The sequence below is a fragment of the Glycine soja genome, chromosome 4 (genome assembly GCF_004193775.1).
Source record: "Glycine soja cultivar W05 chromosome 4, ASM419377v2, whole genome shotgun sequence".
Classification (NCBI taxonomy): Eukaryota; Viridiplantae; Streptophyta; class Magnoliopsida; order Fabales; family Fabaceae; genus Glycine; species Glycine soja.
Genome location: NC_041005.1, coordinates 1347297 through 1488756, shown reverse-complemented (window position 1 = coordinate 1488756; position 141460 = coordinate 1347297). Strand labels below are relative to the sequence as shown.

Here is a 141460-nt window from a genome sequence, read left to right as displayed (position 1 = left end):
CATCCTCTTCTTAAATAAGTTTAATTTCAATTATTCGTGACATGCAGAAATAATTTTATTACAAATTCTAATTAAAAAAAAACAACTTTATCATTAAATTTGCATGTATGTACAGTGGAGAGATGTAAGAATCATAAAACTTTTATGAATAAAAAATCATAAAAATTGTATGCATAAAATAACTTTAGGCAATGAATTTTTACTTCAACCACTAAATAGCCAAATTATAATATAAAAAAATAATCTAAATGTTTCCTTAGTAGTGATGTTTTAAATATGTTTTTTTTATATCTTTTAAGATATATAAAAAAAAGGTATGAACACTTAAAGGGTGAGATGTCAAACGCTTGAATCAACTTAATTTTTTATGAGTACACATGCAAAATCAACTTAATTGACAATTTAACTTTAAGCTTTGTGCATTTGTTGCATTAAATATATAATTAAAGAGGGGAAAAAATTGTTCATGGTAATATTACTCAAACAAGATTAGTATAGTAGAGAGTATGTATGGTCTCTTGCAAAAAGCTTCTTACTTCTTAGCATCAAGTGTAAAATTATAAATTTTATGAAATGTCATTCGTATTAAAAAAAAAAGAAACATATTCTTAATGCCCTCATTTGTGTGACTTCACTTTTAGTTGTCCTAGTGTGTGGCATCAAGTTAGTGTGTTAAATCCAGATTTATGATATCACCCAAAATTTGTAGTTATCAACCAAAAAAAATGTAATTGTAAGAGTACTTAAGCATATTTTTATCTATGTTGATTTCAAAAGTAATAAAATCATTTAACTAATTTTTAATAACCACCATCGTTAAAATCTTTGACTCTTTATCTTCGTATAGATTCAAAACATCTCTGCAAACTTCAATGTCTTAATCTAACTACAAGACTAATTAACCCTAAGTCAGGTTGTAGATTTTTTTTATTCCTAAAAAATCTATTCGTCAAGTCATTATGAATTTACTAGGAGAAAACAAGCATTTTGCGCCTAACTGTTTTTTTTTATATTTTTTAAATAAAAAGAAAGATAATAAAAATTAGTAGGTGATTTATAAATGTAGTTATAGGAATAAAATAATAATTTATGAATGTAATTATAGAAATAAAATAGACATAAAAATGTGTACACCAAAATATCATATTCTCTTTATATATAATTATCCGAGAAGAGAAAATTGAAATAGAAAATTGATAAATTTTTAAAAAATAACGATTTCTTTAAAAGATTTAATAAAATTTAGAAAATTAAAAGCAGACTTTTATTTTAAAAAAATAGTGATTTCTTTATAAAAAAAACTAAGAGAAAACCGGCACTCCGTGCCTAACTGTTTTTTTTCATTTTTTTTAAGATAATAGAAATTAGTAAATAATTTATAAACATAATTACAAAGATAAAATAATAATTTATAGACGTAATTCTAAAAATAAAATGAACATAAAACTATGTACACTAAAATATGATATTTCTTTATATATATATAGAGAGAGAGATAATAACATTTGATGTCTAATCATTGAGAGTCGGAACTCGGAAAACCGTGGTAACTATCCATTGCCGTTGCAACCGGACTTCGTTAAATTTGCGCAACTTTCAACTTGACTATTAATACTAATGATTGTTCACCAAAGGTAAAAGGCAAGAATTCCCTAGCTTTTTGGTCGATCATACGTTATCATTTCACTTGATTAAGTTCAAAGTGAACTATTATGACGCCATAGGGAATTTTTGAGGGGTTGGTATCGAGGCAATATGATGAAGGTGATGAAGGTGGGAGGATGAAAATGGGAGCAAAGCTATTATAATTAGAAAAAAAAAAAAGTTTCCAACGCACGCCCTTTGCCCTTGATGGGAAATTAAATTTGTCTTTACATGAAAAGAAAGTTGTGGGTGGAATTCCAACTCGCGTTGAGTGTGGTAGGCATGTGTATGCTTTCTCTTTAAGTGTTTTTCTAATAGTGCCCTTGTTCTTTTTCTGATGTGGAAACTACTCTACACTTACTCTGGACCGAATATATAGAACAACAATGCTCTTGCTGCTATATCGTGCCAATTGCCATATCCTAATTCTAAGAAAAGTCATAGTCATTTCTAAATAAAAAATATATATATTATAAAATCCGCACACAGACGTACGCAGAATTATGTTATGAATCTAGAGAACCTCGAATACCAATCCCAAACACCTAGTCCGACAGAAACATGGTGAAAGTCTGCTACTAAATGCATTGATATATATGTGACATACGTATGATAAAAGGCAGATAATTCGGAAATTGTAATTTGCTTAGAGGCACATTTTGCTTTTTTGGTGGGTCATTGTCAGTAGATAAAGTCGTTAGAGTTCTATTTTTCATCCTGGTTTGGTGGGGATGAGTCGTTTTTACAGACAATCATAACTTTATACCATGTTGTCCTAATTTACCTTGAAATAAAATATATTTTTAATAGTGTTTCTAATAATCAGCTTAAATTTAATTATTAAAATAAGTATTTGTTTTATAAAAATAATAATTTTTTTTATTTTTTTAGTATATTTATCTAAATTATTTTTGTTTAAAAAAATTACTTTTTTTTAAAAAAAAATTCTATCAACCTATTAAAAAAATACTTATATAAAAAACACTTACTTTAAAAATTTTAAAAAAAAATTTAAACAAACTCACTCCATACTAAAAAAAAACAAGCATTATGTGGAAGGAGCTCACCTATATTCCTCTTGTTATTTTAACGGGTTATCTCTTTTCTACTAGTAATGATATATAAATATTTTTATATATTATATATTTTATTGGTATTTATTATTTTTTTCTTTTTTATTACATTATAGTATTTATTATACTTAGATTCATTTTATTTTTCTCTTTTCTTATATAAATGATAAATAAATTTTAGTATGAACCAAATTTCTCCCCTTTTTTATGCGTGTTCCTTTTGCAAAACTTAAGCAATTTTAAACAAAATGATAATTTTGTCGTATGAGTGTGACGCTGAACTGATGGCATGCATGTCAGTGTCAAAAAAATAATTACATTATGCAGTAAATTGTCCTCACAGTACCAAACAAATTTTAAAGACACGCCAAAAATAGGAAGCAGGAATATCAAAACTCAGTAAATTTGAAATTTAAAATGGAATCCTTGATTATGAGTGTAGTTGGTTTCGTTCATGCTAGGAATTAAGAGAATTGATTTTGAGTTAAATATTGATTTTATAAGAATATAGATGTTTTCTACTTATTATTTTCCTTTTTAATATATTATTGCATGGTTCCAGATGCATCAACGTTTAATTGGATCTCAATAGCAAGTATTCAATGTGTCTAAATCCTATTAGAAATCTTCCACCTAATAATAAGGGATATAAAACTGGAAGATCCATAGGAAAATAAGATTTTTTTTAAAAGGAAAATATATTTTGCTAGGATCTAATTGCCTTTCATAAATATTTCTTCATGTAAGAGAGTTCAATGTAGATCTCGTGAACTAGAACTTCGAAAATAAGACAAGGTTCACTGTGTTACCGTTCAAAGGAAATAATGAATATAGAGAAAAATGACTCGGCAGGGAAAGAAAAATTAGATTTTTAACTTGAAGTTACACGACCTCTTTCTTGGGGTACCATTATTGATTCTTTATGTGGTTTAAATTAAATGACGAAGGTTCATATGAGGGGTCTTACAAATATTTCAAGCTTGTATTAAGCACCACACTTTAAATAGATCTATTTAACTAGATTTATTTAACAACATGACCATTGGTTGGAAATTAAGTTCAGTCTATTTAAGTAATTAAAAACTTGAATTTAAATTTTGTAAATAAAAAATATGATTAAAAAATTTTCGATAAAAATTAATTATCATCCAAATTGGTTGATATTCTATAACATTGTCATGCTAACAATTTTTTCAGTTAAATTTCACATGGACTTTGATGTTTGAAATGAAAATGTAGCGTAATAGATATATCCAATATTTAGGTTTGCAGCAATATATATATATATATATATATATATATATATATATATATATATATATATATATATTTAAGTCTAGCATGTTCTCGTGCCCATTTACACCACTCATATTCTCCAAGTTGAAAAATAATTAGGGTGTGTCATTTTTTAGTTTAAGATAAAATTCCTTTGTCGCAAAGACAATAATAAGAGTAGGTGGAAATTTCAAATGGATATATACTTTGTGGCCGATGCCATTTAATTATAAGCCTTCCACCATATCATATTAGCTAACTATACATAAATGTTGACAATAATTTTAAATCCCGTTCTTAATAATCATCCAAAGTTATATATATATATATATATATATATATATATATATATATATATATATATATATATACTGTTGAGACGACATTAATAGTATTTATTTTTTATTTAATATTTTATTCATAAATTAATATGAAGATAAATAAAAATGTTTATTTATATATATAATTATTCAAACGCCTACTAGTATTAAGTGATGGGAATTTAATTATAAAATTGTAATATTATAAGGATTTAATGAAAATTTTAAATTATAAAGATGTAGTTAAAAATTTAATAATATTGTGATGATTTACTGACTAATTTAACCATAAAATTATGCCTAAAAGAATCATGTAGAACACTTTGAAGGGTAGGATTTGAATTTTGACCCCTCTCTTTTGACCACTTATATTCAAAGCAAAGCATAATTCACGTAGATATTTAAAGTATAACCACAATTTTATTTTTGATGATGAAAGTATAACCACATTTTAGAACAGTTGCAACTAACACAAAAAGATTAAGAGGGACCACACTACCTTGTGATTAGAGAATTGGGCCTGCTAGAAGGAGGCCGGCCTATCCCATACTGTCATGAGCAAAGATGGGCTGTCTGTGCCGGTGGATAATTCATTTTCATTACACAAGTTGAGGACCAAGAGGAAGCAGGACCAATGATTAGAAGAAAAAGAAATGTTAATTTTCTTGAGCAACAGTCCCAATAATGAACGAATGATTTGAAAGTGCACATACATATATAAAAAGAAATGATTGAGAACGCTCCGAAGTACCTATCTTTAAAATAAAAGTTTTTCTTTCTTTTGGATTAATAAAAAAATGAAGGATACTAAGTTAAGGTGGATTAATAATATTTTAAATTACAATATTAAACTTTAAACTTTTAAATGTTTTTTAGTTTTCAATATATCATAATTTTATTTTTAATTCTTTAAAGTGTGCCTCAAGTTTTCATTAGCGAATTCGAAAAATTAATCATAATAATAACTCATCGGTGGTAAAGATAAATAATAATTTATATGAAATCATAAGCCTAAAATAAAATAATCATAATGATTAAGAACAACAACCCAGTAGCCCGATGTTCAGCTGTGCTTAAGAAATCATGTGTGCTCTAATTATTTTCAAATGGTGATGGTAGGCTTAACGTGCTACCTTTTAATCCTTTGCAGATTTAGGCATTGGGGCTAATTAAGTTTGGTTGTCATCACTTCATGTCCTCTTCGTATTTAAGAACCGTCAACATGCCATGTGCGTCTAATGGCTACTCGCAACTTCCATCTTTTCTTTTCTTGTATTAAAGGGAATCTTATTCCTATACTCCTAAATAATGCATGTAAAGTTGAAAATAAATTTAATTTATATTATTATATAAAAAGGGACTTGCCTACGTGAAGATGGTCTTAATTACTCTTTGGGGTTTGGGAGCCAGGGTGTTAAACATGTGGCTAATAAGTTCTTGAGACATGCTCAATTAAATTTATTTGCGTGTCTAAGTGTTTGCTCTAGTGGTCTACAATACAATGGAGAAATGCACGTAATATTCTACATCAAAAGGAGGAAAAAAAAACTGAATTGTCTATCGGGTTTAATTAAAGTATGCGCTCCTCCAAATACCTATGGACAATATTTATTATATAACGAACCTTTCCCGTTTTATAAATATTATGGTACTATAAATCACCAGCACATGAATCAATGACATGGTAGAGTCTAACTGTGGTTACTTACCCAAAACAAAAATTATTGTCCATCCTCAAATGAGTTTATTCAGATTCAAACATTCAATCCTCACAAAAATTCCGGAAAAATAGCTTCGAAAATAAATAAATGAGAAAACTCTGAGAATTAACTTACAATATTAAAAAGATAAAAGGTTAATCACACAGTGATTAAGAAAAGAATAAAAGGAGAAGAAAAAAAAGTAAAAAGAGAGGAATGGGAGATTCTAATCGTTCCAACTAATATTTATAATAAAAGTAACAAATTAACATCTATCTATTAAAAAAAAATTAAAACACATTAATATTCAATACGGTCAACATATCGAAGGTTATCCAAGAAGACAGCCAATATGATACATGATGTTCTTCTTCTGTGTAACGCTATTCAATCAAATATACTGTTTTCTTCATACACGCGTGTGTTTACATGAAGATGAGCATGATGAAATTTTCTAATTTTCGTATGCGTATATATGGCGTTAAAAGATAAGAGGAGGAAGATACATTATAAAAAGAAGAGTGATACACAGCGCACCCAACAGTAACACACATCCTTGTGCCATCCGCTGATACTGTTGAGCGGTTTGTGTAATACTTTTCTTATAAAAAAAGAAAAAGAATGAAGTTTGTTACTAATATCTTTTCTTCAAAAAAATAATTTTTAATTAAAAAAAAATACAAGAAGTATCTACTGTGTAAGGGTAAGAATGTTAAGCAGCGCCACCCGAGAGTTTATCAAAGCTCTGAAAACTTTCTCGGTAACAGTTTCGATGCCACATACACATTCCTCCAAATCCCGCATCTTCTTCAGAACCAACCTCACCTCTTCATCACCCTTCTTCTTCAGATTCTGAAGCCTTTCCATTCCCACCCCATTTCGAAGCTCTTCAATGCCTTCATGCTCCTTATTATTATTCTCCCTCCCACCGTTTCTCGACAACCTCACCATCTGCGTCCACGACAACCTTCGTGACGCAAACGACACTCCAATCCCGTTGAACAGCGCAACGGAAACGGACACAGTCACGCTCATAACATCCGCGATGACGTGTCTCAGTTGAGCGTCCACAACGGAAGATGGAACCTGCAGCGTGGAATGTTGCTGATGTTGTGTGACGTGAACACATCGGAGGACAGACACGAGCTTTTCCATTTCCTTGGAAATTTTCTTCTTAGCCTTTACGTAGGCGACAACCCTGGACTCGTCGCGTTTTCGTATGGCCATCTGAGCGGAAGAGTGTTCTTCCTTGAGAGACATGATGGAAGTTTGGAACATTCCGAAGGCGTCGACGAAGCGGAGGAAGTCTTCTAGAAGCTTCTCGACCCAGAGAGGGTGGCTTCGGAGGGTTTCTAGAGTCTGAGGGAGTTGGAGGATGTGTTGAAGGGTTTCGTGTGTGTCTTTGAGAAGGGTTAAACCGTGGGAAATGGTTGTGTGTGTTTGTGGATTGGACTTTGAGGTGGAGGCCCAGCTGGTGAGGTCGTTGATCTCGTCTTTGATCTCTGAGATCAGAGGGTGAGATCTGCACGGAAGACTGATGGACCTGATGTGGTGTGATATGTGCGGTTTCTGTTGTGATGGACGGTTGGGATTTTTGTTTGGGAAAGAAAGGGAGCGCCGGAAAACGCCTACCATGTTTCTATTTGGTGCCAACTGCCAAAGTGAGAGAGAGAGAGAAGTTTCTTGTGTTTTGGTGAGCGTCAAGGGATTTCCTTCAAGTATTTATATGGCCGATATCATATGTGTGTAATAGAATTATCATCAATTAGAATGATTTATGTACCTTTTACTACAATAATTTATTCAACAAAATTTTTAAATCTTTCTCTGTCACATTATATGCTTAGTTTCTGTAAATACACGTGCACACGAAGACATAGACACAGTCGCCTAGCTAGCTTGTTTTCCCCTCTAAGGAAAAAAAAAACTACTTCCTCCATCCTATTTATAATGATTAGTTTTAAAATTATATTTATACTCTTTTATAAGATTCAATCTATAATATTTTTTTAAAAAAATATTTTTCATTAGAAAAAAAGAAAAAAAAATATTAACAAATCATGTAAATAGATAAAAGTATTAATATTAAGAATAATTTGAAAAAAGTTATAAATTTAAAATAAATTTAATGTTATCCATTAAATTAATATTTTTCTAGTATTAATGAATTAAGTAATTGAGTCTCTGTATAGGAATGCAGAGGAAGTACTATTTTAGTTTCTTGTTTTTATCAAATTTCTTGTTAGTAGTTAATAATAAGGGAGAGTAATGTAAAAGAAACTATTCTAGCTTCTTCTATTCAGTACCTCTCTCAAATATCAAAATTTTGATGCAATGAAAGAAAAATCAAAAAATACTTTGTTAATCATTTTATATTCTTTCTTTTTTTTTTTAGTCTATTGTTATGCATTTTATGGGTCCTATTTGCTAAGGAATTAATATATAATAATTTTTATTGAAGATTATATTTGAATTACATTTATAATCACTCGATTTCCTCACCCCGATAGTTTTTTTTCACTCCTTAACCAGTAATATTTTAAGGGTATTGATTAACATTTTTCTTATTTTATTTCACTTCATTAACGAAAAAAATATCATTAAACTTTTTTTTTTCTCTTTTTGAAGAAAACATATATTTAGCTACTATATATAGCTAATTAACCAGCTGTCACTAATACAACTTGGTGCACAATCATGTAAACAACCGCGTGCGTCGGCGTGGTTTCTCCTGTAATGTCTGATATGGATGAAGTGGAATCTTAAATGATTCATAGGTTTCCTCGCGATTCTCTAATTTTTCTATTGGTTTAACGCGTGTTGGTTGTAATTACACAGATATTGCCATCCCTTGGAACTCGAAATACTTGATCTTCAAAATGTGTAGTCCAAGAAGATTATACGCTTTTCGAACAAGATTATGTGGAAATCAATAATCCTCCAAAATATCCGGAAAATAATCTTGAAGTCAAACAGCCAGCGAGCCTTTTTTGTGCATAAGAAAATTAAAGGGGCTAAGCTAATTGTTGTTCGCAGAAAAGTATTTCTTGTTCAACTTATGAGGTTGAAATTGAAATTCGGGGGTTAATTAATTTTAACCAAATAGAGGCTTAAATATTCCGTCAATAAAACTGAAACTATTATTAATCTTCTTGGCAGACATTGCTGAAAAACTGTTCCATAGTCCTTTTAATTAGGATCGACTTACATTGTAAACTGATCATGTATGATAATTCATGTTAATGTGCTTTGGTTACAGTGTAATACTGCTATATAATGACCCGTTTATTGTTTTAAGTAAAGCCAACTACCACGGATAAGCACTTTTAGGAATCACTGGGTGCCTTCTAACGAATTTTTCACTCAAATAATGATAAAAATAAATATTTATCCAAATAATACAACCCAAAAAATATTTATTCCAATAATACAAGATTCTATTCACTTCAAGGATCGATTTCTAAATTAGGTTTTTTTTTTTAATTCAATTCAGAATGAGAATTGAATTTTTTTGTTTGTTTTTTAAAATTGTTTTTTTTCTTTTTAATTATTTATATGCTAGTATAGGAAAAAAAACTCTCTTAATTTGTTAAATAAAATTTTGTATAATTTTTACACTTTTTTCTTAATACTACATTGTTATTTTATTAGTTGGATAATTAAAATCACTTTTTTTATTTTCACTAAATAACTCTAATTATTTTCACTAAATCATTCTTTTGTTTTATTACATTGTAATTATTCATCATGTATGAAATTTAATTAGTTCTTTATCTTGATCTTTTTATCATTTTTAGGTTCATTTAATTTTAATATCATAAATATATTTAGACACAAAAGATCAATAGAAATAAAAATAAAAGTTAAAGCAACATCATTCACCAAGTTTCTTTATATAAGAAAAAAGTGCAAGATTTATGAATTAAAAATGTTAATTTTATTATTATATTCATTCTATATTAAAATTGAACATGTTTTATTTATTTAATTTGTTTAGGTAAAAGAATTAGATCACTTAAATATATGTATTTTTCTTAAATGCTATCCTAGATAAATTATATTTTTTTCTAAATTAATATATATAAATTGGTAAAATAAAAAAATTAAAACAAAAAATAGTTAATTTAAAAAAACTACAAAAAATAGAAAAAAAAATAAAAAACTAAAGGAAATAAAAAATAACTCAATTCTTATTCTAAACCCAAAATCTTAAGGAAATTTGATGACACACTTTAACTTAAAATCTTAAGACTAATTTTATGGGTTTTCTCCTTACTTGTATGGTAATCAATTTTTTCATTTCTACTCGGTGTAAATTTCATCTCACACTTTTACTCCAACAATTACCTCAATTTTTTTGTAAAACCATTGACCATTCAAGAAGAGTTTGACTCCATTTCAAGGAATGAGCGCTCTAGTTAGAGATAGAGTCCCCATCCTAAAGGTAGCACCTCTTCTATATCGGAAGAAGCTGCAATCTATTCATGTTCACAAACAGTAAAATAATGTTGCCTTGCTGATCCAGCAAGATGCGTCTCATAAAACCTATTGCTAGAAGAGCTATAGCTAGCAAGGAGGAAAAATAAAACAAGTGCACTTTTCATAAGACATGCACTCAATAGCTGATATTCAAGGTCATCATCGTTGTTACATTATAACAAAAGTGACCTTAATTTATGACTTCATCCACAACCGTTTTTGTAACATTTGTGAGATAGAAGTATCAATAACACTTGTGAGATAAATGGAAGTATTATTTTTCCCCTATTCTCTTCCATTCCCTCCCTTCCTTCCTCACCTCAAAGGGTAAAGGTTTTAGTAGCACCTCTAAAGAAATGTTATTTATTTATTTTAATAAGAACAATGACTTTGAGAGCACTTCCCTATTTAAGTTATTATTTTTATTTAAAAAATAGATAAATTTGAATCATTTTTTAGAACACTTTCTTAGGGGAAGTGTTGTTATAAAACTAAAAAAAAAAAATACTATTGATGACACTTCTAGTATGTTTAGGTTGATGGTAAAAATTATAAAGACAAAATCATAGTAAGTTCACTATAAAAATAATTATTTATTATTTCCAAAATTATGATGAATTCAACTCGCTACCATTCCAAACATACAATCTTAATTTGTTAAGGAAGTTTTATTCTAACTTTCAAAATCAGGGTTTCATCTTTATGTTTCTACTTTTGATACAAAGTACTATTTTCCTTTATCGTCCATCTTCAAGATCCATGATTTAGGTTTTTATCTTCAAACTTCAAGTTTCCTTTAAGCTTTCACATTTTTCTCACCGCACCTTTAAGGTTTCACCCGTTGCCGATCACTCTGCTACCATTTACATTTGAGTTTATCAGTGCTACCATTCACTTTTTCTCTTTATTCTCTATATTTCGAGCTTGAACATTTTCTTTCAAGTTTGTGAAAATTAAGTTATTAATTTATCATTTTAATTAGCCCAACATATTTAAGGTATATTTGAAAAAATAAATGCATAATTACATCTAATTAAAATTCTAAAATAACCAAAGTTTTGAAATAATAATTAAATGTTAAAAAAACTAAAATTTAAGAATAGAGATAATACCTAACAAGCGCTGCTAATATATGGCACGAAATACTATTAAAATTATTTTTTTGGGGTAGTATTATCTGAATAGGTGTCCTCATTCCTATGTTTTTCCAATTTAATATGACAAATATAACACGAGGAATATTATACTGCAAATTTTATTGTATTAACGACTCTCAAGCAAATTTATACACGTATTTTATCTTTAAGTAATTTATTATTTAATTTTAATTATGATTAAATTCATTTTATTATTACCTATTTAATTTAAGTTCTTTTACCTCACAGTGATGTGAAGTATTTCGTGTTGATACGATTATTCTTTCCTACATCATATATTATTTTAAATTATTTTTTATTGGAAAATAAGTTGTTTATACTTGTCGGCTCGTGGGACCTGAAAGTATTCTTCATATATTACATTTTACTCATTTATTGGGTTTGCGTAAGTATTTGAGTTAATCATTAAACTTACAACTCTCATGATTCATATTATGTCACTTTCGGAGATTGCATTAGGTACATCATACATGTAAGACTAATGAATGTTAATGATTTAATGCTAAATATACATTTCTCGAGGCGGCAGAATAAATAAATAGATAAAAGTATCTATAATTGAGCGATAAGAATGAAGTAAAATATGAAATGACGTCTATTATAATAACAATAATAATATTATTATTATTAGGACAAAACATTGCTTCCTTTTTTCCTACGGGATACAAAGCTCAAAAGAAAAGAAAACAGGCCCAGACAAACTGTAGTCCCTGTTAATAGTTTCGGCAAATGCTATATCCACTCCCCTATTTTCCTAAGTACATTCCCCGAGCACGGCAACGAGACACTTCCCCTCCATCAAGTTCTTCCTCTTTCACTCCCTTTTTCTTTTTACCTCCATTCAATTTCTTGCTGCCGTATTACTTTCTTTCTCCCTTGCTTGATCAAGTGTTCTAATATTAGGGTTTTTTCATCCTTCGGGTTGTCAAGTGTATTTGGAATCAAGGAACAGTGCAACAAATGTGCTCTGCATATTTAAGTTATTTTATTTATGTGTAGTTGCAGGAATTCTTTTATGCCTTGTGATTGTATTATTAATGTTTACCTTTCGGAAAGGGCAGGTGTTTGGGGTGCTGCTGATGTAATTAAGAAGGTCTCTGCTGTCAAACTAATGTTAATACAGGGTATACATCTGCTGTACAAGATAGTTTGTATGCAAAATGACTTGTGAATGGGGATCCAATAAAACACCACCCATATGCAAGTCCTTAAATCCAAAAAATCATATCCTAAAACACCCCAACGGAGCCATTGCCAAGTAATTATTTTAGTGTGTGTTTGGATTCACGGTAACAAAATTAATTTTTGAACGAAATTAATTCTACTTAATTGATTACTGGAGAATTCATTTTGATAAAAGTAGTAATTATTTCTACTTGCTTCAACTGAATCATAATTTTTATGCAGCATAATTGATTTTATCTTAATTTTAAAAATAATTCAAACATATAAAATTTGATTAAAATTAAGGTTGACTCACTTTCCCATAATCTACCTTGATTGTAGAGGCTCTCTTTAAGACATCTCCTTCATTAAAAATAACTCTATTTCTCATACACCAGACGGACCAGCAGTTAGCATGCCAATATATATATATATATATATATATATATATATATATATATATATATATATATATATATATATATATATATTTCCGATTCTTCCTGCTTTGACTCCTCGTACTTAGTTTTGGCTTCTAATAATAAAATCAATTATATATAAAGAAATTCTAATTGATCTCATGGTGTCATTGATTATGGAATGACTGCTTACAAAGTCAATGAATTTGAGCACTTTTAAATTCTAATATCACTGAATATGCTTTCTTTTGTAACAAAGGAAATTGTTCAAATAAAAATAGTGTCTTATCACTCTTGTAGTTATGTTCTTTGCGATTGCTCTGTGGCACTTGATTTGCACGGTATCCATGTTAAATTTTGTGTATAAAGCATGAAAACTAACACATCCATAGATATTAATTTAATGGTTATTATATCTTGAGACTACGAAATAGCAGTGAAGTTTTCGTCTTTGATTTCTCTTGTGTTCTCATCTTTTAATGTGATTGCTAATGTTAAAACTGAAATTGTTTTCATGCATACAACTTATCATTTTTCATTAACTTTCCAGAACTAACGGTCATACTTAATTGCTTATTAATTTCAACTTTCTTAGATGTGAGATTGTGCGCATCTGGTGATGTTTACATTAAGATTTTTTTTAATTAATACTAACTATAATTCATTATGTCATTATCATTTTGGAGTACTTCTAGAAAGAAAGGGAAAAAAAACTAGCAAACAATGATTGATCCCACTTTGACATTCTTTAAATTCCATGGAAATCTAGCTTTGAGTGCACATGTAACCTTAAAAACACTACGATTATTGTTATTTGTGCTACACAGTAATTTTCTTTCATGTCTTGAAACAAATTTAACGTATCTACAGATGCTTTTGTTGTTAAACTTTTCATTCTAGAAATAAGATCCGGTCTCTAAAAGTAGCTTGTTAAAATATATATTTACGCAGATATGACAAAAACAAGAGGTGGAAGTGTTGCATGGCAAACATTCATTGAAATACGTTTTTAAATTATATTGTTTTAAATTTTGTAGTCTGAAAAGTAATTTCTGGAATGAAAAATCTGAAATTGTATTTTGGAAAGTAATTTCAGAAAATTAATTATTAATATTCCGGAATTCTTGTTTTAAATTTTGCATTCTTAATTATTATATTCTGGAAATTATTTTTTGAAATAATGATATAAGGATATTTTGGATATAAAGAGTATTTGTGACAGTAAAAAGCTTAAACAAAAATGAAAAGGGTGTGTGCTTAGGAAAAAGGAAACTGGATATATCATTTGTCATAGTTTTTCTATCCACAAAATATGGTCACTGTTCAATTTTCGATGGGCCTAAGCCGAAAAAATTCTAGAAAAGAAAACAAGGGTAAGTGCAAGACAGGAATAAAAAGGAAGAATATGGTGTTTACATGAAGTGTTTAAAAGAGAACATCGGTTGCGTGGCATGGATATATGCTGCCACGTAAATAAAAAAGACACTCGTCCAACATACAAGGTGACAATGAAGATGTACATAAGGAGGAGAAGGGAGGACTCACTCAGCCTCAAATCAAATGGAGTGGCAATTGAATAGTGAGGTGATGGTGAAAGTGTCATCAATGGAGAAAGAGGGTGAAAAGCAAAAACTGGGGGAAGGACCCCAAATCTCAAGAATGGAGCCGGTAACACATGGTGCCTATGGTGGTGGAATGTACGGTACCGAGAAAGGGCAACCGGAGAAACAAACAAAGCCACCGGCAAGTGAGAGCCAGAGTGCTGATGGCCCCGTTGATAAGGACGCTATCAAGCCCAAACACAATCCTCCCCCTTCAACTGGGGACAGAGATTTAGATATCACTGGCCAGTCTTATATCCAGTAACAAAATATATGTAAATACAATCACTATAATAATCAGGGTGTAGCTTCCTCTTTTATGTTTTTTTTTTTCCTATTGTTGTTCGTGACTTAATGGGTACATCTTTATGTTGGTTTTCTTTTAGGCAGCCAACTTTTTAATCCTTACTGATGTTACAATTTGCTACATAGTCATTTTGAAAACAAGTGGGAATAATTTGCTAATGCATACCCCTTCCAAAAATAAGTAGTCAAGTAGATATGTATTGGCAAATTCATAAGACTAATTAAGAGTCAGAATCATAGTAGAGTACAAGTATAAATCATTAGTCAAAATGTGATTTCAACCGTATTAAAATAAATACAAATGATACACAAGTGAACGGAATGATTTGTGCTTAATAAAAAAATCTTTAAAAAGAAACTTGAAAATGTATCGAAATAAGTCATTTCGCAAGTCAAATTTTTGTTTTTTAGTGTGCGTAACATGATCATGACGAAGAAAGAAACAACCGCAAGAAACAGCTAAGCAGAGAAGAGAGAACCAATACCACAAGTTCATTACATTTATACGCTACCCGAAGAATAAAATTTTTGTAAATGTCGCCTTTTCAGCTTGATTACTTCTCTTAAAAAAAATTGATTCCTTACTGCAACTCATTAAGCCTTAAGGCCACATTGGTACTTCATTATGTTTTGTATAATTGTTTTGTTTTTGTTCATTATATTTTAAGTTTATTTTTTGTTTATTATATTTTAAGTTAGTTAAATAATTGTAAAATATCATAGATGAAAAGTGTCATTAAGTCTTTTAAAATAATTTATTTTATATAGAATAGATAAAAACGGTCATTATTTTTATTTTATTTTTCCAAAAATAAACAATAAAAAAATCATCTTCTCCAATTTCTTATAGATTGTAAAAAAATATAATATCACACAAATCGAACAATATCTACACAAATCGAACAATATCTACACATAATTTTGTTGGAATCACAAAAATTTTATACTCTTCACCAGGAAATCAAAACATTTCACCAGGAAATCAAAACATTTCATATATTTATGTTGTTTTTTCATATTCTATTCTATTGGAAACAAAATCAGGAGAGATCGGAACAAAAGTTATCTTCGGTAAAATACAAAAATATGACCTTAAATTGCCAATTAAATCATATATGAACAAGCTAGGAAGTCACAATGCGGCTCTTTGAGAGATTTGCGAGTAAGATCTTCACTGTCGCACATGATTTGGTCAAACAAGTAGATGATTTTTCATCCAACATCTCTATCGGGCTAGGTCAAGACGAGTAGCACAAAGAGGGGTTCTGACAAGTCCAATCGATCAAACCTCATCCACATCTAGATGTTGTCAATCTTCTTTATCATCTTCGTCAATGTGCTACTGTTGGCGATGACAATGACATGATTGTTATTGTTAGATGAGGCAACAATTTTTGGCTGCATAGGAAGGTTGCGATAGAGATAGAAGCAAGGTCAGGGTAGCAGTCTCTTTGTGTCGATGGTGGGAGGTGAAGTGGTGGAAGGAGAAGGAACTCTTACCTGTTATGATTGAGAGTAATTTGTGGATGAAATTATTATGGTTATTAAATGATTAAATTGAATGATGATGATGATAATAATATGAGAGTGAAGATTTATGTTGTTCATAGTTTCAAATCCGTCTTTTCTTCATTTACTTAATGGTTTTATTTTTTTTTAAATAAGAAAAAGATAGTGACGATTTTTAGTCCCCACTATGTTATGTTAACTATTTTAAAATTGAATACACTAATGAACATTAATGTTTCTAATGAAAAATTGAAAAAATTACCAAAATGATACATTTCAAAAAACATAAAAGATCATAATTAAACTTTTAAAAGATAATGTGCCAAAACGAAATAACTACAAAACACAAAAGATCAAAAATGACGTTAAACTATTTTTAAATTTTAAAGTTAATAGAACACCAAAATTTCTAATGAAAAATAAAAAAATGACAAAAATGATACATTTAAAAACATAAAGAACTAAAATAAAACTTTTAAACCTGATTAACCAAAGCCAAATAATTATGAAATATAATGGACCAAAAGTCACATTAACTCATTCAATAATGATAACAAGTAGTAAATATGATGTGTATTTTATAGAGTTTTGACTATAATTTAAAATATACATGAGACTAATCCTAATTTCTTAAATTAAAATATTAATTTAAGAATCAAGAATCAATTAAAATATGCTCCCATTTGACTTATCCTTTGCTTTCTTTTCCTCTTGCTCCAAAGATGTTTCAATTCATTGAGTTATCTTTTGTTATACTTGGATTCAATACTAGTTTAAAAGGTTAACTATCCTCATCTCGGGATGTCTTGTCTACCACAGTAGGTTTTTATTTGCGTGAACCTTGTCCTAAATAAAAATTATTTTTTTAAAAAAAAAAATATTACATCCTAAAATATTTTTAACTATTGTAATTTTTCTTTAAAATTATTGTTAATTTATCAGCATCACCATTAAATATTGTAACAAGATAAATATTTTAACACTTCCTAATCATATGACGACCGCAATTGTGGCTATATTTTTCTCACAAAGTAAAGATTGTCTGGCTCATCTAATCTAATATGACGATAACTGCAATTTAAAATCATGGATAGAATCATATAACTGATGGTGCTTATTCTTTTCTTCTAGTTGGCTAATGTATTAATTTCACGTTGGCGGTGGCCGTAGCAAATGAATAGGATTTACTTTGGAGTGCAATGATTTGGGGTTTGAATACACGAGCCTTGCTGCTGGTGTAGTTTTCTGATGGATCGGAGGAAAAGAAGGTATGATATGATTGGGGAATGCAGTGTGTTGTATTAATTCACGTTGATGATGGTGGTGAAATCACGTGAACAAACTTGAGAAGAGGACCAACAGGTTACGGTACGGTGGTTGTGTTGGGTCTGTCTCTTTTTGAACGTGAAAGTTACGGTGACCTCCCTCCAGAACGAGAATGAAGGAAAGGAAGGGAAAGTGGGGTCCTCTACAGTCTACACGTGCCTGTTCCACTGTTAAAGTGTGGCTAGCCTAATTTTGATGAGAATTGGTGTGTGCCGCGCTATGGTGCATGACAGAAAGAAAAACTAGTAAAGTACTCTACTAGTGGTGTTTGGCTACTCTAATATGGTCCATGCTAATACCAAAGTAGAAAATCAACTCTCATATCATATGAGGTTCCACGTCCTCTCTTCTCCTTTTTGTTTGTCGTCTTCATTTTTCATTTTTGTTTTCTTATTCTGTCATTATTTGATGATGATACGAAAAAAATGGAAAAATGATGGAACTCATGGAAGGATTAATAGGTAACTGGATGACTAAAAGAGGACAAATTACGCTATTCAACATTGTTGTTTGTTACGAAAGAAACAACACGATCCAAAAAAAAAAGAAACAACACCAAATACACCAATTGAATACGTGGACCTACATCCTTTTAAAAATCATTTATGATTAAAAATAGGCAAAAAAATTAAGAAGTGTAAAACAAATATTTGGCAGAAAACAAAATGATCGTGCAGTTTTACAAAAAATTGTTTCGTACTGATTATTATTTGAGAGGGACGAGAAATATAAAAATAAAATAAAAAAATAAAAGATATTTGATGCTGGAGAAATCTCGCGTTTGGTGTAGAAATTATATATCTATATATTATCTATTTAAAGGACTTGGCTTACAAAAAAGCTAATTCTTACTAAACTAGTTAGAGATTTTATTAATATTATTCATAATTATATTTTTCAATCATCATGCATGATTAACTCTCAGATAACTCCCAAATTAATCCCAGTTTTAGGAGTTTCTGTCTATCGTTTCTAGTTTTCTCATCCTCTTGTTTTTTCGTTTCTGTTGTATTAAAAAAAACTACCTTTAAAATGTTCGTATGGATTATAAATAGATTATAATTATGTAATATTAATCTTTTATTAAAGATTAAAAGTTTCTTTCTCTCTCTTTTTTCGTTTACACGAAGTACTTACTAGTAGTATTTTAATTATAAGAGTGTCATATTCGCACCCACTAGTATATTTAAATTTCGAAAAAAAAATGATATTTCTCCTATTTCTGCCAACTTTTCATGAAGAAAACACAGTAATCACTTTACTAAATTGTGTGCACTGTACCTGCAAACGATGGAAAGAATAAAAAGGAAAAAGAAAGAAAGAAAAGGTGTTCACGGTGGACTCAAACCCAATGTACAAATCTCATCCACCGGAGGCGCACTCCAATGCGCACTCCGTTTCCTCAACTGAACAAAATCCTTAACGCACTCCCCCATTCTCATAGAGTGAATTCGCTTCCTAGCCGCCGCAAATTTGTTCCCAGAAAACCGGTCAAAAATCTTCTCCCAACCACTCTCCCAGGCATCGTGTGCGTCGCAGAGCTGAAGCGCACCGTTTTCCCAATGGGTCCAACTCCACTCCTTCTCAACGTTATCCATCACAGTCTCCACGCACAAACCCTCACACGCCGGCCTGCACGGCCTGCACTTGGCCCCACTCAATGGGCCCGGGCTCGAAAGCGCCGCCACCGGCACCCCGAACCGCCCCGGCGGAAAATCGTACCTGCGGTCCGAAACGACGCAGAACGGGAGTCGTTTCGCCACGTGGCTCACGTTCAGCGTGGTGAGTTGGGCCTTGAACGCTGCCTCCGAGTTGAGGTTGTTGAAGCCAGCGGAATCGAGGTTTGGAACTAAAGAGAGACGCGACAGTGCCACCGTCGAGGTTCTGAGGTCGCCGATTCCTAAACGGTCGTTGAGTCCTCCGTACGAGGAGCCCGGTGGGACCAGGTATTTTCCCGGAACGAAGTTTTCGGGACCCAACGGCGCGTTCCAGTACCCGTCCACACGTGTTCGGATTATCCAATCGTACGTGAAGTTGTGCTTCTGTTGGTGTGATTTTATCATCGTTAGGCATCCCTCCACTAGGTTAAAGTACTGAAGAAGCCCCTGCTTAATAACGTAAATGATAATTAGCATTTAGTTTGTTGATTAAATTCAGTCATAATTAGCATTTACGTTCGCGTCATATATACTTCAACTCTAAGCAATTTTGGCTTAGCTTTACTGGTTTAGCAATTAAAGTTCATAAATCATTGACAGTAAGAAAGAAAGGACTTGCCCTCATTACCCCTGCCAAACCCTACCAAAACTGAAAACTGCCTCCTAACTCTCCAAAGTTTCAAATTTTATCCAACTCCTAAATATGTTAAGTATTAAACAATTAAATGGATAAAGAATTAACAGATCTACGAGCCTGTAGACATATTTAGTAAAAAGTAAAACAGGCTATGAATTAATTTAGCTATAAATATAGATGGTTGCGGGCTAGAATTGCAGCAACGTACAAAAGTGGTTCACTGGTAGCTAGTGAAAAAAATGAAGAGAAGGAAATGCTTCCATTATTCATTTGAATATTTAAAATTAAAAATTAATATTGTATGTTATAATTAATTATCTTAAAAATATATCATAAGATTAAAAGTATCTTTTATCTTCCCAATTCTGTGTTCAGGAACATTTTCAAAAGAATCTTGCCAACGAATTGAATGTGTCAAACAATCTGATCTGGATATTACATAAAAACGGAAAAATATATTCCAGTAAAAGGCAAACTTTATTTGTTTTTCGCCTAAATGTGGAAAATATATTATTTGGTATCAAGGTTTTATTTCAAGAGATATATCAAGTTGTTTAAATAAAAATACAAACAGATCTTATCAAATTTAATTTAATAATAACTTTATATAAAATAGAAAAGTAACTTTTCAAATAATTTTTAGTTTAAATTTATTTCACGTTTAGTATCATATTTTATATTAATATTATTATTATATAATGATTATAAATTCTTAAAAGAACGTTACTACCCTTTTTTTTAGAAGAATACTAACTTTTTATTGAAAAAAGCCTAAGTTAACTTTTAACATAAATATAAAGTTATACAAATTACAAAGTATCTTTTTAGAGAAAAGTATACTTTTAAGATAAACATACACATAAATACACGACCTAACGTGATCGTGTTACGTGCCTACGATAATAACCTCCTGCTGTATTTAATACAGTTAAAATATTCTGTCCCACTCATAAGTGATTGGGTAACCTTGACAGTTTTTCCTTTAACCAACCTACATGGGTTAGGAAGATGAAATGCAGTGGAAGTAAAGATATTTGATAATATATTTTACTTTTCTTTTAAGAGAGCATCCTAAATAGACTTCTGGTTTCTGGAAGGGCAGGGTTGAAAAAGAAAAGAATTTGATACTGATATGAAAATATCTGCAAAGGTACAAAAATCTGACCGAGCAACTCGCTCAGATTTTTCCATAAAATTAAAACCAATATCCATCAAACAATATGGAGATTCCTAAAAAAAAAAAAAACTAAAAAGTGCACGCAAGACGCAACTACTTAAAAAATTAAAAATTAAAAGAATACAAAAAAAGTGTAAATAATAATAATAATAATAATATAATTTCACTGTAATGTGTAACAATCTTATATATACGTAAACAGCGGGTGGTCCATATTGATTATTGATTATTATTTCAAAAGAAACAGGCAACAAAATAAGCAATACGTTTAACAATATGATTCTGAAGTGGTGTTTTCAGGAATCCAAAAAGGGAAAAAAGTAATAATAAATAAATAAGAGAAAATAGCAGCGAAATTACCTGGATTCCGTTAGGCGAGTTATGCGCGGTGAGGACTCGAACATACGGCTCGTTCTCCGGCAACGGTTGGGGGTGGAAGATTCGAACGGCGGCGACGTTTGGCGCAAACTTCAAGATCGAGAACTTGAACGTGTCTTTATCTAACGGGCTGTGAAGAAAAAGATCCGAATTGGGGTATTCTTTGAGCACCATTTCGATTATGGAAGGTCCCGTGAGTTCGAACCTTCTGGCACCACCTACCAAACACACCGCAATTTTCGACCGCAACAATTCATCCTTGGAAATAACAGGATCGTCCTCGCAGATAAACTTAAAAGGGATGTTGAAGAGAAACTGCTGAACAGGGTAAAAGGCTGAAAAACCGTTTGAAGTGGATGAATAATGCAGAGAGAAGAACGTGATGAATAAAACCAGAGGGATGATCAACCCAGTTAAACCTAAACGCCAATTAAGATCAGAAACCCATTTAGTAAAGGGCGTCACAAACTTTCTGGGACTCTGAAACATCTCTTGCTTTTTTCACATAACCCTGAGGTTTCCGTTTTTAGTAGCTACCTAGCTTCTTCTTCTGATAAATGAAGGGCAATTTTATGATCATGTGATGGTGTGCGATACAACTAACGCAGAGAGAGAGAGCAATATGATTCAAATGATGAAAGGAGCATGGTTTGGTGAGAATTGGTGTTGGGTTATATATGAAGGTGGCGGGTACCATAGCATGCGGCTATTTGGTATGACGAGAAGTTTGGGAGGTACCACCCTACAGAATGAGAATTTTGAAAAGTCCCCACAGGGTTTTCCCATTCACACATACACCTAATTGTATCGCCGTGTTTCGATCAAGAACGTGTATCGTCATCTTCTTCATTTTTTCTCAACAAACATTTACTTTTATGTATTTTCTAATAAAGGGTGTTGAATTGTTGTATATATGGGTGCGACGGGTTGGACACGGTGCCACAAGTTGTTGGGTCGGGTCAATGCGGTCAAATTCTAGATCAATTGGTGTAATGGATTAAGATTTCAAAGGATTTTAAAAGACTTTTTTATGATTAAAAAGTCTTGTGGTATTCAATCAAGACTTTTATAAAATATAAACAAATCTTGTGGTATTCAATTAAGACAATAAAGATTTTTTTTTTCAGGGCAACAAAATTTGTTGGTATTCAATTGAGATTTCTTACCACTTTTAAAATGTCTTTTGGTATTCAAAAGTAAATAGATTTTGATGGATTCTTGTGTGGAATGGATTTTGAGAGACTTTTTAGTTAGAAATACACATAAAATACTCCTTCAACAATCTCACCCAAACCCTTGAGACTTTTCATAATCTTCCAAAGACTTTTTCTTCTCCTGCCGAACAAGACACAAACCACTACCAGGTTCATTCTCTTACAACTTTTCAATCAATTTTACCTATTTTTTTAATGGCAATCGATAGTCAATATTGTTCATACTATATGTATATTACGCAAATCAAAAGAAAATGGTGCTGTATATGCTTCAAGATTTCGTATTCATATTGTTTTCAACGTCCAGGCAATGAATATGCATCAAAAGAATGGCAATTGATATGCATCAAGATTTCATATTGCTTTTTTTTTAGTATTGTATATGCAAATCAAAATAAAAAACTCTTTTTTTTTTTATGTTTCTTCAACTTGTTTTTTTACAACGTCCATTATTATTATTATTATTTTCTTGTGTTATTATTAAAATGTTAATTATTAATGTGTTATTATTATTTTTTTGACAGCGTGTTATTATTATTATTATTGTGTTAATAATTTTTTAATTGTTATTGTGTTATTATTATTGTTATTTTGTTAATAGTTTTTTTTTAAATGATTTTATGATATATGAGTATTATTTTTATGGAAAATGCTAACATGTGCCCTTAAGACACTTGTTAGTGTATTATGTATAGAAATTTTGTATTGAAAGTTGTGCAATTTACTTTTTTAAAAGTCAAAAATTATTGTTTTTAAGACATAGTTACTATTGGAAGTATCCTTAACATGTGCCCTAAGTGCGCATGTTAGCATGACCCTTATTTTATTATTAGGTAGTTTTTTATTGGTTTTTCTATTGAATTGTATATTATTCGGGATATAGTCACTATACTTTTGACAATTAGGAAACAATAACTATTTTTGTCAAATAACTAGTTTCTTATATATATATTAGCGATCAAATGGGGGATTCACAAGAAAATAACAAAGGAAAGAGTAGAGACAAAGATAATTATGTATCTTGGACTATGGAGGATACCAATGAGTTGTTGCACCTCTTGGTGGATGCTATGAATAGGGGATTGCGTGATGCCAATGGGTCACTTAGCAAACAAAATGTAGAACGAATAATACTTCCTCAACTCAATGCAAAAACTAAATTCATGTACGTTCTTAGCGGGTGGGAGGGTTCAGCACATGATTCCAAGGTGTTAAGTGATGCTTTGGCAAGGAAGAATGGACTTAAAGTGCCCCAAGGTAAGTATTATCTGGTGGATTGTGGATTTCCTAATCGACGCAAATTTTTAGCCCCATATCGAGGTGTACGATATCATCTACAAGATTTTGCAGGTCACGGTAATGACCCTGAAAATGAAAAGGAATTATTTAATCTTCGGCATGCATCCTTAAGGAATGTGATTGAGAGGATATTTGGTATTTTTAAATCGCGGTTCACAATTTTTAAGTCAGCACCTCCATTTCTATTTAAAACACAAGCAGAGCTTGTGTTGGCATGTGCAGCACTTCATAATTTTCTTCGCAAAGAATGTCGTTCAATTTCCAGTGGAACCTACTGACGAGTCTTCATCTTCATCTTCAGTGTTACCAAATTACGAAGACAATGATCATGAACCCATTGTTCAAACACAAGAGCAGGAACGAGGAGATGCTAATATATGGAGGACTAATATAGGTTCAGATATGTGGAGAAATGCTAATAATTAGGCGAACATGAAGTGAGAATCACTTTGTTATTATTTTTTTAGGCAATAATGACTTTGTTATTAAAAGGTTTAAAATTTCTATCGTTTTTATTTTCTTTATTCAAACATTATAATTTATTTATCATCTTTTTCATTCACTTTTGTAACTTCCGTTATTTTTTTGTTTAAAATGTATTAATCTTTCAAAATCTTAAAAATCCATAAAGTACTTTGAAATCTTAAAAATCTGTGTTAGAAATCCATTAAAATCTTGGGTTAAGAATCCTGATTGTAAAAAGTCTTTTAAAAAAAATCTTTTAAAATCCCACAAAATCAATACAATCCCACATAATCTTTTAAAATCTTCAAGATTGTTTTTGTCAAAATATTCTCTCAAAATCCTAATCCAATACACCCCCTTAAATCCGTAAAATATAGTCAGGTCAGTTTTGGGAAATTTTAGATGGTTGTCTAACTCAACTCAAATCACGTTAATATCTTGTAAATGAAAAATGTTTCATATATATCTCTTATATTATAAATCACATGCAGAGAAAATTAAAAATATAGATATTATATAATTTATGATGTAATACAAAATAGATAAAATAATAAATAAATTGTGTTTGTGAAATGTTTAAAATAAATAAATATTTATGTATTATTGTTCCTCGTAACTAAGGGGTTGAAGTTGAACTCTTGTATATACATGCAAACGACCTTACGAGTTGAGTGGAATCTAGTGCAAAATCTGGATGTAAATTATTTAAAGAGAAGTGGTGAGAACATATTTTCTAATTGAATAAAATTTATTAAAAATTATGATAAAAAAATAGGAATGACAAGACGAATTAGACTTATCACAACAATCTATTTTGCCCCAATTTTTTTAGGGTCAGGTTGACGTTTTCAATCCACCAATTCTCTTTTGACTCATCATGTTTTAGTCCAAAAAAAAATGGATTAAGGATCCAACCTGAAAACCCAATTTTTATATTAAAAAAAATAATGTTTAATTTTATATTTTATACAAATGTTATTAGTGTTTATTTAATTTTTTTATCTAAATAAATTATTATTCAAAATTTAAGATAATGCATTCAATTTTTAATGATTACTTATTATTTAATGTTTATAAAACATTAAATTAATTAAAATATATTTGTCTATTATTTGTTTTTAATTTTGCTGTGATTGATGGGTCAACTCGAGTATAAACAAGAAGCACTTAAAATTTTAACCCTTGATTTTCACATGGGTCGAGCAGGTCGGTCTATTTTTTCGTCCGTAATGAAAAATTATGAAACATAATGGGAGAATCACAATTTTTTATTATTTTTTATAAATTTCAACAATAAAAAAAAGTGTATTTAAAAAAACTGTGTTACTAGAATTTCTTATTGATTAAAAAAATGGTCCAAACAGATTTTAGATATAACATGTCACTCAAATTATATGTAAGCTAAGGTTGCCGGGATAGGAGAGTCTAATTCAATAATTTGAGCTTTTAAAATGAAATAAAAACAGTTTTTTTCCTCCTTTTTTGTAGAGTTTTTTTTAGCTAAATTTATATTTGGTCACAATTGTGTTTGACTAACAAACCTTGATTTCATTTGGGTTCAAAATTTAAAGTTTAAGCTTTGTAATTTATTATTATGATTTTTTATTGGTAAAAGTCAAAGGCAAATATAAAAAAATTGACAACAACCTACTGCCCTACTCAAGCGAGAGAGTTAGACTTAGTAATTTCTCTTTTCTATTTAGATGACCCAGAAGTGATGTTTATTTTTTTTATAAGTCTCGGATCATATATAAAAACTAATCTATTTAAATATATTTTTTGTGTACTTTAAAATGAATATATAGATATGTTTTTATTACGAGTGTATTAGCAATCGATAATATAAATATTTGGACAAAATAATCAATAAATTCTTTTGTGTTACTAAGATAAATTTAAAGATATTACAATAATTTATTATTCAAATTTAAAATAATCATTTATGTTTCATCTCTGTCAGTATTAAATTTTTTAGATACTCCTTTCTCTCTTATCTCAAACATTCAATTATTAATTCCTTTTTCTCTCATATATATATATATATATATATATATATATATATATATATATTTTGTTGGAGATATGTTTGTCCAAGATTCAATTTATTCATTATGTTATTAATTTTAATAAAAAAATTATTCTTTATTTTATTATCATATTTATTGTTTTATTAAATTGTTAATTTAAAAAGTTCTTGACTAAAATTAGAGACTTATTATCATAATTATTTATGATACTAAGAAACAAATCATTTATAATTTTAACCTAAATTATTTTTAATCGTAATATTACTGTGAATAGGACATCAATAACCCGAAATCCGGATAGATTAATATATATGTAATTATCATTATTTGATAAAGATTAATAAATTTCATTTATTAAATTATATATGTAGATGATGTATATGTAGATGTCATCATTGAACTGACTCAAAGTGAGAATTCCTAATGGTTAATGTTACCTTAATCTGTCAATAGAAATTTTTTAATAAGAAATATAATAATTTCCTTTGACTTAAGATTATCCTAATATTTAATAAGTTATCTGTTATATTTTAATTTTTGACGCCTTGGGTTGAATGAATATTGAATATGATTAAATATTTACAGAATTAATGATTAATAAAAAAGAAATCCATCAACTTTTGTAATGAGTTTGATCTCTGCAATAAAATTAAGACCTTGGACACGACAATAAAAGAAGAAAATAGTTTATTAAGTCATTCATTGATTAAGTATAATATGTTAATTTATTAGAGTTTGATAGTAATAATATAACATTGAATTGTAAATGATGGAAGGAAACATTGCATTATTTTTCTATTGGTTATTGAAGGTAAAATATGTTATTTTATGTTATCTGAATGCTAGGGAGTGTTGCTAGACGTCTACCTAGTAAATTAATTATGATTAGTCTACTATTAGTTTAAACCTATGGGATCACACACAAACAAGTGTTTCAATCTTTACATAAAAAAATGATTTATTTGATAATTTAATTTAATCAAATAAATTTTTTACTGGAATGTTATTATATTATTTACTATCACCAAAAATATAATTAATATAAAAGGTGTATTATTTTATAAATGTGAAAGTTGTCTATAAAATAAGAATAATATTTTATTGCTACATATAAGAAAATTTATTGTATAAGGAAATTTCTTAAAATAAAAGATATGATATAGTTTTATTTTTTATAAAGATTAAGAGATATAGAATTATTTTAAATAAAATCTTTGTTTTTTTTTCTTTTTGAAAAGGAACAAAGCTAGAAAAGTTAAGCTTAGTTTTAAACCTAAAAGGTAGAAAGAGAGTTTGTTCTTTAAAAAAATTTAATTCATCAAAAAATTGATAGCAAGAGATTGAGAGATTGGATTCAGTTTAAATCCACATAGAGTTTTATTTTTGTACGCCATTGAAGAAAAAATTTATTACTTCAACATCGTATAACTTTATTTTTCTTTACTAGACTTTCATGTAACTATCATATATAAATATATACGGAGAGATGATATATTACATGAGAGTGAAAGAATTAAATCTAAGTCATATAACTAAAAATAAATAGTTAAGATTTAATATGTATGTTTTTAAGTAATCATATTTAACCTTCTCATGTCATATATATATATATATATATATATATATATATATATATATAATATTTATTTAAATAATAATAGTAGTTTTCCTATTTAAAAATTTAGAAAAAATAAATATTTTTTATAAAATAATCTATAGTAAAAAATAATAATAAATTACGTTATTTTTATATCTTTTTTCAACAAAAAATGTTTCTCTCTTCGAGTCACACTAAAAAAAAGGATTTTGTAATCTTAAAGAAACAATTATTTTTAAATATTTTAAAAAGTAATAATTTCTTTATATTTTTGTTTCTCATCATTTCTTTACATTCAATTATATGTTTATTGTGTATTATATAAAAATCAACTTTTTTCATATTAATTTCATTTATTCCCACTTAATATGTTCATGAAATTATAAAAAATACTATAAATTAAAATATACATTTATTTTTTATAATACAAAAATTTCATAATACATATTGATGATAGATGAGAGGAGAGAGATTAAAAATTTAATGTTTATAAGAGAAAAGAGATAAAAATATCAAAAAATTTAATGTTAATGAAAGAAGAGAAACAAATGACTGTTTTTAATTTCAATAGTAAAGTACTGTAATATTATTTAGTTAAACTTACTATAACAAAAAGTTTATTGATTTTTATGTCCAAATTTTATGGGTTAGACAATTAATGTACTCATACTATAAAAAGGTGTGGGTGTGGATTAGCAATTTCTTTAAATAATATATTTTATATGTTTTATGAGAATGAATTAATTTACTCTAATAATAATTTTAAAATAGTCACAATTATTTTTGCTAAAATTTGATGATTAATATTAATTATTTGTTATAATTATTAGATTTTAAGGAAATGAATGTGATGATATAAAATAATTATAAAAGAATTACTCTTGGAATAACAGGATCTTTCCTCATATTTTATATAATATAATTTTAAAAATATATTAAAAATACATCAATATATATTTATAAAATTTCTGGTTTATATCATCTAAAAAATCTGTTTTAGTCCGTTAGTTACATATTTTATTTTACTTACGTGCCCAGAAGATAATAGGAAAAATTATATTTTTTATTATTTTACATATGATTAAATCTTTATTAAAGGAAACTAATTATATCATTTTCTTATGTGAAGGAATTAAATTAAAACTAATAAATAAAGAATATTTTTACTTTATATTTTATTTCTTGTCAACTTTTTATTGATTGTATCTAAAAATAAGATGTTAAGTGCGTGTTTACACAAAAGTATATCACCGAATTAATTATGACACAATTATAAATATACACTTTGTTAAATATTCGAAACAGAAATTTGGCATCCATATTCTCACTGTACTCTATCAAGATTATATCTTATTTGAATATTTATATATCTATCTAATATATGATCACGCGGTGTTCGGCCAATTCTTTTAAAATGGTATTATTTCGGGACACATGCTACTGTTAGTTAGTTAGTGAGCATACTTGATTACTTGTTCCCTTATCCTTTATTTATTTGAATGAAGAAAAATGTAAAACTAGATTTTTTTTATATAAAATAATTTGTTTTGCTTTTATTTTATTTTTCAATCAATCATTTTTTTACATAATTTTTTCATTCAAACATAAAAAAAATGTCATTATTATTTTTCATAGTTACGGTTACGATCGAGGTTATCAAACGAGTCCGCACGAACGGAAAAAAGAGAAACACTGCATGAAAAAAAGTAAAACAATTATAAAGATAGGGAAAATATAAAAGAAAACATGTACAGAAGCATTAGATTAATAGGTTATACATAATTTTAATTTGTTAAAAATATTTTTTATGGTATAATTCTTTTCAGATATTTTTTTCTTTTAAGCTCATAAAAAATAATTTTTCAAAATTTTATATAATTATCTTAAGATTTGTATAAATATTTCTAATTGTTTTTTCTTCTAAAAAGTACTGAAACAAACTCGCCCGAATGCCACATGCAATTATGCAAAGTGAGATATTCGGGGACCAGGGCATCGGATATATTAATTATATATTAACTATCTATTTCAACAATCAGAACTTCACAAATCACAATTGACGAATGAATTTTAATCAGGTAATAAAACTTTTAAAAGGCCAATTTTATTTTCTTAGTTTTTTTTCAAACAAACAAAAGACATGCAATGCATCACCATAAAAGGCCGAATTAGGTTCTGCAGTATTCAATAGTACGTCTACATTCAGCAGGTAATGATATTATGACAGGATAACGTTTGAGCGGGTGTAAATTTATCCCATAACCCATTATTTTCGTGCTGGATTAATTTGTCACCATGCAGCGGTTAATAGGATACCACTTGCTCTAAACAGAATTACCAAAAAACATGACTGATCCATAGAACCAATGCCGTATTATTTCTTACAAGTTTTTTAAGGCTGAAGATTGGTGAGAAGGAGAAGGTAATTGATACGTTGTGAATGAAACTGAGAAGGACTATTTACTGATTCCTGAACATGGGATAAGTCTCACGAATCTTTCTTCTACGTACTTTTCCAATCGTTCTTTTATTTTCTTTTTCCTTGTATTGTGCATTTCACAACCGTTAATAGTAAATTAATTTATTTCAAAATATAAAGACCATTAACACATGAGTACTCTTGCGTTGCGTTTCCTAACGTGCTTTTTTTCTTCTTGTAACTTCCTGTGTAGCAAGTAAAAGATGACGACTGAAAATTACCTGATTAGTAAGTTTCTTGTGTAATGTGTCATATAGGAGTACATTTAAATAAAAACATACAAGAGATATTTTTATTATTAATATTCTATCAAATGAAAAATAAAAGATTGATAGTATTTTTAAATTTGGGAAAACAAGTTATTTGAATCAAGATACTACAATTAGACACGCAAAGGAATGACTTGGGTGGGGTTTGGTAACGATAGTTGTTTCAATTAATTTGAAATTAACAAAGCTTGTGAATTTCTTAAGTTTTAGGTTTTACATGTATATCTGATCTCTTTGTCTTCAAACTAAAGGGGTTGTCTTATTGACTCTCAAAGTAAGATGGGTTAAACAATCCCATCACATCTACTTAGAGTAATTAATACCTACAGTTATATTATTTAAACGTACACATATCAGAGAACTACCACATCAGTTAAGTGCAGTGAGTTGTTCAATCTTATTTTTATTTGGAGCAAATTAGATAACCCCCAAACTAAGACCACTTTAAACATCAACATCATTACATTAAATTGTCACAATTATATTCTTATCCTACGCGATTAATTTCAAAGCTTGAAAGGATCATGGCCTCTCATAGACAACGTATGAAATATATATATAAAATAGAAATAATTGACCCACGACTAATATCGTGAAAAAACTAATCAAAACATTAATCCGGTACTTTAATATATACAATAGCTTATGGATCTAAATTTTATGGTTTTTTTCCACTCATCTCCCATTTCTCTAATTGATCGAATATAAGTTTTTATCTAAAAATTAAGTAGCCATTAACTAAAAAACAAGTTTTTTTATATCATTAAACTATCGTTCATTTTGAGGGACGAAACAAGTTAATCGTCTTAGTGGTTTAAGTGGCGAAAAGAAAAATGAAGGTCATAAGTTTAAATCCGTCCTCATTCTTCAATTACTTTTGTTTAATAAAAAAGAAAGTTGGTTAACTTCCATTTCTCTTGACATCACGTATTTCTCATGCTTCTCCCTCCCAGCTAAACCATTATAAAAACTAGAGACGGATAACAATCTACATACCATAAATCAATAGTTATTTTTGCTTACAAGATAAAATTAGAACAAGCAAAAATGTTCAAATAAACAAATTGCGCGAGAAGTGTAAACCTCAAGATAAGCAAGTAGGATACATTTGTTTCTTTCCCAACCTATCGTTTTAGAAGTTTGTAACTACTATGTGCCCACCATATTTGAAGTTTACTCTTTTTTAAAAAAAAAACTTTAATACTTGATAATTAGGCCAAACATTGACTTTACTCTCGATGTACGAGGGCCTAACTGGGCACGTAGTTTGTAATTAGGAATACAAATAGGCACGATGAAGTTAACTTTATAAAGGTTGAACTTGACTTAATTCTTGAATTTAAAGTTAGAATTTGATTTTTTTTACCTATTATAAAAACTTTTTAAGGTTTGGCTTAAAATCGTATTTATAAACTAGTATTACTTCTCATCCTATATATAAAAATAATTATCTAATTCATAAAATAAAAAATTTCAAAACAATTATATAATTCATAAAATAAAAAAATTTCAATAAAGAAGAGATGAACCCAAAAAAAATGAACAAACATTAGCTAATTGGAAAACTCCATTATCCATAAATTATTAGCGTTTTTCATCCAAAACGGGCTTCATGGGTTATTTTAAGGAAGAGGCCCAAAATACTCAATGCGCCATCGTAACTACCACGAGGGTGTTGCTAGGTGCACCTAGCATTATTGTTGGTGCACCCAGCATTTTTTAAAAATATCAAAACTGTCTCTGCACTTTTTTTGCATTTATGATGGGTGTACGTGAGAGTGGTCCATAAATTATACGGATCAACTTGATCTGTAAGTCTTTTATGGATCAAGTTGATTTGTATGTTAATATTAAGCGCATACAGATCAACTTGATCTGTAAAAGGCTTACGAATTAAGTTGATCTGTAAGGTTTCTACGGATCAAGTTAATCCGTAAAAGGCTTATGCATTAAGTTGATCCGTAAATTTTTTATGGATCAACTTAAAAGACTTACGGATAAAAAATATTTCAATCTTTTCTCCTTAAATGCTGGGTGCAACTAGCAACACCAATGAATCCCTGAACAACTGGCCCTTAAACACGGTTTCAGAAAAAAATAAAAAACAGCGAGCAGAAAGCAACGGCGTTGCCATTTTCCGTGTTTAACTCTGCTCTCTCAGGGCAGTGTGTGGATTGAGGTGTCGCACGGTGGGTGTAGCAGTAGATTCCGCCTCCAAGAAAAGAAAGAGCAATGCAAGCTGCATCTTCAGGCATCGGATACGGTCTAAAATATCAGGTCCAACCCACAAAACCCTCACAAATTTTCTGCATCGATCTAATTAACTATTCCATTTCTTATACTCTTTTATATGATAGGCTAGATGCATATCCGATGTGAAGGCAGACACAGATCACACTAGCTTCCTCGCTGGCACTCTCAGCCTCAAAGAAGAAAATGAGGTACATTGCATTCCTTTTTTTTTCTCTCTCGTTTCTCGTGCTTCAGTTCCGCTTGTTACAGTTTGATCCCTGTAGAAAATAATTGAGTGAATCGTTCCGTGATAGGTACATCTGATTCGGCTTTCGTCGAGTGGAACCGAACTCTTCTGCGAGGGATTGTTCTCTCATCCCAACGAGATCTGGGACCTTGTTTCTTGCCCCTTTGATCAACGGATCTTTTCAACCGTCTACTCTAACGGTAATAAACCTCTTCTTTTTATTTTATTTTTGTGTATTTTGACATTGTAAGTGTTTTCCCGTACGTTGAGATAGCCTGTGCTTCTTGTGCATCATTTTAAGGCTCTTGGTTTGGTTAGGAGGACTTCTGATTACCTTTATGTTCTAATTTATAGGTGAAACGTATGGGGCAGCAATATGGCAGATCCCCGAGCTATATGGCGAGTTAAATTCACCTCAGCTAGAGAGAATTACCTCCCTCGACACTGATTCTGGCAAGATTAAATGGTGAGTTTGCAATTCCCGTTTGCTCTTGACTCTGGAATGATGTTTCGGTGTTATCTTTTGCACTTCGTGAGTTTGGCTTCCATTATGTGCTATGTCATTTTTCTATAGATTATTATCTGAAGATGTGGGTGAAATAGTTAAATGATGATATTAAGCAAGGTTTCATTTCTCTAGTTTACACTACTGGACTACCCTTATAACTTTCTCCCGGAAAATTTGATTATATTATTTAGGTTTAATTGCACTTTTAGCTCCTCTATTATAACCTGATTGCCACTGATAGTTGTTGGAAGTAATCAATCTCTCCATTTTTCTAGTTAAAGAAAGTAGATCCTTATATTAGCATGTTGTTCAATTACTAATAGAAATTAGAGGTGTAACCAGTAATTTACATAAATGGCACGGCATTGTACTGAGTTACATATTATTGAATTCCCCAGTGAGTTTGACTTAATTACTCCCCAATTTAAATAAAATATACAATGACTACTAACGGGTCCATTAAGGTGCTTGAGCTTGACCCAATAAAATGTCATGTCATATATGTTAATTGTTGGCTATGTTGCTAACTTCTGTATGTAATTGGACACTAGATTCACATGGAACTTGAAATTCCAATTAGAAAATTTGAGACGTTTGATTGCTGTAAAAATATTAGGGGGGATAAAAAATGTTATTAAGTCTATTCATTAATCTTTAATAATCTTCCTGTTTACTATATACTTATTTAACACTTTGAATTTGATACATTTATTTGTATTCCTTAATAAATATTCACCACCAAACAGTATTCTATGGTGGCCATCTGGAAGGCATGATAAATTGATCAGCATCAATGAGGAAAACCTGTACTTGTGGAATTTAGATGTTTCAAAGAAAACTGCTCAGGTATGAATTTCATAGCATGGTACACCTTTTGTGACACAAATACTTAGCTTTTTTTTTCTCATATGTACATACAGGAAACACATGTTAGTACAAAATAACATGTTATCATTATTCAGGTTAGCATCATTTGTTATAATGAACGGATTAATGAATCCTACATTGGAACAGGAAGAAAATGTGTTGGAGAAAGTAAACAACAAAAGATCATTTCGTCTTGTGCAAAAATGAAGCGGATAGTTTCTCTCTTTTATCTAGGCATTTAAAATTCAAAAGTAATTGGAAAAATATTTTACAATATACTTTCCTTTAATTGTTATATATGAACAATTATCAGTTGATTTTTGTTACTGAATCTTATAAAGCTATTTGAATGAGAGGCATTATAGAAAATGAATGGTTGAAGATGAGTGAAGATATAGGTCAATGGACTTCCTAAAACAAATCTGTGATGATTAAGTTCATGATAAAAGGGACTCAGTAGCGGGTCATACACATTGTCCATAATGGATTTAATTTTGTTCACTTAACTGTATTTGGGTTGGAAAATCTGATATTGATATTATTCCCCAATCTCATTTCAAGTCAAACACCACAATGTTTTCTGGGAAGTTGGTGTTAAATAATATTTTATGTGACTGTAGTTCGGAAATTTAGGACTCGAGATTTAGTTGGGACTTAAATAATCATAGACTTGTGTGATTATGGCCACTACTATTTGTAAATTCCTGAAACTTTTGATGATTTTGACTTAGTTCCTCCTCCATGTTCTGATAAATTCGAACAAAAAAACAGGTACAATCACAAGATTCAGCTGGTATGCTGCACAAGTTATCTGGAGGGGCATGGGATCCACATGATGTGAGTTCTGTTGCTGCAACTTGTGAATCGTATCTCCAATTTTGGGATGTCAGAACAATGAAGTATGTAATGTTCATATAACATCATTCAGTTTTTTTACTGGTTTATTTTAGTTGATGACATGATAATATTCCACCACATTGAGCAAAAATGTGATTTTATTGTTGCATTTGTTCCTTTTTTTCCCACAAGGAATGGAGTTTGTTTAGTTTTTTTGAACTTTGAATTATGCAGTTATATGATCTTAGGCATCCTGAAAAATTATTCAATATTGTTTAATTTTTCGAAGTTAATGCATTTGCAAGTCTGCCTTTTCCTTTTGGTTAAGTGAAATGCTTGTTTCGTTTGAAGTTCAGGATTGGGGTGGGGGGTTGCTGGGAGACAAATATACATTCCCCTGAAACCAATTAGTTTTTTTTGTCTGAATTGGTACCCCAAGGAATTTCATGTCTACTAATAGGATTCTTTGAATCACAGGAAGACTATGTCAATCGAGTGTTCCCATGTATGCAGTGTTGATTACCATCCCCAAAAGCAGCACATACTTGTAAGAGTTGAACTTTGTGATCCTCATTATAATGTACATGTTTATACTGTACCTTAAAACTGGTTTTATAATGTGTTCTTTAACATTTTCTGAAATTCACATTGTCAGCATTTGTCTCTCACATTCAATTACAGATTCAAATCATATCATAGATTACTATTTTTGCTTTTGTTTTCCAAGTATTAAAATACTTTGATTTGCATTACATGCTTTTTCTCACGTCTACTCAATGAGTTTATAGTAGCAACTGCCTTCTGAGATGGTAATATTCTGCCACCATTTGTTCATGTTGTCAAATTGAATTGCTATGTTTTGTACAGGTTACTGCAGAACATGAGTCTGGGATACACATTTGGGATCTAAGAAAACCTAAAGTTCCCATCCAAGAGCTTCCAGGACATACTCATTGGTACCTACCATGTATAGTTGCAAAGCAGATTTTTTTGTTTTAGCTATATTCCCAGTCCAAGAACCCTACTATGTTCCAATTTTACATCATCTCTGTTGTGGAAAAAATGAAAGAAAACTAAAAATGAAAGCTGAGAGGGAAATGACTGCTCTATTTTCAGTGCTTACTGTATGTTGTTACAATCATACTTTTAAAGCACAAATAACTTTTCTTTATTCCATTAAAAATATTGTCTAAAATGAAAATATACTATTTCATATTATTTTTTCAGACATCTGATTGGCAGTCTGTATTACTTGTATTGCCAGGACTTGGACTGTCAAGTGTAACCCAGAGTATGATGGAATGATCTTGGTTCTCTCTCTCTCTCTCTCTCTCTCTCTCTTTCACACACACACAGGGATGTAGATCCTCTTAAGTGAGTTTGTTTCTAAAGCAAAGGGTGTATTGATCCTTGATTTATTTTAAAGTGGATGGTGAGCTTATCCAACTAAAATTTGAGGGTGGATTCACCCTTAATTGCTTACTTTAGATATAAACTTGCTTTAGAGAAGCTTTTTCCCACACCCACATGTGCACACATACAAACATGCATTTTTAATGACTTCTAAATCTCTTGCTGGTGTCCATTTGTTGGTCAAAGGTTGTCTGCATACTAAATTATCATGTAGGGGATATTTAGTTATTTTTCATGGAATGTGGATGTTACAGAGTGCTGGTACGGATTCAACTGTCAACTTGTGGCTTGCCTCAACAAATCATGATGAGTTAACAACTGAAAGGTCATCTTATTATCTTAAGATATTACTATATTACATTTTATTTTAGGACTACTTTTTATTCATCTATGCTTACTTTTTAGCAGACAAGTCGATTCATCTGCCCGATGGGTTGATCCATTGCTTAATACGTACAGTGATTATGAAGACAGCATTTATGGTAAAGAGGTTCAAGTTTTTCAATCCATCTTTAGTTTTGTTTAGCTTTTGCTTCTTTTGCCAACTTTGACATGGTTTTAAGCTCTAACATACATACAAAACATCATTTCAAACACACACACAAACTTTTCTTCACAAATATTTTATTCATGTTACAGGGCTCACATGGAGTTCTCGTGAACCATGGATCTTTGCATCATTATCCTATGATGGCAGGGTAAGACTACAAGTAAATCTTTAGGCTAATTCTCAATGGTAGATGATAAATTCTCTTAATGAAAAAAAAAATATACATAAAACATAAACTTCTTCGGGTGTCAAATTTTCCCAGTTTCTTTATCTTACTGTTACACACTCCGTTTTGGTAATGAACTTTCCTGCTAATGTGGGTGCTAATAGCATGCATGTGGTCATAAGACCATACAACTTAGATAAATACTTATATTTATAAACAGAAGGATAATTGCTTGTTTTATTATTTGCCCCGTGATTAGGCCTTGGGTTGGGTATAATGACAATCTAAATCAGTGACTTTCTCAAAGCATAGATAAGAATTCGATGGTTATTTCGTGCAATTTACTTGTCTACATTTATCAATAATCATCACATTAATTTGACATTTCATTTTCAAAACAGGTTGTTGTAGAATCAGTTAAGCCTTTCATCTCCAAAAAATAAAGTTCAGCACCAATTGCCATGTTGCCATCATTTGTCATGTCATCTTCTTGTGTATGTCAGTAATTTCCTGCCTCTCGGGTCTTGAGATAAATAGATCTGAAAGACCCTAATATTTATTCCATCATGTCACCGTTGCTGGGTTTGACGAGGCTGAACAGGTTTAATGTTACATGTGCATTACATCTTTGACGAGAAAGCATTGATAGCTCAGAAATCAACATTTTTGGTTTTATCTTTTTTATCTTTCAACGTTGAATGGTTTTAGGCTGGATTATGTGCAAGTTTATTCTTTGATTAGACATCCATGCTATGTAATTCGTGGAGTCGTTGTATATCTATGGAACTACAAGTTCATACAAGTTCTTTCTTTGTATCTCGAGTTTGTCCTCTAATATGTCTTCGTGGAAAGGTAATAAATCTACTGTAATTGGGAAACAGAAAGTTGCTATATGAAATTGGCTGAGTGTCGTTATAGCAAATGGAGAGAAGTTTTGGACACACATCTTAATATCTTAATGTATGCTTCAAAATTAAAGGAGATAATATTAATTTATAAATGTATAACTGGTCAGATTCGTGGACAACTTGACGTTGTAGATGTCCAATTTTTATCAATCGAGGTATAATTAGTTTGTTTGATCGATGTACAGCTACTGAATTGTTATCGAGACCTATCCAAGTGCAAAACGCAATCATCGAAATGATTACATTGGAAATCATTTGTTGTCCATGACTCCATGTAGTTGGCGTGCGTCTGTGGTGAATATAAAGATTTGAGCATCATTTGGCTTTTACGCTTTGAAGTCTTGGCAACAAGGGATTGTTGAAAATACTAGTTTAAAAAGAGCATTCAATCATATCCATTAATAGATGTAACTTCGGGCTCAAGGACATCCTAATCTAATCCTTTAAAAATGGATTTCCACCCTCTTTGTTTTGATTAGCCAGTCTATGTTAAGTGGGTGACTAAAATTGTGGCCCTCAAGAAAGAGGAAGAATATAGGAACGTTGAGTTCCATTGCCTTGCTCTGTGATCAATATACGGCTACGCTTTTTGTTCTGGCTCTGAAATGGATCATATGATATAAAACACAAATTTAGCATTGTTTGGTCTCCTAGTCAAGGAGCAATCAGAGTGATTTCACTTGGTAGGCGATTTGTTTTTGGCTGCCACGTGAAGAGGTTAATGACCACGGATTTTCTTTCACCTTTCTGGTACCACGTCAGCTTGCACTCATTTTGAGTCAGCTTCTTATCCACCAATTTTATTCTCATGGTCAACAGGTGCTTTGACGTGTCCTCGTGGCAAATTTGAAAGACACGTGCCGAGACAACGTTAAACAAAGGGTGGAAGCGAAGGTGCGATCAGTTTTCAGTGACTAGAGGCTGAGGTGTGGATAAGGGGAGACGACTTTTGCTTTCCAACGGGGATTGATTCATGACCACTTTATTTACCTTTTCTGTCGTGTCGGTATGTCCCTACGGCCACGTTATCCGCCCAATATCTTATTTCTGGATTCTCGGAAAGTCTATGAGAATGAGAGGATGTCGCTCGCACCAGTCACTTCATTTTTTTATTTTATTATTATGATAGAGAGTATTATTAATTTTCCTTGAAAAAACTGAATGATCATATTTGATAGGATTTTAACATTACTAGTAATATTTTAATAACTTACTAATTTTTATTTTATAATTTTGATTAAAAATAACATCAAAATATATAAAATATCAACTCCTTTGCTCAAGTTCCTAATTTGAGTAAAATTCCCACTCTTTTTTTTTCAATTGGAGTTTTTTTTAAGTACATTTCACACACTTTCTTTAGAACTAAGAAAATAATAGTGTTTGAAATTCACTTCTACATGAGAGGGAATAATATTTAAAATTCTCAATATTGAAAATGAAGATCGGGAGTTTGACTCTTCAAATTAGTATTTTAATATACTCGTATTAATATTTGGAATTTACAATTTGGAGAATGGAAACCATCTATTTTATTTTTTGGATGTAAAACAAAAAAATCATCCTTTATGTTCTGTTCCGTACAACAGAGAGAAATAATATTGAGAAGAGTGAAATGATCTTTGCCAGTTTGCTATTGGAGAGATGGATGAGAGAGTTTAAGTGGATCTTACTACAACAACTTTTGTCTCCTAATACTAAATATATCATTTTGTCCTTATGAATTTTGTTTTGATTTTTTCTTAAGCGTGACATAACTTTTACGGATAATATGGTATTTTAATTAGTTCATTCAATTATCTCTATATAACTTTAATAATCTCAAATTACCTTCCTCATACATCACCTTAGCCTTATTGGTTGCATAAACATGTCAACCCACAACTTTTTTTTTAAAAAATATTCTTCCATCTTTTCCTTTTTTTTTTTAATTCCAAATGCTGAATAGAACACACCACCAGTTCATTTTTTCGTCGCTCCTTTATCCTTCTGCCTATATTATCGTGTTTTAAACAAAATGTCAATAAAAGTTCATTTGATATTTTTCACTTTATATAATAACATAATTTTGTATACATTTTTCTTAATGTAAAATCTCTAACTTTTTATTTAATTATGCACGTTACCTAATTTGTGCAAAGATAATTAATTATAATTATTACATGGTACAATGCCATTAATGTATGATAATAGAGACTGTGCGATAACTTTCCAATTCATAATTTCCAAGACTCACTAAAAACATTTTTATATTACAAAATAAATGTTAAATAATAAATTACCTTTTTAACTCTAGTTTGGACAGGAGAAAAATACCGCTAACGCAAACCCCACACTTACTTGAAGTCTATTTAAGAATATCACTAAAAGGGAGGTAAATAGTGATCCTTGACAGATTTTGTTATATATTTTTGCGCAACACTAAATATCTTTTGAGTTATGTACTTAAGATGTTTCTTGGCGATCAAAAGTTGGTTAGAAGCAAAGAAAACTTTCTCACACTTCAATGATAATTAAATACAAGTAATCAAAGTAGGTTACAGTGTCGAGAAGCAACTTTAGAAAAATCATTTGTTAAAATGAGAGCTTTTATGGTGTCCGAAAATTGTGAGGATGTTAGTAATGTTATTTTTTTAACCAATAAAATTATCATGTGATTTGTATTTTCACTAATTAAAGAATTTTTTTTTCAAATTAGTTCTTGGTTTACTAAAACATTTTTTTAAATCTAAAATTATAACTATTTTAATTAAAAATGTGACTAAATATAAATTAGAGTGACTATTACACTCAAGAAAAATATAATTGTGATTTTATATTAATATTGGTAAAGGAAATTAAGATTCATACTTTTAAAATTAGGTTTAATCAATTTTTTTAAATTTAAAATAGTTGTAATTTAATTTTTTAAAAAACTAATCAAGGAAAAAATTCTTTAATTAACGAGAAGACTTATGACCTGACAATTTTATTAGTTAAAAAAATAATAGTACCAAAATCCACACAATTTTTAGGGACATCATAGAAACTCTCTTTGTTAAAATTTATTTTCTAATAGATATCATCATTTTTTTAATGAAACTAATTTTAAGAACTTTAACAGTATCATCAAAGATTAATTCAATTGGATTTTTTTTATCATAAAAAAAAATGACAACAAACTACATTGAGAGGCTAGAGTGAAGGCATATTACACATGGAGTTTTATATTAATTCACCCCTTAGCTTGGATTGCTTTTAGTCCTACCTCTTGTGAAATGTTTACTATATCACACTAAATACATAAGTATTTTTTGTCCTAAGTCTTCACATGCTTTCACAGTTAGCAGGTTTAAGTGTTCGTAGGCTACACTACCTAGTATTCTCACCTCTGTTAGTTTGGCTGAGTTTTTTTTGAACTATTTATGCTTACGAACAATGCACACATCAGTATCACGTTTTTTAGGTTTTGTTTAGCATCTTTCGACAAACCTTTTGATCATGTGTAGCTTCTGAGTTTATTAAATTACCCCATGGCCAAAACTCACATTCTAATATGCTTCTGATCACATAATTTTTTTTTTATGTTACTGCACTTTGATATTCTAAATGCATTTTCAATCTTGTATGCTTATAATCAATTAGCAACTATCCTCTTGGTAAGACTATTTCTTATGTGCGAATCCTATTTCAAAAGCTGTTATTCTTCATATTAATACTTCTCAAGCTTAGTACATGCATGTTAATCAAGTCTCGTTCTTATAATTAAATCTCAAAGCAAACATAGTATCTTAACCTTATATGACTAATGACTTACTTTTTGGAAGTTTATTATTATCAACACTTTCTTCACAAAGACTTTGTCTCAACAATGCTCTTATATACTACTATTACAGATTGAAAAAATAGGAGACTAGAATTATATTTTTTTTATATAAAATAAATTGAATTAAAGATAAAGTGAAATAAATTAAAGTTTTGAATTTTATTTTTAATATAAATGAATTATTTCTCTTTAAAAGAATATATGCCTTTCATACGATGGGATCCTAATTTAAATTTATCCACAAATTAAATAATAAAAAATACTAATAGGTTGAAGATATGACACGTGGCGAGGCGAAAGTGGAGTAAGGGTTGGTGGGACCCATGTGCTCACGTGTATATGTATATATGCGAGTAAATCTCGGGATTCGAAGCATGATCGAAGTCCAGCCCGGATCTGATCTCATCGCCCTCTCTCTCTCTTTTTTGTAAACCACACTCACTCTCTTCAATTTCCACATTCAGATCAAATGCTTCCAAAGGACAACGATTCACGCTCTTGTTCTTTTTCACTAAACAAATATCCCTCCAATTCCAATTTCGTTCGCATTGCAATCCTCTAAGCACTCATTGCAGTCACACACTGCACTTAATTCGTCAATGTCATTTGGCATTCATTAATGGCGGCGAGTTCTAGAGGCTTCTCCACGACGCAGTTTGATTTCAAGCTCAGAGTAATGCGACTCAATGCCGCTCTTCTTCCTAAGAGTCACGTGCTCGAATTTGGTCCCAGAAAGCGTAGAAAGCTCTGTTTCGACTCTGACCGAGTTCGACTCGGTGATGGCGCAATGCGCTGTTGCTGTTCCGACTCGGTTACTCCGATTCGCAGAACGAGTGGACCTGGCAACGGCAGTGACAAGAACGAGGAGTGGAGGTTCGATACCAAAAAACCCCCTCACATTCACAGAGTGAGGGTTCAGGCCTCCCCTGCCGCAATGCCTTTCGCTTCTCCACCGTACGTCTACAATTAAAATCGCGTGAATATTCATTTCTATATCTAGGTCTCAGAACTTTTTTTCTTCTCTATATTGATGGAAATTGAAAATAAAAATAAAATAAAATGTTGGCATTAATGTGCAGTTTTCATATGATATTGGATCTGTAGTTGGTTGAAGTTAAGTTACTTTCATCAACGAATTCAAATGTACTGACAAGTTTCTTATAGCGAATTGAAATGTTCATGCATTAGTGATTCGCGTTAGCCTGCTCGCTCAATTAGTCAATTAGTAGTTTATGCTGATTCCCCGGGGAGTGGAGTGTATAATGGTAATGCATGTGAAATCGTTAAGATAGTTAATTAATTAAGAAGCCTGCTATGCTTTTTTTGGCATTCTCTTTCATATTTTCTAACTTTTTTGGAACCAACAGGTGAGGTGAGATGTTGGTCATGGCCATTTCTGGTTTGTAATTGTACGAGACTAGAGTGCGATGAGAGTAGTTTTATACACTTTAACCCAGTCCAGTATGTAAGAATTATGATGCATCGACCATATTGGGGACTTGAACGATTAATTAGGTTAAGCAAAGTTGCCAACGAGGTTAAATATTTTTTTGTAATATTGAGTTGAATGCAGAAATTGTGAACGTTTATATAATTATGTACTGTTAAATAGGTCAACTCTATTTGAATTATTATGCGTGTGTTTGAAAGGGAGTTTATCTAGATGTTAATAATGACATGGTGCTGAAATGTTCTGACCTACATTTAAAAGCAAGGAAGGATGAAGCTTGCCTTTCATTTTTACTCTTTGGTGATAGCTGAAATGTTCTAGTTGTCACACGGTTTTCTTGAGAAAATAAACGAATCTTTGTTTTGATGAAGAGGTTATATCATTGAATTTTAATTGGCTGTCGTTTATACTTCATACAACCTATGGTGATAACTGAATTTTTTTTTAAATCTTAATGGCTATGCTGCTTTATGCCATGATGGCAACAGATCATTTCTGAAGCAGGAAAAATTCTTTCCTCGTTGCACCCCGAGAAATTCTGGCCCACAGTCACGTGATACACCCCCCAAAAGAGGTAATTTATGATTTATATCCTTACTGCTTTATACCTGTCTGAAACATTAAGCAAGGCCATTTATAGATGTTTTCCATTGGTCAATCATGGAATGTTAAACTATTATGTCTGTTTGTGTTCACCGGTTCCTACACAGACACTGGTATAGCAAATGAGAAGGACTGGGGTATCAGCTTGTTAAACGAAAATGTTAATGAGTCTGGCACTAATGAAGATGGGAGTGCCTGGTACCGAGAAAGTGGGGAAGAACTGGGTGAAAATGGATATAGATGTAGATGGACAAGAATGGGTGGTCAATCCCATGATGGTTCCTCAGAATGGAAAGAAACGGTATTTTGTAATTTTAATATTTGAATGTCCAAGTACTTTTTTAAAAATAAAATAAATAAAATTTGAGAACAAATCTATGCTAGCATTTTATGTTAACACAATTTTTTGAATGAAAGCTATCTTCCAATTCTTTTATGCAAAGCCATCAGAGATAATCTTGTTTGATAACTTTAAATTATCATTGTTAGCTTAAAGAAATCATTAGACTATGATAGAGGACCAATCTTTTGTACCAAATAAAAAGAATGATCTTAATTTCCAAACCATAGATCATAAAACAATCTGTGCTAACCTTCTGTTGAGAAATGATTTATGGTGAAAACAGTAATAATGAAAATTTATAGCTGAATACTTCATGTTTTTGCTTTTAAAGACAGAGGAATAGAGTAATTTCTCACCTGTTGGGTTAAATAGAACTGTGGCTTAGACAAATGTGTTAGTATGCCAAATATTGTTGAATGTAATAAGATCTTGATGTGTAAGCATTTCACATACCTTGAAAATATTGAGCACTGCATTTGAATATTTCCAGAAACTTAGTTTTAACTATATGAATAGCTCTCGTAATTTGAAAGTTAGTTAAGCTATTCTTAATATACATGTATTTTGGGACAAGTAACCTTGTAAAAATGGTCATCTCTTCCCGACAAGGGAAATTTCTATTTATCCTTGGATTGCCATTGCAGAGAAACTTATTTGGAAAAATCTTAGAATTCTTTAATCTGCAATATTTTATCATTTGTACAATCTGATTATCAACAATCATAATGTGAATTTTTCTTTCATTGTAAATTATTACTTTTTTCTTATTTTTGAACTATTCGTGGAAAATCTGGATATAATTCTTCTGTAGCTGAATCAGGTATGATTTCAAGGTGAATTTATTGGGATTATGGTAGGTTGGTTATGGTATTTTGTCCGTTTTGTTAAAATCAGTCATTAGGATTGATTTTAAGCAATTAATAGTGGAAATTTTTTATTGGGAAACAAAGCATTTATTGCACTTTTGCATTTTTGATGTAATAAATACTTTCTTATTTTATTTACTTAAAATCAGTCCTATGGGCTGATATTAACAAAACTCTTTTTTATAATCTGATCAAATGTTTTCACAGGTGGATTCATTTTTAATATGTTAGATTGACAATATTCATAATCTTATTAGTATCATACCCCAGGTGGATTCAGTTAATTGGTTTTATTGATCTAATTGACAGTGGTGGGAGAAGAGTGACTGGACTGGATATAAGGAGCTAGGTATGTTTCTTCCGTTATGTTTGATATAGCAATAGCAGCCTGAAATTACTATATACTTTTAAGAATTCTTAAGTGTGCATTTGGGGCCAGTGCAGAATTGCTTCTGGGCAGAGGTATATGATTGTCCTGATTAAAATATAGTTTGAGGGGTTCAAACTTACCTTTGGAACCTTGCTCAAATATTTTGTTAGCACGTCTAGCATAATTCTAGATATTTTTTAAGTTGACTGATTGTTAACAACATTTAGTTGGTCTATATGGTTATATGCACATTTAGAATGACATTTGATTTATGAAATGTCTCAAAATGGAAAGCCTGTGAAAAGTGATATAAGCTTAAATTGTCAAATGAAAGGAATTAAAAGTGCACTTTTGATCATATCACTAGACAATGTTGGATCTCCAACATACTCCCCTCATGCCTAGGTTTAGACATCTTGGATGTGAAGTTTGTTAGATTGGATATAATAGTTTGATAATGGGTGGCTTGATAGGCCCAATGGCATTCGTTAGGATAAGTTCTGATACTGTCTTAGAATTTGTATTTACACCTAACTCAATCCTAAAATCCATCTCATTGAGTGAGGGTTACCTTAGCCTCCACTTATATACACTATTTTGGTCATATTATGAGACAATGTGGGATTTCCAACAAATCTAAATGTTGTGACTTAATAGTGCATTTGATTCATTTTATAAGCTCTTGCAGGTGTGGAGAAATCTGGTAGAAATTCTGAGGGGGATACTTGGTGGGAAACATGGCAGGAAAATCTTCATCAAGATGAATGGAGGTCTTTATATTTCTCTACTTGTTGTGAATAGGTAAAACCTATGAATTCTTGACACAATTTCTTGCATGTTTAAATTTGCAGTAACATAGCAAGAATAGAAAGAAGTGCACAAAAACAAGCAAAATCAGGAACTGAAAATGCTGGATGGTATGAAAAATGGTAAGATGATGTATTTTACCTGGGGGGGGGGGATTGGTTTTCTATGCATTATTAATGTGTCTAATGCATGGGAAAAGTTTCTGTCTCTGTTCAATTTCATTAGGTGGGAAAAGTATGATGCTAAAGGCTGGACTGAGAAAGGGGCACATAAGTACGGTAGACTGAATGAACAATCATGGTGGGAAAAGTGGGGAGAGCATTATGATGGAAGAGGATCTGTTCTCAAATGGTACATATTCTGATTTTCCCATCTACTGAATTTGCTTAACTGTCATTTACAATTTCATGTTGCTATGTACTAGATATTTTTTGAAAATAGCTTATTCATTTTTTGTAGCAACAATTTTGTGTGGTTAGGTGAGTGAGGATTGCCACAATTATATTGTCTAACTTTAAATAATTTATTATAGAATATGATTTTATGTATCTAACCATTGAATCATTATATTGATTGTGTGCTCTAAATTTTTAAAAGATTAAATGACTACAAGTATCAAGTATGTGATCAAATGGTGGGCATCTTCAATTTACTTTTAGATGACATGCACAATGTACTTTTAGACTTTTAGCCCAACAGTGGATTTTGTTGAATTTTATCTTATAAAATAAAATGTTATTCAATGGTGTAAGATTGATTTTCATTTATGCTAATGTCAATGGATATTATCAAGTGTAGAATTATGATATACTTTTTCCAGGACCACAACAGTGTTTCAATTTAAATTTCGTTTGCCATAGTTGTTCTTTTTCCTTTTTTTGCTTACCATGTACTCCCTCCGTTCCTATTTATAAGACATTGAATAATTTATGCTTAATAAGAAAATTGGTTAAATTTAGGAATTAACATTAAATTTGTCTGTGCCTTTTAAAAAAAAATTAAATTTGTCTGTAATTATAATATTTTTCCAAATTTGCCCTTAAAATTATTAGGAGCCTATTCATCTTCTCCAATCTCAATAGGAGAGAGAAAGAGACAATTCAGAGTAGCATTCAATTATGGATTCATAATTAAAAGAAATAAGGGCATTTTAGTTAAAAAATAATTAATGCACAAGACAATTGAAATGAAGTCTTATTAAAAGGGACAGAAATTTTCAAAACTGTCTTTAAAATAGGGATAGAGGGAGTAATTGCAATTTGTTGATTTCGTTGGATATGAGGGAACTATTTATAAGTTTATCAAAATTTTAGCCTGCAAGTTTTTTCATTTCCCGTTCTGATTTTTTTTTTTTCTTTTTGCTTCCTCCCTCCTTGCTTACCTTCCTCAGGACAGATAAGTGGGCAGAAACTGAGCTTGGAACAAAATGGGGAGACAAGTGGGAGGAGAGATTCTTTAAAGGCATAGGTTCAAGACATGGAGAAACATGGCACGTATCTCCAAGCAGTGAACGTATGTTATAATTACTATAATTTTAGTGAAAAGTTTTATTTTATTTCCTATTTTGTTCTTCCCATTCAGTAACCAAACACCATGTCTTTTCATTCCATTTGATGATTTTCATAGTGCTCCCAAAGATGTAAACTCGGAGGTTGCATTCCATTTGAATCAAGCATCGATGTCTTTGTATATAAAAAATGAAATATAGAATTGTATTAAGGTTTAATCATGTATACTATGACTCTGAAGAGTTGAACTGCCCTTTCTTTCAAGGTCCGTAAATTGGGGCTTCTCATATTGATTCAGCTTTCCAGATGAGATTTTTTCACTAAGTTCATATTCCAAGGGAAGGCAGCCTCATTGAGCTGCTTGCTGGGTCTCTCTTTTCTCTCCTGCTTTTATGAGCTTGCTAGCATGCTTTTCTGTCTTGAACATATTTGGTTTACTTTTTTTTTTTCAAAAAAAATTGATGCCACAATGTTCTTAAATTTTACCAGGTTGGTCAAGAACTTGGGGAGAAGAACACTTTGGAAATGGGTATGGTATCAAAAGCTTACCTATTAGTTGAATTATTTGTTCATGGTAACAGTTTAAAAGTGACTTCGACTGTTATGTAGATCTGTGTCCAATATCTCAGATTTGTTTATTCAATTCTTCAAAATGCTTTCTTGAAATGTTGCGTTTCTATTCTATATGCTGCATTGCTAAATTGGTTTTGCATTCGTCTGTATCAGGAAAGTCCATAAGTATGGAAATAGCACAACTGGTGAGAGCTGGGATATAGTTGTAGACGAGGAAACTTATTATGAGTAAGAACATTTTCTTCAACTACTAACAATTCTATTGCATATCTATATATACCTATCTATCTAGACCATGAGGAGTCCCCACACTCTAAAGTGTGGAACCAATCTCTACTTGGGTGTCGCCCTAAAAAAGGCAATGTCGGCAAGATGCTTGACAATATAAATATATTGAAAAAGTGAGCATATAAAGAGTATATGTATCCTTTGTTTAATCTAAAAGCCTATGATGCATGTGTACTCCATGACACATTTTTCTTTTTAATTTGCCACAAAATACTCAAGCATTGCAATACAGTGATAAACGTGTAAGAACCGGATGAAACATAACATTGATTCATTCTATGTTTTGTACATTTTAGAAATAGAATAGAACATGACGGTTAATTAAAAGTTGTATATTTTGAATATATCAAATCCTTAAAATTATGAGTATTAGTCTATTTGGTCGCTAAAATCATAAAATGTCATTTTAATCCTTAATAGTCATTTTGGATGATAGGCATATTGCTAATTTGAATTTGATAATGTCTCATATTTAGGGCCGAACCTCATTATGGATGGGCGGATGTTGTGGGTGATTCAACCCAATTACTTTCAATTGAGCCTCGGGAGAGGCCTCCTGGTGTCTTCCCTAATTTAGACTTTGGTTCACCTCCATCGCCTGAAGCTCATGATGACTCACCTGATGAAGATTTTCCCTCTTCACAATGAAGATAAACATCTGAATTACAAGCTTCATTATTTATTTTCTTCAATTTTAGGGAGATCCCTTCATAACGAGCGCAACTCGTTTTGTAACATTGTGGATCGATCATTTTATTCATTCTTTCCATTTTAGTGTTCTTCCTTTTGCTTTTTTTTTTCCCCTTTTGGCTTCCCACTCTAGTTATTTAAAGTTGATGACATTCACGTTATTTTAAGTCATAATATTGGATACTTTTGCTTTGGGACAAAAATTACTTCTTGTGTGCTCTTTAATTAGATCGTGCCGCGTAAATGATGCTAAGCACGGCAATAGAATTGTTTTCCCTCCCTCAGTCAGACAAGGACCAGAGTTCACTAAAATGTCATTTTTCACCCTCACGCACAACACGCACACAATTTGTGAAATAAAATCTACTTTTCATATTGACTACTTATATGAAAGAATTTATCCATGTTTTTAAAACGGCTATAGTATCTGACCATCACTATTGATATGTTCTAAAAGAGAAGTTGACTGCATCAATGTCAATGAAAGACAGGAACAAAGGTGTACAGTCTATCAACTGCAAAAGATATACAGATTTTCCTACTTCCTAGCAAACTCAATTTTGTGTGCAGCTATATTCGAATGGATGTCCTCTAACTCTACTTCCATTGCTCGCTTCTGATAACCTCTTTACAGATTCGTACAAGTCTAAACACTCCAAAAATTCAGCATCAAACTGAGACCATTATGTCCTTAGAAATGCAGAAGATGAACGTATGATTAAATTTTTGAGATGTCTTTTTACTATAGTTCGGCCAGTATCGAGAAAGACGTGCCTTTTCTGTTCCTGTTTTTGAGCTTTATAAGCAGCTGTCAAATGGAGCTGGCAAAGAACCATAATAAGTCAACAGGTACATCAGCACTGAATAAAGCACCTTCACTAATCTGATATAATTTCCTCCAACTCGGGATCCTCGAAGTTCAGAGCATCATAATCCGAAATTGTTTCATTGAATGTACCCTTCTCTGCTAGATCATTCTGATCATCGTCATCATCATCCATGTCTGGCCACTCAGACACATTGTCAACATCCAGTTCATCATTTGCTACATTTTTCTTCGTTGTATTATCCTTCCCATATTTTCTAGATTGTGAATTTTTGTCCACTTTGGCTGCTGCAGAATCTTCACATATGCATGATGATGGATTCTCATGAAACCCGCCTCTACCTGGTCTAACCTCCTTTGGCTCTCCCATGAAGCCTTTCTGGAAAGTTCGGACACTAGAAGCAAAAGCTTCCCAAGTCGAATTACTTCTATTCAAGAACAATCGATAAAGTTTTTTAGCATTTGGACGAATGGTTGGTTTATGGCCAAAGTATCTCCTACAAGAAAGTTCCCAGAAAGCTAATTAGGTATAGATATCAGTGATTCAACAGAAAATAAAATAAAGATGTAAATGGTGCATACCTTCGTCCAGCCAATATTTTTGCCATATTTCCATTATTATTGGTTACAAAAACATCACTTTCATCACAAACAATGAAGTCGAGTGCAGCCATGCGAGAAGAAAATGAAGAAAACGGTTCTAATTCTTCCTTGGTAGCAATGGTCTCTTTTGAATGGAAATTAGGAAATAATGCTTTGAGAGGTGCCAATGTTCTTTCCCCTCCATATACCTCCCCTGATGCAACGTAAATATGAATGTCAGAACCATATCCCAATGCTCTTAGCATGAGACCAACTTCTTCGGGGGTTAATGGGCATCTCCCCTGCCTCCTTGCCCTATCAGGATTGCTTCTCTGCATATTGATATTCCTCATATTTATTATTCACCAATCCGTAAATCAGTTTTCACATATGTACACATAGTTCAGCAAAACATTCTCTACAAAATAATTGTATTTCCTTTGCATCTTGCCACTAACAGGGTGAAAGAATGTCAGATGTTAAAAGCCATTACTGATATTCATTCTATGAAAAGATCCTGTTAGGTTCACATGTCCTGTGTAGTCCTGTTTTGCATGTGCACTCAAGCATATTAAAACACTACCTAAAAGTGAATAAGATGTGATTACATTTTACAGTATCTCCTAATAAATTATGGTTGGTAATAAAATTTAACAGGGGAGACTTACATGTAATGTCTTCCACCTCCTTCTTATTGCACCCAGTTCCTTCTGCTCCTTCTCCCCTCCACCATAATCACATCCAGAAAATGCAAGCATATCAGGTTCAAATCTGTAGCAAAAAAAGGCAATCAATTTTAGAAATTATTCACTTGTCATCCGTTATTCTACCTATTTAACTGCATCTTGAATGCAAAAGGGTAAAAGCCACATTGGTTACTGTCCAAATAGAATCAACACAAGCATCAACAAGTAAAGTGGTCCAAATTAAGCTCATGATATAGACTTGGTCTAAATTATGAGCATGTGCATGTGTGCTTGGGAGTTTCTCAAACAAACTGGCTACCTGTTAGTGTTAGGACAGAGGGGAAGGGAATAAGGCAATTAGCAGCAGTTAGTCAGAGTGGACAAGTTAGTTGATTTGAGGGGATTAGTTAGATGAATAAGGGAGAATAAGGATGGACGGAGCGAGCATTCAGAGAATTCAAAGAATTACAAGAAAGCAAGAATCCTTTATGAAGGGAAAACCCTTGGCAGGGATTAAGTCTCCTAGTTCTGTGCAGTTTCAATCTTTTCTATATTTACATCTCGGGTTCCTAACAAGGACAGAGAGATTATCCAAACTTGAGAGGGAGATGCACTATTATTGGGAGATTACCAGAGAAGTTCTCATGCAAGGGAAATCCTCAATTTCCAACTTGAGAACGAGGTGAATTTTAGGGTGGGTGGTATTGTTTGGACAGAGGGAAAGGGAAAAAGAAGTTAGCAGTACAAGAATTCTGAGAAAGGAGAAATCCTTGGTGAAGGGGAAACACTGGGGGAGAATTTATTCTCTTTGTTCTGTTTCAGCTTGAATCTTTTCTCTATTTCTATCTTGGGTTCCTATTGCTAACACTACTGGTCTTGGAATCAGAGAAATACATAACATAAAATTAGACCAAAGGGCTTGTGTGGTCTTGAACTTGCAACAAATAGTTGATATTGATTTTATAAGACACTGGACTTCCAAAGGAAATTGCTAAGCAGAAAGTTATCCTTATTATAAAAGTTCAATTTTTAGGATTTACAGGAAAACACTGTTATAAGAAACTCCAGTATGAAAGCTTCTCCATCATGATAATCCCAAAATAAAGTAAATTCCAAGAAATATTGTCCTAGATAAAATGGAAGATACTAATGGGAAGGTGATGCAAGGAGGATTAATAACAAGGTTGCGGATAGGGAAAAGTTAAGTAGTTGTCAAAAAAATAGTATAAATATAAAATTTATTTTGATAATAAATTTGTCAGAATTAATGGATGAAATGGCACAGGTTACAAGCTAATGCCTAATACTAGAAAATGATGGTGCATAAATAACATACAAGTTTGTAGTCACATCTGACCAGGGTAATTCTAATTTGACCTCATTTCCAAGAAGCCTTGCTCCATCGTTATATCATACAACAATCTGTATATTTCAATTCTACAATATCTTAGAATACTGAAATTATTGGTAATACTGTATTACAAATAATACCCAGCATGTTGGCACTTTGCCTGATATATACGCTGTCATAAGTCATCACATGCATGTTTACAAAACAATGAAAAATATAAAAGGTAGCAGCAATTTAGACTAACTCAACTATCCTACTATTGAAAAGCCACCTTAATTGTGGTCACCCCTAACCTGCCTAAAGTGGCCTACATATGGTAAAGGATACCAACAGGGATGTAAATATGCTTATGGATGTATTACAGCAGCGTAAGAACTATTTGACATGCATTTGTACGCTAGTGAATGTTTACTGAGAGCATGGATCCACACATTGGTATAACTCTATATATATTCTAGAGTTTTGGTGGTTATCATATTGATGAATCTAATTGATACCAGGTCATGTGAATTGAATAGGATAAATACAATTATGAAGGACCAAGAATCAATCAGACTACCTCAGGTGCAGTGCAATATAATGCTTGCTTCTCATCCTCATCCGATGGACCAATTTTTCACCCATTGCAAGTATTGGGTTGGTAAATCTTAAAGCATGGTAATTAACTCTACATCTCAGCTTCTGATATTCTGTATCCAACCTGTTAGCAAGCCTGTAGTCAAACTTGCTGAGCTGAACAGCCTGCCACAAAATGAAGCAAATAAATAGCTTTCCTGGATAAGCAAACATTCAAATAGTTATCCATTTATATGGTGGTCAGAAATAGCTATCAGAATTTAAAGCATTAATTACTTGTTTATTAATTTTTTTTTAAAAACACAACATTTGTCACTGACTGAATTTCCTGAAAATCTATTGCAGTTTTATGAAACACAAAATGTCCATTGTGAATAGCCAAAACCACAAATTTTTTAAAAATAAAAATAAAAATCGTGCAATTTATATAAAGTTGAATTTTAAGTCCTCTACAAGTTGGGAACTTCAGGGTTTGAAATTTGAATAATAAAGTAGGCTTCCTCGGCCGTAGGATATGGCAAACATGGATCAAATCTATGGCTCTTAAGGTACAGTGAATGGTATCTTAATTGTCTGAATTTTTTTAGGCAAATTATGAGGGGGATATGGATCTAGCAAATAGTGCAATTATAAGATTGCTTAGCTGATAGAAAAGATTTAGATAAGACCTTTAATCAACCTGAATAGACTTACTATAATATCTACCTCATAAAGATTTGGATTCTAGTCCTTAATCTAAAAGCATTAATGAACTTCCTGCATCTCCTACTTAACAGAGAGAATCTAATGAGTTGCACGACACATTAGCACCAGTTGTAATTTCAGGAAATGAAAAAAGCTTACATGCTTTTTAAGGAGTACAGGTAATATGCGATTTATGTAACATCTTTCATTACACTTCCTTGGAACCCGCATATTGTATGCAGATAATGCTTTCCTACCCTTAGTGGGAAGTTGCTTGATAATTTTGACATCTTTTGACAGAAATGATATAAACCAATCAACATCAAAGATCTCTGAGAAGTTACTGCAAAAAGCAAAGTATGTCAACATTTCACAATACTCAGATAACCACATAAAATTGCAATAGCAAAAGTGCAGACACCGCTCAGGCAATCTGTGCCACTGTTGTGACTGACCTAGAATCTTTCCAGAAAGATCGTTGATCCAATTTTGGAACCACAAGAGTAGCATTCAAAATTCGTGCAGCAACAACAGCATCCGTAATCTGCCAAATGCAGAAACAGAAAGATTGGCATTAATAGCCGAGTATGCAGATAGTTTGCAATTCAACGACAGTTATCATATACTGCAGTGTTCTATCTTGATTTGCATTGTAACTAAACAAACGGATTTACTGGGTTTCCATACTCCAGGCTTTGCATCAAACAATTTAAATTGACAATTTTGTTTTCCAAAGCCAAGCACATCTAAAAAGACAAGGGATGTATTTCTTCCATGGATGCAAACAATATGATTGTCAAGAAGATTTGAGGAGAGAGAGAGAGAAGCAAACAATATTCTCCTTACTCATTAAATGCCACATTACTTACTACTGCAAGAACAAGTTGATTCCATTTGACAACAATAACATCAATCTATGGCAGAATCCAATTGAGGCAGCAGAAGCATTTTTTTTTCTTCACTTTTTGAGTTTATTTCACATTTTTATATACCATAGGTTTATAAATAAAAAAATCAGACTCAGAAACACAATTTTTTACTAGTAGAAACGGAAGGCAGCATCAAATCCTTGTTTGACTATAATAATCTCAAGAGTCTAGAGAATTACCCCAGTTCTTTGTTGATTCAAGCCTCCACTTGTTGCAATCATCAAATACCGATTCGGTTGTGTAATCACTTGAGCTTCTGCCACACGAAAAACATAGTTATATTCGTCATTATCATTCATATATCCAAAACCGAATCCAAGTTTCAAACAAAATAAGTTTTACATCGCATCACTCCACACTACTGAACCAACAATAATACGCACTTTGAAACTTGTTGCTGGAATTGCTACATCCAAAGAAGTGTTCCGAATTTAGAGAACTCCAGATATCGCGTCCCAACTTTCCTCCATCACCCTAGTCATTATTATCAAATTAAAACAAAAAAACATAAAACTACGGAATTAAGATCCAATGCGAGAAACGTGAAACCAAGGCCAAATTCAAATAAAAAAACAGAGAATCAGAGCCCTAACCGGAACGCGGAACGCAGGATTGTCAATCGCATCATCCTTTTGAACGTTAACCTGCACAATAGTTTCAGACACACCAAAACAAAACCAAGATTAATTTACGATCAATTATTGGGATTGATTATAAGATACAGCGATTCGCAAGAGAGAGAGAGAGAGAGAGTACCGAAGTGTGTTGGCGTCTCCGGTGGATACGATCGGTTTCGACGGGAGAAGGAGCTAAAAACGAAAGGAGAGCGAAGAGAAAGAATAGCGCGGCGGCGACGGCGGAAAACACTGGAATCATGTGACGGAAGCGTTGGTAATAGTGGTGGCGCCGGCGCTGATGTGCCATTTTCTCTAGCTCTCTGCGCTTATAAGAAGCACCAATTGGATAGAATAACTAGAACAATTTCATGTTGGAAAGAATTAATAATTAAATTAGAAGCATGGCATTGCGTGATAGATCTGTTGGTTTAGGGAAGAGGAATTGATATGATAGCGTCTTGGCTTGGAAATGGTAATAAAAGGAGTGAGAATGAGAGTGGGTAAGCTCTTTCTTTTTCTCTCACTCCACTGCTAAGGTTTTATGCTTCCCTTGCACGTGGATTGTCTTGCTGTCTTTCTGTTTCTTCATTTCTTTAACAAAAACGCGCATCCAAATCTGAGATTTCTTGCAAACTTGACATGCTACTTCACAGCCTTCTTTTTTATCCTCCCACTGGTCTATACTACGTTGTGTATCAGTTTACATGCTGGATTGCTGTTATAGGAAGAAAATAATCTGATATTTGTTGAGGATAAATCTACCTTACGATCAATAACAATTTTGAAAAATAACTTATTTCCGTCTATATTATCGATCTGACTTAGTTCTGTAATTATTCTTATCCTCAAGTTATTTTATACATTTTTTTAAAACATATTTGATTTTGATTTTTTTCGGTATTTAATTTCGAATTTTTAAAAGAAAAATATTTTAGTTTGACGGGGCAGGGAGTTGATGACCCTGTTCCTGTATATCTTCCAATGTAATGGAAAAATTAAAGTTACATAGTTTTTTTAGAAAAAAAAAAAATATGTGTTGATAATTTTTTTTAATAAAAAAAATTTTAATTTGAGAATACTTGAGACACCGTATTTTCATAACATACTATTAGTAAAGCATCATTTTAAATCGATTTCTTTTTGTTCAAAATAGAATAATTTGATGTATTTAAAAAATTGTAAAGAAATTTAGCACGTCATATTCAACCATATCCTTAAATATAGGGTCCAGGGAGTACTATGTTCGACTTAATATCCTTTTTAGTTTTGAATAAAAATGATTTTACATATTAAAAAAAAACATGGAAACACTCGAAAAGTCATCTTCAATCATATTCACAGACATAAGATCCACATAGAATTATACTCAGATCAATTGTTTTTTTAAATGAAATAAATTTATATTAAAAATTGTAAAACAAAATCTCTGAAATGTCATGTCCAACTATGTATACTTCTAAAACATAGTCATCCTCGAATCAATATTTTTTTATTTAAAATAAAGCCATTTAGTGTTTATAACATTTATATGCGATAAACGATATTTGAATTATTTTAATGTTTTTTGAAAATATTTAGTTCTAATTAATTCTTAAATTATTTAAATTTTTTTTTTATTATATCATTAATAATTATTTATATTTAAAACAAGTGATGAATTAGGCTAAATATTTAATAAAACAAAATATAATGGTTAACTAAATAACGCGATCAAAGAAACAAAAATATATGCTTAATTGTAATTTCGTGCAGAAAGAAAAATAAAGCATTAATTAGAAGACTGATATAAGACCAACATAAGTGAATAACAAATGAACAAAGTACAAAATAAATAAAACAAAATAAAAAAGAAAGAAAAATAAGACGTTTAAAAAAGTTGAAACAGACCCATACCCAACTCGTCACACATGTAAAAGATTGAAAATACTTGTTCAAATTTAAACTTAATAATTATACCCGATCGATGAACACTTCACTTGTTATTATTGCTCTTCTTGAGAGTACATGTCAATGATGAATGATGAGTATGCGTCGATGATGGTGAGACATTCCAATATCAAAGTTTTCTTTTATTTTGTTTTTATTCTTCTATTCGTGCCTTCCTCGTAAAAATTTGTATTTTTAAGTCATAAGGATTTGAGTGAGAAGAAAATAATGAATTTGAATCTCTTTCAGACTTTCGCTGGCATAACATACTGATTGTTAATATATGATAATAAAATAATCTATGCCCTATTATTCAAATATATATGTCTTTTAGGGATGTTAAAAAATAAAAATTAAACCAAAACGTTTTAAATGGTCCAACCTAAGAATACTTGGGTAGTTGAATTTTTATTTTATTTTCAAATCTAATTTTTAAAATAAAATACATTTTGACAAAAATGAAACTAAAATAATTTCAAAATACTTTTTCATTTATTCTAAAATCAATATTTTTTTTATGAATTTAGTTTTCAATTTAAAAAAACACTTTTTACATTTAAGAATGATCCTTCTCCCGTTACTTCTAACTATCTTAATCGTCATTATCATAGATATAATTATGATGGTTATTTTTATTCATCATCAATGACATTTACCTCTATTATAGGCATTGTTAGCAAAACCATCACCATCACAATCACTTTATCATTGTCATTGTCTCTACTATCATTGATTTTGCTACTATCATTGTGTTTCACCATAACTACTAATCATCATTTGTGACTATAACTACTACAATTATCATCTTCACCGTTACTACTACCATGAGTATTAATATCACTACTAATATTATTATCACAACTATTGTTACCGTTATCATTATTGTCACACTGACATTGACACTCTTAAGTATATATGTTGTTATTCCCATCAACAATTTATTTTAAAACTAAAAATTAGAAGAAAAAAACAAATATCAATTTTCTAAAATTAAAAATTGATTATTAGTTTTTAATATTTTTGAAACTTATAACCAAAAAGGACCTTAAAACACGGCCTAACCACTTTTGCATAGGATAAAATAAGACAATGGAAGAATAGTAAGAAAAACTCAAATAAATTTTTATTTTTTTTAGATTACATTTAAGTCCCTAATTTTTTCTCATCTTATTCCTTGAACATATGTTATTATTATGACTTAAATTCTTGTACAAGGAATCAAAATCAATAAATGAAAATTTTAATTTTAGAGACTTAAATAAAATCCTAATATTTTTTAGAAATTTAGTTAATTTTTCTTAATTTTAGAGATTATCTAGACATCCAGATTAGGCATGGCAATGGGGCGAGTCGGGGTCGAGGCCAGATTTTGTTTACCCCACCCCGCCCCTGACTCCCCATTTCCCTCCCCTTCCTGCCCGCCCCCGAAATCGACGAGGGTGTATATTTACACCCCATCCCCGTCCCTGACGGGGTCGGGTTTTCCTCGCCCCGCTCCTGACATTTTTATAAAATTTTATTAAAAAATATAATTTTTCATAAAATAAAAAATATAATTTTAAATAAAACATAAAATTTAATTCAACACTAACATAAAATTCAATCTAATAGTTTCATATTTCAATGTGTTATATATATTAATTATTAGCTGGGCGGATTCGGGGACGGGTTCGGGGCGAGTATTGAGAATCTCATTCCCGATCCCGAATCCAAATTTGGTTATCGGGAAAAATCCGACCCAATCTCGATCAATTCAGATTTTTCTCATCAAAATCGGGAGAAATCCGGGACGGGCCCCACGAATTTAAATCCCGTTGCCATGCCTAATCCAGATACATTTTTTACGGGGAACTAAATTAATCTTTTCCTCAATATTTATCACGTGTATTATAAAAGTTAAGATACTAATTAAAGTTGACATTTTTTTTTTATAAAATAATACTAAAAAAAATTGATTATGCATGAATTAACATAGTAAAATATTCTCTTATACTAAAACTAATTTACAATCACAAATTACTGTATGATAAATTAGTTAACAACTCAACTAAACTAGACATAATAATACTTCGAGTTTGTTGGTGAGTTATATTTATGTATGTAATTTCGATCCAAAAGTAGATTTAAAATAGAAATTATTGGTATCGGTACGTGGCAGGTGCAAAATCACGTGTGAACCTCATCCCTGTGAATGCCGCTCCACTTCCAAGGCAAACTCTGAAACCTCTCTGGTTCTCTGTGACAGCGGAACAAATTATATGATCATGTATTCGTTGACACTGAAACCCTTCTTCACTCCTCAATTAGTTTCTTCGTCTTCTTCAACTTCCACTTCGTCCTCTTCGATTTCTCTCGTGTCCTTCCCATCTCGTTCGGTCTCATCAATTAGCTTTCCCAGAAATTTAAAGCACAAAGGAAGATTTGGTCTCAGAGTTGAAGCATACGATTCCTCCAATAATGACACTTCCAACCCTGCCAGTGCTGGCGGCGACTCCAAACCCCCTAATGGCACTTTGGTACTTCTTCATCTTCTTACTCTTTCAAATTCAGTATTACCCCTATCTCATTTTTAATTTTATATATTATTATTTTAATATAAAAAAATTAGTTCATGAAAACCTCTTGGAATAGGTTAGTGTGACCCTTAATAAGTGAATGAATATATCAAATATTTAAACTCTCCTATAGAATTGGCGACCATGTGCATTCATGTCCGTATACCTACTACTTGGTGTGGTTTATCTTTCATATTTTCTTCCAATTTATTGAGTCATTATATGAAATCCTAAGTTTCTTCAGCATTATATGCCCTAGCCCAAGTGATTATTTTGGTACATATAAAATTAAAATGGGATCTGTAGTCAAAATAAATTGTTCTGGAAACAAGTGTCTACCTCTGCCGGAGCTGTTATCTGACTAGTGATTAAATGTTTTGAAATCAACAGTCAAAGAGCAGGAGAGAAATTTTACTGGAATATGTTAAGAATGTGCAGCCAGAATTTATGGAATTGTTTGTGAAAAGAGCGCCACAACAGGTATGTTGTTGTCTTGCTATGAACAATTATCTGACTGTTACTTGATTGTGAGTCAACGTGGCTGTTGATTACCCTCTTAGTGAATGAAACTTTCGTTGGTGATTAGGTTGTGGATGCAATGCGACAAACAGTGACAAATATGATTGGAACACTGCCCCCTCAATTTTTTGCTGTAACAATTACCACTGTAAGATGTTATGAGTTTCTTCTCTTCTTGCTTAACTTCTACTTTCATTTTTAATTAGCAGTTCTGCATGTTATGATGGTTATATTTGGCTGGATGGGCCAGCCAACCTCTTTGGTTATTTTGATGAATTGTTTCGATGGAGTGGGAGACTTTGCTTTGTCTGATGTACTTGTCCCTGAAATTTGTGTTTTCAATCACTATCCCCCTTTATATCATGTCACATGAAGTCATCTTTGATTTTAGAATTTTGAAAAAAATAATTCAAAAGTATGCTCATTACCTTTGCTGCCATTTCCCCCCCTTGTTTATAACTTTGCCTTGTAAGCCCTAATTTCAGAGCCTTTTGCAAATTTTTCCCCCTGGTGTACTTATCTGAATTAATTGAAGACTATTATCGATACTAACAACTGTTCTGGTGTTGGAAGAGTAACATATTTTTAGCACAAGATGGTCCAATAAGCAATGTTGAGCCATGCGGTTTGGTTGAATTGAAGTTCTTCCTTTTCATTTATTTTGCTTCATGCATCTTACGTATTTCGGTGGAATCATTTGGCGTTTTATTAGGTAGCTGAAAACCTTGCACAACTCATGTACAGTATCATGATGACTGGATACATGTTCAAGAATGCACAATATCGTTTGGAATTGCAAGAAGGTTTGGAACAAGTTGTTGCTCTTCCGGATGTGCAAGATAAAAAGGTAACATAATTTCTCTTCTCTTTTTAGCATTCTGTGATTCAAAAGATATCTAAGTGCTCGGATAATTGCAAGGATGTGTTATTCTTGTTTTCGTGGATAGAAGATTTATACAGACTGTTGGTCCAGTAATTTCCTATCCTTACTAGCTTTTCCTATTAAGATTCCCGATCAGGTTATAGAGGAAAGAAAATTGCAAAGGACTTTCTTTAATCTGGTGTGGACTAGTAGAAAAGGAAACACTTGTTGGGTAGGTTAGTTGGTTTCAGCCTAGGGATTAAGTCTTGGGATTTTGGTGCGCAAAAAGTTGCTTTGATTGCTAAATGGCCATAGTGTTTCCTTTAGGGACTGCATCATTATGGCACCAAAAAAATAATACTTTAGTTTGTACGTTTTTTAATTTATGCTCTTAAAATGTTGTGCAGGATGTGCCAGACTATGCACCTGGCACACAAAAGAATGTTTCAGGTGAAGTTATTCGGTGGAACAATGTTTCTGGGCCTGAGAAAATAGATGCTAAAAAGTACATTGAATTACTTGAAGCGGAGATTGAGGAGCTGAATCGTCAAGTTGGGAGACAATCTAGCAATGGACAAAATGAACTGTTGGAATACCTAAAATCTCTCGAACCTCGAAATTTGAAGGTTAATTCTACTTTTCATTGGTCAATATAAAATACTTCCTTTCCTTTATCCTGCTGACTTGTGCTGTCTGCTCAGTGTAAGTTTTCACATGTTGATCTGTACTTTGTTACTACTGTAGCTTTTATTGAGATTAGTTTTACATGATCTACTATTGTTGAATCACTGTTGAACATTCTGGTGTTGCATTTTTTTTTTCAGAACTAGGTATTGGTTTGGTGTTAATGTAATCATCACAACTATAAATCCACAATTCACTGTTGTAGATTTACTTGCATAGGTGTTCCATAGATTGATATTTGCTTCTGTAACTATTAATTTGACATTCCCATGCAGCCTATTCAACTTGATCAATATAAGTCAATCATTTGTCATAATAAACCTTCATTTTATTGTGTAGGAGTTGACCAGTAGTGCTGGCGAGGATGTAGTGTTTGCGATGAATACATTTATAAAGCGCCTGCTGGCTGTTTCGGATCCTAGCCAAATGAAGGTTTGCTTCTTCATTATTTTGATCTTTCTATATCCCATCATTTATGTAGACTTCGTTCCCTTGTCATCTGCCAAATGTGTCTAACTTTTTCAAATTACTGTCACTCTACTCTACTCACCATTGATATCTGGGTTAATACTTAATATTGAATACTTTGACTGGAATTCATTCATTTTTAGGGTGTGTGTCTTAAGTGTTAAAATGAAAGATGGAACTTATTTTGTTTTGGTCCATAAGATTGAAGTCTTATTACTTGGGTCTTGGATGGAAAGTTGGTTAAAAACGTACATTTGACATCTACCCCCTAATCATTGCTGACCTGATGATATGTTTGTCTGTTAACTTAAATAAGGGCATTTTACCTTTTTGCGTCCGGACTTTGATTGACTTGTAACATGCTCTTTAACTGTGTGAACTGAGTTAAAGCATAGAGGCTAGATTTTGCTTGTCCTGACTAATCATATGGTCATGTGATACTAGGTAAATTGGTAATGGTTTTATTTGTATAAACTGAGGCAACCGAAACTAGATTTCTTCAAAATCAAATTGATTTATGGATCTACGTGTGATTATTGTGAGGGAGGAGTGAACAGCCTTCTCTTTGCTTGTTTTTACTGTAAATACATTTGAGACTTTTGAATAAGTTGCTTCAATTCTGATTTTACAGACTAGCGTGACCGAGACTAGTGCAGCTGAACTTGCGAAGCTGCTTTATTGGTTGATGGTGGTTGGGTACAGCATACGCAATATTGAAGTTCGTTATGACATGGAAAGAGTACTTGGCACCCCTCCAAAGCTAGCTGAATTGCCGCCAGGTGAAAATGTTTAAGCAGTCTGGAGTAAAGTAGTTCAACAAAGTACTGGTGTCTCTTAGTTGAAGCCAAGTGCCCTAATTAGATTTTGCACTTTTTTTGTTGATTGGCTGAAAGGCCAGTCATGAGCTCAAAGAGAAGTCTGCATTTTTCAGCGGCCATGAACGATTGATCTCTTAATATTATTAATATATTTGATGAAACTTTTATTCACAATTATACTGACAAAGATATCAAGGTCGATTCCCTGAAGATGTGCTATGCTTTTATATTACTTCTTTGACAGCCTGAACTGTGGTGATTTTTTTTAAAGGCGGCAGTTATTGTTGGTTCATTTTACAGTTTTTTCATATTCATTTTTAAATTGTTATATTTTCTAACTTAATTTTTTAATTTGTTATTGTTTTATTTATTTTTAATTCTATCATTTTTTTTAAGTTGTTATATTTTCCAAGTTTTCCTAATTCTGTTTTTTTAACATGCATTTTAATTTTTATATTTTTATTTCCTGAAGAACTAATAAGTATTAAAATGCTTGTGGGGTGTTTTCAACTGTGGGTCCAAAGGCTGCGTTTTCTACTGTGCAATCTTAATAACTGCTCCATTATGAAACTTGAGCTCTGGGCCATAATCAAATGGTGCAGACATAACCCTTAACATGGGCTTCAGAGACGTTATAGTGAAATTAGATTCTCAAACAGCTGTTTATCTCATTAAAAATGAGTGTAATAACAGGCATCGATGTTTCCTGTTGAAGATGATTGGTCTCCTTCGTCAGAAGAGCAGTGGCGTAACGTTCGGTCACATTTTTAGAGAATATAATGAAATTGTTTATGTTCTCACGAAGAATGGCATGAATAAATTGGTTTTTGGGCTTAGGCTCGGTTACATAAAAATTAACTGCTATTACTAATTCAATTAAGACATTATATAACAAAAATTAACCGCTAATTGATACAATTGATAAAAAAAATTAAAATGAAAGACCAACGATTTTCAATAGAGAGCTTAACACCACATTTTCTCTATTCTCATTTTTAAGACATTTAAATTGATCGCTTTATTTTCATATTTGCCTCAATTTAGAAGATAATTAAAATTAACATTTTTCAATACTAAACCAAATATACTTTCAGGTTAAAAACAAAAAAAAAAATGAAAATTCTTTATTTTCTAAAAGCAAAAATGAAAAATTGGTAAACAAACCCTATGTTTTGTAGAACTAAAGGATTATTTGGTCAATTCACTATTTGAAAGTGCAAATAGAGAATTTCCTTTCCTATGTTTTGTAGCAACACAAATTCGGTATACATTTACTTTCAAACGCTAGCTTGTTGAACAGGTTAGAGGTGGTGATTGTTAAAAGATTCAAACCCAGTAACAGCTGTAAGTGCGTCAGCAACAACCCAACTTCAAAAGAAATGAACCAGGCCCCCGCATGAAACGATAAATTCAGTACTGCACTAAAAAGATTAATAAATTTTACGCAAGCACCCTTTAGCCGACATGTGAATAACTATTACATTCTCAGTATTTTGTATGCAAAAAAAAAAAAATAGAAAACGTCTGATCTCTCTCACAAGTGCACATGGGCAGCGGGTAACTGGCGGTGGAGAAAATGGAAAATAAATTTGTCACAAAACTGCATCTCCTCCATACGAGGAAGTCAATCTGAACCAGAGCTTCATTCCCAATCAATATACACTTCTGAATTCCTTTATTCAGATAGAGGAAAATGATGGGTTGGCCACTTCGGGTATGCACGTTTGAATAAATTCATACATACAGTATCACGCTGTTCAAGAACCCCGTTAAGAAGGCACTTCATTGTACCTAAGCAATAAATAGAATATGATCAAAATATCATATACCCCACACATATTTGAACATTGATAGGCAAAACAAGCAGGAAATTGCAGAAAACAGCTCAAAACAATGGGTCACTATAAGAATCATGGAATGCACATGTAAATCTTTGACCAAGCAACATATAATCTGTTTTCTCCCTAAAATAACTAGCTGTCAGAATGTTAATTAGTAAAATTGATGGCAAAGGTTTCTAACAACCAACATACCATGTGTACCAACAGGTTCTTTTATTCGACCACGAAGACCACGTTTGGTATAAAGCTCGACAGGCTGCAATCACCACCCACATGAAAAATCTCATTAGGTATCAGCGAATAAACTTCACTACCATCCAAGTATAGTTTAAAGAATCCGGACAGGGTAATATATTTTCACCTTAAACCATTTAACATCCTCCGGATTATAAAACATGTGTCTCACAGAAGCTTTACGTTTTGATACTCTCTGGGGATAACTGCAACACAATTTTAAAATCTTAAAATAAGCAAAACATAAATTCAATCATCAATTTTCATAAACAATCATAAAATGCTGAAATTTCTTCCCAGAAACGGTATTGGAAAGATTTCAATAGAAAAGACCATAAATTATCAATAATAAACATACCCTGTCAAAATAACACGCTTAAGGATTATCCTATCTGCATCAACAGTTTTCAGTGAGCCAACAGCAGCCACTGCAGGTGCAGCATCCTCTCCAGCTCTTTTTAGGATTATCGTAGGAAGAGGAGGAAAAGAAATTGGAGCATAGATTGAAGCAACTGAAAAACGCCCAGCATGGAGAAACCTCTCCATCTTGTTCTTGTCTGTATTTATGAACTCGCTAGAGAAAATTGGCCTGCAAAAAAATTGCAATTACCAAAATATTTATCCCTGAATATATCCATTATACGCCAAAAAGTCTTTCAAATTGAATGCCATACCTGCCAACAAATTGCCGAAACCCAACATGGAAAATTAACTCTTCCTTGGATTTGATGGGTGCATCATATGTTTCATGCTTCTTCACACTACACAGCACATGTGACTTCAGTTCATGACACATCTTTTGAATGTTCAGAATGGTTCCACAACTTATAATAAGATGTGCGCTAGGCACAATGAAAATAGTAAAGCACAAAATCACCTGAAATGAAGGACAGATACTTTGGACTCATGTTTCAACAGCCCACATGCTGTAACCGGGATTGTCTTTGCAAGCAAAGATAACTTTGAAGCAACAGCACTGGGCACTCCCATGATATGCAACCTAGCATACGAGCCAACTGGAATACAGTCCTCCCGGTTTTCTTGATCCAGTTCTAAAGCTTTAGCAAGAACGTGTTTTTGTGTTCTTTTAAAATTATCAAATTCAAAAATTCTGGCATAATCTTGGGGTAGAGATTCCTGATATTTAGAAATGTCAGACTTTTGTTTTTTTTTTTTGGGGGGGGGTTAGGGACAACGATATTTACTATAAAGATTCTTCAAAAGATACATACTTTAGGATCCCATGAAGAAGTCCTAAAGGACTTGAGTCCCCTGTATTTTGCAAACCGCTTCCTAGCAGGAACATCCAATGGTGTATCCACTTCATCAGGAAACTCTGCAACAAGAAAACAAACAAATGACAAGCAACAAATTAGAAATAGTATAATTATATCAGCAATACAACTGCAAATACACAGGAAGGAACAAGAGAAATTACACGAAAAATAATTTAGATAAACTTTAGATACATGCAGACCAAATATTCATGCCTTTTTTAAAAGAGACAAATGTGACCAATAAATACTAATAAGAATAGGAAAGGAGAGAAATGCACCCTCATCTGCAGCATGTGCTTCTTTAAGTTCCTTGAGTTCATCTTCTATCTTTTCTCTCGTCAAATTATCTACTTCCTGTAATACAACAGAAGTAATCATGCATTGATGGATATAGATTAGAAACCATTGGCACCATGAAAATCAAAATTAATCTTGCACAAATGAATAACTGTTGGTTGAATGAAATTCTCACAAAATCTACACCGCTGAAAGTCTGTATGATGCACGAGCTTGTAAAATTAAATATTAATTCAACATTGCTACCTACTATAACTGTGTTCAAATTCAGCGGGGGGGGGGGGGGGGGGGGGGGCAGAGACTGTCCGATGGCAAACATTTAACTAATGTGTTTTATAGAAGCGCTCACCATCATCACTGAATCAATGTCAGTTTCTTCATCAGAATCTCCCAATCTAAGAGAAGCCCCATCACCATCAAAGTCTGAATACCTGTTTTCTTGACCAGGAAATCCATCCTCCCCTTCATCCAACACCATACCATCATCGTTTTCATTGTCACAATCCGACTCCTCCTCATCAGAATCGTCCACAATCCAAGCAGCCTGAAAATCAAAGTAAGACCTAGAAATATATTATTTCTATACAGGAACTCGATATTTGGTAAGGCCAAAAAAATATAAATATTAAAAAGTAAAAGATAAAAAAAAGCATTCAGAAATAAATGAATAAAAAAATTCAGACCTGATATTCTGAAGTGCCATGAGGAAGACTCCTCTTTTTTATCTTCTTTTTCTTTTTATCTTCATCAGCCTTAGCAATTTCAGCCTCTGTTGGCCATGTCTGGTAACAAAAAATGATGTCGTACCCCATCATTAAGTGAAGAAATAGGCTAACAAAGGGTATTTAAACACCCAATAATTTGGACAAACTTTTTTAGGGAGGGGGATGATTGATAGAGGACTATCCACGGAGGAGGAAGAGTTTGGCTTGGGTGGGCTCACCAGAGCAAGGAGTAAGAGAGATTCCAAGAAGAGGTCAACAAGAGACTAAATTCTCTCATGGAGGAAAGAGAAGAAGCAAAGCTCAAATTTTAGCCAACTTTTAGAATATGATTTATTTTTGTTTTTAATGGTATTTTGGGCCTATTTTTGGACTTGCGATGGACTGCCACAACTTTTTATTACTATTTTCAAGTCTTTTAATTATTATATTAATCATTGGGGTTATTACTGGGAGATCTAAATAGACTTCTAAAACACTTGATTCTCGTGTGAAACCTTAGGTTCTTATCAAAGAATTCTATTCTTTGTGACAAATCATCCTTAACTTATCAATCTTTCAAGATTGTGGTGTTGTTCTTTCCATCTCCTTATCTAATTCTGCTTCTTTGTTTTTATTCAACCCAATTTCAGAGAGTTGCAAATAGATTCCCCAGATTGTTGATGCTAAAAATTAGATTCGCAAATTAGGGTTCCATCAAGGGTTGGCTAAGAAACGGTGAAAACAACCAGGCAATAAATAATGGGTCATTTTGGCTGATCTTCAGAAATGTATTCCTGGCTAGTCATTTTGCTATAATACTAAAATAGATAAAATTAGAAAACTTTCATTTGATTAAAAGGGTGTTAAGGAAAAACTAAAGAATACAAAAGCTCAAGAAACAAAAGAGTATGAAAATAGATGAGATTTCATTGTCTACCTGCTCTCCAGCAAGAGGATCAGGTATATTCTCAACCACTAAGGCTTCCTGGTTTTGAGGATCAGGAGCTAGAGAACCAATGACCTAAAATATTAAAGAGGATTAACACATAAATAAATGGTTAAAGAAAGCATGAGATTCAAAGGTTAAATAAATTGAAATATCACAATGTCCAAGTGCTTCCTAAACAACAGGTATTAAACTTTCAGCAAATCGACTCAAAAGAAGGGGAGGGGTGTGCTTATCATAAAATCGACCAAAATTGTCTTTTGAATAATGAATATCAATCAAACATAAATAATTTACATAATCCCCCTTTTAGTTATTAGATGTGGGACTGTCATATATTAGAGAAATAGACAGTTAGTAAAATTGTTATAATTCAACATTAATTTAAATGATTTAGCAAGTTTGGTTTGTCTTACATATGGAAAAATAATAGCTTATTTTTTAAGAACTCTAGTAGGAAGCCAACAAAAGTATGCAGTTATTTCTCCAGAATAAGATGAACAAACCCAACATGCACTTTAACTATATACATAGCACATGCACTAGGAGGGTTGACTACATGATGGATCACACAATGCTATAATGTTCTATTGTGAATCATGTCTATAATAAATATAAACAAGCATTGACCTCCAAATCTACATACTTGGCATATACATTTATATTCTTTTTAAGATTTTATGTGTCCAAGTAAAATCCGGTTTAATCACAAAACCTTAAGCTTATTCCTTTATCGATTCTATGGCTGCTCTGGTTTTGAAAACATTGTATAAAACTGTAAAAGTATATACCTCTGCATCATGCATTTCATCAGCATCCATTAGGTCCTGATTTTTCCTTGAATTCAAAGGACAAGGATCTTTAAGAACTTCAATTTTAGACAATTGGAAATCTCCTGCACCTGAAACATGAACCTGACAAAAAATTGTGAGACAACTAATAAATCAATGCAACTACAGTAGCAAATCCATGACCTTGACAATTACCAGTTGATTGACTGAGAGGTTACGAGAACGAAGGTAACCAGTGAGAAACAGGGTGCATTTTTCAGAGTTGCCATCATATTCTGCATCAACCTATAATTTAGGGTGGGTGGTAAGCATGATAATGTCATCAATAACAAAAAAACTGTATGTAAATTGATAGCATCTAACAGCACCCATATCAAATTACAGAAGGCTCTAGGAAAAAAGTATATATGATTGAAAGCTTCTCATTAACTTTTTCTCTTAAATTAAGATATAGTCTTCAGGTTTGCTTAATGACACAAGATTGCAAACACACGATTAAACTAGACTGTTAATCTAGGTAGGTATTTTCTTTGGGCAAATATAACATTTTGGGAATGATATTCCTAGGAACATAGTTATTAAAACTGAATCAGATTGGCTGGTTTGAGAGCCGGTCAGATCAGTCAGATCGGCAATGTGTTCTGGAAAACCATAAAACTGTTCAACTGGTCTTAACCCAATAAAAAACAATAAAACCGGTGGTTCACTGGATCAAACTGGTTCTATAAAGCTTACCTCAAATTTATTCTTAGTCCTATTTATAACAAGAGCAGCTTCTGTACACTAAATAACCTACCTACCCAATGAGGGGTTTTAATTTCACTCTGTGGGCACATGCTGAAGGTAAATCACACACATGCAATGTGGCCATATGCACATATATGTTATATTCCCAAGTTCAAAGTTCGCAAGAAAAATTCAACGAAACCTTGAAACAAACACAGAAGTTCCATCATCATAAATTCAAACCTTTTGAGACAAGAGGTATGATCGTTGAGTTCTCCAATGAGGAACTTTAAGCCTTTGCTCTTTAAAGAGCCACAAGAACTGCATTTGTAAATAGGGGAGAAGTATTAGGCTTAGACCATCAAACTGAGTGCACATTTGATGATAAGTTCAGCAGGTACAATCAGAATTTTTAGCCAACAATTGATGAAACAATTACCTTGTGTAGCTCATCCTTTGTATCAGCTGGATAAAATTTACAATCCTCAGGAAATTCCGAGGCAAGACTAGATGTGCACATCTTCTTTAGTTCATTTCTTTGTTTAAGATCAGTAGATAGATCCTGAATGCATAAAACAAAAATTCCACATAAATATTTAAAACTCAATTTCTTCATGAAATGATAATAAGCTCATGGGAATTATTAGTTTAAGTTCAAAAAAAGTAGGATCCATCATTTACATACACGAATAAACACAGCAGTGCTTGGTAAACCAAGAGATCTAAATACAGAAAGGCATTGATTTCCAAATGAGTCAATGTAGTAGGAATCAGTTTCTTCACATGAAGACCTTGCCGAGGCCACAAAAACCATTAGATCAGCAACCTACAATATAAAGTATCCAATGGTAATCAAGAGCCAAATTCCATCACCTTTCAAACTTAAACTCATGAAACAAAGCAAATATAAACAATAATACCTTGGCCATTTCCATGCATGATAGTAGATCGCCATGGGGTGCTTTTAGTACCTGAAGTGTAGAACATAATATTTATTCAATTAACCAGGTGGAGGTCTATGTTCTAACATACAAAAATGAACAAATTCTGAGTTTCATAATTCCATATCTTTAAGTAAATTATTAAATGTTAAAATTTGTTTTTTTCCTTTTCAACTTGTTGAATGTTGAATATTTCTTTTGCATTTTGGCTTTGTTTGGTAGCTTAATTTGTAAGCCTTATTCAGAAGGCAGCAGTGAGATGTCACTGTCATCTCTCCTCTCTCTTTTTTTTGTATCCTATATATATGTAACATTTTGAATCTAATAAAGCTGTGAGAGAAAGTGAGGTTTTGACTCCTCCTCACCTTCATTTCAAGTTGGCATCAGAGCAGGTGTCATCCGCCGTCGCCCGCCGCCGTCGCCGCAACCGCCGCCGTCTGCCGCCGCCGCCGTCACTTTCCGGCGGCCATTTCTCCGGCGAAGCCAGGGTTAGGCTCGCCTTGGGAAGCGCGAGCCAGCCGGCCAACTCGCGTCAGCAACGGAGCAGCCACGCGCCGCCACCGTCCCGCGCGTCCTCCGGCGCGTGCAGTCCACGCGCCGCCGGAATCGCGCCGCGCCTCCGCCGTTCTCTTGGTCGGCTTCTCCTGAGTCCGTTCCAGCCCTCAGTTTCCAGTTTCGTCACCTGGAACGCTACAGCCACCTTTTTGCTCCCTTAGGGTTTCACCTTGTGGGTCAAAATGGCTTCCCCTGGACCTGTTTTCTCCTTCTCCGGGACTCCAATCATCACAGCTGCTAAACTCAATTGGAAAAATTACCCCTCATGGTCTGCTTCCGTAGAACTTTGGTTTCTTGGTCAAGGACACCATGACCACTTGGAGAAAGCTTCCGATTCTGTTTCAAGTGACAAAAGAGCCGAATGGGAGAAGCTTGATTATCAACTGTGTGCTGTGTTATGGCAATCAGTTGAGCCGGATATTTTGGATATCCTTAGATCATTTAAAACGTGTCGTTCCTTTTGGAAGAAGGCTCAAGAAATTTTTGCCAATGATATTCAGAGCTTATTTGATGCAACCATGAAGGTTACAGCCCTTAAGCAAACCAGCCATGACATGATTGCTCATGTGGGTAAGGCTCGGGCTGCCGTGGAAGAGCTGAGAAAGTTTCTTGTGGCTGATTCATTAGAAGAAGTGAACAGGAAACTGGACAAGTTTTACATGGTTCTTATCCTGAGAAGCTTACACTCAGACTTTGATCATGTTCGTGATCAAGTACTCGCTGGGGATCAGATTCCATCCATGGATTCTCTCATCACTAGGCTTCTCCGTGTGCCTCACTTATCGAAGGATGAAAATCCTACTGATAGTGTGGAGACGTCAGCAATGGTTGCATCACGTGGTAGAGGAGGCGGTCGCAACAGCAGAGGAGGCCGCAATGGAAGGGGTGGACGTCCTCATTGCACCTACTGCAAGAGGATGGGTCACACCCAAGAGAATTGTTATTCGTTGCATGGGTTTCCTGACAAGGTTGCACAGGTTTCTAGATCAGAGAAAGCAGAGTCTAAGTTCTCTGATGAGGAGTATCAGGAGTATTTGAAGCTCAAATCTGAGAGACCCAGCAACCAAGCTCAATCCTCATCTGTACCATGTTTTTCAACAGCTTGTATCTCTCAATCAATTGAAGGTCCTAGTCCTTGGATACTCGACTCAGGTGCCTCTGACCATATTTCTGGTAATAAGTCTTCCTTTTCATCCTTTTCCTTACCAAAAATTCCTCACCTCGTCACTGTAGCTAATGGCTCCAAGGTTGCGTCTCAAGGAAGTGGTCAAGTTTCATTGTCTCCTTCCTTGAAATTAAACTCTGTTTTATTCCTTCCGCAGTGTCCCTATAATTTAATCTCACTAAGTCAATTAACTCGTTCGTTAAATTGTTCAGTAACCTTTACTGCTACTTCTTTTGTTATTCAGGAACATGGGACGGGGCGACTGATTGGAGAAGGACATGAATCACGAGGACTTTACTATTTGGAATCCAGTCCACCTGGGTCTTGTTTTGCAATCTCAAAACCCAAACTTTTGCATGATCGTCTAGGACACCCAAGTTTATCAAAATTGAAGATGATGGTCCCTAGTCTTAAGAATCTTCGAGTCTTAGATTGTGAGTCTTGTCAACTAGGAAAACATGTCAGGTCGTCATTTCCTCAAACTGTACAAAGATGTAACTCGGCTTTCTCTACCATTCATTCTGATATTTGGGGACCAAGTCGTGTTACATCTTTTGGTTTTCGATATTTTGTAACCTTCATTGATGAATTCTCCAGATGTACTTGGGTTTATTTAATGAAAGACAGATCTGAACTTTTGCCTATATTTGTGTCATTCTACAATGAAATTGAGAATCAATTTGGAAAAACAATTAAAATTTTCAGAAGTGATAATGCTAAAGAGTATTTCTCTCATGATCTTTCTTCTTTTCTGTCTTCCAAAGGTATTCTACATCAATCCACATGTCCTCACACACCACAACAAAATGGTATTGCAGAAAGGAAGAATCGTCATCTTCTTGAAACTGCACGCTCCCTAATGCTAAATTCAAATGTTCCGATACATCATTGGGGAGATGCGGTGCTTACTGCTTGTTTCCTAATAAATCGGATGCCTTCTTCTCTTGAAAACCAAATTCCTCACTCACTTGTCTTTCCTCATGATCCTTTATTTCATGTCTCTCCTAAAGTGTTTGGTTGTACCTGTTTTGTTCATGATTTGTCTCCTGGTTTAGATAAACTCTCTGCTAGGTCAGTCAAATGTGTCTTCCTGGGTTATTCTCGTCTTCAAAAGGGTTACAAATGCTACTCTCCAACCATGAGACGATACTACATGTCTGCAGATGTAACCTTCTTTGAAGACACACCTTTCTTTTCACCCTCCGTGGACCATTCTTCATCTCTTCAAGAAGTTCTTCCTATTCCTTCTCCTTATCCCCTAGATAACTCAGGCCAAAATGTCAGTATTGTTCCATCTTCCTCACCAAATTCACCTGAAGTCATCTTACCACCTCTGACTACAGATCAACACAGGACAAGGCAGATTGGATCTCCAGTACCTGAAGCCTCTCCTAGTGATTCTCGTCCTTCTTCAACCAGTCCTCCACTCATGGATCCGCCCTCTCCTTCCACTTCTTCTCCTCATTCTGATTCACATTGGCCCATTGCCATCAGAAAAGGTACTCGTTCTACTCGTAATCCTCATCCTATTTATAATTTCTTAAGCTATCACCGTTTGTCTCCTTCATACAGTTCCTTTGTTTGTTCATTGTCTTCCCTTGCCATTCCTTCCACTGTCCGTGAGGCACTTGATCATCCTGGCTGGAGACAGGCTATGATTGATGAAATGCAGGCCCTTGAAAATAATGGTACTTGGGAGCTTGTTCCTCTTCCCCCTGGTAAGACCCCTATGGGTTGTAGGTGGGTCTACACTGTTAAAGTTGGGCCCACTGGTGAGGTTGATCGGCTTAAGGCTCGTTTGGTAGCTAAAGGCTACACACAGGTATATGGCATTGATTACTGTGATATTTTCTCTCCTGTCGCCAAACTCACCACTGTTCGTCTGTTTCTTGCTATGGCTGCTATTCGTCACTGGCCCCTCCATCAGCTTGATATTAAGAATGCCTTTCTCCACGGTGATCTTGAGGAGGATATTTATATGGAGCAACCACCTGGGTTTGTTGCTCAGGGGGAGTATGGCCTTGTGTGTAAGCTTCATCGATCTCTCTATGGGTTGAAGCAATCTCCTCGTGCTTGGTTTGGTAAATTTAGTCATGTTGTTCACATGTTTGGACTGAAACGAAGTGAAGCTGATCACTCTGTATTTTATTGTCATACATCTCCTGGAAAATGTGTTTATCTAATGGTCTATGTTGATGATATAGTGATTACAGGGAATGATGCTACTAAGATCAGCCAGCTAAAAGAGCATCTATTCAGTCATTTTCAGACCAAAGATTTGGGATCTTTGAAGTATTTCCTTGGTATTGAAGTGGCTCAATCAGGAGATGGTGTTGTGATCTCTCAGAGGAAGTATGCCCTTGATATTTTAGAAGAAACAGGTATGCAAAATTGTAGACCTGTTGAAAGTCCTATGGATCCTAATTTGAAGCTCATGGCAGATCAAAGTGAAGTTTATCCTGACCCCGAGAGATATAGGAGGCTTGTGGGAAAACTCATTTACCTTACCATCACTAGACCTGATATCTCCTTTGCTGTGGGAGTGGTTAGCCAATTTATGCAAAATCCTCATTTGGACCATTGGAATGCTGTCATGCGTATTTTGAGGTATATTAAGAGAGCTCCTGGACAAGGGTTGTTGTATGAAGACAAAGGTAATACGCAATTATCAGGATATTGTGATGCTGATTGGGCTGGCTGTCCCATGGATAGGAGGTCTACATCAGGCTATTGTGTCTTCATTGGAGGAAATCTTGTTTCTTGGAAAAGCAAGAAACAGACGGTTGTAGCTCGGTCTAGTGCAGAAGCTGAATATCGATCGATGGCTATGGTTACTTGTGAACTCATGTGGATTAAACAATTTCTGCAAGAATTGAGGTTTTGTGAAGAGTTGCAAATGAAGTTGTATTGTGATAATCAGGCTGCTCTTCATATTGCCTCAAACCCAGTCTTTCATGAAAGGACTAAGCATATAGAGATTGATTGTCATTTCATTCGAGAGAAGCTTCTGTCCAAGGAGATTGTCACTGAGTTCATTGGTTCTAATGACCAGCCAGCGGATATTTTGACTAAGTCCCTAAGAGGACCCAGAATTCAGACTATATGTTCCAAGCTTGGTGCATATGATTTATATGCTCCAGCTTGAGGGGGAGTGTTGAATGTTGAATATTTCTTTTGTATTTTGGCTTTGTTTGGTAGCTTAATCTGTAAGCCTTATTCAGAAGGCATCAGTGAGATGTCACTGTCATCTCTCCTCTCTCTTTTTTTTTGTATCCTATATATATGTAACATTTTGAATCTAATAAAGCTGTGAGAGAAAGTGAGGTTTTGACTCCTCCTCACCTTCATTTCAAGTCAACTGTTAACTCAATCCTTGATGTATCTATGTAAATTTTCATTTAAATTCATTACTCAGTGCTTACAATGACACACACCAAAAAAGCATTGCACACCCATATATGAACCATTGAAATATATGAAAATAAGGACCAACTATGAAAATAAAAACTGCATTCTACATATATGAAAATAAGGACCATCTTCTTGTATTTCAATTTTTGTAAGATTTGACACAAACTAACAATCATCAACATAACAGATAGTCGTAATTCAACAGTTGAATCAATAAAAACTGCATTCTACATAAAGCTATTGAATGGTGCAAGAATGTTATGTTACACAAGTTTAAACCTATTTTTACTCTGTACTAACATCTCTTAACAAAATTAATAATTCTTGTCCTATAGTCAGAATAATAAGGCAGCAATCTGGTATACCGTTATTCTTGTCCTATATTCAGAAGAAGCAACGGTTCCTGACAGCACCACACAAGTATCTTTAGATAATAACGACAAGAGATCATCAGCAAGTGATTCTAAATCCACAGAAGCACAGAGGGCGAAGAGAACCTGTGAAGAACAAAAGATAAATAAAATGAGTATCCAAAAAACAAATTGCGAAATCCAGTTCAAGAAAAAGCCATGATTCACTCACTATCACTCGGGGAGGACTTCTCGACCCACTGAGTTCTCTTTTTTCTTTCAAAACAGCAGCTCTTTTCTGATCACGTATCTGTCAAAAAAATTCATAATCAGTGACTCTGAAATATAAATGCAACGCGTAAGAGACAATAGGATCAAAGAAACAGAAAAATACCATTTTATTTCTCTGAATTCGAGCTGCACGAGCTCCTTTGCCGACATTGCGCTCTGATTTTGCGATTGCGAGTCTGTCTAAACAACCAAAACCCAAAACCAAACATTAGGAAAAAGGCAAAAAGGAAAAGAAAAACACAAATTAACGGCATGGATATAAAATACTAACCCTTGACAGAGGTTTTATGAAGGTTGCGAGAAGATTTGGATGAAAAACGGGACTTGTGAGGTTTGTTGACTTGAACTCGCGACCCTCCCATTGTGGCCGCACGCAACGGTAGCTTTCCCCGCTTCGTCCTCTTATCGATCTTAGTTGCAAGCAAAACCCTATTTCGTGACCAAATAAGCCGCAGAGCAGAGGGTTTAGCAAACAACACTCGGAGACACAAAATTACACGTATATAAACCTGGTTCGGACCAAGCCCATTAAAGTCATGCAGTTTTTTTTTTTTTTTAGGGATTAACCAACCGAATTAAATACTTAAGGGTCATACAGTTTAAAATAACTATATTCTCTCCTAAATAGCCAATAAAATTATTTATGTAATATCTTGAGTGCCGAATATTTATTAGTCCAATCCCTAAGTTGATGTATTTTAATATGATTCAAGACTAATTTAAAGGAATTTTTAAAATGTAGAAAATTACTTAACATGATTTCTAATACTTCTATGACTATTTAAATAATTTTCTTATTTTAAAGATTATTTTAAAAAAAGAAAATAATACTACAAGGATTCAATAGATTGTTTATTAAAAAATTTATTATATTTTTTAATTTTTATTAATTGATATTATAATTTTGTGTTAATTTTTTTTAAAAAAATTAATTATTGTAGAAGTAAAAAAAAAATATTACATACCAACTTTTGATTGGTTAACTTATAAAAACCATTTATACTAGTAATAAATATAAAATTTAACAGGCAATACCTTTGCTCTTATAAAAAAATAACATAATTTTTCATAAGAAACATAATAATATAAATAATTAATGGATAATATTTTATTATAAGATCTTACCTTTCACAATAGTACTTTGATTAAGGTTGATCATACTTTAGCATGTGAAAAACATAAATGTCACACATCTCTTATATTATTTGAGATACAAAGGAACACTAAATATGAATATTTTGATCAACAGATAGTCTCTTCCATTGATTAGGCTAGACTTGGTTTTGTAGTAATTTTTAATGAACGACCTGGTTATATCTTTGACGTAGTAACGTATTTGGTTCATACCAAAAATATCCAATTTGAATCCAACTGGGTCATCTTGATGATAAACAATAACATAACATGAACCTTTTACCACCACAACTAACAACAACCCCCTTCCCTTCCCCATCCACCCACCGCCACAGCCACCACAACAACATCCATTTCCTCCCGCCGCCGCAATCCTCCGCAAGCCCCATAACCGCCAAACCAACCATCCTCGAAGAAGGCCCCGACGACATCCTCTCCCTTCACAACCGCCGCTACGACTTCACCCCCCTCCTCAGCTTCCTCTCCACCACTTCCAACTCAAGCCCTCCCACCTCACTCGACTCAACCGAGTTCCAACTCGCCGAGTCCTACCGCGCCGTCCCTGCCCCACTCTGGCACGCCTTCCTCAAGTCTCTCTGCGCCTCCTCCTCCTCCTCCTCCTCCATCGCCCTCGCGTACGCCGTCGTTTCATGGCTCCAGAAACACAATCTCTGCTTCTCCTACGAGCTCCTCTACTCCATCCTCATCAACGCCCTCGGCCGCTCCGAAAAGCTCTACGAAGCCTTCCTACTCTCCCAGCGTCAGGTCCTCACTCCCCTCACCTACAACGCGCTCATCGGCGCGTGCGCCCGAAACGGCGACGTCGAGAAAGCCCTAAACCTAATGTCCAAAATGCGCCGCGACGGTTACCAGCCGGACTTCGTCAACTACAGCTCCATCATTCAGTACCTGACGCGCTCCAACAAAATCGACTCTCCAATTCTCCAGAAACTCTACGCCGAAATCGAGACCGATAAAATCGAAATCGACGGCCACCTCATGAACGACATCATTGTAGGATTCTCCAAAGCCGGCGATCCGACTCGCGCGATGCGGTTTCTAGCTATGGCTCAGAGCAACGGACTGAACCCTAAGCCCTCGACGCTTGTGGCGGTTATCTTGGCGCTTGGGAATTCGGGAAGGACGCATGAGGCTGAAGCGTTGTTTGAGGAGATTAGAGAGAACGGCTTGGAACCGAGAACTAGGGCTTATAATGCTCTGCTTAAAGGTTACGTGAGAACGGGTTCGCTTAAGGATGCGGAGTTTGTGGTCTCTGAAATGGAGAAGGCTGGGGTCAAGCCTGATGAGCAAACTTATAGTTTGTTGATTGACGTGTATGCGCACGCGGGGAGGTGGGAGAGTGCGAGGATTGTGTTGAAGGAGATGGAAGCGAGCAATGTGCAACCTAATTCTTATGTTTTTAGTAGAATCTTGGCGAATTATCGCGACAAAGGGGAGTGGCAGAAATCGTTTCAGGTTCTGAAGGATATGAAGAGCAGTGGTGTGCAGCCTGATAGGCATTTTTACAATGTGATGATTGATACGTTTGGGAAGTATAACTGCCTTGATCACGCCATGGCCACGTTTGAGAGGATGTTGTCCGAGGGGATTCCGCCGGATATCGTTACTTGGAACACGCTGATCGATTGTCATTGTAAGTCGGGACGCCACGATATGGCCGAGGAATTGTTCAGTGAAATGCAGCAGAGGGGATACTCGCCTTGCATCACTACTTATAACATTATGATTAACTCTATGGGGGAGCAGCAGAGGTGGGAGCAAGTGACTGCGTTTTTGAGCAAGATGCAGAGTCAGGGGTTGCAGCCTAATTCAATTACTTACACAACTCTGGTCGATGTGTATGGGAAGTCCGGAAGATTTAGCGACGCTATTGAGTGCTTGGAGGTCTTGAAATCTACTGGGTTCAAGCCAACTTCAACCATGTATAATGCTCTGATCAATGCCTATGCGCAAAGGGTATGTATGGTATTCTGGGAAGTCTATCAATAACTGTGATTACAAGTAATTCAATGCTTGCTAATCTAATCATCGTCAATCGGTATACACCAACATGCTGATTGTGTTGTTTATGAACTGATATAAGTTTACCTGTCTGCAGTCTGCACCTTACTAGCTTTGGCACGAGTATTATTCTTTGATTTACTGACCTTTTCCATGAGTGAAGCTGTGAAGTCTAAAACGTCATTCATCTTATCCCAGCTTTGCTATTTTATATTGAATCACATCACTCGATTGAAACCTAAAAAATTTCCTTTGTTCATACTTACTTTGCATTGGGAATTTGGGATGAAGCGCTATTAAGTAGTTTTTTTTTTCTTTTTCAAGGACCTGACGTTACATTGTGGTGCTGGCAGACATTGGTTTTAATTTCTGTTAGGAAATCACTGATTCTTTATTTTTCTTCCATTGAAAAACATAAAGAACTGGCTGTGGGAAAGGATATTAGGCTGAAAATGCACCTTATGTTTTTTTCCCCTGAATTTCATCTTTAACTCGTATTCAGTGAGTGGATTGGTTAAGTAATGAATTTGGTAATATTTGGCATAATTTTCACAGGGTTTGTCTGAACTAGCAGTAAATGCATTCAGGTTGATGACAACTGAGGGTCTGACACCTAGTCTCTTAGCTCTCAATTCATTGATCAATGCATTCGGTGAAGACAGAAGGGATGCTGAAGCCTTTGCTGTGCTGCAGTATATGAAAGAAAACGTATGATTTTTTCACATGTTCTTTCTTTTTCTTCTTTTATGGATGTGCCCTTTTATATGTTTTTTGAGTTGTCTTTGGTCAAGTACTTATGTATTTGTTCATATTAACTGCAGAACATTGAACCTGATGTAGTTACTTATACCACACTAATGAAAGCTTTGATTCGTGTTGAAAAGTTCCAAAAGGTACATAAATTAGCATTGTCACGGTCAGTTTGTCATCTATGTTTTCATGACCCTTCAGTCTTGCACTTCATCAAAGGAAATTATCATGGTTTATTTTTGCCCGCGGTACATTCTTAGAATTCCAAGTGTGACCTTTTTCCGTAGTTCTCTTCTGTATTGGTTTGCAGTCCCTATGCAGTGATGATGCACAGTAAACAAATCAGTGAAAATAGCATTGTTTCAAGTTTCAACATATAAATTGACTTGGCTCTAGTTTTTTTGCCATTTTTTTTTATCAATTTTTTGTCATGTTATTGAGAGGTTAAGTACCATCACATTGCACATTATCCCTAACGTGGATGATAGCATGATTTTTCAAGGAAGAAAAATGACCGCAACTTTGGTGGCAAGAATTGTGTAGCCTGTTTATTAGTTTATTCATGGGTTGCTTAAGGTCAATCAACTTCATTGCACAAACTATGCTGCATTGTTTGGGTTTCAGGTTCCAGCTGTGTATGAAGAAATGGTCGCATCTGGGTGCACTCCTGATCGAAAAGCTAGAGCAATGCTGCGGTCTGCTCTTAGATACATGAAGCAGACACTAAAATCATAGTTAAATTATCAAGCACATTCTTTCATGAAGACAGAACAGAATCAAATTTGCTCACCTTACATGGTTATAATTCTGAAGGTTAGTGCTAGCTAACTGGCAGCCTATGCTTAAGATTGCATGTCACCAGGCTTTAGTTTTTATTTTGAAATGAATATTTTCTTGGTAACTGCATTATGGATTTGTTACCAAACCATGAAATTGTCGGCATTATATGGTGCAGCGGTAAAGTTGTGCCTTGGTGACTTGTTGGTCATGGGTTCGAATCCGGAAACAGTCTCTTTGCATATGCAAGGGTAAGGCTGCGTACAATATCCCTCTCCCATACCTTCGCATAGCGAAGAGCCTCTGGGCAATGGGGTACGAAGTTTTTTTTTATATGTAAAAAATTAGTCTGAAATTGGCTCTTTATTACTTTGACTTCCATTGAAGAAGATGCATTTGTTGATCTGTCCCTCAATATATGAAATTTAAACTGATTTTCTCTGTCAGAACATATATTAATAGTTGCTGATGTAGTGATTGGTGGTTGTATGTTGATTCATGTAAACAATTTTAGAGTATGTCATATTTTGTTTTACTGTATTTATTTGGAAAGCTCAAGTTATGATGGATTTTTTAATCTTTCAGGTTAATGTAATAATAAAATCACGATTCCTTGTAGACTAGCATAACCCCCGCTGTCCCCTCACAGCAGGTGCTTTGGGGCAGTATGTCTGGGTCATGCCGGATATGTACGCTCCAACAGTTCCTGAATGAGAAATGAAGCTGTGGAAAATCACGACATGGAATGCATAGAAAATTTATGGCTTCCTGTAATGCTGTATCATGTATTTGTTGATCTGTCCCTCAATATATGAAATTTAAACTGATTCTCTCTTTGTGATTTATGTATCATACGTTAATGTAAGTAAAATTAATTTGTTGAAATGCATATTTTATGCACTTCATTTACATCCCCACTGCTTTGCTTCCCGGTAGTTACGTAGAGGACTTAGTCGTGCCATTTCTTCATCGGAAATTTGATGAACAAATAACTATCTATTTTAAATATCAGATATCAATTGAAGACAAAGACCCCGTTAGACCTTGTTATCATGCAATTGCATTTCTTTACTTGTGCCTCAACCCCGTTAGACCACGTTGTACGTGAATCTAATGTAAAAGAGAAGGATTGACGTTCGGGTATAACAAACAACCTTTATACATTCGTTTACAACCCAACCCACCAGTCCTTGAGTTGGGCACTATAAAGAATTAGATTATATAGCCTCAGAAAAAAAAGGCTCGCGTTACATAGTAATACAGACAACAATTTAACTTACAATTTTTCCCCCCAAAAATGGATATACAATTTAACCTACGACATAGTTTTAGAGGGGTATAGCAGAAACAATTGGTCTACACTTGCTTTTTGAAATTCTAGAACAGAACATGAACAGTAATAACACTGAAGATAATAAAAAGAGCCTAAAATATGTTCTTATTTCTTGCATTCCAAGCTCAAGCACCTCCAACTTCTTTCCATATCTATTTCTTCTTTCCATCAAATACCCATCTAGATACTCATCTATCGATACCAACTTATCCGGCTTCAAAATAGACGCGTTTGAATCACCAAGTTTCTGCGGCACCAATTTGAAAATCGTAAAGAATGTTGCCGACCAGTCACTCAGAACTCTCTGAAAATGACAATATAAAATATTTGAATCATTGTTGTCCCACTTTTTCCACATGTAATCTCCCTCATTTTAATTGTTCTCCCACATAGGGAGACCTGGGAGGGTAAAATGTACAAGGCAGTAACTAGGGGTGTTCAAAAAAACTGGTTCGGATTGAACCAGATTGTAACCGAACCTAACTCAAATTGATTTTTTTTCAAACTAGTTCAAGAAAAAATGAGTTTACTATTTTATAAAATCAATTCGATTAATCAAATTGTTTCTACAAAACCAGTTTGGTTAGTCGAATTGGTTTTTATTTAAATATTTTTTTCATTTGAAAAAAATAATTCAAAAACTAGTTTGAAAACCAATTCAAAATTGGTTCAACTCTTAGTACCAGTTAAAACTGATTAAACAGTTCGATTTTGAACTAGTTCAATTCAAAATCAGTTTTTTAAAACCAGTTCGATTTTGAACTAGTTTCTAAATCAGTTTGACTATTTGGATATAAAATCGAACCGGTTAAAACAATTTGAAATCAATTCGGTTCGATTTTTTTACCGAACTAATTTTTGCACACCCCTAGTAATAACTTTATATTGTCGCGCGCCAAGGGTCATTCACTCCCCCTCACCTTAATTGTAAGTTAAAAACATTTATTTAAAAAAAAAAACTCTTGAGAGTAAAGGAATAGGAAACACTCGGATGGAATGGAGCGATCCTTGCTGAGTCAAAGCAACATACATTGTAGGTAGCAAGGTCGGTGGGATTGAACATTTTGAAACAATCTCTCGATGAGGCAGTTCCATCACCATATATCTGCTAGTCAATACAAGAAGACGTAAGGACACCGAAAAGTCCAGCAGAAAAAAAAGGAAGAAGTTCAACAGACAAACCTCAAAGGTGAAAGCCATGGGTACCCCCACAATGTCATACATGAAATCAGTTGCTGTCCCGTGTGCAAAATACCTGGATAAGCAAGTTAAAAACTTTGAAGAATGAATGATGTATAGATGGCAATACAAAGGCATTTAACAACCTCGAGACCAAAAATTTGAAGCACGGTAGATTGTGTATTTTTTAGTTTCAAAATTTACAGTTTTCATTCTAACAAATCGGCACCTAAAACATGGTGCTAGGCTACCCACTTACGACTTCAAATTATCAAAAGTGGTAGAATATTTGAGACCTTTAAATGACAATTCCAGACAGCAAGTGTCGTTTGAGTACAGCTTGCAAATCAATAAGTTAAGGTCATTATAGGTTGACAGTGTTTTGAGCAAGGGTATCTCTCCATCTTACACCCACTTTGGTTTTGTTCCATATATGTTATGATGCATTCAAAACTGACACAGAAAACTGTAATGGCCAATTTTTTTCGTCTGGTCATTAAGTCCACTAAATGGACATCACTTGCGAGCCAGGGATAGATGGCAGGAGAAAATATAAAACCTGAGAAACATGTTTGCAGCCATTACTCATTCCACTTCTACCAGAAATCAAACTAACCCTGCTGAACCAATTTTAGACACAACAGTGTTTTTTTCTTTTCACAACAAAGATAGATAACAGGAAAAAAAAAACATTTATTAAATATAAACACTTGGGACTTGGCCTTTTGAAAATTTGCATCAATCCACATCAGATCTCAAACAAAAAATCAACTGACCCTACAGAACCGCCTCCAGACCCAATCATGCAGCGCTCTTGGCAATGAAGATGTTTTACTTCTTCAAGCAATGATTTCATCCGTTGCAATGGCAATCCATCTGGTGTTGTATTTTTATGATCATAAGGCATAAAAAGAGCCTGCAGAGGGATGAGGGGAGAAAAAGGACAGCAAAAATTGTCATATGAACTATGAAGTGATATATGAATGGTTCCTTAGCATGTTGACCAAATTAAAAATAATGTAGTTTACACATTTGCCAATAAAAGTTAATGTAGTGTCAAATAATGTAAAAGAAGCAACAATACCAAACAAAACAATAGTAGTAAATAATATAATCGGAGCTGGTGACAGGCCCAGAAATTTGGGTAGTGGAGGCAAGACATTATCTCTTACTTCATGAGACAAAATGTAATAAAAATCAACATGATGGAGGCAAAGTTTTAAAGACAAGGATGCTTAAATGACAACCTGACACTACTATATTAGTATTAAAGAATTTTGGAACTGAATGGCAGGATGTACACCCACATTGCTAAACATGGATCTGCCATTGAGAAGAGCAGAAGAAAACCCTCAAGTAATGTACTGTCTATAATGTATGCCCATTCCTAATATTTGCGCTGACACTTCCTCTATTTTGCAAAAGATATTATCAAGAATTTCTATCACAACTTTCAGCTGCATAAAAACATGACAAATCCTGGTGGAGTCTTGAGATTAACCTTGATTCCCGTTGATTGAAACTTTATGCTTCAAAAAATAAGAATTAGGTTTTCAAGAATATAGTTTGCTAAAGAAGAGGAATAGTACAAGAGTACTAGAGCACATGGTTGTGCCTAGATGAAGGATCAAATATGAAGCTTGTGTTGGGAATAGTACATTAGTACTAGAGCACATGGTTGATGCATAATACTAATGGAATTTATCAGAGCACGTACGAATTATGATCTACAATTCAATTACTAATTTTGATTCATGCTTGGACTATATAATGTGCAAATCCTGAATTAAGCACAGATGTGGATAAAGGGGGGCAATCAATCATTTTGATTTTAGAAACAGGTGAAAAATGAACTAAACTTACCTCCATTCCAGAGTGCACGTTGACCCATAGATTCGGTTCAAAAGATATGGCAAGTTTCCGCATAATTTGACTTTCAGGCTCACTGAATGGAGCAATTCCAGGATTCTCCTCATATGGATCATAATCCTATTGATTTGTGAATAATGAAAATGAAAAAGAGATGCTTCAAAATATTAAACATTTGATAAATTTCTTCAAAAGATAAAGAGAGCCACACCATACACTATTGTTATCAGTTATCGCAACCTATCTACAAGGTGCAAGTCAATAATGGACACCGGAAAAAACACCCTTAATTAACAATATTTAATATTATGAACTGAGATATTGAAGAATCAAAATGAACCTTCTCCTTTTTGCCCCAATCTACACTCCAATTCCGGTTGAGATCAACTCCTCTACCTGCCACATAAAACAAACTCAGGCATTTTCAAAGCTAGTCAATCATTTAACTGATGATCATAAAGGAGAAACACAAGACCATTTCTTCTCTCACAGAGATCTCCAGCTTCAACAACTTTGCGGCCATTCAAGTTTTCCATTGGAACCACCTGATAAATAATTAGCCATCAACATTTTTAAGATACCAAATCTCTTCTTTTATTTCCATTATACTACAAATACATCTAAATTCTCATCTTATTTTTTTCATAATCTAACTCCAAGATACAACTAAATACATTGTCAAAATCCTTCTACCAATTGACCGGCAATAAATGGTTGAGCATGCAAGCATATTAAATAGGAAAAAGGAAAAAAATAGCATGCACTGACATAATTTCCTCTGGTAAAAGTACTTGCTTAGTCTAAAACTTCAATATATGGATGGAAGATACCAAAAATTGTAATGACACTGCCTAGCAGAACATCAAATGTAATGCTGCATGCCTGCATAGTATAAAGTGTGCAACAACTGGGACAAAGTTTTAATATCAAAAATAAATTGTTCTCAAACTTTACCAGCATATTGATAATCAAAGTCAAGTTCCAGATGGTTTTCACAATTATCATGTACTTATGGTAGAAATTTCAACTTACCTTAATGACAAGCTTGTCAAGTGCACTGTTTAAGGAAGCTTGATCCATGCTGGGTAGAAATTTTTCTTCACTTAAGATAGACAAAATCCTTAAAGCAAGTTCTGTGGTAATCAGCTCCCTTCCATGCTGCCCAAAACTCTGGAAGACAAGGAATCATCTGTCAAAAACACCAGAATAACCAATTTGAGATAACTATCCACTACATGCCAAATTATAACTTTATCTAATAAGAATGCCTAGTTATAATCATATTATCATAATTTTTACCCTTTTATTACATACAATTGTTTGCAATATTAAATGCCTTGCCACATGAAAGTTTTATCATTAACACAAACAAATGAAGAAAGCTTACAAGAAGAATCCGAAGCTTCGACCTCTCATCATTGTCTTTCTTTTCCTTGCAATAAGTAACCACTGAAACCTCAGCACCATAGCCTTTGTTTCCAGCTTTAATTGTCTCCATCTATTTAGAAACATCAAAGATATGAATTATGCATCCTAGAAAAGTGAGACATGGACAATAGACAGACAATCTATATACTCCATAAATGACCCACAGTGAGTTTATCTGGGTGACGATGGACCAAGGCCCTGATCTCCTCCATCAAATTGCCACTGCATAATCCCACAAAAGGGTTCAGCAAACAAATAAACAATTTCATAAATCAACTGAGCTGTCTAAATAGCTTCAAAAACATTGCTTCATCAACAAACAATACATAAGCACAACAAGAGTATTAAATGCTGCAGAGAGCATAATAATTGAGAAAGTAAGTGCATGTTTAGATTCACCTTAGATCATACGATCATCCAAAATCACATTGAAATATCAGTTACCGTGATTTAAATAAATGTTCACAGGTTTTATTCTATCTTGAGGATTCAATTTTAGGTCTAGACTTGATTTTGAGTTAAAACAACTTCAGGTAACTTCTATTTTGAATCAAAAACATTTATACTGAGTTTTACTGTTAACTTGCTTTTAGAATATAAACAATTTTGCAAAATCAATTTCATTCAAAATTAATTTTGAAATGGCTCACCAAACAAACAGGAAAGCTACCAATCAAGAAACCGTCCCTTGACATTCTTTCAACAAAATCGTAACCTAAATTTAACGGTGAAATAAAACGTGATCTGCCCTACCAAAAGAGAACAGACAAGAAAAAGAAAGAAATAAACATTGTCGAATTCGAAATTCAATTATGAAATTAAAAACATGCGATTCGAAGGTGAGAAAAAGTAGATCAGGGAGTAACGGCGAGAGCAGTTACCTGGAATGGTAGAGATCGAAGTTGATTGGCGTAACTGAAGGTTGAGTGAGATTGTGTGATTGCGCATTAACAGAGAGAAGAAGAAGATCTTGGAAAGAAGAAGCGAGGAAGAAATTGCTGATTGAGAACAGAAGAAATTGAAAAATCGAAAGAGCCATGGCAAGATCCAGAACAGAGTATGAACAGATTAAATTTCATTTCATTTTTTATGGTAATATAATGTTATGTAAATGTTTGATTTGATGTTGATATCGTTATTATTGATTTAGCTTATCAAAGTGTGTCTGACCACTGTCTTCCACCAATGACAAAATAAGGTGGTGTTTGGATTGAATTGTTTGAATAAGTAAAAATGCAGTAGTGTTTTAAGATTTTTTTTTTTGTTTTCAATACATATTTTTTAAATCTTAAAATTTTAAAAATAAAATTTATTTTCTGAAAATAAAAAATAATAAAAACAGAAAATAAACATTTATGTAATTTTTAAAAGATGGGGTAGGTTATGTAGCTTTTTTAACGTTGGACTGTCTCGATCGAAGATAGTTGAAAGGTAACCTCACTCTGGCATATTCATTTATATTTTGTGTAAGAGTGTGCCATTTGTACGGCAAAACAAATAATTTACACGTTTAGAAACTAAATTCAGCGGAGCTACCCTAATGATGAATAATCTGTATAAATTTCATTATCCTTACAGTAACGATGGAAAGTAACGATGGAAATAAGTTGAGCTCGACAAAGTTATACTTAAATAAGTTGTTTGACTTAATTAAAAAAAATTAAGGTTCAATCCTAATTTATTATAGGCAAATAATTAACAGTGATATTTACTATAAGAATTTTACATTGACAATATACATAAAGTAAACTCAAATTAAATAAATTTCATTAGCTTTTATATAAATAAATAGTGTTCGGCCCAAATTCTTTTTTTAAAGAGAAAAAAATATAAATTGGGCCGCGCACTACCTTAATTACTCAATCATTCTTCTTCCCCTGGAAATTAGTACACCCCCCATGTCGCTCTTACTCGTCGCGCATCTTGTTTCAACAACTTTCTTCTCTATTTTGGTTTCATCTTCATCTTTGTTCCAGATAGGAAACGTTAGTAATAACAGTGGGATAGAAACTAAAAAACCCACAAACATGTAGAGCGGAACAAATAAAACATGGAGAAGAAGAAAATTTGCCTCACACTCACGCACACAAAACTAGCTAACAGAGGAAGAGAAGTTTCACAATTTGAATTCACTCATTCATGTGGTACGTAAGAAGCCTTTTATAGGCATAAAAAGATCGCTGACATATGTTTCAGAAAACTGCCGGTGAACATTCTTCACTGTGAAGAAAGAAGAAGAAGAAATGATTATAAAGTAAGCAAAAGGGAGGTATATTAAACAAAAGCCTCACATAAATTTGGTTGGTTGGATACTCTTATTTTACAGTCTTCGTTTTACAAAGTGAAACTTCAAACACAAAAGATTCTGCCATTTAAAAAACAAATTAATACCAAAGATCATGATTAACAGAAGAAGGCATGCGCAAACACTCTGCAGATCAAAAGCCAAAACAAACCCACCCCAATGAATCAAAGGAAGGAAGTAAAACAAATAAGAAGAAAAAACATCCAAAGCATTAATCATAATAATAATCAGTAATTGATAATTAATATTTCATGCGCTTCTAAATATAAAACATTTATAATTAATTCATACACCATTAAATTTTTTTGATTAATTTAGCTTATAAAATTAAATATATCGGTAATTATATTATTTTTCTAAAATTATCCTTAAAATAATTAATCGATGGATAGAGAAAAATAGTAGTGGAGTATGAAATTTCAAAACTAAATTATTCAATTCTCCAAATCTATAGTCAAAGAGAGAAAAAAAATCAATTCATAAAGTTTATTATTTATGAACTAAAATAATTAGGATTTTATAAAAAAAATTATTAGTGCAAAGGATAATTAAAAAATCTTATAAAAATAGACAATTTTTTTAAAAAAGTGTCTTATATTCAAGCAAAAAAAAATAGTTAATAATAACAATAAATGTATTGAGAAAAATAGTCAATGCCATTTAATTTGTCTGTATTTATAATACTTTTCAAAATTATTCTTAAAACGATTAATCTATGGATGGAGAAAAACAATACTATAGTATTAATTTGGTTAGATTACAAATTTTATTATCAAATTTTTATCATTTTATGAATTTTATTAGTCAATTTTTTTATTTTTATATATTTTATGATAACGTTATAATTAAGGTTATCAAACTCGAGAATTTAGATTCGTGAAAGTTTCATAAACTCAACTTTTGAACTCAACTAGCATACTCGTAAGAGTTTATTTTATATAAAAATAATAACAAAACATTTATAAATAACATATTAATTAAACATTTTAACAATATAATAAAACAAAATAAATCATAAAGTTTAGAGTTTATAAAATTTAGTTAAAATCTACTCAAGAGTCAACTCACATATGACAATATGAAAAGTGTATTTATAAACTTGTATGAGTTAGTTAATGAGAGAGTTTACTAATCATAATTATAATAAAACAAGATTGTTTATTTTTTCTAACTTTTTTTGTGACATGTAATGATAAAATACCTAAAAATTGAAAAAAAATTAATAATAATTTTTAAAACTAAACTCTTGAATTCTCTAAATATCATAAATGAAAAAAAGACAATTTATATCATTTATTATTTATGAAAAAATAATTAATGGTATCCTGTTTAAAAAAAGAAATAATTAATGAAGAGGATAATTAAAAAAAAAACTTATAAAAAAAAATTTAAAAATTTGTCTTATAATTTAGGAATGGAGAGAATAATAAATGTATAGGAAAAAGAAAAGGAATGGGAGACCGTATTTATGGAAAGTAAAATAGAGAATCTGGTAAAGATATTCACCGTTCCAAATGCAGAATGCGTGTGAGCCGTAGATCCAAAATATGACCGTTGTAAACGCAAACCGCTCCTCAATTCAAACCCATTCCCTTCTTCAAAAAAAAAAAAAGCAACAGTAACAGCCACAACACAAGACTCACTACTGTTCTCACAACACGGCTCACCACTATTCCCACAACACAACATTAGCGTACTCTGTTTGACTCTCTCTCTCTCTCTCAACCAACAATCATCAATCATGTACTCCGCATCAACCATTAAATCCGTGTACAAGCCTCCGTTGCCCAGATCTCCAATTCGCCTTCGACCCTCTCATGCTGCTCATTCATCAAACTCTATTGCTCTTCAAACGCCACCAGGTTCATTCTTCTTCTTCAAGCCCTAATCTCTTTTTTTTCTTTTTTATTTATCTTTGTGTTTTTGAAACAGGTTCCTTGACCAAATCTCAGAAACCGGTTCTCTCCCCGAACATTCGACCCGAATACCGTACCATTTCGTGCGAGTTATGGGCTCTGACCAAGATGGTTCGTGACGAATTCAGCAAAGTGAATTCGGAGAAAGCTGCCACGAATTCAAGTGTTCTGTTCGAGAGAGGGAGATTCTATGACGAGTATTCCGCTAGAAGGAACGAAAGGCTCATGAGAAAGAAAGGAGTAACTGCTGTTGATGAAGGTAAGGCTAAGCCCGTTCGCTCTCTTGGGGTTACCATGGAATCTGGAAAAAAGACTAGTGTCAGAAAAATGGGAACTTTGAGGAAATCTATCTCTGCGGCTTACTCTTCTGGGGTGAGTGGAACACCAAGGTACATGCTCAGAAGCATGACTAAGGAAAATAAGAAACCTCCTCTTGCTGCAAAATTTGACAAATCTGTTGTTGCTGGAGAGAAGAAGATGGGAACAAGAGGAAGAAGGATCTAAACCTAATAGTATTTTGATTTATTTTTTGGGGGGAAGGGGGAGATATTGAGAACTCGATTTAATTTGATGTTTAGGGTTGAATCTTGTTCTCTATTTTGGTTTATAGTTTGGTCATTTTACTTACATTTCAATGGATCGTTACAGTTCATTTGAAATCATCTTTGTGATTCACATATGATAGTAAATGCATCCATTATATGTTAGCATTTATTTTTTCTCTGGCTATATTTGATTCAATGGTTTGATTTATTTAACAATTTACAAATTACTCTTTTTCTGCTTGACTGGAATTGCAAATTACTTTAATAAAAATATTAAAAACGAAATTTTGAGTCATGAGTAAATCATGATCAATCGACAGAATGACATTTCTGGTCAATTTTTCAAAATTCATATCCAAGAACTTGAAGTCTGTTTAGTAGTGTACTGGTCTCAAATTTTTGCTTTCTTTCACCTTTCATGCCCCATAAGTGTACTCAAAATTTGGCAAATCTGCTGTGGCCAGAGAGAAAAAGATGGGAACAACAAGAGCAAGAAGGACCTAAATGTAATAGGATTTTAATGTTTTTTGGGAGGGGAAGATTGAGAACTCGATTTAATTTGATGTTTGTGGTTGAATCTTTTTCTCTTTTTTGGTTATAGTTTGTTAATTTTACTTACCATTAATTTTACATCCATCATTTGTCGGGTATATTTGATTCGATTGTTTGATTTATTTATTTAACAATTTATAAATTACTCTTTTTCTGCTTGACTGAGATTTGCAAAGTACTTTTAATAAAAAAAAATATTAAAAACAAATTTTGGAGTCATAAGTAAATTGTGATTAATCGACAGAATGGCATTTCAGGTAAATCATGATTATTGGAGAGTTAGAGCGTTATCATTTTACTTTAATGCATTGTTTAGTACCGATCTCAAACGAACGAATAAAATGCTGTTTGTTTCCCCCTTTTAAACCTTACAAATTTAGCGCATTTTCTATTTATTTTTTGCAGGGGGGATTGGATACTATTATATGACAATGTTCCAGATAATATGATAAATATTCGCAACTAAAAAAGATTTTCAGTTGTCTGCATCTTCTAGATAATATGTATAATATACATACACGACGATAATTTGACGAACATTTATCCAAAATTTATTCAACGATATCCAAAAGCCTGCCTATCCACCAGCTGGATTTTCATGCTCTTGAAGCCAAGAAAACACTTAATATTCACAAGGAAAAAAGATTCTCAGTTGGCTGCATCTTCTGGTTTGTCTCGAACTACCTCACTTTCAACAGAAGCTGCTACTATTGTCTCTTCCAACTTATCCAAATTGATACCTTCAGTTTCTACAGAAACCAATTCACCAGAAATTTTTGTAACTTCAGCATTTGCTGCAGCTAACGGCTCTTTCACCACATCCAAATTGCTATCTTCACTTTCTAAAGGGGCAGATTCATCAGGAATTTTTGCAACATCTGCTGCAGCTAATGTCTCTTTCACCCCATCCAATTTGATATCTTCACTTTCTGTAGAAGCGGATTCATCAGGAATTTTTGCAACATCTGCTGCAGCAGAAGTCTCTTCTACCCCAACCAAACTGTTATTATCGTCGTCTTCTTGACTTTCTTCCACTCTATAATATGCCTTTGAAAATTTTCAAATTGAATTAGCAATTGGCATTTTAAGGGAAGAGCAAACGAAAAACTTTAACATGGCAGCTCAAACTTAATTTTGAAATATAACAAATCAACCACAGACAGAATAGAGATTCAATTCACATATGCCTTTCATAATCATTCATCTTATTATTTTCGACTTTCCAGCCAAACTAAATTAGCAATTCACATCTTTGTAGGGAAAGCACAAATGGAAAGCTAACTTTGCAGCTCAAATGTACTTAACAAAAAAAGCATAAAATCATGTTAATAAACCACACTGAGCTTACACAGTTGGCTTGGTGGTTAAGGGAGAAGGGAAGGGGGGGAGAGGTTGTGGGTTTGAATCCCCCCAGCTAACAAAAACTAACATATTAATAACTAACATTTGTCTATAAAAAAAATTGTGTAAATAAACCAGATAAAAGAGGACAATTTATATAAAAATAAATAAAAATTAGAGGGCATCAGATAAACATACCACACAAGTACGAGCAGGGGAGAGGACCTTGAATGAATTGGGGCGATTATTAAAATTTGTTTCAGGGACTCCTGGTATGCCTTCTGGGGATGTGAAGTGGTCTACATCATGCCCCACCTAGGAGTGGAAAATGGTCAATCTCGGCCCAGCATGAAAAATTGACAAGGAACACATAATATTCAAGAACCGCTGAATTATAGCAACTGAGTTGAACTCTAAAAATCAAAGTCATGTGTCAGTTGCCCCCCTCCCATTCTTCACTCTTCACCTCTCACAGCCACTTCGTTTTTCACTACCACTTACAGGGGAAAATCAGAACAGTTTATATGATCTCATAGTGTTGGTTCCACTTTTTTCTCCTTAGTTATTATCCAACCTCATCCACACACACCCTAATCTCACTGCTGCTCACAAGTACCAATTGGCCTGTAATAAATCATTAGACTCAAGCAGAATAGAAGGTTTGGGAGGTAAAATAAAATTTTAACAGTTTATATTTATTAAAAATAAAAACTTAAGGGAAGCTATTGCAATTTCAAAAAAAAATTGGGGACGATAGAGTGGCATCCCCCTTGGGCTGACAGTAGTTTCTTCCCTGATTATACTCATGTTTACCGCAGAGAGATTAGGGCTTACTCTTCCACGTCCTCCAAATTCCCAAGCATCACTATCCAATGCAACTCTATACTTTCCAGGTAAGTCACATCCAACTTTATACCTGCATATTCAACATTTCAGCCAAATTATTTGTGGTTAACAGTAATTACTACAGTAATATTCTTAAAATTTGCCAACAAAATACACAATTTGTTGCAATTAATATCCCTAAACACAGATGAAAAATGAACATATATTGCATACCCTTCATATGTATTCTCTGGATGAAAATTGAATACAAATATCAGATCTCCTCGCTCAAAGACTATAACCTATAAAAGAAAAAACTATTAGGCAGTTAATTCTAAAATAGCAATCAGTTACGCATGACATTAACTCAAAGTCTCTGAGTAGACAATGGCTTGTTAACGGTTTTATCTTCTCCAATCACTCGTGTTTGAGAAATATCCTCTTCACATTATGGTCACAACACCTATTGTATATTTTCTTGAAACTTGAAAGCAGTTCTATTTTAATCAATCTTGATACAAGACAAACTCTTAATTGAATAGCAAGTGGCAAAAAACATCAAATTATGAATGAGTATAGTACAATCATTTGGGGGCATATTCACCTTGTCATCATCATCTGCACTGCTCACAATCTGTTTTGTTGATGCAAGGAATGAGAATTTATCATCAAGCAAGTTCATTGCTCTGTCAAATGCATTCATGAACTGCACATCCAAAAACAAAATTATAACATATATCTCAGACAAGCAACACACTGCTAGAGGAAAAGATAATAAAGAGTTCTGCAGAAAGGAAAAAAAAGGGGCTCCACAAATAAGATTGCATAGTTGCCTTCTGCATCACACAAAAATAAGCCGAATTACAGTGCCCATGTTTTACCACATTATTCTGAGGAAAATAAAGATCTGAAAATAACCAGCTTCAGCCCTAGCATATCATCTTAACATAAAGCTAGCACAGATATTCCATTTGTAACAATCCATTTTGATTATGAATTTCTGAAGTTGATGAGAAATTGAGGATTCAAATGTTAAATGTGGTTAATGTTTAAAAATAAACTTGCTTCATCCAAGCATAGCAATTCAAGGATTCCGTTGATGTTAAAAATAATTGAACTTTCCGAAAAGTCCCAGAAATGAATTCACAAAAGAGATATCAATGTTGTGTTACTGTTGAGTTGATACATATGGGAACTATAACCCACCCCCAACCCCCACAAAAGACTAACACCAAACACAAATAAATAAATAAACAATATTACCTTATATCTCAAGTGATCTGTATCCACCAGATTCCACTGACGCCTGCACTTCTCATAACTCCATCCATTGCCTTCTCTTGGGAAATCAATCCACTCTGGATGGCCAAACTAAAAATGGCCTCATGAATATAACTTAACAAAATTTATACATGATATACAACTATAGTAGCAAGAGTGGGATGCTACTTACAAAAAATTTACATTATATTTAATAAAAAAATCATGATTAGCTGCACCTACAATAACACAGCGAACAGCAGTTTTGTGGGAAGAAGAGTGAAGCAGTATACATACCTCATTGCCCATGAAATTAAGGTAGCCCTCTCCACCTAATGCCATTGTTATGAAGTGTATCATCTGCAAAAGATTGAGATAACAATGACTCCAAGGAAGCAACAATGATTATGTATTACATTAGAAGCTTTGCAATCCAATTTCTATATGAATGATGTGGTGCAGTGATCTTTATGATCAGATTAATGACCTTCTGAAGAGCAATCCCTCTCTCAACAATAGGAGAAGCATCAACCAAGCTAGACATGCCAGAATACATTTCTTCATCCATTAGGAGAAATGCAACAGTCTTGTCTCCAACAATGGCCTGCCCAAGGCAAAAATTAAATGACATTGATAGGAGTGGAGTTAAAAAACAATGTGTCCCCTCCAGTTTCCATCATTTTGCTGTTTACAAATTTAATTTTGCCTAAATTCTTAGTATTTCTATCACAAAGATAACTGAATATACAATGGCAAAGCTAATACCTGATCATGGCTTTCAGCATAGGAAACACATTTCTCAGTGTATCTCCTATTTGTCAAACTCCAAGAGATTTCCTTCATTGACCATGCATAGTCGTTCTTGTTCTTCAAGTAATCAATCCATTTATCAGGGATTGCCATGGCTAGACGATAGTCAAAACCAATTCCACCATCAGAAACTGGTTGACCAAGTCCAGGCATGCCAGAAACATCTTCAGCAATGACAGTTGCATCTGGCAAAATACTATGGATCAGACAATTAGCCAGCATCAGATAGACAACAGCATCCACATCTGTTGCTTCACTAAAATATTCATTATAATCCCCTGTAAATGCAATGTTGATTCCATGGTGATGATACAGCATTGATGTTACTCCATCAAATCGAAATCCATCAAATTTAAACTCTTCAAGCCACCACCTTAAATTTGATAAAAGGAAACGAAGAACTTCCCAGTTAGCATAGTTGAAGAGTCTACTGTCCCACAATTTATGATAGCCTCTATCTCCAGTATGGAAGTAAGAATCTTGTGAGGTTTGGCCAACATCAAAGCCATTGAGTCCATCAGTAACATTATTACTAGCATGACTATGGATAACATCCATCAAAACCTGCAAACCTAGGCTATGGGCCTTATCTATCAGATATTTAAGATCTTCAGGGGTTCCAGATCTACTGCTCACAGCGAAAAAATTTGTTACATGATATCCAAATGATGCATAATAAGAATGCTCCATCACAGCCATCAGCTGGACTGTATTATAGTTATTTGCCCGAATACGGGGCAAAATCTCATCTGCAAATTCCCTGTAAGAGTTTATGCGGGGTTCAAAGCTACTCATCCCCACATGAGCCTCATATATCCGCGGGGCCTTTGGCTTTGGTGGACGAGGATATTTAAACTGATACCTGCAGAACAAAAAAGGTGAATAATTTCATCTGAACATAATCAAGAGCCAAGTGTGAGGAAAATATAGATAACAAATGTATTAAAGAATGGAAGAATCACTTGATCTAGTTAACCAATTTTCAACTGTTAAATCCAAAACACACTTTCCTCTTTCTCTTGCAAACTAAACCTGAACAAAAAGTTCTTTTATTTTTTAATGGCCAGACAGAAAAGAGGAATATGACATGCCAGAGTGTATGAAATATAAAAAAAGTGGAACTCCTTTCATTGGCACATGGATTCTATCATAACACATTTGAAATCGGTATTAGTTGATTGATCAATCATGATTTGATGTGACAATTTCAAATAATGACATTTGATGGGATTTTGGTAGAATTCATTAGAGAAAAAAACATTAAATTTATATTATAATAAATCATATATCATGTTACATTTGCATTTCATGTGCCTCAAAGATGAGAATTCATTTATAATCCAACTGAAATAATTACATACATTTTGATCCAAACTTTTAAACTAATTGTAATTCACTTGAAAGCTATAAAAAAATTGAATTTCAAAAACCAAGAAATTATTCACATGATTTGAAATTCAGTTAATATGTGGCATACATCAAAGTCCCTTTTAGTATTGATCCTTCAGATGCAATGCTTAATTTTTTTTAAAAAGATAACATGACAACAGATATTCAATAGGTGAATAATGGGACCTCTCTGAAAGTGGTGGATCCCAGTAGACACCATCATATGGTGCGGCAAATCTGGTAGGATCAACAGTGGCATATTTGATCCAAGCAGGGATGCGATCAACCCAAACTCCATCCCCGTGTCTAAATCTAAACTTCACTCTTGAATTGTGTGGTATGGCAGAATTTCCATCAGTATCAGGGATCCTAATACTCCAAACACCAAACTGATTTTTTTCCATCTGGTGGTTGGAACCATCCCATCCATTAAAGTCTCCAATAATTTGTGCTTCCCTGCATTGAAAGAAATATAAAATATGAAAAGAATACTAAATAAAACAATGACAAATAAACTTGACAAATATATAACTTACTGTGCAGCAGGTGCCCACTCACAGTAAACAATACCACCTTCTTCTCTGTTAAATCCAAATTTCAAATAACCTGAGAGAGAAAGGAGAAGGGAAAAGAAAAGGAAATATTATATTAAAACTGTCACTAGAATCAATCTAACAAATTAGTGAGGCATTTTAATAGAAATCAATCCAGTTGAAGCACGGATATGATACAAGATGGATAAGATATGACATGGACAGGGTGATACAACAAATTTTAAAAATTGATAGACATGACACAACTATAATACAACATAAAAAAAATAGTTTAAACTACAAAATTAACATAAAACACAAGGCTCAAATCAAAAAAGAGAATATTTAAAAAGCAAGCATAACTCATTGTAGAAATCATAAAATGCTATAGTTTATCTAGTAATTCTGATATTCCCATCTGCTTCGGTGTAAAAGTTCAACAAATATAAGTATAAAATTATATAATGCAACTAGGAGTACTTGAAATATCTGTGAAGTGTCTGGTAGAGGTCTGACAGGGATACAACGCAAACACAGCTACTAATTTGAAGTAGGATGATATCTCCAACATAATCAATTGATTGTGTTCACACAAATTTACATTATTTTATGTTTGCTTGTGTGTGCTAGAAAATTTACTGACTTACCTACCATCATGGACACTGTTATGACAGATGGGAAAAGTGGTTAGGCACAGTTAAATTGATTAATTAGTTAGTTAAAAGGGGATATAAGTTAGATAAATATGGAGAAATAAAGATGTAGGGATTCATGCAGAGAATTAGAAAGTTCGTAAAGGAGAAAACCCGAAAGTTTTTTCTTCCATGGTCCGTATCTTAATTGCTCAAGAAAATTGTTTGGTTCCTTTGTTCATACCAATTTCTTAGTTCTCTTTCCAGGGTTCACAATAGACACTCACTATTAAATATTAGTTGAGTAATATCCCAACTTTACATGTACATATATATAGATTGCAGTTGTGCACAATATCTTTGCAGTTATCTTATTTTGTATGCATAGATATATAGAAAAGAAAAACAAACATGAAACAATGGCAAGAATCATAATCACCTTGAGAAAATTCTTCAAGACCTCCTTCATATTCTTCAATAAGCTTTTTCTGATCTACATATCTCTTCAGTCTATATTTGAAGTGATCTTTATATGGCTTTAGGGATGGATCAATATGAAAGATGCCAATGTTTTCTAAGTCTTCCTCGGTGGATGACATTGTTGATTTGTCATCTGTCATAACAGCTATGCCCTTGAAATGAGAGCTCACCTAATTGTAGGAAAACATTGAGAGAACTTATCCACAAGCAGCCTATTTGCATATGTGGATAACAGATATACCAATTTTCATTTAAAAAAAATTGTGGCAAATTTGTCAGACTAGAGTCTAAATTTTTCATGCCATTTTAATTAATTCACTTTTCCATCTGGAAGAGATGAGTAGAAATAATGAGAGAAGTTTAACACACTATGATACACATTGAATTCATTAACTGTTACTTTTGATATGTTCATGTTTAAACCAACTTGGGCTCCATAATCACATTTAGGAACTGCCACCAAACATAGTGAACTATAACTACAATTTATACAAGAGAATTGATTCCGACAGAAGCAACAAACCGTTCTTAAATGCATGTACTCCAAAGGACACTGGATATCAGTTAGGACATAGGACAGCATATTTGCATTGAAATTTCTCAAGAAACACTGACCCTAATTGTTTAAATAAGAGACATGAAACATAATCAAATATACCCTCTCGTGTATTGATCTTCTCGATCCAAAACTGAACCCATATCCATGTGGATTCCGATAGCCGAGAGCCAGATTTACTGGCTTTTGTGTCGCAAGATACTGCTTACTTCTCACAATCTGCCAAAATTAAAAAACAGAAAATCATACATGATTAAAGCATTACAGATGAAAGCAATCAACACATAATAGTTAGAAGCTGATAACCCAAATCAAATCACTAAAGTTTAAATTATGAAAAAAGATAGGGATATATTATGTAGCAAAAGCAAGTGGTGGTGTGGTGGAAAAGATCTAAATTATGCAGACCAATATTTAAATTTTAGCTAACTCTCACGAGAGCTTTGAACATGAACACACTGTCATTCACATTAGATTTTGACAAACACGCGATGGTGTTTGCGGTAATTTTAATTCGCTGTTCAGAACTTACTATAGTAAGTGATTCAGCCATTAGTCTACAGCCTAGAAAAACAACTTGGCGCTACGAAATATCTGAGATAATAAAAGACACGGTATGTTTTATATTTATATCTCTGGCTAATGATTTCACGCACTAGTTATTCTAGAAGAAACAGTGAAAAAAATCTAGGGTTAAGGTTATTCTATTAAGGAGGTGAAAAAAATTAAAAGGAACCAAAATGCTGGTTAGCATGAAATCAAAACAGTGCCAAGAAAAACAGCATAAAAAATCTAGAGAGTAGAAACAAGAAAACAGAGTCAAAAAGTTTACTGAAGTTAGTGAAATTACGTGAGTGGTGCAGGCAATGGTTGAAGGGGCAGAAATAAGAGGATAAAGGCCCAAACAGTTAATCATCTCCCCGAAAATCCAAACACGGCCTTGGAGTTCGATCAAGGTCTCCAAGTTCGACTTGAGCTTCAAGCAATGTCCGAGAACATGAAGAGACGAAGAACAAAGGCGTTGTTTAAATAGCAATGTGCTGAACAATCAGCCATCAGGGACCCAGTTTGGGATGAATAATTAACCTTAAACCGTCTTTTCAATGCTAGATTACAACGAAGAAACAGAGCAAAGTAAAGCATATCCTTCCCCACGTGAACAAGCAAGCAACGGTGCTAGAGTTTCCATCTGTTTGTTTTTTATGCGTCCCCAATAATATGAAATCAAACATGTAGTCATGTTTATCAAGAATATAATAGTAAGAGAGTAAAGTAAATACGTTACTGTTAATTACTGAATTAAAAAATATATATTAAAATAAGTACAATTATATTTTTCATAATTGTTTTTAAGTTATATTATTTTTATAATAATTATTTTTTCTTTTATTTCTTTAATTAATGCCTTAGGGATAATTGTTATCCAAACTCTTAAATTAATATGGCCTTTTTCTTCTAGAGACTCTAAAAGTAAAAATTATTTAAGCTTTAAATAATCTTAATTGAACAATTTTTACTTTTTAGTTCTTTTATCTAAAAGATATATGCTTGATTATTAAATATTAAAATAAATGTTTGAATCTACTATCAATTTTTTATCTGAGCATTCTTCAATAATGATTGTTAATGATTCTATGATTTTTTTTCCGCTAAAGTCTCTAAAAGTTTTCATTATTTATAATGAGTTACCATTAATATTTGTTCATATCACTTTATTTAATAATTTAACAATTTAACGTACTCATATAATTTTATCATGTAAAATAAAATTTTATTAATGATAAAAAAAACTATAATCATTTTATAACATTAGTTCACATTAATTATTGAAAAATTAAATTCCAACATTTAAGTACCATGATTAAAATATGAAGCATGATATTCATGTTTATCCATAAAGCTGTTAGTAATAGCCTTTTAATCTATGAGAATTAAAATAATAATAATAATAATAATTAGTCTACTAAACATGTACAACATTTATCTTAAATAACGAGAGAAAGAGTGTCTCTCATAAAAAATATACATATGTCTTTGAAAAAAAAATATTTTTCATTCAATATAAGAAATTTAGAATCGACTGTAAAATATTTATCTAATTACATATACAATACATATAAAACTAGTATTTAAAGGTATATATATATATAATTTAAAAAATAAGTATTTACTTTTAAAAAGAAAATACTTGCCTTGAGTCATTTAAGTTCATTTCTCCTTGTCAAAGCACAATTTTTTTAGGAAAGTCAAAGCACGATTTAGTAGTCTGTAATGATGAGTTGAATTCCTCCCCACTAAGAACATACATGAATTCTAAATCAAAGTGACTAGTTACTAATACATTTCATGATATCTTTTCGTATGATTCTAATAACTACTTATAATATATAACCAAATTACCATAACTTTAATTTTAAACTAATCAACATTTGTAATTGTATGTTTTTTAGTTATTATTTATTTATTGAACATGTATTCTAATTTATTATTTTCTATGATAAAATACTCATGAAAAGAAAAAAAATGTTTGATCATGTATGTTTTTTTTCTTATTGATCATGTGAATATGAAACCACTCATCACAATATTATTGTGTTTATTTTCTATAGAATTATACTATTACCTTTATTTAGAGTGTAAATGAGGTGAGTTATGAATTTTTTTATTTATTGAATTATGAAAAAGTAATAATATATAATATTTGAATTCTACATGTCAAATTTTGAATACATATTTATATTTGTAGATTACCCATGACATGAAAATGTTTAAAAAATATTAAATTAATAAAGTTAAAAACTAATTTAAGAAAGTTTATAATAAAATCAAGAATAATTGAATTATAAATTGTCTGAATCATTAATGATGACATAATGTTAATTTTATTATATTTTCTAGCAATTTCAAACCGTTGGAATTTTTTTTGTTCAAAACAGTTAACATGTATTAAACAACTTATAGCCAAAATCTTGTGCTACATATCTAACATACATGTTGTCTACCAATATTAATGATTTTGCTTAATTTATTTAACATGTTAACCCTATTTACTTTATAGAGGGTTTGAATGTTTCTAATTTTTATGCACAGGACATGTCATCGTTTGATTCAACCTTCAATAAACAAACAACAGAGAACTTGAGTGACAAGGTTGTTGATGAATATATGCTATGAAGCATCCATTGCGTCACCTTCTGTTTTTTGCTGTAAATATTAGTACTTCATCCCTTTTTTCGGCCAGAACCATCATTGTTGTCATTAAATGTTTCATAAAATAAAAAAATGATTATTTGCTTTAATGTGAGCTCAAAAGGTAATAAATGTTTCATAAAGTGTCAGCATGTTGTCTCAAATTACACATGCTCTAGTTTACAGTGGTTTGAATAAAATCTAAGATTCTTGAATAGAAAGAGAGAAATTTAGTGGCGGAATATTTAAATATAAGTTTGTTAAATTGTTTGGACAACATGTGATGCTTTTTAATATTCAGTTTTCTTAATACCTATTAAATGTTTCGGACAAATAATTATTTATGATTCAGAACTACTATAAAACATAAAAGTAAAATCAACGTAACGTGGTCATTATTGGCTTGAAGGACCCCTTCGGGTCAATTAAAAAACAAATTAAAATAGGAATTTTAAAACATAAAGGACTGAAAATTGGAAAATTACAAAAAAAATAGATAAAATGATATTTTTTCTATAATTTAGAATTACTATTATTTCAAAATGGCAAGAAGTTTTATGAAATATCTTTTTTCCTTATACAAAATTTATATAGATATATTTATCATCAAGAAAAATTTGAAAATATATCTATATCTCTATCTTTATATATGGGATTAACTAAGTTTTTATTATCTAAAATTTTTCAAAATTTAATTTTTAATCCTTAAATAAAAGTTTAACAAGTAAAAGTTCTTTAACTTCTTTTTCATTACCATTTTTAGTCCTTAATTTTTTATTTGATCGATCAAGATCACTAGATTTTTAGAAATTTTAATTTTTAGTCTTTAAATAAAATTTAAACTTTAAATTCATTATTTTTATTTATTTAATGAGATTTCAAGACTAAAAAGTAAAATTTAAAAAAATTTAAAGATTAAAAACCTTAATGAAAAAAGTTGAAGGACTTTGACCATTCAAATTTGTGGTCAAATTTTTGTTTAAAGACTAAAAATTGAATTTCAAAAAAGTTTAGAAATTAAAAACTTGATCAGCCTTATATATATAAAAGGAAAATGATAAAGGATTAATTTAAATCAACAAATAATTTTTTTCATAAATATAAATATAAATACTATGTTATAGTTAGAAGCATTTTGTGGATCACTTACACAAACAATTGGGAGAAATTTTCTTTTAAAATAAAGAAAAGTAATAAATATATTTTCAATTATCATTTATGCACATTTAACTAATAACGCGAAAGGAAAATAATAAAGGATTTTAATCATATTATATTTTCAATTTTGGTTCTTAATCAAAATAAACAAATTTGTATTTATGTAGTCAATCACGAATTTTAAAAGAAAATTAATAAGAATATTTTGTGTACAATTAATGATTTTTTTTATTTAAATTGATGAATAATTTATTATAACTTGCCCACCACTCATTTCAAGTTAATTTCTTTGTATGAAGTAATTGTTGTAATTACTTATTGATGAAAACACAATGCATAGTATCTTTCAACTCACAATATTGAGCGTAGAATTGATGGAATATGCACAGTATCACATTAATGGAAAACACACAATATCGAGTTTGATTGGAAACATTGTTTTCAATGGGAATAAAATTATGATAAAATTCTATTATTTTGGTAGAGAATAGAAGAGAGAGGACAAAATACATGTAAAAAAATTTAAGGAATCATGAGATGAAGTAGAAAATTAATGTTTAAACAATAATAAATATTGAGGTGTAAAATTAGGATTCAAAGTAGAATAAAGATGGGATTCAAAAATAAGGCTTAAAAAATAATGAAAGTGGATCGAAAAATATAGTTTTTTTTTTATTTTTATACAAAAAAAGATATTTTGGTAATTAAAATATATATAAAAAAGAGAAAAGGTATATTTGGTAAATTACGAGGTGTAAAATAGCAAAAGCCAAGCCCTTTTTAACAATCTTACTTGTAGGTTAACTATCAATTAATACTTAATTTTGAGCTTTTGTAAGTGCTATTGGGCACTTTTATTGAGAGATTTTTTTTTTACAAGCAAATAAATTTTGTTAAAATTCAATTTCAAGCACAAGCTGTGGCCAAAATGGGCCTATCAAAATAGCATACAATACATCTAATTATATTGAAAGATCTTTTAAATAATAAAAAAACACATACATCTAATTATCATTTCTCATATATGTATATAGTATAAATATGGAGAAAATTGATTGTCTTCTTATTTAAATATATTTTTTTCACTTTCAAACAAAAAAAAAATTGTCTCTTATTTTTTGTTGTTAATTTGTTTAAATAAAAAGTTGGTGTTACGTATTTTTATTTTTCTCGTCTTATTACTAATTTTAAATTTAATATTCTTATTAATAAAATAAATATTTTCATATTATTTTTGTAATATAATCATTAAGTATAGTGTAAATTGGACATGCCTTGAAAACTTATTCTTCATTTAATTTATAGCATCATAATGATAGATTTTTTTTATAGGGTAAATAAAATAAATATAATTTTCTTATTTTATTTTTTCCATTTTTTAAATATCTCGCATGATATGTAAATAAAGATATCATAAATGTTTTTATTTTTTAATTATGAACTTAAATGAGGATACAGTTTAAAAAAATAAAAATATGAGGTGTGAATAAATATATTAAATTGTAACTAATTTTACAAAAATACAAAATAAATAAACTTAACTGATTTTGACATTCATCTAAAAGAAAAAAAAACTTAGATAAAGGTAGAATTAGAAAAAAATGAAATAATATAGATAAAAACATGAGAGGGTTGATAGGCCATTCGTATATATATTACTATGTTCTGTCGTGTCACGGTTTTATAAATAATTTAAATCACTATTAAATCTGAATTCTACATTCACTCATTTTTGTCAATAATAAATTTTGAATAATTTATATCTCAAATGTTTGGGTAAATATTAATTTTCATTTTTGAATTTGTAAACATGTTAGGTTATTAAAAAATATGAAAAGTTAAAATTTTGTTCTTAAAATTGTAAAAAATGCGACAAGACAAATTAATTATACCATTAATTTTTTTGATTGACTCAAATTGTTGTATTTACATGACATTTTTGATGATGAAGTATCTATATGACATTTTTGATGATGATGTATTTACGGCGAATAAGTGTAAAAAAATTGACCTTTTTATTTGGTCTTTAAATTTAACCCCTTAGTAAGTTTTGGTTGATGAACATAATTACATACCATTTAGGATTCTTAAAAATACTTATGAATTTTTAATAAATGACATTTGTATAGTGATAATAATTATTTATGGTAATGAAAATTGAATGAAAATAATTGTCTAATATTGTAATTAGAAATATTATATTTTATATTTGAAATCACTATTAGTTTATTTATTATATTTTAATTAAGTTCAATTTTTAACAAATAACATTATAAACAGTGGCAAACAATAATACAAATGAATTAAAAATAAATAAACATATCATAAGAATCAAATTAAAAATATGTAATGTGTAAATATATAGATACTAACAACTAATTTATTTTTAAAAGTTTGTATGTTTATTTAACTAAAAAGGTAATTAAAAATAAAAGATACAAAATGAATAATTTTATTCGACCAAAATTTAAGATAAAATTAGATTTTTGTTCACCTTGACTAATATAATAAGTGAACTGTATTTTGTATTCAATTTTGTAGATAATATATATTGTATAGTGATAGACTATAACTACTTTCTCCATTAAGACTATAATGTGTGAAATATATTTTATGCTCAATTTTATAAGTTGTATATTTTAATTTATAATAAATTATGTCCTTTAATGTTGAGTTATTGAACAACAATATTAAAACTATAAAAGGGTACGTAAGAAAATATTCTAAGAATTTTGTTTTAAATGCTCTTTTATACTCAGTTGTTATAATGCGTTGAGTTTTATTAATTGTATTTTTGTTATTAATATTATTTCATAAAATATATTAATTAATTAATCTAACATTTTACACATTAATAAACATATAAGACAATAATTTAATTCGAGTAGAAGTGAAAAAATATAATAATGTCTATCATAATAATATTGTTGCATTTTAAGTGAAGAAGACATTTTAACGGAAAAGACCAATCCTAAGACTAAATTGTCACTTAGTGATCAATATTATGATAGACTAAAATATGTAAAACGTCCATCACAATAGAAGTGAAAAAAGTATGGTAATGTCTATCATAATAATTTTATGTAACAATAGACTTAATTGAAATTTTAAAAGTGTTTTTTGGAACTAAAATGATAACACATGTTAAGGTTAAAGAATAAAATGTCACTAAATGATCAAATTCATAGACTAAATGATAACAAGTTGTTAAGTTTAAAGAACAAATAAAAAAGTTAACTTTTTGATATGACAATCATTAACTGTGTCATCATCAAAAGTACCACATAAGTACAACCATTGCATTAACGGAATAGACCAGTTCTAGGACTAATTTGTTGCATTTTTTTATAAATTTGATGATAAAATTTTCATTTTTCATTTGAGACCTAATTGTCAATACCTAACAAGTCAAAGGACAAAAATGATTTAAATAAAATCCATTATCATGCTCATGATTACACATACTATGGAGTGTTTTTCTTTGTTTGGTTTATACATCAAGTTAATAAAATGTTAATACAATATTATTTTTCATTAATTAATTATAATCAAACAAATGTCTTTGTTTTTATTTTTCTTGATGAATATTAATAATCTGTTAATTTTCTACGTTGATAATATTTAAAAAATGATTTAGCTATAAATTTTGTAAAGGAAGTTTTGAACCCAAGTCAAGAGAGCTCCTCCTATTCTTCAAACTTGACCTTTTGTATCTCTTTATGTGAATTTGTTAGTAGACAACTCCTTCTCTTCTTCTTCATACATATCATCCACAGATTGTTTCTGTATACGGTGAGGGGAATGACATGAAGTATCACTCATGGTGAGTTAACAATGTGCATGGCTTTATCTCATCCATTCATACTGCATTCCCATTTTGTCCTTTACCATATCACCGTTCAGATGAAAACGCAACCGATACTCTCTAGATTCGCACAAGTTCACGACAGCGAGTCAACGACCAAAATGGTTAGAAACTTTTTAATTTGTGTGTTTCAAAATTTGGCATTTTTTTTCCTTTGACAGAAACTGAATCATGGCATTTCATTATTCAATAAGTAACTGAAATATCTAAGAAGAAATATATTGATTTTTTTATATATATCCAAAAATTTCAATATTAAAATCGATAATTCATACGATAAGACTCATTTGATTTTATACATTATTCAAATGTTTGAATTTGAATTTTCTAATAAATTCAGAACTTTTTCAAGGCATTACTAAAAAAATTACATAGTGTAGCATGACTGTATGAGATATCGTTACCTTGCAAGGGAGTGAACAATAGCATTTATTTGACTCTTAACAAATTTTATTTTATAATTTTTTTGTCTTAATCTTCTTGTTTATTAATAATTTTTTTTCAATTAATTTAAAATTTAATCAAAAAGATAAATAAAGTCTAACTATTTTAATCTTTAATTTTAGTTGGTAAGTTTTTACATTAAAGAATAATATATTCTATTGGAATAAATATAAATGTATTGAAAATACATGTGTGTCAACTAATTATAAATTATTTTTAGTGTAACTTTTAATGTAATAATCACTATAAAAATTAAGAATCTTATCATATATATATATATATTTTTTTGAATGCTTCTAATTTTATATTTTTTTTTATTAAAAATGAATATGAAGAAAAACAATTCATTTTGGTTTTTTATATTTTAAACAAACTTTAAAATAAAATTTAGTATATAAATTTTAATAAAAAAAGCATGTGATTATATAAAATATATAATTTAATTATAATATTTTGACCACTACTAGAAAAAGATGTTTTTACGACAGCAATTTTACGACGGTTCCTTTGGAACCGCCTTAGAAAACGAGTTAATGGTATCTTTATAATTATCTTGTTTTATTATGTACATTCTAAGACGGTTATCAATAACCGCCTTAGAATGTGTGTTGGTCAGAGAAAATAACGACGGGTTTTTTTAAAAAAACGTCGTTATCTCAATTGAATTTAATTAAATTAAAAGCGCAGTAGCTAGCCCTAAATATGAGTCGTCATCCACGCGCAGCAGCTAAACCGCGATCTCTCGAACTCTTGAGGGGCGTTTCCACTTCTTGTTTGAGGGGCGTTTCCACTTCTTGTTAGAGGCGGCTTCTTTCTCGTTGGATGAGCTGGTTGATATTTTGAACGTGCCAGTGGCCTTGATGATAGCCGACTCGGCGTGCTCCAAGAGCCACCGGATGGTCTTGCCGTCGAACTTGTGGTCGATCTCTTGGGTCAGCTGGAAGATCCGGGCGACGCAGGCGTTGGTCTACGGCATTGGTCTCTCCGAGGAGAGACATGGCCAAGCTGCAGGTCGGCGTCTCCTTGGTCTGGTGCGAGGGCAACCGTTGTGTGACGACGGACAACTCTTCTCTGCCATGGTGGTTCGCAAGCCGTTGGGCACTGAATTGTTAACAAAGGCAAACTTCAATTGGTAATCCATCTTGATTTTCTCTGTAATTATTGTATAAAGAACACGTCTTCTATTGGGTATTCTTCTGATGTTTCCCTGAAGTATCCTTCTTGTTTTAGCCTTGAGTTGTTACTGGCTTTGAAATACAATTTGTTTGTGCTATGCGGCTTGTTTTGCTCTCGCTAACTAGTTGTTCGACAAAATGCATGAACTAATAAAAAGTTGGTAATTAAGAAATTGTTCCTTAGTTTTAGTGTTTTTTTTTTTTACTTTTCAGGAAAATAACTTGGGCCTCAAAGCTTGAGAAGTGTTATTGCATCGTTGTTCTACCACAAAATGAGTTGGAAGTGAAAGCAGAAGACACAACATACACTATACCATGCCTTCTGCTCCTTCCAAACTCTACGCAGGTTCTCTGCATTCTCTCAATCCCTTATTCACTATATATGCAGGGTCCGATGTTTTGGGCGATGATGATATCAGAGCAGAAGGTGGCTCATTTGGCATTGAAGCCGTTGGGGAGGAACAATGCAATTGATGGAACGTGTGGAGTTGGAACGAAAGAACCCCAGCTTATTTTCGCTTCTGCAGACAGTGAGGAAATTGTTGATGATTAAACTTACTTTTAAATTAGCAAGATATATAGCTTTTCTTTTCTTTCTGTTTGGTCCCTACTTAATTATGATTTTAATTTATTTGGGCTTAGAACAAGTTTATTAATTGTTTGGGCTTACAAATGTGCCCGTTACAAATACCAAGTGAGCAATCTATTTCCCAAAACTGTTTGAGCTATATTTACAACAATAATTTGCATCATACATGCGTACTCCCATGATAAGGTTATTACTTTAATATCTGAAAATTAAATTTATTATTTTCTAATTATTTACTTTGAAGATTTAGTCATCATGAAGAGTGATTTTGAAAGTTTGTTTCCCTACATGATTGATTGATTGTGTTCGATGTTGCTTTCATAATGAAGTCCAATTCTATCACATTGTTGACTTATCACTTCAAGAACAAGTGAAACTATATGCAGGTGAAAGCATAGCTTCAAGTTGACACATCACATAGAGGAACTGAGGAACATATAATGGGTTTCTCTGTTTTACACCTTATTTCATTGTTGCTTCTTTGGTATTTTTTGCTTGTGCCAGTTATGCTTATAAATTTCAGTGGTTTTTTAAGTTTTGTCTTTTCTTTGTTGCAGTCTTATATTGTATACTTAGGATCACATTCTCATGGCCCAAACCCTTCAGCAAGTGATCTTGAGTCTGCAACGAATTCCCATTACAAATTATTAGGCTCACACTTGGGGAAGGTACATATATAGAATTTGTCAAATTAAATGTGACTTCTCTGTGAGAAATTAAAAAAAGAAGATTGATTTTACTTTGAAATCAATGAATTACCATTGCAGGAGTGGAATGCTTCGGGGCCTATGCACGTGGATTTGCTAGAGGGTGCCTTGCAACGCCAAACAGTGAGTGAAGAATGCATGTTAATCAATTCATGATTATAATGATAATTTTATTTAAATGTTAAAAAAATTAGGTTGAGTTGGCATGCTTTTTGTGTCTCTAGTTGTTTTAAGATTACCAATTGTTTATTTATTCTTTCAGTCAGTTGAACTCCAAACTAATCTCTGGTCTCCCTGGCTTTCCAAGGATGGAAGTCTTGTACTGAGCGTCCAAAACCACCTTGTGAGTTCAAATTGAATATTGAATTTCATTTTCTTTTACACATTGGACATTTATTTCTCAAGAAAACGAGGGCTCTGTTATCTGTTGGTAGTGTCTGGTATTTTACATGTTTCTTTTTACTTATAATTTCTTGCAGCACTACCTGAAAAGTCATGGGGTTATATCCCAGGGCTATAGCTCTCCCTGGTATTTTACATGTTTCTTTTTACTTATAATTTCTTGTTGATGATGGGCATACAGAGTAAATATTTTATATTATTATTTGATCATCAATTATCAGTATGTTAAGATCGTTATTTTTTTGCATTATTTACTTTTAAAATTACATATGGAGTAATTTGTAATAAGTTGACAGTATTTATTTATTTTTATATTAGGAGGAAAGACAACTTAAAAAACAATTCCTAAATTGGGGCCTAACATTATAGTGAAATCGAATGAAGCTCCATTCCATTGTTTGGAAAAAAGGACAAAATATAATAAACTAAAACTTTATAAACACTCTATTATCCTTGTTTTAAAATAACTTTATATATACAAAATTAGTAGTAATTCAAATAAACCAAATCATTTTTTATTGGTAAAAGGGTCTCAAAAGACAACCAAGAAATTAAACAAAATTAGTGTATGGAGGCAGTGATTGCACTGTCAACCAGTAGAGATACTTAGATAAAGATCACCGAAGTAAAATGTCTATACAATATCAAATGAAAAAAATGTAAACTGAAATTATCATTTCCTTCGTGCACTAATCAAATATATATTGATAAAATTGTAATGATATATTTATGATTAACTAAGAGTAGCCTTGCAATTGCCAATAACTCCAAGTCAACTAGTTGCATCTCTTGTCCTCAACAACTCACTCAAAGTGCTTAAATAATTGAAAAATATCTACATTCGATTCCATACAATATTTGAAATGAGAATTTAAGCTTCGTTGAGTTGAGTACTCCGCATCCCAAATGTGAATGTTTGCTTCATCTAACACAACAATCATTTTTCTTTTACTGCATGAACTTGTTTGATCTAGTTATTTTCATGAACATTTCTAAGATCAATATTTAGGCCAAAGTGCTTAATTCTCTTTTAAAAAAAACCTTTTCCTTTCACCAAGTTGCCAAGATGTTTAATTTTATTTTGTAACAAGTGTCAAGTACACAAATCATGTCGAGTCTTAGGCATTGCCTCAATAAGTGTCTCAACCATTGCCTAGTCATGACTTCGTTTGAGTTTTTTACGACTGTGTATTTATAAGAATATATATCTCAAACAACCATTTAAATGATTCAATTATTTTATCATAGGACAATATTGCTTTGAAAATTATCGCACCCCCATAGTAGTTGAAAATGGAAAACAAAGCAAATGACCTGTTTGTACCGTTGGCATAATATGTAATATCCATTGAAATAATGTCACCAAAATAGCCATAATCTAATATCATATTTGCATTAACCCAAAATACATCTGTGATTCGTTTATGCATATCCATTTAGTATGCATGAAACAAAGATGAAATCTCTAACAATTATTGCAAAAAAGATGTCCAACTTTACCATATACTATGAACATAAAACTGAAGTGCTTGAGCTTTATGTGCCCAGGAACATCTCATTTATTAAATAAGTGTCTCGGTCATTACCTAGTCATTTATTAATAACTTTTTGAGTAATATTGTTAAGATTTGTACGCTGTTAATTAATTAATAATCAATATATATACACAATAAGTTTGATATCATTTAAAAAAATGATCTAAAAAGTTGTACCTTACATGATTTCAAATTAATGATTAAAAATATAATTTGTTTACATTATTAATGCTTAAAAATTAAACTCTATATTTTTTTTGAAAATTAAAATAAAAAAAAGAGTAGGAAAAGCTCGAAGGTTGGCATGACATGCACCCTGACCCCAAAGCAAAATTTGTCTCTTTGGGTGCATCTAAGGACCGTCATGAATCTGTGATTTATGCAGCTTCTAAATAATTCTATAGAATTTCATCCACAAAAAATTATACTAATTTGTTATAAAGTATAATGAGAGGAGTTGTAAGAAAAATTTATACCATGAAGAGAAATAGAAAAAAATATAAAATAATTGATGAGATAAAGATATGAAAAATATTATGTTTTTTTTATAATTTAAAATTGTAAGTGATTCTTTTCAAATTGAGTGATTTAATCTATAATTTTGGTGGGAGCACACGTTTCAAGGAATTTAGGTAGCGTGTCATGTTAGGAATGGTCCATGTCACCATCTCAGAAATTGTTGCTAAGGCTAAACATAGAAGTAAACGCCGGAAACAAAGATAAGGAACCATGAGTGCATGACGTTCTCAAATATTTTAACGATTTTTCTCAACTTAATCCAACTCTCTCGAGTCTCCACTCTTATCTATCGTTTTTTCATTCCCACCATAAAATATTACTAATTGATTAATAATAATAATCATAATAGTTGTGGTCCTTAGCTGTTACATTCCATAAAATATCCGCTATAAGTTCGCGTATTCATCAATGGTAGTGTCCTAAATTTGAGTTTAAGAAAAGAAAAAAGTGAAATAAAATGGACATAAAATATAATTAAACTCAAATTTATTGTCACCCGTTAAAACAATCCATTTTCCATCATTATCATCCTACATTTCATAGTTTCATACTGTTATGAACATGATATATGCAGACAAATTTTTTAATAGAAAGTTAAAAAATGATGACAGTTATTATGATAATTAAGTAATAGTTATTGAATTTTTTAGAATACATAAAATAATAATAATATTAGTTATTTATATATATTTTTAAAACACTTAACACTTTTTTTAATGTGATAAACATTTAATACATTTAAATCTTTATATAGTTGCTAAAATGTATTTACATTCTTTTTTATCTATTTTAAAAAATTAATAACATAATTGATTAGAAATTAAAAATTAAATATAAAAGTTACAAATTTATTTATAGAAAAACCTATATATATTATTATAAAATTGAAATATGTAGTTGAATTTTTAATGTAAATTCTTATTAGAAGTATAAATGTATAATAATAAAAATAAGCCGTTTTCGTTTCTTTTTCTTGATAAGTATAGACGTATAGTATGAAATTTAGAAAGTTATCAATTTAAACGAAAAATAGCTGAATGTGCTTTTAATTATTTTGAAAATTATTAAAATGATAAATTTGAAACTCGTCAAAGAATTAAATGTTTATGATCTTTTAGTTTTTTTAATGCTCGATTTGACTTTGATATTTTTCATTCCTTCACGTTTTTACTTTTTAGTTATTACACACAGAAGTTCTAACTCTTTGATAAATTGTTTGTTCGACAGGAAAGGAAAAATTAAGGAGGTAGAAAATTTTAATTTTTAAATTGAAAAAAATGATCTTTTTAATTTAAATTTTTTAAAACAGACTTTTTCTTTAACTAAGAAATATTATAATTTATTTTTGTTTTTATCTTATTTTCCGTGTCCAATAAGGCTATAACTTCTGTCCGTCTCGTGAAAATTCACTGATGATATTATTATATTTATAAAAATACAAAGAAGACAATTAAGGAATTTGTTTTGAAAAAAAAAAATAGTGAGAAAAGAGGGAAAGTCTTTATAAGGCGGTAAGACTCGCCATTACCACACGAAGTGATATAGCGTTGCCATTCTCATCCTCTTCTTTCTCTCTCTACCATTGCCATGGATCCCTACAAGGTATTGCTATTCTCTTCTTTTATTGCCTTATGTTTTCCGATTACACCATTAGCAAAATCTCTATATCTTCTTAGCTTTCATTTGTTCAACTCTTGATTAATACTATCTAAACTAAAACTTATGATGAACTCTTTGGAATTTGAGCAACTACTGTGGTGTGAATCGATTATTAGACTCTGTTTGCTTACCACCACCAGTGTTTTATATGATGCAGCACCGGCCATCCAGCGCCTTCAATTCTCCCTTCTGGACTACAAATTCTGGTGCTCCTATTTGGAACAACAACTCCTCTTTAACCGTTGGAGCTAGAGGTATCATTCTTAGCTGAAATTATTTGAATGATATCTTGTTTGATGAAACTGTTCAACTTTCTCTTGATTTCATTCCAGTGAAGTAGACTAGAGGTAAACAATATAATTTCACGGGTTTTATTGTGTAGTAAGTGCTAAAAGTAATAAAATTATAGAACTAATCCCTCAAATATTGAACATCCACCAGTTGGTATATTTCACTAACGTTCAGGACTAATTTTATAGATTTTTAATTAGTTAGGGGACTACTTATAACTTATTATGATTTCTAATACTCGACAGACTACTTAAATAATTTTCTTACTTTTAAGGACCATTTAGGAGAGAGATATACTTTAGGGATGAAACTGAGTTAAAACCATATGTAAATGACACTGGTTTTTGTAATTAGCTATTAGTATTGGTAATTAGAGCTTACTGAGTATTCAGAATGCAACATCAAGTGGCACAGATTGATTTTTTGCTTTATTCCTACCATAGAGATTATGCATGTTGGTGCCTAGTTTAATATTTTTTTTCATTTAACTATGTTGTAGCATGTTAGCTACGATTAAGTAGAAAAAAGATTGAGTGTTTTTATTAGTGGAGGAATACCTAGGTCACTTCCATTTCCCTTTTTTTTTCTGATTTTTTTTTGGTTCTGATGGGGTGGTGGCTTATTTATCTGTTTGTGTCACTCTGTTGTATGTAGCTAGGATTTAATTTGGATGAATATTATTTAATCAGAATATTTATATTACTTGACGCCTTTTGGCAGGTCCAATTCTGCTGGAGGATTATCATCTTGTGGAGAAGCTTGCAAATTTTGATAGGGAACGTATCCCAGAACGTGTTGTCCATGCCAGGGGCGCTAGTGCAAAGGGTTTCTTTGAGGTCACCCATGACATTTCTCACCTGACATGTGCAGATTTCCTTCGAGCCCCTGGAGTTCAGACGCCTGTAATTGTTCGTTTCTCAACTGTCATTCATGAGCGTGGTAGCCCTGAAACCTTGAGGGACCCTCGAGGTTTTGCCGTGAAGTTTTACACCAGAGAGGTAAAGATTTATGAGTATATAGCATAATTTAAAACTATCTCCCACTTTCAGTGAATAAATATGATTACTGTAATTGTTTAGATTTCTCATGTCTTTTAAAGAATGTTTAACTATTCATTTTGTACCTATTTCAATTTTTAGTCTCTATATGACAAAATTGTAAGTTTAAGTCACTAGACATTGTTTTGTAGTGGTTTATTATTGTCAGAAAGTTTTTGTCGTGGTTTTATACCACCATACAAAAAATCTCCGCTGTTATTGTTAGGGACTAAAGCTTAAACTTTTATGCATGTATAGAGACTAAAACAATTTTTTCATATAGAGACAACTAATAGGACCAAATGAATAGTTTAATCTTTAAAGAAATTCTCACTGTAACTGATGGTTCTAGTTGAGTTTCTGAAATGCTATAAAGTTTTGAAAAGAAGGTGATATGGTAATGGTAGTAGTTTGGTATTGTACATGATTCCTAATTTTACTTTGTGAAACAGGGTAACTTTGACCTTGTTGGAAACAACCTTCCCGTCTTCTTTGTACGTGATGGCATGAAGTTTCCAGATATGGTTCATGCTCTTAAACCCAATCCCAAGAACCACATCCAGGAGAATTGGAGGATCCTTGACTTCTTCTCTCACTTTCCAGAAAGCCTTCACATGTTCACCTTTTTATTTGATGATTTGGGTGTTCCACAAGATTACAGGCATATGGATGGTTTTGGAGTTAACACATACACACTGATCAACAAGGCTGGGAAAGCAGTGTATGTGAAATTTCACTGGAAGACCACTAGTGGTATAAAGTGTCTATTGGAGGAAGAGGCCATTAAGGTGGGAGGAGCCAACCACAGCCATGCCACTCAAGACCTTCATGATTCAATTGCTGCTGGTAACTATCCTGAGTGGAAACTGTTCGTTCAGACAATAGATCCTGAGCATGAAGACAAATTTGACTTTGACCCTCTTGATGTTACTAAGACTTGGCCTGAGGACATTATACCCTTGCAGCCTGTTGGTCGCTTGGTCCTGAATAAAAACATAGATAATTTCTTTGCTGAGAATGAACAACTTGCATTTTGCCCTGCCATTGTGGTTCCTGGTGTATACTACTCAGATGATAAGATGCTTCAGACCAGGATATTCTCTTATGCTGATTCACAAAGGCACAGACTTGGACCAAACTATCTGCAACTTCCTGCTAATGCTCCCAAGTGTGCTCACCACAATAATCATCATGAAGGTTTCATGAATTTCATTCACAGGGATGAGGAGGTAAGTTAATGTTTAATTTCTTATATTTTCTTATTTGTTTTCTGTTTGAAAATCTGGTTGCCTTGTTAACTACTTAGTGCTGTTAGATTATTCATGCACATGCTGATTGGGTAATATTGCTGCCTATTCTTTTGTCATTATTCAGTATTCACATTTTTTTCTTGTGACTGAGCTCTGCAAATTTATAGGTCAATTACTTCCCTTCAAGGTATGATCCTGTTCGTCATGCAGAAAGGTTCCCCATACCTCCTGCTATCTGCAGTGGAAGGCGTGAAAAGGTTAGTTTTGATCAATTGCTTAATATGAAAACGTGGAACATCTGTTAGCGAAAGAATCCACCTGCCATGGGTTTCAGTTTAGATTGCAAAGTTCATTTCAGTTTTTGTTTGCTAAGAAACCTAACCACACATTTTAGAATTCTAATAAAAATTTCTAAAACATTCAAAGCATTAGACAAAATGTATATTTCTTTGATATGGTTTTCTAATTTAATCTTCTGTATGTAAAGTACACTTTGTAAAATTGATCTGACTAGAAAGGAAGCAAATAAATGGACCCGCAACCACAACATTGCTTAAATGTTTCTTTATTGTTAATAAAGTTAGGTGTCAATCAACGCAAGATTAGGCTGTGTTTATTTTAAACATTACTTTTGGATAGAAGAGATTAATTATTAATGCTTTATAAAACAAATGATAAGATGTTGATAAACAATAAATAACACTGGTAAACTGTTGAAATGCTGCCTATATTAATTAGTGCAAGAAGGTATGAACAACTCTACTTCTTACTGCAGTGTGGAATTGAGAAGGAGAACAACTTCAAGCAGCCCGGAGAGAGATACCGGTCTTGGGCACCTGACAGGTTCCTGTTATAAAATATGATATGATCAATGTGAAATGTGTTTGGTGATGTCTAATGTTGGGTTCTTTCTGCTGGTTTTTTACTAATTTGCAGGCAAGATAGATTTGCTCGCCGATGGGTTGATGCTTTATCTGACCCACGGGTCACCCATGAGATCCGCAGTGTCTGGATATCATACTGGTCTCAGGTGAGATTATAAGATTTAGATTTAAGACATGCTAATTTGTCACTATAGAAACTACTGGGTCGAGTGTAAATGAATCTGCATGGTTTGCTCACATGATCGGGATTGTCATGCAGGCTGACCGTTCTCTAGGCCAAAAGATAGCTTCTCATCTCAGCACGAGGCCAAATATTTAATGTTGTTGCCAACTCCAGAATGATTGTTAGAGTTGCAGACGTGCAAAGAGTACGATAAGGATGTGATTTTGGATTACCTGAAAGAACTAATCCTTTTCTTGCAATATTATGTTGTGTGTACCCATAACTCCATGAATGCAACTCGTTGACCTATCTCAATAAATGCCGTTTGTATTTGTTAGTATTTATATACCTTTTCGGCATGTTTCCTGCTGTTATGGTATATGTTGCATCAATCTTCACATGAAATCTTCGCTGATGCATTCTAATAAGAGTAACTATATTACCTAGGGTAAATATCTTATTGAGACCTATCATTTCTCTTTTTGTTTATTTTCTTATTACTTAATATTATTTATCACATTCCTTCAAAAAAAAAATAATCATTTATCACATTACAGATTACAGTTTTACACTTTTATCCCTTTTTTTGTGTGCTTTATCTCAAGCATAAAAAAATATAAAAATTCTTTGGCTCATTACTGTGAAGATGATCATCAAGGATTTCAAGTGCCTCATTTGAATTAAAGCTAACGAGCTTCTAAACGTTGGCGGGCCTGCGTCTGAGTTAACATGAGTATCAGATTTTATGAATTGCTCCCTTTGTCTCATTTATTTGTTATTTGTAGACTATTGTCTCAAATTATTTGATATTTTATAATATTAAGAAGCATAAAAATTTTAATAGACGTTTATTGTAAATATTAAAGTATTCTACTATTAATTGATAAAAAAACATGTTTAGTGTACAAGTTTTAAAGTGGTTATTAAAGTATTTTAATGAGAATTTCTTACGTCAGTTTCTTATGTTAGTTCAATTTTTCTCTAATAGTAATAAATTTTACAAAATTTCAAAAAACTTACACTTTTATATTTTTTTATTTTCACTTAGTTATGATGTTGATATTTGTCAAATAAATATTATTTTTTATTACTAAAAAGCAATTTCTTGTCGAAGATATAAATATTATTTTTAAGAAATTCTTCATATCACATAGATTTCCTCCAATAAAAAAAATCATAACAAATAGTTCCTTTACTTAAGAAATCCTTCAAAAAGTTACTATTAAAAATATTCTTATAGAGTCAATCAATTTGCTATGTCTGAGAAGTGTATAAAAACCTTTTATAGTATCAATATATATGATTTAGGAATGTACATCAATTGGTTTGGGTCAAATTTGATTAAATCCCGTTGCTTGGATAGATGAAATACCTTTATTTGAGTTAGGTTAGATAAATTTGCACCTTTTTTTCGTCAAAACTAACCCAATTAATAATGAGTTGATTTCATTTGGGTCTATCGGGTTCAAAAAGTTAAAATTTGTTTTAAAATTTTTGAAAAATTATAAATAAATAATTATAAAATATGAAAATAAAGTGTCGCATTGACGAATTTGATTATAGGATTCATAAGTTTAAAAGTAAACACTCATTGTGTAAACCAAAGACTTCATGTTTGAATGGATTTGATGAGATTTCACTAAACAGTTATGAAATTATTTTATTGTGGGAATTATCATAGTTAATTGTCTTCTTAATATGTCTATTATTTTTTTAGGAATAAAAAAGTTTAAAATAATTCTCATATTTTGTTTAATCAATTGAATTCATAATATGTATATATTATTTGATCTTAAATGATAAAGAAAACGAGATGAATAGAATTTATAATGTGTTAGTATTTTTTTTTTTAGGTATGATGCCAATTTTTCTTCTTTTACAGAGTAAGAAAAATAAACAATAGCTACGGGCAGATAAAACCTACATTAAAGACATTCACTAACAACAATAGTCTCATCTCAACAAGAGTAGAAACCATAGTACATAACCCATTTAAGGAAGAAGAACCTAGGCGAGCTAGCTAGCTAGCACATTGTTTTGCTTCTTGAAGCCACGGTGAAGTATGATATTAGTTTTTTTATTTATTAAGAACCAGTACATTTGAGACATTGATTAATGAATTAAACAAAAAAAAATATCTATTATGTAAATCATAAAAAAAATATAAAAAAATCAAGGATAATATAATTTTTTTTATTTTCTAATAAAATATTTTTATTTAAAGTTTTTTAATTAATATCCTTAAAATACTTATTATCATTTATCTAATTTTTTTATGCGTAAAAATTAAAGATATATATTAAAGAATTTACAACAACACCACATCTTATTGAGTTTTAAGTTTAGTTAATCTTAATTTAAATTGAATTTTGATAGAATATACTATTAAATCAGGAGACATAGAAATTATATATCATAATTCCCATAATTTATTTCTATATAACTTTTCTTTAGTTAAAGAAATTCAAATCTCTATAATTTAATTTCATATAATAAAATAGAATCTTAATTATTACAATTTTTTTAAGGCATGTATATAATTCAATTAACATCCATGTACACGTAGTTCTCTAAAAGGAATATTCCAGGTGCAGAATGTTATCCAGCACCTCTCTCCATCCTTACAGAATCCTTTTTTGTTTTTTTGCTATATCTTTCCTCCACTCCTAGAAGGACAACTGTCCCTTATCGTTACTAGCATAGCAAGATTTTTCGGGTCCTTTTCCGGGTTGGGCCTTCCGTTTCCACGCGCGGGGACCACTTACGGGCCTGAATGATCTTTTAGTTGGGCCTATCGTTTCTTTAATGTATTCCATCCCTGTACCACCACTCAAGGTTGTCAAACTCGAGAGAATTTACTATACTTGTGAGTTTTATAAATTCGATTAGTGACTCAATTTGTAAGAGTTTACTTCATATAAAAATAATACAATATTTATAAATAACATACTAATTAAACATTTCAACAATATAATAAAGCAAAACAGTAAATCATAAAGTTCAAAATATTTAAATAACAAAGTCTAATAATAATACATCAATACTAGATAATAACTTGTAGACATTATAGTAGTGATAGATTATTCTCATCAAGGGTTTGATGTTATTAGAGAACAAGAGTTTGATATTGTTAAAAGGTAAAAATTTTGTATTTCAGCATTTGAGAATAACACACTAGAGGAAGGTAAGTTGAATGCTAAATAGATAGAAAATAATAAAAAATAACTTATATTTTAGTCTAATTTTTTTAATTTACTAACTCGTTGACTCGATCGTAAACGCAAGAGTCTACCGAGTTTACTTAGAGTTTATAGAGAGTGTACTAAAAAAAAGTTTACTCAAAAGTCAACTCGCAGACCACAAGTTGACTCGTAAACTCGTAAGAGTTAACGAGTTAACTCGAGAGTTTGATAATCATACCACCACCATCAGAAAACACAAAAAGAACATGTCTTAGTCGTGTAATGCAGCAAAGTTGATTGCATCGATCAGGATTATATGGTTGTGTTTTGATAGGAAGGAGTAATGATCTAATCAACGACGTAGTACATTAGGAGTTGGAAAATAACAACAACAATGACAGCAGAAGTGGCCATTTTTGGAGTCCCCTACAAGTTGTGTATGGTCCCGTTCCAGTTACCAACACTACTCGTTCAAAGCAACCATCGATTTCTTGCTACCACCAATTTTTAGCCCTATAACCTTTTTCCCTTTTCAGATAACTCATTACACTTTCCTCTGTCGTAGTCATAGACAACAAGTTATAGATTCTGGGTTATAAAATGTTTGGAAACTCGTTAAGAAGGAATGCTGTTTGAGATGTAGAAACTACTCCTTAAGGAGTTTCGAAAATCACATCTAGAACGTGAAATCAAACACACTGGTAATAATAATGATTAAAAAGATTGCAAATCATTTGTTAACTAACACGGGAAGAAATGCACCATCTGTATTTCCAAAGTTAACGTAGCAATAATATAAACACAAGTAATTTTATTATTTTTCAATACAAAACCCGAATAAAATCAAATCTATATACGATAGGAACTATCTTCAAATAATCTTTAGGAAGATAAAGGCACTGCTGTGGTACGGTTCGTTGTCATGAACATTCTATGTAGTTTCTTTGCCGAGAGTAATCAAAACTGTCACCAAACTCAGAAATATTATATAGGCGTTGGTCATGTGCCTTTTGTCTAGAAAGGATCGATCACAAAGGGGGAGGTAAGCAGAGAGATATTTAGGATCAAGGATGAATTTCATTGATCGGGCCCAAATTCGCGTGCCCTATATATGCTATTTCCAACACTACTTTGGATTAAAAAAAAGAATATTTTTTTTTTAGTTGAAGAAAAATGAAAAATAAAAATCCAAATTCTTTTTCCTCTATAATTTAAATTTCAAGATTTCCTGTTAGCCGTATATTTTTTGCCTTTTATTTCTCTAAACAAACAAAACTTATATACATACTTCGAATATTTTATTTAAAATATTGTTTCTATCATGCATTAACATTTGTTTTTAGAAAAATCCTTCGTATTGGATTTCGAATTATTAATTTCTATTTTTATTTTTCTTAGATTCGAATGCGAAAACAATAGAGTTAAGTGATGAATTAAAAACCCAATGGAGGTTCATGACCAAAGATAAAGATATCTGAGTAATTATTATTTTGGACTCAACCGGTTATGATAAATACCTATCATTCTAAGAATTTCTCAAACATATATTATTTCCTTTTATATATCTAAAAAATTATAATTAATTATATATGAATGTCGTCGATCTAAATAAAATTATGCTTAAACATTTTAACTAAGATTTTGATCCGAATCTTATAAAATCTAATGAAAAAATGATTGAAAAAAAATTATTAAAAAAACTGTTTTTTAGTAAAGATTCATTGTTTATAAAATCAATAAATATTTTACATCATGACAACCATTCAAAAATACTATATTAATTATATATTATACTTACATTTTTTTTTCTCATTTTCCTCCTTATCTTTTCTAGATGTTAGAGTAAAAGTGTCCATAGATCTTTATTCTTAGTCCCATACTCCCATGTTGGCTAGCATGGAGCAACAGCGAAATGGTAATACCATAGTACATGCAGAAGTACATCACATGTTGTAACCTAATCTGAATGCGGTATACATCCAAGCCAAACCCTTCAATTAATAATAATAATAATAATGAGACATTGCTACAAATGAAATGGTATAGATTATTATTTCGACGTCATCTCTCCAGCACAGAGAAAGAGACATTGCTTTTCATTTCGAGGATTCGGTTGGGGTTGCCGTATGAGACCGAATATTGTCGTTGTCAGGTTTTGTGGTGGATGGATGGATTGGTGGATCTCCTTCGTTAATGGCCTCATCACCAGCCATTTTAGTACTTTAAACAATTGGATGGGGAATCTCGCGCCCAGTTTACTATTTTCACTCGTAAACGCAAACTCACTACTGATGTCATTTTGCATATCAATTTCTTAATGTTGGACACAGCAAGTTGAAAATAGACCACTTTTATTTTTGTAGATTTAACGTGATATACTTGCAATGTGAAATAATGTGTGATTGTATAATTGGATAAATTATTTTATATGCTGAATACATAAACATTAAACTATTAAAATTACTGTATTTCTTCATAACTTTTTTCTCTTATCATCTTATATGATTTTGATTTCAATCATTCCAAATTATGCCGAAATCTATAAAAATGTGAGACTTCGATTCTTAAGATTATTGAGAATCTCAAATCTTAACTACAATCTCGTTTCCCTGTATGATGCATGGATGGAGGAGTTATGCCCTGCAACATTTGAAATTCATTTAAATCTATACATATATATATATATATATATATATATATATATATATATATATATATATATATATATATATATATATATATATATCCAAAGCATAAAAAAATTCTATACATATCCTTACCAATACCATTAAAATATTTTGTATATTGTGATGGAAAAATCGTTTTTGTTAAATTAGCTCAAATAATTTTTTGAATTAGATTAAAATTTACAATATTTCTTTTACATAAATTAAACTCCAATCAACAACCTAATAAACAACTACTACTGTCGGTTTCACTCCGACATATATAACTTCTGTCAATGAAACATGTACTTATAATAGTAATACGTAGCGTAATCCTTAAATATACTACTGCTTTCTGATAATTCAATGGCAAATTCAAACTTTTTTTTAGTAAAGATTCATGGCAAAAAGTTGAGATCTTTCTACATCTTGTAATAAAATTAGAAGAAATTCTCCTAATCACACGTCATAATCTGCATGCAAATCAAACAATTCTTTTTTATTTTCTCGAGTTTCTTTCGACTTGTAATGCATGAGCATGACTGAGTCAATGCGGAGGCTCCTCACGTCATTGACAACGAGAAATTGTTAATATAGTTATGATTTGTTAATGCTGAAATGAGACGAACTAATACGAAATGAATAGCGTTGATTATATATTTTTTTATCTTTTTAATTTAGTCTACGCGTGATTTTGGTTCTTCAATTTTTTTAGTTGATTAAGCATTTTTAATTTAAATTTAAGAAAATTCGGTCTGACTATCGTTGGTTTTGAATCTCACCTCTATTCTACCATCTGGCAGTTATGTAAACATATAAGCCTTGTAAAATTAGGTCTTAAAATAAGTTGAGTCGATCCATTAATATATATGAAATACTTGCAATCTTAGTAATTTTTTTTTGTTTTAAAATACTTATCATTTTATAATACTGTAACAAGGAAATATTTATTATTTTTTAAAAACTTTCTCTACACTTTCTTCAAAGAATTTAATATTAGAATTTTTAAAAATAAACTATTTTCTTCTTTTCGAGAGAAAGTATTAAAATAAAAGTACTATAAAAGGTAATATATTAATTCCATAGTTAATTTCCTTTATAGAGTTTAGGATAATTGTTGATTTCCTTAGTTCTAGTGGAAAATTTTAAAGTGATAAATATTAAAAAGAAGAGAGAAAATTATTTCTCAAATTAAAGGATTGAACTCAATCTAAATATTTGACATATATAGATCTATTTCAAAAACATTCTTTTATAAATGAAATTAGCTTCCCTAAACTAAAGTAAAAAAAAAAAAAAAAACCCAGGGGTCCCATTCGAGCGTGAGCCAGAATTATTTATTTCTTAATTACATTTTAATACGTTTGTGGGCCAAAAGAAAAAAGAAAGAAAAAAAGGAATCGGCAAATTGCAGAGATCGTGGAAAATATGGGACGAGCAACAGCCACACTCCTTTTACCCACTTCCAAGGATTCTGATTCCAGCAATTAAACTTATTTAGTATCAGAATAAATAAAAAATAAAGAAAAAAGAATGCTCAGCGCATGGAAATAGTGAACTGGAATGCATCATCAATCATAAAGATAGAACACAAATTGTTAAGGATTTTGTATGAATTCCTATATGGAGAGTTAAGAAAAGTAGTCAAAGATTTAGTAAGAAGAGAAGTGTTAGCAAAATACTTTTTTTAATATGTTGTTTTTAAATAGTTAGCATTATTGAAATAAAAAATAAGAAAAAAATCATTAAATATGATATAAGATTCATAAATTTTATCATTTTAATATATATATATATATATATATATATAAAGTGTCGAAAAGTATAGTATATAAAAAAATGTGTAAAAAAAAAATGTTACTAGTGTGAATTCTCATATTCTTAAGGGTGAGGATTCAAATATCTTAACTTTCTTTGCTTGATAAACAATCCTTTGGAGAAACGTCTCCCGATGCTTCAGAACTAATTAAAGAGTTGCAACCGTGTAGAATTATTTATAATTTGAGTGAAAAGTTTTAACATGCCATAAACCATTAACAGCCTGTCCGGTAATATTTAGGATGTGTCTCCATCCTACTACTTTTTCATGATAAGAAAGATCATGGAGATACAACGTGCCTTGTGTTGAGCTTAGTTTACTTGGGGTTCTGGTTTGACTTTAGCGGGAGAACGAGAGTTCCAAAGTGAAACACAACTGGGTTGGGTTATGTGGGGTAGGACTTAGTTATCTTCTCCCTCTTGGGTTGGAATCATCACCTTTGTGTGGCTCCTTCCTTCTACTAACATACTATACAATGCTTCCTTCTTGTCTTCTGGTGGGGCTGCCTCCCCACTCATTTTCACCACTATAAAAATTCTTGTTTACTTCCATAGACAACTTCTTTAGTTGACATTTTTTTTTTAACTTTTTGCTAAAAGTAAGAAACCCCTCAAAAATTATGAGACTAATTTCGAGGCATACAAATTTCCAACAAAATAAATTTAACCAACCTATTAAGTTGGACCTTGTTGGTGACATTTTATTATTGTTGGATAGTTTTTAAATTTTGGATAATTTTTAGGAGCTGGGTTGGTTGAAGATACAAGCTATAAGGATAAAAAAAGAAATTTTAAAAAATACTTTTAAGAATAAAATGAAAAAAGAAACATGTACATAAAAACATCGTATTTCATTATTTATTATTATTATTTCGGGGTTAGCGATAGCATGGACTTGGTGGACATTATAGTAAACTGTAAACAGTGGAGTGTAAACTGCAAACAATAAAAAATAATAAAAAAACATGAACCCAAGTTGAGGTATCTTCAAGAATCTTTACATGTCGAGTTATTCGTATTCGCTTTCTCCTTCTCAGCTTTACTTCACTTTGTTGGGTTCTGCTGTTTCCCCACATAGCATAGAACGAGTTTGGCTTCATTCACTAGAGGTGGGTGGAATCTTGCATATCATTTGCAGTAAAAGTGTAGTGTTGTTGGGAGAGAATCTTTCTAAGCACTGCCGCCGTTTTTTTCTGGTCCAACTCTCTTCTCTTTCGTTCCCTCCTTTTTGATTGTGGATTTACACGGGGAATATATTCATTCTATTTCCGAGAGTAGGGTGGGTGTCAAAATTTTCGGGTTGGTTCTGCAAAATTCACAACTTTTACTGTTTTTGACTCTGTTCAGATATTCAGGAGAAAAAGAAACATCGTTTTTTTTTTTGTCTCTCTATGTCTTATTCTTTCCATATTATTCGTTGGCAGGATAGATAGATAGATAGGTAGATATAATCTTCTGTTACTGACATTATTGACAACTTTGGACAGAAGACAACGTTTGAAGAGTGAAGACAGACAGATATGATCCTATCCTGGACTGTTTTTCTCTTTTGACAAGACAAGGATTTTGAGATCTGTTTGGGAGGTGAGACTTGTTGTTTTTGTTGTTGTAGTAGCCACCCACGATGGGAGATAGTGGTGTGACATCATCTGCTGCTACCATGATGGAAGCTCCACCACCTGATGGAACAACAACAACAGCAACTTCAATGGATTTTGATTACATGGGTGAGTTTTTCTTAGATGGGTGCTGGTTGGAAGCCTCTGCCGATGTATCTGACTTCTTGCTGCAAAGTCCTTCCTTTTCCAATCCCCTCTTTGACCCTTCATTATCCTGGCCTGCCTTGGAGACCAACCACAATAAATCCCAGGATGCTGCTTTTGGGACTCAACAAGAAAGTCATAACAACATCGTTAGTGTTGTTGCTGGTGGTGGTTATAGTCAGCAGTTTCAGTCTGAGACTCATTCAGTTGAAGGTGTATCTGAAGGTGTCAGAAGGTGGTGGTTTGCACCCTCACCCATACCTAGTCCTGGACCTGGGCCTTCTATAATGGAGAAGCTAATAAGGGCCCTCATGTGGATCAAAGATTACAACAGGAACAAAGATATGCTTATACAGATTTGGGTGCCAATTCATAAAGAGGGTAGGCCGATTCTTGCGGCTGATGACCTTCTGTTCTCACTTGAATCCAAGTCTCTGAATCTTGCAAAGTACCGCGAAATCTCTGTGACATATGAGTTCTCTGCAGAGGAGAGTGACTCCAAGGAGTTGGCGCGGGGATTGCCTGGTCGAGTGTTTAGGTACAAGGTTCCTGAGTGGACTCCTGATGTTAGATTCTTTAGGAGTGATGAGTATCCAAGAGTTGACCATGCTCAAGAGTATGATGTGCGTGGAACGGTGGCGGTTCCAATCTTTGAACAAGGAAGCAAGACGTGCTTGGGGGTTATTGAGGTTGTGATGACTACTCAGCAGATCAACTATGGTCCTGAACTTGAGAGTGTTTGCAAAGCACTTGAGGTTATTCTCCTTTCCTATTTGCATGAATTTCTATTGTGTTATCCATTCAAGAATACAGAAGTGTGTAGGTAAATATCCCGGGAAAAGTTGAACCAAGGTTTTGGAACTGTGAGATTTTATCTTAGCTTGCTTTAAACATGCTATTTTGCTGTTTCTGATGGGATAAAACTGGTCAAGAAATTTTCTTTCTACGTCCCTTTTATTCCTGGACACCCCCAGGAATCCACAAAATATGCCATGTTCCTTTTTGTGAACCCCTATTTTCATGGTTATCTGATGTTTACCCTCTTATGAGTTGTCATTGAATTGAATTGCTCTATTTTTACATGTTTTGGTATAAATGCTTATGGCTTAAAACACTTAACAAGCCAAATATGAAAAGCTCATCAAAACTCATTAGTAATAGTTTGAAGATTGGAGGAATGTTGTTAACTTGCAGGCTGTTGATCTTAGAAGCTCAAAACAATTAAGTATTCAGAATGTGAAGGTAAACGAAAATCCAATTCTGTAGTATTTTAATGAACTTAAGTTTGCAATTCCCCTTGTGACAACTGTTTTTTATTTTAGCAGGCATGCAATAGGACCTATGAAGCTGCACTACCTGAGATTTATGAGGTGTTGAGATCTGCTTGTGAAATGCACAGATTACCTTTAGCTCAAACTTGGGTCCCATGTGTACAACAAGGCAAAGAGGGGTGCCGGCACTCTGAAGATAATTATCTACTCTGCATATCTCCTGTGGAGCATGCTTGCTATGTTGGTGATCCCTCTATTAGGTCTTTTCATGAGGCTTGCACTGAGCATCACTTGTTAAAAGGTGAAGGTGTTGCTGGGGGAGCTTTTATGACAAACCAGCCGTGCTTCTCAGATGACATAACTTCCTTAAGCAAGAAAGACTATCCACTGTCTCATTATGCAAGATTGTTTGGATTGCACGCTGCTGTTGCCATACGCCTTCGAAGCATCTATAATAGCACAGATGACTTTGTTCTAGAGTTCTTCTTGCCTGTAGATTGCAATGACAGTGAAGAGCAGAGAAAGATGCTTACTGCACTGTCCATCATTATACAAAGGGTTTGTCGCAGCCTGCGCGTTATAAGAGACAAGGAATTAGAGGAAGCTAACTTGTCAGTTGATGAAGTGATAGCCCTTGCAGATAGTGGATTTGCTAGGAATGCAATTTTTTCGGAACCCCAATACAAAGGGATGGTCGCCTCATTGGATGCTGAAGAAAAATCAAGTGAAACAATGGGTAGAAAATTCTCTGACCTAAGGCAGCAACAAGAAAGTCCTATTTTAAAAGGAAACCTTGACTGTGTTAAGGAGTGTTCTACGTCTGTTGAGGGTAACTTATCAAGTTTGGGAACAAATAAAACTGGAGAGAGAAGACGTGCCAAAGCAGAGAAAACTATCACTTTGCAAGTTCTTAGACAATATTTTGCTGGAAGCCTAAAAGATGCTGCCAAGAATATTGGTGGTAAGCCTTGTGCTCAACCATGTTTCCTCTTTCAGTTTTTGTGTGCAAACATTAGGTGCTGTTTGACTTGCAGATAGGACAGAACTGAACTGAAAGGTTCTATTCTATTCTCGTTTATTCCAACTTTTCTAGTAGAACCAAGACAAGACACTTTTTCAACCTCATTCATGTCTTGCACTGTTTTATTCTTATAATGCACCAAACATAAAATTAAACTTCATATCCCTATTGGATTAGTATTTAGCTTATGGGAACTTTTCAATTATAAAACCCTACTTTAAGACTTTTCTAAGTTTATAGGTACTATAAGAAGAAGGTAAACGAGGGAGCTTTTCTAAAGAAGTTACTGTATAAGTTGATTTTAACTTGTGTGAGGAGTTTGATTCATCTCACTTCCTTAATTCATTTCATCTTCTTCTCTTATAAGTATTTATTGAGAAGCTTATTCAAATTGGCTCTAAATTTCATATAGTTCAGTTCTCTGACATATTATTTTTAAATTAGTAATTTTTATTAGCTTTGCCCACATGGCCAAAACAGAAAAAGCTCTGATTACATTCATGTATAATAGTGTTTTACCTGTTAATTTTTTGTGCATATCTATTAGTTGTCTTCCATTATAACCAACCATCTTTTAAATTAAACAATTTCCAGTTTGTACTACAACTTTGAAAAGGATCTGCCGGCAACATGGGATAAAGCGTTGGCCTTCTCGAAAGATCAAAAAGGTTGGTCACTCTCTACAAAAACTTCAACTTGTCATCAACTCAGTTCAAGGTGCCTCTGGTGCATTTCAAATCGGTTCCTTCTATTCAAACTTCCCGGATCTAGCTTCTCCAAATTTATCAGGAACTGGCTTCTTCTCAACTTTGAATCAAAGTGATTATCCAAACTCAACAAGCACACAGCCAGATCATGGCTCATTGAGCCCAGAAGGTGCATCAAAATCGCCATCTTCATCGTGCAGTCAGAGTTCCATTTCAAGCCATTCCTGCTCCAGCATGTCAGAGCTACAACAGCATCGCACAGCTAACGGTGCTGGTAACAAAGTTTCCACCACGGTTAGTGAAGATTCTGCTGGTGTTGTGTTGAAGAGGATCAGTAGCGAGGCAGAGCTTAAAAGCCTTAGTCAAGATAGAGCAAAGCTCTTGCCAAGATCACAAAGCCAGGAAACACTTGGTGAACACCCTAAAACTCAGTATCAACAGCCTTTATTGAAAACCAGTAGCAGCAAGGTGGATTCTCACAGAGTAAAAGTCGCATATGGAGATGAGAAAACCCGGTTTCGGATGCCGAAGAGTTGGGGCTATGAAGATCTTCTGCAGGAAATTGCAAGGAGATTTAATGTGAGTGACATGAGCAAATTTGATGTCAAATACTTGGATGATGACTGTGAGTGGGTACTACTCACTTGTGATGCTGATTTAGAGGAGTGCATTGATGTTTGTCAATCTTCCGAGAGTGGTACCATCAAACTTAGTCTACAACCTTCTAGTCATAGTATGAGAAGTTCTTTAGAATTTAGATAACAGATTGATTGTAAATTATAAGATCCTTTGTCATGTACGTGAATCAATCTTAGAAAAGGAACAATTCTTTTTTTTTTAATTTTTTTTTATTATTTTGGCAGAATGTAAGGATAAACTTTTGCTTATCCTTGTGCTCCAAGCAATAAGCAAATTCAGCTTTTGTTTGTTTGGTAGTATTATATAATACCATTTGTGCGATTTAATTCTCATTGAGTTTCTCCAATTAAGAGTTCGGCTAATACATATCTAAATCTTAACTACTTATAGTGAGTTTTGGATTACGTTTCAAAGAAGGATGAACACCAATCCAATGATTTTTTTCCCCTTTCATGTTTGATTGATTGCCTTGGAAAGTAGGATAACGATAATACAGACACACTTAAACTAATATGCGATCTCTTTTTTTCCCTTCTCTGGATTACACCTAAAGAAAATTCTTTATGTAGTTATCATACTTGTCAAGGGCTATCTTCAGTTTTGGATTTCTCTTGGAAGGAAATAATACGAAGGCAAATAATATTTCGATAATTTCTTGCATAAAGTATCGTTTATTTTAACCGAAACTCCAAATGAGATTTGTCAAATGTTGTGTCCAACGCAGCAATCATGTATGTAGTTGTCGTTTCCATTATTTGTCTCCATCACATTTCCACTGGGTTATCTAGATCCATGATACACATACAACTTTGAGAATTCAGCTAACAAATTAATTAGTTGCTTTACAATTGGATTTGGATGTCAGTATTTTATCAAACTTGGAGGCCGTACGCTTTTAGTTTAATAAAGTTGCAACAAGGACAAATGCATAAGAAAAGAAGCTGAGAAATACCAACCAGGGCTAGTATTGATGATTCAAAAATAAAAGATACGATACTATTAAATGCAAACATTTTTTTTTCAAGTTCAAAGGAGTTCATGTACCCGTGTATTTTGTGAAAACAATTAATTGTTTTTTATATCATGATTTATTTGTAATAAAGGATAAATATTGAAGTATATAATAAATTATACAACTAATATGTATAAATGTAGAAGAGTAAATTATGCATATCTCTACATGTAATTCTCTTTTTGAAAAAACATATAAGATTTAATAAAATTATAAATGTCTTTTCTAAAATTTAAGGAAATTACATATGTTTTTTTTTTGTTTTTAAAATTTACATAAATTTCTTATATCGTTTAACTGACCATTTAATAGTAACAAGTCATGTCTCTTAACAATTTTGATTAAAAAAATGCTAAAGAATGATATAATTTTTTTTAAAAAAACTTGATACTTTATACAATAACATACATGTAGGTTTGAATATATTCAACTCTAGCTTTGGGTAAAAACTAACAAATTCAAATTTTGTGAGTACAAAAATAGATAATTTTTTTTTGCATGTAAACATTTCCATATTGATGGGAATGAAAAATATATTTGTCTTTTTTAATCAAAATTGTTAACACACATGACTTCTTACTATCAAATATTTAGACAACATTTAGAAGATTTATGTAGGTTTTAAAAACAAAAGAAAGACATGCACAATTTTCTTAAATATCTGGGGGACAAATGTAATTTACTCAATATATAATTATTCAAATGATTCCTTCCTTAATTTTTTTACTATTTGACTACACATATCAATTATAAGTAATGCATTCAATATTTCATCTAATAAAAATGTTAGCTTATAAAAATTATGGGATTTTAAAAAATTGTAGACAAATTTAAATGTTTAGATCCATTAACCCAATCCAACATAATTAAAATGGTTTACAAATGGATTGATTTCGGTTAAATTTTACTTTTTTCTTCTTAGAAAACTAACTCAAATTAACTCATTCAAATTTGATTGGGTTAGACGAAAGATTTCATCAAATTCAACCCAAATTAACCTAGATAAATTCTTACAGCAAGACATTATAAAAAGTTGTAATTCTATCATGTGTGCATTTGAATTAGCTTTTAATTTTACCTAAATAAATTTTAAAATTACGTTGAAGATTAAAACAACAAATAATTGATTTAAAATTACGTGACTAAAACAACAAATAATTGCTTTGGTGCAGGAAGGAATTCAAGAAGTACAGGAATCAAATTGCCTATATTTTGTTGCAAGTTGGGTCAGATGACTCCGGGCTTATATGACAATACTCTCTTGCCTCAGCAGTCAGCAATTGCTCTAGTTTTGATGACAATTAAACAGTAAAAGCTAGGTGTTATTCATGCACTCTGAAGTATAGTTATATAAGCCCAACTTATTGCAAGAATAAACAGTAACAGCAATTGCTCTAATTATTGCTCAGGTGACACTCATTATTATTATCCAAGTATCCAACTGCACTCTGAAGTTAACTGAGATTGCATTGAACTCACATGCAGAGATACATTCATTCCGCTTAGAATCAATATAGATTTTTTCGTTCTAATACTCTATCTGAGAATTATCAATATCAAATCTGTTCCTATCTAACGAAGCGCTATGGAATCAAATCAAATGACAAAGACATTGTTGAGAAAAGGATGATTTCTCGCAGATGAGATGGTTGTTGCTATCTACTCCAATAACGAATCATCCACCCAATTATATTCTACTGGCAGGCAATTGTGCAAGAATAAGCAAGGTGTTAGTTTTAAGACAACTTTATGAACATCAAGGGGTACGGATAAATGTAATAAAATAAATAAATGAATCTAACGTAGGATTTATTTTTTATTTTTTAATGTACAACTTTTTACATTATAACATTTTTACTCCATAATTAATAATGTATTTTCAAAATTATCAAAAAATTTAATTATGTTATAAAGAAGTTAAACTTTTTTTTATGAAAGGACTGAGAAGTTAAACTCTTAATAATATAATATGTTAAATAAGTGTAAAGTGACAATGAATTAAATTAAACTATTCAATATGTCTAATCGTAATGGATAAATTAAAGGAACGGCGCAAATAGCATACATTAAATATTGTTCAATTTTTATTTTATGAATGCTTACATCACTTATAAATTCGTAGTTGGTGACTATCCTACTAGTGTTGTGACGTCTAAAGTGTTTTCTTAATGCATTATATATATTTATATTATATTAGCGATTAAGTCGACTCATTTTCTTGCGTCACAGACTCCAGTGCGCCTTTTTTTCCGCTACCTCAGGATGAAAATGGCATATGGTGCTCTGCTTCATTTCTTTATGTCAACTTTCTGGCAATTACACCAACGAAAAACCATTTTTGTTGGAAATACTTATAACATCTCGGGGATAGAAAGATACTCAAATTATAAAATAATATGTCCTTTACTCTCCGCGAAAAAAAGAAGAAGAAAGAAGCGGTGCTCGTGTTTGTTACTTGGGTGCTCGTATGTTGACCAATGTCTCATTAACTAGATCTAATCTGACATAGATTTTGATGGATTTGAGTTTTAAAATTAGACCTGATGTATTTTCAAAATTAGTTCGGGACATGCTTTAGGTTGTCCCAAGTCCCAACTCAATTTGATGTCCTATATTCTCTTCAAAAATATAATTTTTATTTGAACAATTGTGAATTGAAAATAAAAATGATATATTATATTTTTAATGACAATATTTGATTATAAAATATCTTAATTCAAAATATTTAAAGAAATTTTTAATAAATAATTTTATAAAATGATTCATACTAATGTGGAGGTTATTCTTTTTTGAATCGACGTCATGACTTCTCATGATAAATCTTTGTTTAACATAGAATTAAATTTGTCATATCTTTTCACTCTAAAACCTTATCAATTAAAATTTCTTGATAAGATTGCTCTAATTAAAACTTGTTAAAGCAAAGTCTCTTTTGAAGTTAAAATTTTAAAAAAAATTAAGTCTTCTAAACTTAAGCCATTACTGATCTACTTTGAGTATGTGGATATTAGACGAGACCAAATTAAGAAACATGAAGAAAGGTTCGGAGAGCATCTATATGAAGTATATAATCCTTCTAGAAATAAGATATCTCCATTAGAAACATGACTATTAGAAGAAGAGCTTACTAGAAGCATGGAGGACAAATAAGGTTATCTTGAGATCAAGGTGTAGCAAGAGCTATATATGATAAAAAAAATAAAAATGAATGCAGTCAAGAGGTAGGAGGACTGGTAGCTACACATTACTGAAATAACCTCAAATGAGACAGATGTTTGCATTATTTAGAAGCACCTAAACTAGAAGTAGCAAGCTCCTGACCAGACCTGCAAGTATTCAAAAGCACAAACCTGCATAGATCAATAACCCTTGATGAAAACAAAGTGACTAAAACGCATAGAAAACTGTTGCACAAGCCCTACATCCTTCAGAAGCAACTTCAAGTATCCTGTAGAGATCAGTTTTCAGAAGCAACACCCACGACTAGTATGAGAAGATACTATGTGCTAGCTATATTCGAAAATTGAAGCAGAGAAGAGGACAAAGAGAGATTCAAAAGTAGGGAAAATACAAGAAAAACAATCAACACACAAATGTAAGAAAAATACAACTCATACAAGCAATTGACTAAATTTTAAAATTCCTCCAATATCCATAAACGACTAGTTCTGAAGTTTATATAAGGATCATTATTCAAATGAGATAATTACAAGGGAGAAAAACAACAAATATGGGGTAAGATCAGCAAAATTTGAGCTATTTAGAGAGAAAATCCCAGCTTTTGAATAACATTTTTCTTAGTCAAAAACATTCTAGGATTGGAGACCACCTTGTGTCCATCTTAAATTGAAGATGACATCTAGAGGAACTGTATTTGAGTCTATCCAAACAGAACCTGTGATGAGTGAGAACTCATAAGTGAGTTTTGTACAAAAGATTTGTTGCGAGTCTACAACAAGATTATTGTTGGGTTAAACCCAAAAGAGACTTATGAAAGAATAATTGAGTCAAATAAAACTTGCAAAGATCGGATAAACTCCAATCTTCTAATTAATATTATCTTAATAATCAAGCATATTAAATTTTTTAAATAATTTAAATAATCAAGCATATTCATCAAATTACATACATATCCATAAATATGTAATTTGATGTTGAAAATTAACTGATATTTTAAATAGTATATTAAATTAATATTAAATTTAAATAACCAAGCATATTCATAAATATGTAATTTGATGTTAAAAATTTACTGATAATTTAAATAGCATATTGCATGTTAAAATTTGAGAACAAATTTCCTCATCCCTAACATTAGAAACCTCACATTATCAAGCAAGAAGCGCAAGAAAATCCACGAAAGAAACCTAAAAATCGGTTATTATCGCTATAGATGACATGTTAAAAACCCAGGGTAACACTGAACGGAGTATAACTGGTGTTAACTTGTAAAGACTCGATTATAAAAACTTATAACTGTACGGATTTAAATAAAAGTTTTCAAACTATAAAGAATTCTAACTAAAAAAAATATAGACACTCGATTAGTTAATAACACTAGGCCTATAGATTAAATTAACCTTTTAATTTGGTTTTTGGCAAACTTCCACCTTAACCTTACACACAAGAGATTATTAAATAGGTACAAGAGCCATGATACACAAGTTAGGGGGCGGATATGTCAAAATTGCTGTATTTCCTATCTTCTGTTTCGCCTATAAATTTCTGTACTTTACAGATGCTTCTGCACTACTTGCGGACATCCCATCGTCCAATGAGTAGTTTACAGCTATGAAGAGGTTGATGAACGATCTTCCTCTTGCTCAATGATTGAACATCTTGAAGGTGGACCAAAGATGCTTAATACTACCTGCAGCAGAAGAAAAAATATGTTTTCAGTCTCGAGAACAAAGTTCAAAGATGGGCATAAAACCAATTAAGTCCTGGGAATAAAGTTTAGTTGGGCACTTCGTCATCGATTTTCTCACAGAATGTACAAAGGTTATCTTTTGGGTACAAGTATCTTATGAGTTGTGGAGCATTTTTGTAGTCCATCAAGTAAAAACAAACAACTTATTGATCCTTACAATTACAAAATGATTTGGATCGGCTACAACACTCATTGGACTTTAGAAAAGTAAAGGACAATAAGACAACCGTTGATAAGAATGCCATGCTTTAGAATTGACTTAAATATGTTTTTGTCTCCTTAAATTTAAGTTATTGTTATTTTTGGACCCCTAAATTTAAATTTGTCTTTGTTAGTCCCTCAATTTCAAAAAATATTGTTTTTAGTCTTTCCCACGATCAAGATCAGTCAGGAAGATTAAAAAAATCATTTTTTAAAAAATTGAGACACTAAAAAAAGCAAATGATTTAAATTTAGGAGACTGAAGGGTCGAGGAGCTTTAAGTGTGACTAAGTCCTAACCGAGAATTCCCATAACTGGTCCAAAGGACCGAAGCTTGTGAAAATATCTTGGGGAGCCTAAGACCCTAATTATGGTGGTTATCAAATAAATAAACAAAAAATAGGAGACTAAAAACAACAGTTACCCAAATTTGAGGGATTAAAAACATATTTAACCTAAAATTTATAAATTACAAGCACCTGAATAAGAGATTATGGATATGCACAAATCTACTCAGTTTTTACGTCGGCGGTTACTACACGCACTTCACCTTTTCAAGTTACACCCCTAGGTTGAATCTAAATCCTTGGGGAAAAATATGGAAACCAGAGTGATACCCAATATTAGTACAACAATGTCTGATTGAAGAAGGTTGGTTGGAGGATAATGGACAGAAAGATTATGGTTTGGTCAGAGACTAAGCTAGTTCACATTATGAGTGATGTAAATGTTATAGTCAAAGAGTCACGCTTTTGAAAATCTTTCAAACTTCCACGTTGTGTTTGAGTGAATAATGAAAAACTAACTCCACTCAATAAATAAAAACGAATTCAGTTGCAGCTGTTCAGGCATCAATATTCTTTCAATTGAAATAAAGAAGACATCACTGACCGGCAAGAAAACAAGTCCATGCAAGAAACCAAGAAGTACCAATGACAAGTACATCCGAAAGTAATAAATCTGCAAAATGTTAAGGTTAGTTATAGCAAATATATATAATATCAGAGTCAGGCCATTAACTAAGGATGAACTCATAATACCACAAACACTTCTGTTCTTGAGAAGCAAAGAACAATAACTCCAACCAGCTTTGTTAGTGTGATACCACTGCAATTGCATAAAGAAGTAAATGTTGTTCAGAAATACACAAATTTAAGACAAAACAATATGTTGATGCAGATGCTGATGCAACACAATTGCCGCGAAATTGGTGTTGCAAACAGCACAATTGTATTGCATAAATATGTTGAAAGCAAACTGGAAGGCATAAACTCTGCATGATTTTGTAAAAAGAGGTCATGAAGGATCACTGCATCCAGTTCCTCATAGTCAAGATTCAAGAATATGTGGTTCACTATTTCCTTCACAGAATTAGTAGTTACACACTTACACCAAAGAGAAGAGTGAAGAATGACTTATTCACGACACGCATGCATGTGTGCAATTCGGGAAATTGAACGATAAATTTTTTCTACCACAAACTTACCTGAACACTGAAGCACCCATTGTACCCAAAGCCTCCTTAGCACGTTGATCTCTGTCTCCACTTGCTACCTGTAACAATAACGATTTGGTCATGTGGAACTGATAGAAACTAGTTCGTAGAAAACATGATAATGACATGTAGCTCAGTATTACAGAATTTGATGTTTTTGCTAATGTTATTACACAAAAATTTACATATAGTCATTTTAATTTATTTTTTTTCTTTCTATCCCCTGCATTTATGAGATCAAGTTTTACAGGAAAACTCAACAAACAGGAGAGGGGGTATGGAAGACAGAGAATGACTAATTACAAATATTTATTTCTCACTAAATTTCACTGAAATCAAGAAGGAAAAATGAAAGATTTAAATTTTTTAGATGACATAGGTTACATCAAGTGCACACATGTGTTGGCAAGGAAAAAAGGAAAGCAGAGTGATACTA

At 32.2% G+C, this 141460-nt stretch overlaps 16 protein-coding genes and 1 pseudogene across 27 annotated transcripts in view; 10 read left to right on the top strand and 7 right to left on the bottom strand.

Moving 5' to 3' along the window:
* Positions 1 to 6702: 6702 nt before the first annotated feature.
* On the bottom strand, positions 6703 to 7647 carry LOC114408285. The gene has a single exon (XM_028371323.1). The coding sequence runs from the start codon at positions 7645 to 7647 to the stop codon at positions 6703 to 6705; it is 945 nt and encodes a 314-aa protein (XP_028227124.1).
* A 7144-nt stretch (positions 7648 to 14791) lies between these two features.
* Positions 14792 to 15097, top strand: LOC114408284. The gene has a single exon (XM_028371322.1). It carries the CDS (start codon positions 14792 to 14794, stop codon positions 15095 to 15097), a length of 306 nt encoding a protein of 101 aa, XP_028227123.1.
* A 4061-nt stretch (positions 15098 to 19158) lies between these two features.
* LOC114408521 lies at positions 19159 to 22706 on the bottom strand. The gene is made up of 2 exons (XM_028371602.1): positions 21806 to 22706; positions 19159 to 20078 (listed from the first exon to the last, which is right to left on the bottom strand). Exons 1-2 carry the CDS (start codon positions 22310 to 22312, stop codon positions 19305 to 19307), a joined length of 1281 nt encoding a protein of 426 aa, XP_028227403.1. The 5' UTR covers positions 22313 to 22706; the 3' UTR covers positions 19159 to 19304.
* A 1359-nt stretch (positions 22707 to 24065) lies between these two features.
* On the top strand, positions 24066 to 24879 carry LOC114408282 (annotated as a pseudogene).
* An 8389-nt stretch (positions 24880 to 33268) lies between these two features.
* Positions 33269 to 38867, top strand: LOC114408522 (WD repeat-containing protein DWA2-like). The gene is made up of 13 exons (XM_028371603.1): positions 33269 to 33450; positions 33531 to 33614; positions 33720 to 33852; positions 34007 to 34118; positions 34907 to 35006; positions 35799 to 35926; positions 36342 to 36411; positions 36732 to 36820; positions 37129 to 37174; positions 37532 to 37602; positions 37686 to 37759; positions 37917 to 37975; positions 38395 to 38867. The coding sequence occupies exons 1-13, from the start codon at positions 33406 to 33408 to the stop codon at positions 38434 to 38436; spliced, it is 1053 nt and encodes a 350-aa protein (XP_028227404.1). The 5' UTR covers positions 33269 to 33405; the 3' UTR covers positions 38437 to 38867.
* A 4199-nt stretch (positions 38868 to 43066) lies between these two features.
* Positions 43067 to 50365, top strand: LOC114408519. The gene is made up of 11 exons (XM_028371598.1): positions 43067 to 43660; positions 44645 to 44730; positions 44867 to 45060; positions 46278 to 46317; positions 47027 to 47108; positions 47190 to 47267; positions 47371 to 47496; positions 48536 to 48657; positions 49143 to 49182; positions 49380 to 49454; positions 49991 to 50365. Exons 1-11 carry the CDS (start codon positions 43326 to 43328, stop codon positions 50160 to 50162), a joined length of 1350 nt encoding a protein of 449 aa, XP_028227399.1. The 5' UTR covers positions 43067 to 43325; the 3' UTR covers positions 50163 to 50365.
* Positions 50366 to 50556: 191 nt separating this feature from the next.
* Positions 50557 to 57263, bottom strand: LOC114408517 (O-fucosyltransferase 16-like). The gene is made up of 10 exons (XM_028371593.1): positions 56595 to 57263; positions 56432 to 56482; positions 56222 to 56312; positions 56018 to 56094; positions 55365 to 55453; positions 55069 to 55252; positions 54209 to 54390; positions 52281 to 52383; positions 51613 to 51944; positions 50557 to 51527 (listed from the first exon to the last, which is right to left on the bottom strand). The coding sequence occupies exons 1-10, from the start codon at positions 56760 to 56762 to the stop codon at positions 51083 to 51085; spliced, it is 1722 nt and encodes a 573-aa protein (XP_028227394.1). The 5' UTR covers positions 56763 to 57263; the 3' UTR covers positions 50557 to 51082.
* A 3280-nt stretch (positions 57264 to 60543) lies between these two features.
* On the top strand, positions 60544 to 64579 carry LOC114408523. The gene is made up of 7 exons (XM_028371604.1): positions 60544 to 60897; positions 61327 to 61416; positions 61523 to 61603; positions 62168 to 62302; positions 62725 to 62943; positions 63341 to 63433; positions 64101 to 64579. Exons 1-7 carry the CDS (start codon positions 60640 to 60642, stop codon positions 64260 to 64262), a joined length of 1038 nt encoding a protein of 345 aa, XP_028227405.1. The 5' UTR covers positions 60544 to 60639; the 3' UTR covers positions 64263 to 64579.
* Positions 64580 to 65557: 978 nt separating this feature from the next.
* Positions 65558 to 78313, bottom strand: LOC114408514 (pre-rRNA-processing protein TSR1 homolog). Its single transcript, XM_028371589.1, has 21 exons — positions 78088 to 78313; positions 77920 to 77996; positions 77758 to 77835; positions 77541 to 77672; positions 72024 to 72074; positions 71789 to 71929; positions 71543 to 71665; positions 71347 to 71424; positions 70573 to 70662; positions 70378 to 70500; positions 69578 to 69661; positions 68620 to 68718; positions 68286 to 68480; positions 67918 to 67993; positions 67595 to 67698; positions 67240 to 67499; positions 67037 to 67123; positions 66721 to 66951; positions 66490 to 66568; positions 66321 to 66384; positions 65558 to 66078 (listed from the first exon to the last, which is right to left on the bottom strand). Exons 1-21 carry the CDS (start codon positions 78176 to 78178, stop codon positions 65963 to 65965), a joined length of 2379 nt encoding a protein of 792 aa, XP_028227390.1. The 5' UTR covers positions 78179 to 78313; the 3' UTR covers positions 65558 to 65962.
* Positions 78314 to 79130: 817 nt separating this feature from the next.
* LOC114408515 (pentatricopeptide repeat-containing protein At5g42310, chloroplastic) lies at positions 79131 to 83416 on the top strand. Its single transcript, XM_028371590.1, has 5 exons — positions 79131 to 80927; positions 81528 to 81680; positions 81794 to 81865; positions 82347 to 82535; positions 83085 to 83416. The coding sequence occupies exons 1-4, from the start codon at positions 79221 to 79223 to the stop codon at positions 82455 to 82457; spliced, it is 2043 nt and encodes a 680-aa protein (XP_028227391.1). The 5' UTR covers positions 79131 to 79220; the 3' UTR covers positions 82458 to 82535; positions 83085 to 83416.
* Positions 83417 to 83634: 218 nt separating this feature from the next.
* LOC114408520 (metallocarboxypeptidase A-like protein TRV_02598) lies at positions 83635 to 89498 on the bottom strand. 2 transcript variants are annotated; one of them, XM_028371599.1, is made up of 11 exons: positions 89190 to 89498; positions 88473 to 88530; positions 88268 to 88378; positions 87913 to 88050; positions 87356 to 87425; positions 87221 to 87276; positions 86875 to 87000; positions 85788 to 85927; positions 85015 to 85087; positions 84863 to 84937; positions 83635 to 84136 (listed from the first exon to the last, which is right to left on the bottom strand). In XM_028371599.1, exons 1-11 carry the CDS (start codon positions 89345 to 89347, stop codon positions 83828 to 83830), a joined length of 1314 nt encoding a protein of 437 aa, XP_028227400.1. In that variant the 5' UTR covers positions 89348 to 89498; the 3' UTR covers positions 83635 to 83827. The 2 variants fall into 2 exon arrangements, with proteins under 2 accessions (XP_028227400.1, XP_028227401.1); XM_028371600.1 differs by having other exon boundaries at positions 83635 to 84079.
* A 2718-nt stretch (positions 89499 to 92216) lies between these two features.
* Positions 92217 to 93256, top strand: LOC114408513. The gene is made up of 2 exons (XM_028371588.1): positions 92217 to 92475; positions 92546 to 93256. The coding sequence occupies exons 1-2, from the start codon at positions 92355 to 92357 to the stop codon at positions 93031 to 93033; spliced, it is 609 nt and encodes a 202-aa protein (XP_028227389.1). The 5' UTR covers positions 92217 to 92354; the 3' UTR covers positions 93034 to 93256.
* A 791-nt stretch (positions 93257 to 94047) lies between these two features.
* On the bottom strand, positions 94048 to 102650 carry LOC114408512 (1,4-alpha-glucan-branching enzyme 1, chloroplastic/amyloplastic-like). Its single transcript, XM_028371587.1, has 14 exons — positions 102303 to 102650; positions 101555 to 101671; positions 100856 to 101066; positions 99788 to 99857; positions 99438 to 99707; positions 97818 to 98724; positions 97540 to 97656; positions 97350 to 97412; positions 97056 to 97163; positions 96397 to 96498; positions 96027 to 96094; positions 95802 to 95883; positions 95166 to 95282; positions 94048 to 94673 (listed from the first exon to the last, which is right to left on the bottom strand). Exons 1-14 carry the CDS (start codon positions 102366 to 102368, stop codon positions 94275 to 94277), a joined length of 2697 nt encoding a protein of 898 aa, XP_028227388.1. The 5' UTR covers positions 102369 to 102650; the 3' UTR covers positions 94048 to 94274.
* An 8153-nt stretch (positions 102651 to 110803) lies between these two features.
* On the top strand, positions 110804 to 116631 carry LOC114408511. 3 transcript variants are annotated; one of them, XM_028371586.1, is made up of 7 exons: positions 110808 to 111240; positions 111497 to 111818; positions 112430 to 112540; positions 112640 to 112702; positions 112842 to 112922; positions 116263 to 116281; positions 116517 to 116631. In XM_028371586.1, the coding sequence occupies exons 1-6, from the start codon at positions 110969 to 110971 to the stop codon at positions 116275 to 116277; spliced, it is 864 nt and encodes a 287-aa protein (XP_028227387.1). In that variant the 5' UTR covers positions 110808 to 110968; the 3' UTR covers positions 116278 to 116281; positions 116517 to 116631. The 3 variants fall into 3 exon arrangements, 2 of the variants coding, with proteins under 2 accessions (XP_028227385.1, XP_028227387.1); XM_028371584.1 differs by lacking the exons at positions 116263 to 116281; positions 116517 to 116631 and adding an exon at positions 113059 to 113228 and having other exon boundaries at positions 110807 to 111240; XR_003665899.1 differs by lacking the exons at positions 116263 to 116281; positions 116517 to 116631 and having other exon boundaries at positions 110804 to 111240; positions 111672 to 112540; positions 112842 to 113228.
* On the top strand, positions 116517 to 120663 carry LOC114408510 (catalase-4). Its single transcript, XM_028371583.1, has 8 exons — positions 116517 to 116637; positions 116852 to 116948; positions 117706 to 117983; positions 118475 to 119251; positions 119440 to 119529; positions 120048 to 120115; positions 120209 to 120302; positions 120416 to 120663. Exons 1-8 carry the CDS (start codon positions 116623 to 116625, stop codon positions 120473 to 120475), a joined length of 1479 nt encoding a protein of 492 aa, XP_028227384.1. The 5' UTR covers positions 116517 to 116622; the 3' UTR covers positions 120476 to 120663.
* An 8294-nt stretch (positions 120664 to 128957) lies between these two features.
* LOC114408508 (protein NLP4-like) lies at positions 128958 to 133718 on the top strand. Of its 9 annotated transcripts, none has more exons than XM_028371580.1 (5): positions 128958 to 129181; positions 129476 to 130503; positions 130943 to 130990; positions 131071 to 131980; positions 132635 to 133718. In XM_028371580.1, exons 2-5 carry the CDS (start codon positions 129610 to 129612, stop codon positions 133507 to 133509), a joined length of 2727 nt encoding a protein of 908 aa, XP_028227381.1. In that variant the 5' UTR covers positions 128958 to 129181; positions 129476 to 129609; the 3' UTR covers positions 133510 to 133718. The 9 variants fall into 9 exon arrangements, with proteins under 9 accessions (XP_028227381.1, XP_028227380.1, XP_028227378.1 ...); XM_028371579.1 differs by having other exon boundaries at positions 129473 to 130503; XM_028371577.1 differs by having other exon boundaries at positions 128958 to 129264.
* Positions 133719 to 138830: 5112 nt separating this feature from the next.
* The window catches only part of LOC114408507 (NPC intracellular cholesterol transporter 1-like), a 17111-nt gene continuing 14481 nt past the window's right edge, over positions 138831 to 141460 (bottom strand). The window contains exons 36-39 of the mRNA XM_028371573.1: positions 141016 to 141083; positions 140570 to 140636; positions 140421 to 140489; positions 138831 to 139268 (exon numbers count right to left, since the gene is read on the bottom strand). Of these exons, the coding sequence (XP_028227374.1) occupies positions 139188 to 139268; positions 140421 to 140489; positions 140570 to 140636; positions 141016 to 141083 (285 nt within the window). The 3' untranslated portion in view covers positions 138831 to 139187. The remainder of the gene's footprint in view (positions 139269 to 140420; positions 140490 to 140569; positions 140637 to 141015; positions 141084 to 141460) is intronic.

What these genes read in the sequence shown, in the direction of transcription:
- LOC114408511 (XM_028371584.1), top strand. Translation starts at nt 110,969, where the DNA reads ATGATAGCCGACTCGGCGTGCTCCAAGAGCCACCGGATGGTCTTGCCG. An exon ending in TCGCTTCTGCAGACAGTGAG is followed by an intron (nt 111,819 to 112,429) that starts GAAATTGTTGAT and finishes TCTTTGTTGCAG; the next exon opens with TCTTATATTGTATACTTAGG. An exon ending in TGAGCGTCCAAAACCACCTT is followed by an intron (nt 112,923 to 113,058) that starts GTGAGTTCAAAT and finishes AATTTCTTGCAG; the next exon opens with CACTACCTGAAAAGTCATGG.
- LOC114408510 (XM_028371583.1), top strand. An exon ending in TCATTCACAGGGATGAGGAG is followed by an intron (nt 119,252 to 119,439) that starts GTAAGTTAATGT and finishes GCAAATTTATAG; the next exon opens with GTCAATTACTTCCCTTCAAG. An exon ending in CGGTCTTGGGCACCTGACAG is followed by an intron (nt 120,116 to 120,208) that starts GTTCCTGTTATA and finishes ACTAATTTGCAG; the next exon opens with GCAAGATAGATTTGCTCGCC.
- LOC114408519 (XM_028371598.1), top strand. Translation starts at nt 43,326, where the DNA reads ATGGCGGCGAGTTCTAGAGGCTTCTCCACGACGCAGTTTGATTTCAAG. An exon ending in CTTCATCAAGATGAATGGAG is followed by an intron (nt 47,109 to 47,189) that starts GTCTTTATATTT and finishes TTAAATTTGCAG; the next exon opens with TAACATAGCAAGAATAGAAA. An exon ending in GAAGAACACTTTGGAAATGG is followed by an intron (nt 49,183 to 49,379) that starts GTATGGTATCAA and finishes CGTCTGTATCAG; the next exon opens with GAAAGTCCATAAGTATGGAA.
- LOC114408513 (XM_028371588.1), top strand. Translation starts at nt 92,355, where the DNA reads ATGTACTCCGCATCAACCATTAAATCCGTGTACAAGCCTCCGTTGCCC. An exon ending in TGCTCTTCAAACGCCACCAG is followed by an intron (nt 92,476 to 92,545) that starts GTTCATTCTTCT and finishes TTTTTGAAACAG; the next exon opens with GTTCCTTGACCAAATCTCAG.
- LOC114408521 (XM_028371602.1), bottom strand. Translation starts at nt 22,312, where the DNA reads ATGTTTCAGAGTCCCAGAAAGTTTGTGACGCCCTTTACTAAATGGGTT. An exon ending in ACTCGCCTAACGGAATCCAG is followed by an intron (nt 20,079 to 21,805) that starts GTAATTTCGCTG and finishes GTTATTAAGCAG; the next exon opens with GGGCTTCTTCAGTACTTTAA.
- LOC114408284 (XM_028371322.1), top strand. Translation starts at nt 14,792, where the DNA reads ATGGAGTGGCAATTGAATAGTGAGGTGATGGTGAAAGTGTCATCAATG.
- LOC114408285 (XM_028371323.1), bottom strand. Translation starts at nt 7,647, where the DNA reads ATGGTAGGCGTTTTCCGGCGCTCCCTTTCTTTCCCAAACAAAAATCCC.
- LOC114408515 (XM_028371590.1), top strand. Translation starts at nt 79,221, where the DNA reads ATGAACCTTTTACCACCACAACTAACAACAACCCCCTTCCCTTCCCCA. An exon ending in TCAATGCCTATGCGCAAAGG is followed by an intron (nt 80,928 to 81,527) that starts GTATGTATGGTA and finishes TAATTTTCACAG; the next exon opens with GGTTTGTCTGAACTAGCAGT. An exon ending in TGCAGTATATGAAAGAAAAC is followed by an intron (nt 81,681 to 81,793) that starts GTATGATTTTTT and finishes TATTAACTGCAG; the next exon opens with AACATTGAACCTGATGTAGT.
- LOC114408520 (XM_028371599.1), bottom strand. Translation starts at nt 89,347, where the DNA reads ATGGCTCTTTCGATTTTTCAATTTCTTCTGTTCTCAATCAGCAATTTC. An exon ending in TCTGGAGGCGGTTCTGTAGG is followed by an intron (nt 85,088 to 85,787) that starts GTCAGTTGATTT and finishes TTGCTTATCCAG; the next exon opens with GTATTTTGCACACGGGACAG. An exon ending in CCATGGCTTTCACCTTTGAG is followed by an intron (nt 84,938 to 85,014) that starts GTTTGTCTGTTG and finishes ATTGACTAGCAG; the next exon opens with ATATATGGTGATGGAACTGC.
- LOC114408514 (XM_028371589.1), bottom strand. Translation starts at nt 78,178, where the DNA reads ATGGGAGGGTCGCGAGTTCAAGTCAACAAACCTCACAAGTCCCGTTTT. An exon ending in AGCACATGCTGCAGATGAGG is followed by an intron (nt 67,699 to 67,917) that starts GTGCATTTCTCT and finishes TTCTTGTTGCAG; the next exon opens with AGTTTCCTGATGAAGTGGAT. An exon ending in CTTCTTCATGGGATCCTAAA is followed by an intron (nt 67,500 to 67,594) that starts GTATGTATCTTT and finishes TCTAAATATCAG; the next exon opens with GAATCTCTACCCCAAGATTA.
- LOC114408523 (XM_028371604.1), top strand. Translation starts at nt 60,640, where the DNA reads ATGATCATGTATTCGTTGACACTGAAACCCTTCTTCACTCCTCAATTA. An exon ending in CGGATGTGCAAGATAAAAAG is followed by an intron (nt 62,303 to 62,724) that starts GTAACATAATTT and finishes AATGTTGTGCAG; the next exon opens with GATGTGCCAGACTATGCACC. An exon ending in CGGATCCTAGCCAAATGAAG is followed by an intron (nt 63,434 to 64,100) that starts GTTTGCTTCTTC and finishes CTGATTTTACAG; the next exon opens with ACTAGCGTGACCGAGACTAG.
- LOC114408517 (XM_028371593.1), bottom strand. Translation starts at nt 56,762, where the DNA reads ATGGCACATCAGCGCCGGCGCCACCACTATTACCAACGCTTCCGTCAC. An exon ending in TTCCAGCAACAAGTTTCAAA is followed by an intron (nt 56,095 to 56,221) that starts GTGCGTATTATT and finishes TTCGTGTGGCAG; the next exon opens with AAGCTCAAGTGATTACACAA. An exon ending in TCTTTCTGGAAAGATTCTAG is followed by an intron (nt 55,253 to 55,364) that starts GTCAGTCACAAC and finishes TGCTTTTTGCAG; the next exon opens with TAACTTCTCAGAGATCTTTG.
- LOC114408512 (XM_028371587.1), bottom strand. Translation starts at nt 102,368, where the DNA reads ATGATTAACTGTTTGGGCCTTTATCCTCTTATTTCTGCCCCTTCAACC. An exon ending in TTAATTTCATGGGCAATGAG is followed by an intron (nt 97,164 to 97,349) that starts GTATGTATACTG and finishes GGCCATTTTTAG; the next exon opens with TTTGGCCATCCAGAGTGGAT. An exon ending in AATTTGGAGGACGTGGAAGA is followed by an intron (nt 95,283 to 95,801) that starts GTAAGCCCTAAT and finishes TTCCACTCCTAG; the next exon opens with GTGGGGCATGATGTAGACCA.
- LOC114408508 (XM_028371580.1), top strand. Translation starts at nt 129,610, where the DNA reads ATGGGAGATAGTGGTGTGACATCATCTGCTGCTACCATGATGGAAGCT. An exon ending in GTGTTTGCAAAGCACTTGAG is followed by an intron (nt 130,504 to 130,942) that starts GTTATTCTCCTT and finishes GTTAACTTGCAG; the next exon opens with GCTGTTGATCTTAGAAGCTC. An exon ending in TGCTGCCAAGAATATTGGTG is followed by an intron (nt 131,981 to 132,634) that starts GTAAGCCTTGTG and finishes AACAATTTCCAG; the next exon opens with TTTGTACTACAACTTTGAAA.
- LOC114408522 (XM_028371603.1), top strand. Translation starts at nt 33,406, where the DNA reads ATGCAAGCTGCATCTTCAGGCATCGGATACGGTCTAAAATATCAG. An exon ending in AGTATGATGGAATGATCTTG is followed by an intron (nt 37,175 to 37,531) that starts GTTCTCTCTCTC and finishes TGGATGTTACAG; the next exon opens with AGTGCTGGTACGGATTCAAC. An exon ending in TTATGAAGACAGCATTTATG is followed by an intron (nt 37,760 to 37,916) that starts GTAAAGAGGTTC and finishes TTCATGTTACAG; the next exon opens with GGCTCACATGGAGTTCTCGT.